Source organism: Phaethon lepturus, unplaced genomic scaffold (assembly GCF_000687285.1).
Source record: "Phaethon lepturus isolate BGI_N335 unplaced genomic scaffold, ASM68728v1 scaffold11677, whole genome shotgun sequence".
Classification (NCBI taxonomy): Eukaryota; Metazoa; Chordata; class Aves; order Phaethontiformes; family Phaethontidae; genus Phaethon; species Phaethon lepturus.
Genome location: NW_010554069.1, coordinates 449 through 117,831, shown reverse-complemented (window position 1 = coordinate 117,831; position 117,383 = coordinate 449). Strand labels below are relative to the sequence as shown.

The 117,383-nt window shown below is 36.7% G+C and overlaps 1 protein-coding gene across 1 annotated transcript; it reads left to right on the top strand.

Moving 5' to 3' along the window:
- Positions 1-15,556: 15,556 nt before the first annotated feature.
- CLASP2 (cytoplasmic linker associated protein 2) lies at positions 15,557-100,115 on the top strand. The gene is made up of 34 exons (XM_010291711.1): positions 15,557-15,733; positions 16,235-16,381; positions 29,822-29,901; positions 34,489-34,581; positions 35,214-35,359; positions 36,582-36,717; positions 40,056-40,126; positions 42,104-42,163; positions 43,333-43,410; positions 44,005-44,172; positions 46,173-46,228; positions 47,355-47,525; positions 50,751-50,774; positions 53,612-53,629; positions 55,573-55,674; positions 60,792-60,962; positions 61,921-62,028; positions 66,181-66,243; positions 66,924-67,030; positions 70,366-70,610; positions 71,255-71,318; positions 73,280-73,282; positions 76,495-76,658; positions 77,849-77,927; positions 83,304-83,447; positions 87,378-87,521; positions 87,953-88,059; positions 88,873-89,026; positions 89,667-89,895; positions 94,307-94,500; positions 95,318-95,446; positions 97,175-97,381; positions 98,492-98,608; positions 99,751-100,115. The coding sequence occupies exons 1-34, from the start codon at positions 15,700-15,702 to the stop codon at positions 99,835-99,837; spliced, it is 3,900 nt and encodes a 1,299-aa protein (XP_010290013.1). The 5' UTR covers positions 15,557-15,699; the 3' UTR covers positions 99,838-100,115.
- The last annotated feature ends 17,268 nt before the right edge of the window (positions 100,116-117,383 follow it).

Genomic DNA, 117,383 nt, shown 5'->3' with positions numbered 1-117,383 from the left:
CGGGCGATGCCTTCCGGTGAGGGGGAAGGCGGGCCGCCGGGCTCCGCTCCTCTTCCTCCGCCTCCCAAAGCAAGGTTTGACTGTAATAGTGTCCTGCCGCTCCCGTATGGCAGGTTGACATCTTATCGTGGCGTAGTGCGCTTCCGCCGCAGTTCGTCGCTCCAGGGCGGTAGGTGAGGCGGGAGTGTACCTCGGTCACTGAGCGCGGCAGCTCTGGCCCTTTTTTTTTCAGATTTTAACCATGCGTGGATTTCTGGGGACGGTCCGTGATCCTAATTATTCACAAGACAGGCAGTTTCCACTCCGCGTTTTCGCGCTGGCCTTCTGTTTGCCCCGCTCGTCTCGGTGTTGCTGGCGTTAGCCGGCGCTCTGAGAGACGGCTGAACTCACTGTACCGCCTCGCAAACAAGCGTGTGTTAATCTGCGCTGCTTTGTGAAGAAACTGACAATAATTCAGCGTAGCCGTAAAAGAGGTGCCTTGCTCCTAGAGCGAGAAATAACGTGTTTAATAAAGATACGGGGTATTGCTGTGTTTCCTTCACTGCACAGTGTATCGTTATACAAACCAATGGAAAGTAGGTCAGTAAAGCAATACGGACTATATTGTTGTGTTTTGATTAGAAACTGGACATAGGTTTTATCTTTATCACATCTCCCCGTTTTACTTGACAGCTAGATGCTTCGAGCTTAATAACTTGATGACTTTCTATATATGCATCATTATTTTCAGAGGAACTTGAGAAGTGTTCATGTAACTTGCAGCAAGTTTGGGAATGTAGTAGGAGGGCTGTGCTCTTACAAGTGATTATGTATAGTTTTAAATAACGTTAAGGAAGATGATAATAAAAAGTTCACGTGCTTAGATTAAGGTGAATCTTTTAATCTTAATTTGTAAGAGTCCTGAGAGAGACTTTTTCTTAAGATATCCTGAAATCTGTGGTTTTCACTTAGTTCTTTGAGACAGTAGAGGATGAAGGAGATAATCAGTTTGACCACAGCAATGAAATAAAGGTTGGACTGTGTAGTTTAAAAAGAAATTCAGGCAGTTCCTCTGATGTTTGTGTTTTTGTTTGTCATCTTTGTAGAACTGAACAAGTAGTAAGCTGCTTTTGTTGAGATTTTTTTTCTAGGATTTCTTTTCTTTATCTTTTGTTTCCTTCCTGTGGAGCAACACAGTTCTCCATGGTGTAAACATGGATTGTGGTAACTTGCAGATTAAGGATGCAAGTTTTAGCACGCTAAGAAATAACTGTATTCCCTAGGCAAAGACATAGGATTTCTGTGGTTAATGGTCGAGGTTTATAAAGTGAGGGTGGTTGTGGAGCTCTCTTCTGTATAATTTAATTCATCATTAACAAAGGCACTAAGAACAAAGTACTGTTCAGGCAGTCAGCTGACATTCTGCGTAGGAGCTTTGAGCAATAATGCCAGATACAATTAACAGTGTGTAGGATGATTATGTAGCTGTTGGTCTCTTAAAACTACTGCTTACCACATTTACAAGGAATTCAGTCTTCTGACGCGTTATGAAACTGCTAGGGTAAACAAAATCTTAGTTACTATTAAGAAAGCTTTTTGATCTTTTTTCTGAATTTAAATGTACGTTTTGCCATGGTCTCTTGTTTTGCAAATACCCTGTACACCTCCTAATATATGCAACATAGAAGAAACAATCTGTTTTAAGGCTAGTGATTCTGTAGCCTTTGAGAAATGTCTTTTCTTGACAAAATCTCACTTTGTTGTGGCCAGTATGTATGTTTAACTTATTATTTGTGAGACTGCGCTGATTTTCTGGAAGGTGTTGTGCAGATACTTCAGGGAAAAGAATTTTTTATTTATTTGGTTTGCTCACTTAATCAGCCTAGGTATGTTAGAAAACTGCAATAGAGTATGTTTGGAAATGCTATATAGAGGGAGGTAATTTCAACATTTTATCTTGAATGCAAGGCACCTTTTGGAATTTGTTTCAGTTTTCCTTGAGCACAAGCAGAAATGTAAATAAAATGTGGTGCTTAACTGCTGAATCTTAATCTGATTACTCAAGTAAAGATTAAAGGGAAGAGCCAGATTTTCTGTTTGCCCCCATGTTAACTGTCTCAAGCACTCCAATCTTTTGTTGGAAGAATGTAGAGGAAAAAAAATATTAGTACTGTGTTTGTGGCCCAGCAACCAGTTGGACTGTTACTCCTGCTGTACTGAATGCGTGCCAGTGGGAAAGCATGCACTACTTCAGTCTTAAAGGCATTTCACATACTTGTGTGAATGTAGGTCTGTGCTTGACCTGCAAGTTATGTTCTGAGGCTGCTGAGGAAAACCAGTCAGGAACCGTTCCTCGCTCTGGATTTCTTGTTCCTTATAGAGGATAATGCATTTCTGCCCTTATCTGATGATAACCAGATCAGGAGGTTGCTAACAGAATTGCAGCGCAGCACATCGCGTTAATGTGTTCTCTTCACGGTTTGTAATTCAGCGGCTTCCATCCAAGTGCTTTCTCACCTTGTTGTCAGTCAGTGCTGTGCTGCTTCGTTATTTCATAGGTAAGGGTCTGTGTTGCTCCCAGTTGAACAAGGTAATTAGAATACGGGCAAAATTATCTGCCTAAAACTATGAGAGGCCACGAAGGGAAGATTAGGCGTAGGTTTTCTTGAGATGTACTAGACATATTGCAGTACCAGACGTGAGGTATTTGAGGGCTATCTAAAAGCATATAATCAGCTTTGTAAGAGGACATACTGAGTGCACACTTTTGTTGCACTAGTATATACTAAGTATGCTATTTTGAATCATAAAATGAGTGAGATAAATCTACTTCTTGTTAGTAGATTTTTATTTAAATGGCATACAGTGTAATGATGTTTCATGACTTCAAACACTTGTCAGATTTCAGATGGTAAAGCATATGTAACTGGTTTATGAGTAGGAATTATCCTTATATACTACTACACACGCATATCAAATTATGGGTTTTGTTTTCTTTCAAAATACTTCATTAATGTATGCATGGTCCTAGAGCACAAGAAAAATTATCTTCTATTCCCTGATGTTCTTCTGAGTGGAAGGCTGTCTTTCTAAGTCTTTAATCTGATTAGTAGTTTCTGTAAAACATGGATGCTGTACAGTTTTAATATTTTACTTTTGACTGAAAAAAGATTGGACATATTAAAGGTGTAGCGGCTGTAGTGATGTTTGAGACATTAGCTTGATTTAAAAAAATACGTAAAATTGCAGTGCATACGCATTTCTGATGCGTATTTCTGATTGTACCTTCCTCTCATAGGAGGGAGGAGGCTTTTTAAACCAACAGAGTCCTGTGAATGATGGTAATAAAGCAATTACTACAGTGGCCTAGAAATTGGCAGGATGTAACTGTGGGACTTTGTACCATTCTGAGCTGTTTCCTGAAAAATAAAAAAAGTTATAGATAGTAGCAGAAGTTTGTTCTGGGGAATAGAAATGCATTGCTTGTTCCCTTTTCTTCTTTGGGCTTATTTTCTTTAACATGCGGACTGTGCCTGCTCTGGCTCCTTTCCCTGCAATTGCTCTGCATCCCTCCTCTTCCGTTGTTAGCAGTTGGTGGGCGCAGTGGTTTGGGAGATGGCTTTGCTCACTGTGCCTGACAGAGGAAGGACAAATACCATTAGTTGGAATTCGATTGCTGTTCTGAACCAAACCAGTGCAAAGCTTCTTTTCGTGGTAAGGTCATATGCTACTCCCAGTGATTAACATAGATTCTGAGTAGGGTGTTGTCTATAAAGTGCATCTACTGTTGCTAATAGCAGTAAAAGAACAGTGGGACAGTGAAACAACTGAGTGGGAGAGGGAGGGAAAGTGTAAACAAGCCAAGAGCTATATGAAAAGACAGTTTCTGCTCAGAACGGATGAATGCAGCGAGGTTCAACACTGTGAATAAAAAAAGTAATTCAAGGAAGAAGTATGCAATTTGGAGCATTTCTTGTTTAAAAAACAAAGCTGCAAACATCTGACAGTTATTTTCTCAAAACCAGCATAGAGTATAGAGTGATAACTGCACTTGATATTTTTTTTTTAATATTCTAGAATAATAACTACAATCTTCCTGTTTCTAAATGACATTTTTAAAGTGTCAAGGAATTTTTGGTGTTCAGTTCCGGGGAACTTGTGGGTGGTGGTGGTTGTTGTTTTCATTAAACGTGAAACACCAGTCCACTAAAAGATTTCCAGCGATGTTTAGTCTGGCATCCAAAAGTGTTGGTTGTTTTTGGAGCCTACTTCCATTTGTTTTTTATGACAACTTACATAAGGAAAAAAAAGTCCTTTGGTGTTTCAGTTGATATCCTTGTTTGTTTTGAAACATCTTTCATTATTGCAGACTATTGATTATAATGGGTTTTTTTCTTGTTTTAAAAAAAGGTGTGTTTTGAAATAAGTATTAGAATTGCCAACAGCCCAAGGAGAAATATAAAGTCTAGTAAGCATTTTCTTTGAAACATGTTGCAAGACACTTTCATGTGACTAATTGGATATTTTCCTTGCAGGGTTAATTTGCATCTTTGTTCTCTGTTAAATATGAGGAGGGTTGGTTTGTTTGGGTTTTTTTGTGGTGTCATATATTATTTTTAATGACGTCTCACTGTAGTAAATACTGATGAGCAAGTAACCACACCAAGCCGAGTGGAGGGGTTGACATGCCTGAGGGACGGGATGCCATCCAGAGGGACCTCAACAAGCTCAAGGAATGGGCCCATGTGAACCTCATGAGGTTCAACAAGGCCAAGTGCAGGGTCCTGCAACTTGTTCGGGGCAACCCCTGGTATCAATACAGGCTGGGGAATGAAGGGATTGAGAGCAGCCCTGACGAGAAGGACTTGGGGGTACTGGTGGATGAAAACCTGGACATGAGCCAGCAATGTGCGCTCGCAGCCCAGAAGGTCAACCATATCCTGGGCTGCATCCAAAGCGGTGTGGCCAGCAGGTCGAGGGAGATGATTCTGCCCCTCTGCTCCACTCTGGTGAGACCCCACCTGGAGTCCTGCATCCAGCTCAAGGGCCCTCAGCTCAGGGAAGACATGGACCTGTTGGAGAGGGTCCAGACGAGGACCACAACAATGATCAGATCAGGAGGGAACACCTCTCCTCTGAGGACTGAGAAGTTGGGATTGTTCAGCTTGAAGAAGAGAAGGCTCCGGGGAGACCTTATTGCAGCCTTCCAGTACTTAACGGGGGCTCATAAGAAAGATGGGGAGAGACTTTTTAGTAGGGCCTGTAGTGATAGGACAAGGGGTCATGGTTTTAAACTAAAAGAGGGCAGATTTAGACTAGACAGGAGGAAGAAATTTTTCACAGCAAGGGTGGTGAAATACTAGAATGGGTTGCCCGGAGAGGTGGTAGATGCGCCATCCCTGGAAACACTCAAGGTCAGGTTGGATGGGTGTCTTAGCAACCTGGTCTAGGTGAAGTTGTCCCTGCTCATTGCAGGGGAGTTGGACTGGATGACCTTTCCAGGTCTCCTTCAACCCAGAATTATATGATTGATAAGCTATAACTGGATCGTTTCAGGTGTCTGAAATGCCTTCAGAGGTAAAGGTTTTGCTGTAGTATTCACCTGAATCAGAAATTCCACTCTGTATATTGTATTTATAAAAGTACCTTAGTTATAAAGATTGTGTGTTTTGGGTTTTTTGCGTTCTTTCCTTTGCCAACTCTGTTGTCAAAATACGCTTTTGTAGCGATAGCAGGAAAGAGCAGTGCTTAACTTGAAAGAGCCTTTTGAAAACCAGTTATGCCTGTAGGTTCTTAGAAGAAGTACCTACAATTTAAAACTCGAAGGAGTTTCACAGCTATATGGAATATAGGCAACAACATTTTCATGGTACTGGATAAAATTTCTCTGGTACAGCTTTGCATGTATTTAATTAGTGTGAAAATTCTTCTCTTCAACTGAGAAAGACTTAAAAGCCCTCAAAGTTATGGATGGTTAGAGCCTGAGGAAAGGTGAGGAGAAGGGATGAAAATATAGAGCAAAGCTCTTAATAGCCTGCAGAAGAAACTTACTTTATTCAAACTAGATATTTTTGCTTTCATCAAATGTCAAGAGCTCCATGATGTTCCATGGTCACCTAAAAAATTAACCTAAGTAGATTTGTATTTGATGAAATATCCTTTTATCATTACGGATTGCTTTGTGTGTTGACCTGATAAAAGTCCTTTGGTCAATCAGCTTATACAATACGAGATTTGTTATTGAACTTAAAGGTCAAATGCATTTATGTGTAGATTGGTTTTGGCTAATACCTCTTTGTGGTACTGAGTTGATTTCTGCAACCTATTTAGAAACACTGAGGGAAGCAGGCAGTATTTATTATTTTGGGATTGGATGATGTCGTCACAAAAGAGCAGCAACGATGGCAGCTACTAAACCTGCCTAGCTGTATACCAGATACTTCAGGTTTTCCAGATGTGAGTGTTTTAGCTTCTGATAAGACGTCCAGTTTGAGGAGAGTCTAGCCTCTTAAAATCACAGGTTTTGTCACCTGCTGTGAAGTTGCAGCATTGAGAGTAAATTAAAGATAATTTGCCATAATTTCTTAATCTCCACTTCTGAATACGTGAGGTAGAGAACAGGTTGATCAGTGAGCTCAAAGACCTGTAACAACCCCTTTTATTCTGTGCTGTGATGTGCACGTTTTCATGTTCAGAGACTAATAATACTTTCTAATTCCTGAACTACAGGGATTTAAAGTAAATTTAGAAAAATAAATCTCTCTACATCTTATCGGCCGTGTGTTCATACTGGAGTTACACTTTCTGCTTCTAGGACATATGTTTTATTTGTGAATCTGCCTTGCTGGTTTACGTGTCCAACATACAATTTGAGTTTAACACAGAAATCAGCCACACTAAAAAGTAATAGTTTTTAGTTATTAGTTAGCTACCAAAATAATTGCTTTGATGATACAAGTAAATTTGTCACTGTTAGTCTTAAATAGTAAATCAGAGTTTAAGCTCACTGTTTGTAAACCTTCTTATTAATAGTATATGATAAATACCACATGGCCTTTTGCTGTATCATGCATATGATCTATGTTAAAGATGAATGAACATCGTCCTTAAGTCTCCCTTTATTTGCTGTGAGGTAATTGATAGTTTGAAAAATCAAATTATTAAACTCTTAAGTGTTTATGTGTGAATGAATTAAGTATTGGAAATTCCATGAATGGTTTCTTCCTCATTGGATATCAGTTGTTTGATTGACTTGGCTACAGATACTATAATTATGGTCCTTTATCACATTTCTGAACTTAAATACATCAATAATGCTAATCAGATTGTTGTAATTTATGGATAGTGGATGCTAAATATGTGTTTTCATGTTACATATATTCATTTTAAAATAGCTTATTAGAATCACTGAATAAATACTGGTACTGTTGAGAGTAGATACTTCATACAGGAGCAAAGGAAATTTGTGAAGAAAGAAATAAAACTTTTTCTGGAGCTTAGGTAATGAAGACAGTAATGAAATGAGTTCTATTGAGCAAAAACTAGCTGCTGAGTTACAGAGTATTTTAAAGGTGAATAGCAGGGTTTATACTTGAAGAAAATATTTGAAGTGGTAGGTGTTTTAGAGGGCAACTTAAACAACAGTGTGAAGTGTTAGGCCAAAAATGAGGTCTGGATTCAGGCTACAAGTTAAATAAACCATAACTTTTGATATAAATTGAGTCTCTCTTGTGGCTCAGAGATTTACTAGACATGAAGTAAAAATTCTCGTCAAACCTTTCATTTCTTTTTTGGTTATTATTATTTTAAATGATCTACCTAATTTCATTATAATCACTGTCTGGGTAGGGAGACTTTCTATGGGAGTACTCGTATTCATTTACCAGCGGTCTTGGTTGCTTCAGAAGTTGCTGCCCTTCTCAGCTTTACTTTCAACATTTCATAGGAGAGCAAAACACCTGTGCTGAAGTAGGTGTGTTTTACTTCGTGCTCAAACAGTGTTCCCATCGGTTTCTGTGTTACAGCTACTGAGTCAACCTATAATGTGCTTAAATTGTCAGTCTTTAATTTCTTCTGCAAAGCATGCTTTTTTCCTCCCCCCTGCCCAAAAGACACATTACTTGTTAGCATTTCAATCCTGGGCATAGTGCAGTGTGGCCCAAACAGTGTAGACTAAAGCAATAAGGTAGTACAAATGTTGAAGAACAATAACAGTAGCTATGTACTTTTTTCAATCTTGCTATTTTGTCTTGAATCCTATTTTAGATGTTGCCTTGTCATGGGTTCTGGAGATCCTGGCTATCTTTCTCTTCCTCCTTTACTGGTAAAATTGTGCTTTGGTTACTAGCACATTATAGACTGTTAGGTATTGATTCAGAAGGCTATTGAACATGCCTGAGGAAAGCTGTTACTAAAGTGAAATTAATGGTTTCTAAAGTACAGTAATACTGACTGCATCTCCAGTTTTCAGTAAGTTGCTCTGAGTAGCATTTGGGAAATGGATAACAAAAGAAATTCCAATTGTAAGTATTTAAAACTGAGTAAAAGAATTTTTTTTATTTACTTATTTTAACAAATTTAAACTGTGGAAATAATTTTACAGGTGCTGCAAAAGTAAAAAATATAGCAACATTTGCAGAATCTGTCTTCAACTTTAATAGGTAAAAATGAGAAAATAACTTAGGTTTAAAGGAGATATTCCAGAACTAGAAATTAGGATGAAGCTTTTCTGGGGAGCAAAATTAGTTCAGTTGCTTATTCTGGCTGCAGTTTGAAACCTGTATTTAAGTCTTGTCTTTTAGCCAGACAATAGTAAGATGAACTGTAAGACTAGCTTTTCTTTGGGATCAGGAAAATACTACTGGAATGTGTTATATTTTTTCAGAATTAAATCTCTTGTGAACATATTCCCTCTTGAAACTAATGAGGAAAACGGGTAAATTATGAGTATCATTAGAATAGGCCTGTAAGAAACATGGATAGTTCTCATGGCAAGTGCCATTGCCACTTTAAATATTTATTTTCTAAATGTCTTTATGAGGTCCAGTCTCTTCTTTCCAGTTTTCCCTTCTTCCCTTTTGCCCCATTCATTTAGATTCATATTAAAAAACAAAAAAAACCCCAAAACCGCCAAAACCAAACCAGAACAAAAAAAAAAAGGCACATCTGGTGTGAGCCTCTTTCAGTGTGCTGTAGCTGATTGATGGAATGTAGGAGCGCTGCTTGAAAAGTTAGGGAAACTTTACCAGAATTGGAGATTGGATCAACAGCATACATTTAACTGACAAACATTTGCCTCATTCCTGTTACTGACTGCTGCTCCCTGTGCTTGCTGCCTTTTCTATTTTTTTTTTGAAAGACACTAGTCCACTGGAGCTGCCTGAAAAACTAGTGTGGGAAGGAATATGTTTGGCTTCACAAGTGGCTTTAGTACCTTGGGGGTTTTTTTTGAACCAAGTTGTGTTACCTACCTGCTTTTGTCACTGGTGTTTTTTTATTCCTCCACCACCACCCCTGTGAGGTTACAGTGGAAAAAGGAGTCTATTTTGGTAAGAGCTTGCCAACACTGAATCATAGGTACAGTTGCCTCCTTCAGAAATGCAAAGGAAAAAGAGGAGGTACCGCAAGGTAAAGTTAAATCCACCAGTAAGTGGCCTCATGTTACTTCTGTCACTGCACTTGTGTTGTCTTCTGAAGAATCATGCTCCATCATTGTGGGAAGCAGATTTTTGGTTTTGAATGAGAATTTGTGTCCTAATGGTTCCAGATCCCTCTGCCTGCTATAGCACAGGGAGAATGCCCAGGAATTAGGCCTTTATGGTAGATCTAAAGCACCTTGGGTGCGATTCAGCTGCCCAGACCTAGGCGTCGAGTGCCACTTGAGGTGCCTTGCAGTAGCCACACTAGCCACACGGAGCAAACAAGTGTGACAGGAGACCCGCGAGAGATCTGTACCCTTCTGGAATGTCAGCTGGCAGCCAGACAGTATACCCAGGACTGTCTAAACTGGTTTTAGATAACTGTGCTTAGGCAAATGAATCCTGTCCTTTGTGTCAGGACAAACAGATTCGGGCTGTATGGAATGCCTGATGTGTAAGGGATAAAGTGCTCACTAAATGATGTGGTGCATTGGCTTGAAGTATGGATTAGAAGGATCAACTAACCTGATGCATCTGTAGTGCTTGCGGCTTCATTTTCGTGCCTGACAGAAATTGTTGTAGGCTGCACCAGTTCATCTGGAACTGAACTAACAATCCAGTCCCAGATGTTCCAAGTAGTTGATGCAGTCTTAACGTTTGTAAATCACTGAAGGGAGACTGGCAGTCGGTATCTTGGTAGGCGCAGGATGTGGGAGTGACGTGGGAAATGTAAGGATTTCATCTACTTGTCATTGTTTTGCTTGGGCACGATTTTGCCATCATGTCATTATAAACAGTTTGTGGTGTGAAAGAGGAACTGTTAGCAGTAGTTCAGAAACATTTAGTATCTGTTAGCAACACTTGAAAGGAAAATGGGTATAGGAAGGGCATGTTTTTAACAAAAGTCAAAGTTAAAAAGCAGTTTTATTAAAGATGCTATGTTTGGCCGAGCCCAGAGAGTTGTGGTGAATGGCGTTAAATCCAACTGGTGGCTGTTCGCAAGCGGTGTTCCCCAGGGCTCGGTTCTGGGGCCGGTCTTGTTCAATATCTTTATCGATGATCTGGTTGAGGGGATTGAGTGCTCCCTCAGTAAGTTTGCAGATGACACCAAGCTGGGTGGGAGTGTTGATCTGCTGGAGGGTAGGAGGGCTGTGCAGAGGGATCTGGACAGGCTGGATCGATGAGCAGAGGTCAACTGTATGAGGTTTAATAAGGCCAAGTGCCGGGTCCTGCACTTGGGTCACAACAACCCCATGCAATGCTACAGGCTTGGGAAGGAGTGGCTGGAGAGCTGCCTGGCGGAAAGGGACCTGGGGGTGCTGGTTGACAGCTGGCTGAACATGAGCTGGCAGTGTGCCCAGGTGGCCAAGAAGGCCTCAAGTTGCACCAGGGGAGCTTTAGATTGGATATGAGGAAAAATTTCTTCACCAAGAGGGTGGTCAACCATTGGAACAGGCTGCCCAGGGACGCAGTGGGGTCACCATCTCTGGAAGTGTTCAAAAAACGTGTGGATGTGGCACTTCAGGACATGGTTTAGGGGACATGGTGGCGCTGGATTAACGGTTGGACTTGATGACCTTGAAGGTCCTTTCCAACCTTAGTGATTCTGTGATTCTGTTCTCTGGTTTGACTATTGTCAATCTACTGTAAAATACTGCAAGTTGGTATTTACAACCATAGTAGTCTTAGATACACAAGATGTCAATACTGATACAGTATCAAGATTTGCCTATTTATGGCCAGCTTTAGTTCAGTGTTACTGCAGGGGATCCAAGTTGTTTTTTCCCCTGTGGTGTTACTTGGGGATCTGCTTTAGGATTTCTGATCACCTGCTCCTGAGTTGCATGAGTAGAATATAGATGGTCTCTTTCTACAGCCGTGTACATGATACTATATTTCTTGCTTCTGTTATTGACTGTGACTTGCAAGATGTTAGATATTAAATGTCACATTAATTCTATGAATCCTAAGACCAGCTAAGGTAAAGGTTTGAGTTGCAGTAACAATAAATATATTTTAATTTCATTTTCTTTAAAAATAAAATATTTTTCTGTCTAGATAGAAAGTTTTAGATTCTGCTTTGTCTCTGGATACATCTGTAATTACCCTTATTGCTCTATAGCCAAATCACAGTAAATAGATTGTTTAGGAGTTTTTAGCATTGGGAGTACTAGAATGTTCTTTGAGCATCATGTTTGATTGTAAATGCTTATCCTTTGATATCTCTGAATACTTCAAAAGCAGATGCTACATATTTGTAATCTGGCCCCCAAGAGTAATGCTACAAGGCACAAAGTTATCACATACCTTTTAGTTAATTTTAATTCAAATTGCATAGTCTGTTTCTCTTAAGGATTTTAGTGTTTAAACCTTTGATGTGGTTCAGAGTTTTGGTCTGTGTTTCTAATTGAACAGGTGTGTCTGGATTTAATCTTAGAATAACTGTGCTAAACCCCAAGTTTTGAAAGTGTGGTAAACTCTAGGATCTGATGTGTCACGCATGTTGGTTTGGTGGGTTTTTTACTAGAAACATTCATCTGACACCTCTGAAACGTTTTCTAGAAATGCACAGCAGTTCTGTGATGCCGGTTCACTTGCTGCATAGTAGAACACTTGTCTGCGGTGCAGATCTCTTTCCTCCTATTAGAAGAGAAAACTTCTAACGCTTGAAAGTTTAATCTTGTGTATCTAACTTTCTGAATACAGAACAACCTTTTCTTTAATTTTTTTTTTTCCTGCTTTGAAGTTCTTCATCTGGAAGAGATCTTGTACTACAGAATATTTGCTGCTCATCAGGTTTCTTCAGGACCTTTTGGCAATACAAGATTCCAAGCTCTTGTCTGTGAGGTGTGCTTACCTCAAACTCTTCTTACTTGTCGCGATTTAAAGCAAAGTTATTGAGTACAAGAACAATCTTCTGAGGTTTAGTGTCTTTCATTAATTGTGGTTTTCATTTAAGATGTTTTGTATATTGCTAACAAGTCACACATCTTTTTATTCCTGTTTTTAGTAGCTTAGAGCTTTGTTGTAAAACGCTGTTGGGATAGTGCTTCCTCAGCTATCAGGTGTATTTGCATATGTAAAATTTGATATGCTGAAAGTGGTGTTTGGCTGTTAAAATTGCCTAGAATTAAAATTATATAGCCATTCTAGAATGAAAAAGTGTTTGCATCCTTCAGATAGATTTGTTTTGAAATATCAGTTATATTTAGGCTTTCATGACTTCTGTTGTAGAAATGAATTTTGTTTGCAGACTGCATGAAACTAACATTATACAGTTTGATGCTGATGGTACAGCCATCATCACGCTTGGCGCGTTGGCAGTCAGGAGCTTCAGCCCTGGCCCACTGGCTAACCAAAGGCACGTGGTAAACAGGTTTGGCTCAGCTGGCTCGAGCAGAACTGCACCTTCATAATACCCTGCAGAGTAACGGTTATACCTCGAGCTGGGGTTCCGTATGCTGAAGTATATGGAAACGCTTTTGTAAGAGATACAAAGAAGTGTATTGCTGCACATGAGTGAGAGCACATGGAAAGCAGATCATACTGGAAGCAAATATAATGCTTTTTGTTTCATTAACTGCTATAAATACAGACTTCAGGTTTCAGATCTTCACAAATACTGTTAAACATCTTTGTGAAAATGGAATGTCCCTAAGGATCACTTGGGGTTATGTTGTTGTTAACGCCTTGGGAAAGAAAAGTGTAAAGGCCCAAAAGGGTGGAGAAAACCTCTGGTTTCTGTGAAAGACAGTACAAAATTTTCCTGATCATATGTATTTAAAAAGACGTGAACCAGCCTACAACAAAAGAAACTCAGCTGCATTATCACTTTAGCCTTAATAGAATTAAACCATGTCCTTTTCACCCATTAATTTTATACATTTATGGTATTGTGCTATGATTTTGGAACGTTTTTAATGACTGTACTTTAGCTTTTTATTTTAACAGAAATCATGAAAAGTCCAGTTAAGAACGCCCATGTATCAGTCGTTAAGATCAGTCTCTCAAAAATACTTACACATTTAAAGAAGATTATTCTAATACCTAGGTTTTATGTGGACTAAGAAACTGTATGAAACTATTTTATAGTATCAGTTTTTAATCCAGTGTTAATGTTTTAAATATTCTCTAACTAGGCAGAGTAATTTGACAATATTACCAAGACCATAGTTTAATAGATCATCCTATAATTTACACAACATATCAGCAGCTGGGAATGTTTCTTTTGTGTTTTTTTCTGAAATTCTATTTGTGCACTTTGGGTTTGAGCAGTAACTTCTACAATTGTCCATCTTCAATGCTCCTCTGGTTCCCAAGATATTAATTACAGAGACTCATATAAATGAATTTCACTGTTACCAAAGTACACTGTTGTTTAGGTTTTTCTTGATTAGGAGGTTTTGCATAAATGAGCAAATGCTCACTTAGTATTTTTAAGATTGTACTGCAAATAACTTAATTTCTTCAAAGGCTTCTTGTGCAATATTTGCATATCAGTGCTGCATTGTAGTGCTGTGGGATGGTAACATGAAAGTGTAGCCTGTTATCAAACTTAAAAATGCAGCAACAAAACCATTTTTATTTGAAAAGCATGTTTTCATTTTTACTCAGTTTTTATGAGAGCGTATTCGTGTGTCAGTGCTGATCTGTTCATATAGTTTAAAAATCTCCAAGATATTTCTTAATGCTGTTTTAAAATTACCTGTAATTTTGCAGGTATCCTAGGTATTAACCGTGACTATTTACTCTCCTATGACAGCGTTTAGTTCATTGCACTTAACCTGGCATTTGGATTAGTGGTTTTCCCTGTTCAAAAATCTTGCTGTCTGGTTCTATTTAAGGTACTAAGAGTAAAAGCAGCAGCAATCAAAATGTATTCTGCCTCGGCCCGTGCGCTGAGCGGGAGTGCTGTTTCCATGGCAACACACAGGCGGGGGGGGCGGAGGCTGATGCCTTTTCCCCAATTCTGGGAGTTTACCTATCCAAACATGATTATTCTGTGCAAGAACCTCTTAAAAATCAGTGTTTGTAGGAGAGAAGGCGATAATGTTAGTGAAAAATGTCAGTATACATCCAGATGTTTCTTGTGGTGGCTTGTTTCGTCTTTAATCGTGAAGATTTGTTAGTGCAACACACAGCTTTTCGATAATGCTAGAAAAATGTACTAACTACAGCAGCAGTCATCTTGGATATGTTAAATGCGGGGTGTTCTAATGTTTGGTGGTGCTGCAAGTGCTGTTGGACAAAACCTTGCTTTACCCTTTTAATGAAAGCTGCCTTCCTTTGGGAGGCTTATTAAATATAGTTGACATTTCACTGGGAGCAAGTTCTGAATAAGCAATGGGTAAATAGTCACCATTCCAGAGATGAGAGCTTTGCAATTAATTTTCTTTTTTTTTTTTTTTTGAAATAGCAGGTTTTAGAGCAGGTAATGTGCTAAATTGGTCTTTCATTACTGTAGTGCAGCTGTGTCTCAGCCTCGCCCATTTTATTTATTATAGGAACCATAGGCTGATATGTTTTCCATGCTCAGGCTTATTGATAAATCCTTCTTCCCAAAGTCGATGTAGAAACCGTTATGCTCTACTGTTGGAATATGTTGGGGTGGTTTGGTTTTTTGGGGGTTTTTTTTTTGAAGGCTGAATATTTTGTGTTGAGACTTTCATTTAGTCACTTACAGATTAATTTCTTTCTTGATTAAAAATACACAAACCTGAAATTATAGGAAAGAGGAGTGCAAACCCCAGAGCATTGTCTGCCTGTCTGATTTTTTTAATGAAGGATTGGAATAGTGGCAAATAACCGTGTGTGGGAATGAATTTATTTGCATGGAGAATTTTCACCTTTTCCTCTGGCGGTGGCTCCCAGAAGATGATGTCACCTTGCAGCTCATTGGTTGCGCGGCACCTAGTGCGGGGAAGGGAGAGAAAGATGCCGGCACAAATCTCAGTGGTGGATCTAGGGTGTTTGCAAGCAGTTTTTGATAGAATCTTTGATTAGTATTGAGAATTTACTGTGTGTGGCCATGTGAGGTGTTGGGTCCGTCCGAAGGTGAGGGGATTGAAGAGCTATCAGAGGAATGAGGCGGCTGATCTGCAAGAGGATCTGTGATTGTAAGTTGAAAAATCTGGGTGGAAGGAAAGAGACAGGGAGTGCTGGTTAGACACATTGTGGGAGGATGTGTAGCAGAAAATGCATGTATGAGTAAAAGAAGAAAAGGGAGAAGCGTTTGTCTTTAGACTGGAATGATAAAAATTATATTATGGGCTTTCCTTTGGGGAAAATATTCAGAAATGGGCAAAAATGCTCAGTGTCTGCAAAGATATTTTCCCTTTGTGGGAATGAATGTGTAGGATTCATTTTTATGTTCAGCTTTACAGTGGTTAATTAGGAAGACAAAATGATATTTTTTAAAGAACTCAGTATGTAGAAAATGCTGTTTATTTCTCATTGTATTATTCCTAGGTCAGAGACAGAGGACAAAGTGATAAATATTTGTTTTTATTTATACATTTTGTGATTTTCTATGAAATCTGAAGCAGAATAGTTGATTAGGAAATAAATATACCTCCATTCTAATCATTGTATTTTTATTTAATGTATCCTTTTTGTAGACAAAAGCTTTGATGATGAAGAATCAGTGGATGGAAATAGGCCATCATCAGCTGCTTCAGCCTTCAAGGTTCCAGCACCTAAAAAGCCAGGAAATCCTTCAAACAGTGCAAGAAAGCCAGGATCAGCTGGTGGGCCTAAGGTTGGAGGTAATGTAAAGCTATTCAGATTCTAATCACTCTTCCCAGAAACCTTGCCAGAACAGGCACAAAACAGAACTTTGGAAGGTGATGTTTAATTCATGACTGCAGTATTTTTGCAGCACTGACAACAGTAAAGGACCCTGTTTTACGTAATTATTCATATGTAAAGGTGTGTGCATGTCTGTTTTTGTGAATGTACATTTAGCTTACAAAGGCCTCTCATGTTACAAATAGCATTAGCACCTGGAGCTAGCAATGGTGTTGGTGAAATGGATTTAAGGGTGACACTTTGATGGAATCCACACATGGCTTACTATATATTTAAATATGCTGTGAAATTTTGTAATAGGTCTGTGTAGATGAATTTCTTACTGTAGGTCTGCGCTGTTTCACATAGTTAGAAAGGACTAGCCATCAACCTTATACCTCAACAGAGGTGTATATTACACCTGAATGACTTTTATTATTATTCCCTAAACTGTCAGAGTATTGTGAAATTTGTTGTAAAAGATAAAAAACAAGGGCCAAAACCCTTGCCAGGATTTTTTTGCATAGTAGGCTTCAAAGCAGTGTAACGATGATGCTTACTAATTATAATTTTTGAACATGGAAATTCGCAATTTTTTTTTTAGGGCGGGGGTAATGTAGCAAAAGCAACTGTTTACTGCTGGAGAAGTGACAGCTTTTTTGATGGTTCATGTATGCATTCAGAAAAATACATAATTAAGTGGAAATATGCCGTGCTTCAGGTACGGCTTTTTTATGAATAATTGATTCTTTCGCTAAGGGATTTTTGTAAGAGTAAGTAATTTTTTTTATGTTCCTATTTGTGTAACATTCCCTTATGTGAACTGCAAAGCAAAGTTAAAATTTGAAAGAAGATATATATGCCAAACAAGCTGCCTTAAGTTTTTTCATGTTAATAAGATACAGATAATGTTTTGACAATTTACTGTTTTTCTAATGTGATCTTCAGAATCCCTGATAAATCGAAAAGATCCCATAGGGTGGGATCAGCACTGACATAGTATAACTCAAAATTGATAGCAGTATGAATCAAAGTACCACCTAAAAGACTTCCTAAAGGAGCTTATCTCTTGAAATTGACTCTTAGTATTTATTATCATTACACAAATAAGTAATAATACTATCATCTCCTTTAACCTGAAGCATAGTGGTTTTTGCACGCCAGAACAACATACAGTATAAGAACTGAACACTCAGGATCCCTGTTTCTTTCAGTATGTGCTTCTTTTGGTAATATTCTATTAAATATAGATGTTTTTTAATGTAAAAGTGTTTCTACATGTAGACTGTCACTTTATGTACTCTGCAGTAAAAACATGGAGATGAGAGAGCAAGGGAAGGGAAATAAGAACAGAATAACCAGTTGACTGATTCTTTCTTTTTTTTCCTCAGTTTATCTAAAAATTCAGGAGTAAAGGAGGTTAAAAAAGCCCAAAAATTATTACATTGGTTTTCCTCCTTTTCTGTATTGCCAAACTTCAAAAAAATAAAATGAAAAATTACATGGAATAAGGCCAAAATTTAAGCATGCCAAAACCAGAGAACTTTGGTCATACCTTGCTTTATACAGTCTCCTTTCAACTCTGGAAAATACTGAGGAGTGCTGCTGACATGTGCATCCGTTTCCACTCTTCTTTTTCTTTTTTTTTTTCTTTCTTTTTTTTTTTTTTTTATTAATTCTCTCTGTATGGCTGTAGTTAGAATTTTTAAAATTTAGGATTAAATGTTTGGCTGGCGTTTATAATGTTGATTAAATTGTTCTTTGAATGCTTTTCTGTATGTGCAACTATGGTGTGGTTGTACAGACTGCTCATATTTGGTAGGAAAGATGTTATGCCATGTATTCTTCACCAAATGGCTAGAAGGTGGAAATTTGTCTCCCAGTCTTCAGTTGTTCTCGACTACCTCTACTTGTTTCTCTCGCTGTCTACCAGGGAGAAATTTTTACAGGTCTATTAATCTGCTTGTGCACAAATTTCTTTCATTACATATAACTATGCTTCCTAGTTTAATTCTTGTTTGGTTGTTTTTTTGCCCTTCAAGTTTTCCTTGAGTTGACCCTCATTCTTTTCTTTTTAGCATTTTCCATATGTCACTGTTGATCAGTAAGGCTGTTATCGCTGTTCTCATTTTTATCAGCTAGTATTTGTCTTCATTTCACGCCTGCTGCTCATTATTTATATCTTTCAATGGTTTTCTCTGTCTCCATACTTTTTTTGGAGGTTACCAGTGTTTAAACTAGTTTTGTTTCGTAACAAGCTTGCTAACAGGTAGAAATATTAATTGTCTGCGCTACCTAAGAGAGCCTTACCCTTCTGCATAGTATTTGCAAATCCTGCATCTCCTAGCCTAATAAAGAATGTTAGAGTAGATGCCAAATGTATTTCTGAAGTCAATCAAGTCAGTCTCTTCCAGAAGTGAGGAGTTTCCCATAACATTATTCGTATGAACAATTAATACTAGGTCAGGCAAGAAGTCTGTATAGTCTACTGTCCCATCTGACAGTAGTCAGAAATGGCTACTAGAGAAACATAGATGAGCAGGGCAAGTATTGAGAAGCACACAGTCATTACAGGGCAAAATGCTGCATTTAGAGATCTTTATTCCACAGAGAACCACAGTCTTTGAAGGGTCCAGTTAGGGCATCCTATTCTGCTTATCTTGAAACTTCATGGATCTTTATGCCTACAAACAAACCTTGATGCTCTTTCGCATCCACTTTCTGTAGAGTCTGCTTTGCAGATGTCTAAAGGACACCTGAGATTTTTCTCCAGCTTCACAATTGCCATCTTTACGGAGCAAATCTAGGGTTCTGGAAGTTGTCTGCTCTTGCTGATTTATTAGGGCTCTCCCATGTCCTTCAGTTCCAAATTCTGCTCACCATTCCAAGCCTGTAATCAGTGGGAATGTCATTTCTCACCTTTCCCTCATAAGCACTGGCTACAGGTATTTCAGGCTCATAACTGCTTACCCCATGGTTCTGCCACTTGCTGGTCCTGCTTGCCTAAGTTTTCTCTGACTCTTTCATATATATGTGTATACATACTAAGAAGCTGCAGCTCAGCCTTGGAGGAAGAAGTAGCAGCAGCTCCATTAACTGTGTTGCTTTTTCTTTCCTTTTCACAAAAATCTCCAAAGTCGTGTCAAAATACAGCTTTTTCCTGGTTCCAAAAGGGAGTGGAGGCTATCCTGTCTTGAGACTAAGAAAATTAAACCTCTTAGCCATGCCACTCATTTTCTTTTATTCTGGTATCTGCTGAATTATACCTCAGATGCATGTGTGCTTGGCTTTTCATTATATACTCCATGGAGATGTTTCTTACTGAAAAAATGGATAATTCCGCCACAGACCAGATACTCTGTTCAAGAGAAAGGACCCATCCAGTATGCAAAACGATTTTTTTTTTTTTTCATTGTGTTGGGCACTTCCCATTTAATGTAGGAGATGCACTTTGGTTGCACTGGTGATGCAAAATCATTGTCCAGGAAGGCAGGTGAAACAGCTACGTACATTAGCAATAGCAGTGTCCTACTCGGGCTGGAATTCTCTCTCCTTGTGCTGGGAATGACTGTGCAAGATCTTTTCCTGTCAACTGTAGGGATGGGAGAGCTTGTAGAACTTTGCATTTTCTGACAGGTGTGATTAAGTCTGTGGAAGACAGCTTGCCAGAAAACTGAGAGCAGGCAAGCTCAGTGGGGTACTGCCCTGAGAGTAAGAAATCCGGCAGTCTGTTTCTCATCTGACTTTACTGCTGGGAGGTGTTCAGACGCTGACCTTCTTGCTTGTGATGAATGAGAAGTGATGGGTCTTCAACTTAATGGGGCAGTGCTTTGTTTGGCATATTTCTTATTCCATGGTCAATACACTTTCCCCAGTTAGTCCTTTGCCAGGAAGTGCACAGCTGATCTGCCTACTTCTGACACACTTGCTTTCAGCTCTTCATTCAAGTGGCAGAGGACCTCTGGAAATACCCCTTTGCTCTAAGGCCTTCTTGCTGAGAATGTGCACATTGTGTGTTCTTCCCTTCCCGAAGTGGATACTCAGGGACTTTTTCTTGGCAGTATGGCAAGCGGATTTTCGATTGTAAGGGACACCATAATTTACAGTAGAAAAAGACTTAAGTATGTTAGCCAAATGAGCTATATTCTTGTCCCTGCACTGTAAGATCTATTACAGGGCTTTGGCAGGTTCTTTGGCAAGTGTGAGCTCCCTGTTCCAAGTCTGCTAGGGAATTGTTTGCATCTATACTATTCAGAAGCTTTATGTAGTCTAGATGTTAGTAGGAAACTGCAGTCTGTACCGCAACAAGAAGACTGGCCTCCTTTCTTTTCCCAAAATACCAGTTTTAAGTTGTCTTTCAAATGGATTAAACGTAGGAATAGTGATACTTCAACAGAGCCATGTGGCTTTTGGAAGAAAAGCTGCTGATGAAACCCAGTCATGACAGAAGTTGGTATTAACTTTGTTGTATGTTTTATGGAAGCTCTGTAGGGCTGGAACATCATTCTTAACGTCATTTGAAACAGGTGGACTTTCTTTTTGAGGTTGTCTTTAGCAGGAAGATACTGCATCATGTATTTTTACCTATGGTTTGTTGGCTTTTTTTCTCTCTAGTGTATTGGCCTATTAGCCAATATAGTACATATGTTAGTTGTTACTAACATATAGTTACTATGCATTGCTTACTGGTTAACATGGATGTTACACTTTTTGAGACAACTTGTATTGCTTTAGGATGAGTCATCCAGTAACAAAACAGCAAAAGGGATGTTACTAATTCAAAACTCAGAATTATTGAAACTGCTGTTTAAAAAGATATTTTGGAGTAAGGGTGTTATGTGCCAAGCGTGAAGAATATGAAGTGAAAACCCAAGGATATAGAGGTGGTTCATTTTTTTCTGTTAAAGTGTGCATGCAAAAAGTGTTTTTTCCAACATAAAAATAGTGATGTTGCCTACTTTTCTTAAACTGCTCAAAGGTTCTGGTCCTCAATGAAGACTGCAACTGTACCAGTTGAGATTTAATGCTGGCATTATTTGTAATAACCCTCAGTTTTAGGATGGTTGTAATTCTTTAAGTTAAAAAAAGGGCTCTTAAAGTTTGATGATTGCTCCAAAACCATTAAAAATAATCTCCTTTTAGGTAGAAATCAAGTAACTGGAAAACTTGGGTGGACCAGGTGAACAGGTTTGGCAAAAGAAGGCTCTGAGAACTATAATAAAACCGTACATGTTTTTCTTAGCTAAAGGAACACATTCTTAACTCTAGGAAGCTATTCCCAACTTGAGGAAATTTAAGTTTAATTTGTGTATCTGTTTATAGTGTGTTCTATTAGCATTATAATGCATTTTTTCCCCTCCTTGATAGCAATAAAGCTCTTTGCTGAGAAGTATTAAAGTCTTACTGATTTGCTTATTTTGGCTCTATTTCCTAGCAGAAGACACTTCAAAGTGCTTAGACGCTTTAGTAAGAAACAGTGTAAATGGAAAGGCTCTTCATAAAACAAATGGGGTACTGAAAATGGATACTTGCTTTCTGAAATCTTAGCCAGGTGAAGTTAATCTCATTAAAACTATATACTGTAGTTAAGAAACATTTTTGTTAATAGGGCTTCAGTAATTGTGGAACTGTAAATATAAATTGTTAGTGACTGGACTTGAAACAGGGTAAACTCATGCTTGCTGTATTGATTGTCTTCAGACTCATGAAGACAGTTCGGTGTTTACTTGCACAAAAAAGCTTCATAGTAATCAATGCCCAAGTTTGGGGTTTTTTGGGTGGTTGTTTTTTTAAACTTTTGAGTTCTGCAGCGAATAAGTTCAGGAGTCTTTCCTCTATTATTTGTTTAGCCCTCATTAAGTGATTTTCGAAGTGCTGTATTTGTCATGTAAAATCAACTAGTTTGGGTTTTTTCTTTCCCATTATTTTATTTTGGCCCAATGTATGACATAAAACTGATCTGAGATAATCTTGGTCAGCAAAGCATCCTTGACATTCTGTGGCACTTGCTTCCCTTTTTGGTTTCCAGGATGTTGTGAAATTCAAGCATTTTTCTGCAAGATCCCAACTGAAATCAGCCTTTTTGTCTTTCTGAGCAGCCTTTGAGATCAGCCTTGGGTATCAGAGTCTGAATCAGAGGATTTGTTACAGAACACCTGTTAGCTTCCTTGTCCCCAGTCAGTTAACTTCATTCCTGAGAGACCATAGCATCATAGAATCTTTGGATTGGAAGGGACCTTTTAAGGTCATCTAGTCCAACCCCACTGCAATAAGCAAGGACATCTTCACCTAGACCAGGTTGCTCAGAGCCCCATCCAACCTGACCTTGAGTGTTTCCAGGGATGGGGCATCTACCACCTCTCTGGGCAACCCGTTCTAGTATTTCACCACCCTTGCTGTGAAAAATTCCTTCCTCCTATCTAGTCTAAAACTACCCTCTTGTAGTTTAAAACCATTACCCCTTGTCCTATCACAACAGGCCCTGCTAAAAAGTCTCTCCCCATCTTTCTTAGAAGCCCCCTTTAAGTAGTGGAAGGCTGCAATAAGGTCTCCATGGAGCCTTCTCTTCTTCAAGCTGAACAATCCCAACTTTCTCAGCCTGTCCTCACAGGAAAGATGCTCCATCCCTCTGATCATTGTTGTGGCCGTCCTCTGGACCCACTCCAACAGGTCCATGTCTTTCCTGTGCTGAGGGCTCCAGAACTGGACGCAGGACTCCAGGGGAGGTCTCACCAGAGTGGAGCAGAGGGGCAGAATCACCTCCCTCGACGTGCTGGCCACACTGCTTTGGATGCAGCCCAGGATACGGTTGGCCTTCTGGGCTGCGGGTGGATGTTGCTGGTTCACGTCCAGCTTTTCATCCACCAGTACCCCCAAGTCCTTCTTGGCAGGGCTGCTCTCGATCCTTTCACCCCCCAGCCTGTATTGATACTGAGGGTTGCCCCAACCCTGGTGCAGGACGCTTGTGAACCTCATGAGGTTCACATGGGCTCATTCCTTGGACTTGTTGAGGTCCCTTTGGCTGGCATCCTGTCCCTCAGGCATGTCGACCGCTCCAAACTGAGGGTTGCCCCAACCCTGGTGCAGGACGCTTGTGAACCTCATGAGGTTCACATGGGCTCATTCCTTGGACTTGTTGAGGTCCCTTTGGCTGGCATCCTGTCCCTCAGGCATGTCGACCGCTCCAAGGCTTGGTGTTGTCTGCAAACTTGCTGAGGGTGAGAACTTTGCCCATGGAATTGCTGGGTTGCAATCCTGCAGTTCTTAACTACGATTTTAACCTAACCCAGAACTCAGGGAAGTTGGAAGTCTTACAACTTTCCAGGTTCTCTGAGAGCTGTTGGATTTTGTTGGTTTTGTTTACTTCAGGAGAGGATTTGCCTTGCACATGCTCAGTGGTCTGTTCTTCTGGGCCATTATAAATGCTTGTCCAGTCACTGAGGTTTCCATTCCTCTAACGGATACTCTCTTTTCTAGCTAGCCTCAGAAGGTGGATTGGAGAATCAATCTTAATGAGGATTCTGAATGAAAATAAACAAACATGTTAAATTATAAATACACACATGTATACACACCTATACGTATACCTTCAGAGAACATATATGTGTATTCATAACTACTGTTCATTAGTCTCTCTGTTTTCTGTGCATCACCTAAAGACAGTTGCCAGAAAGTTCATGCTACTTTAGTTTACTTTGCACTAATTTCCAGATGCTTCAGTTAGATTGTATGATTATGTAGGTATAAGGACAATACTGTATCTGATATTCTAGGCTGTGAGCATTTTGAGGGAAGAAGTCAGCTTATGAATGGATAAAATAGGAAAAGAGTAACAGTAGAGAAGAAATTAAGAAGTCTGGAGATAAGACCTCACCACACTGTGTAACCTTCTTTTGACATGTCGACCGTGTGTTCTTGTCCCAGATTTTTTACTAGCAATCATGGTAGTACCAGGCAGTGATGAGAAAAAGGAAGACAAGCCACCCTTTGTTTAGTTTGCTAGCATTGAATACTGATTTTTTTTCAAGCAGTAAGAAGAGGAAGCAGTCTGTTTATATTTTCATGTGGGTAAATCCAGAAGGACAAAGAGGAAGGTGGGAGGAAGAAGCTGGGCTGAAATCAGTTGGCCCTGCCACTTTGAGTCCTTAGGGACTTTGGCTGTTACAGAGTAAGCAAAGACAACCATTCCAAAACATTCCTGCATTGCTGCTGTGCAAAGTAAGCAGGTGTGATTCCTCTTTGTAGGGCAGAAAAGGAATCCCAGAAGAGGGAGAAGTGTCATAAAAAAGCTGTTTCATTTCTTCGGACAATTGTATATGCTCTCAAATAGAGAAGCAGGGAATGTAGAAGCCTAAGATGCAAATTGTTTTTATAATTTGAGTAGAGATTTTTCACCAAAGGTGCAATTATTACTTGCAACAAATAAACGCAATGTTCTTTAAAATGTAAGGGAAAAACAATACATTAAAATCAAATCACTTTGACCTTCTGTTTTGCACTAGTGATCTTTTAGAAGTGAAAGATAGAAGTGTTGTCTAAAACATTTATAAACTGTAATTGTGTAGTTTGCGATGACAGGCAATGTTAGTTCTAGTTCTTAATACAGTATCTGTTTTAAATTGTTTCAAAAAACAATGCACAGTTGAAGAGAAGTGACAAAGTAATTAAAATACTATTTTTCTTGAACTATTACACCACAAAAACTCCAAAAAAACTGCAATATCCCAAACCACAGTGTTTTGCAACACAAATTATAGATAACAAATGAGCTGTGTTACTGCTTATTCTCAGTAATTTCTGTAATGTAGAATAATTAGTGCTATTTTCCATATTCAGGTGTAAAATTAGGAACAAATTAAGGTAAAATGTAAATATTAGGTTATTGGAAAGCTATGTTAAATACTGAAACTAAGACTAATGATGTCATGTTTATAAAATTAGCATAACTTTAAAACTCGCCTGTTGGAACTGGACGAAAGAGCCAGGGTCTCAAATGTTCTTCTAAGTATTTGTGAAAAATGAGTGCCAATAGAAAAAAGAAATGCATAAGTGCTTTGAAAGATCACAGCGTGAGCAAAACCACAAACCAACTGTAACACTCCAAGGTGCTTCAGCTGCTATAATTTATTTCCATATCAAGTCTGTGTTGTGTTCAGTAGATTCTTGTCAGCTTCCTGAAGTGGAACTTGGGCTTGCAGGTCTCTCTGTGAGTTTGTCTAACCAAGGTGCTTGAAGGGTAAGAGTAAGTAAAGGTTATGAATGAAAACTTAGGTAGGTAAATGTCCGGTGTGGATTGATCTCCCTTTCCTTCAGATACTTTTCTCTTGTGAGTCTCAGCTGAGGGAGGCCCAGTTGGATTCAATGGGCTGAGGCCAAAGGTAGGTCAATGTAAGTTGCACTCATTTAAGAAAAAGCCAGTTGGTGAAGCTCTGGATTTTAGTTATCTGCTGAGCGCTTAAAGATGTTAAATGCAGTGGGGTTACAGCCCTTTCGAATTGTTTGTAGTGTTCTTGCCATTAGGAATGCAGTAGTTGAACTTGTCTGCACTTGGTCAAAGGATTATGTGTTCTGTGGGTAAGCTGAAGAACATGCACTATTCAGTGAAGTCATTAATGCTCAAAGAGAGCTACTTGTAAGAAATTTATAATCACAGCTTGGTCTGAGAAGGTAAGCAACAACAAAACAGCTTATCAAAATCTGTGTGCTCTGTCAGATATGTCAGTTTTGAGTCTGTAGGCAGTACTGTCTAAAATGAGAATTTTGTAAAGCTCTGCTGTTGCTTTTGTGGAGGAGGGTCAAGCCTTACAAAAGCATGAGAAGTTGTTTGAAGGCATCTGCATGTGTGTGACTATTATGTATCTTGTTAGCATAGTAAAAGACTTTCTCCTGAATTGGGAAACAGTGGATAGAGTTCTGTCATTTTTTTGGTTAGTCTCTACAGAAGTGATATGGTAAACAGGATTGGTAAACATACTTACGAAGGGATTGGGAAGGGAAAGGTTGAACAATATTTTTCCTTCTTGTGCAGTGTAGTCTTTTGACTTGTATACAATATAAAGAGAAGACAGTTACTTCACACTTTTATTTTGATATGCATATGTCATCATGCTGTTGAGGAGGGGAAAATTAGTGGAGTAGAAGTGAATGTGCTTTTAGAGATAAGTTTTAAAAAAAGTGTCACCTGCCAAAAAAAAAAACACAGAACCTTTTTTATATTTCAAGGCAAAGAGGCAATAAAACAATTTTCTGTGAGTATTGGTTTCCAAGAAAAGTGATCTGAAGAAGTGAACTAGTTGAGACTAGGAATATGGGAAATGCTGTGTACCTGGACTGTGTCAGACAGATTTTAAATAGTAGTCTATCCTTCCTCTTTCTCTCCTTAAAGTAATAAATTGTTACTCCTTAGATAAAGGATTTTCTCTTATTTCTCAGGATGCATTATTAGATGGTGTTACGGTGCTAGAAAATCTGTCATGTAGTCCATGCTATTTTCTGATTTTAAAAGCAATACTTTAAGGCGGACTAAAGATGACAACACTTACTTACTTAGCAAAGACAACTTCACACACTTTTAATTTTTACTTTATAGTGTACATGAATGCACTATGAATACTTGGAATCCAAACATTTTCTATGTTTTTTATGTTTGTGGCCCATATGTGTCAATTTTTAATGTTTGATTTCTTTAAGTTTAGTCCCTTGGCAGAAAATTGGTAAGTAATGGATAGGAATGCAAAGTACTTTTCTCCCTGCTTTAACAGTGGCTTTTGGGTATTTACATAGCTGAATAGTAACACAAGGCAGGGGTGGGGTTTTTTGCCTGTAATGTCATGGGATCGCTGTAGTCTTAATATTTTATCATGTAGCACAGAAACGTGTAGTATGAGCTTCATAGGGGTTTACTGTGTTGTGACTAACACAAAGGGTTAGCTTTGAGTAAATCCATTTTGATAAGAACAGAAACCTTTTATTAACTGTTTAAATAATTTTAAACATTTTACAAAAGCAGTTCTTTGTATGAAAACTATGTTTCAAGCTTTAAAAATTAGGGTTTTCTGGTAACCTTTTGGCTACTTAAGATTTCTTTTCCGTTTACTTTTCTTCAGTATGTACTGCATATTGATTGTGGTTATTTTGGTACTACGAGACTTTCTGAAATGTCGGAGTATTTTGGGAGGGACAGATGAAGTTATGATTTGAGGATCCAGGGTTTGCACCACCTAGTTTAGCATGGTGCCCCTGTGCCAAATTCTTTCCTTTCAAGGTTTCTTTCCACAAATTTCTGCTCTGACCAGGGCATCCTCCCTTTTAGGAGCTGTACAAGTTTGTGTGGCAGAAGGGTGTGTTCTGGGTCTGAATGGGATCTTTCCCTCTTCTTTTCCTTAGCCAGTCAGGTACTCAGCGTCTCTGTGGAAGGACTTGTTCCCTTTGCTGTCTGGAGGGAGAAGAAATAGACGGTTAGAATTTCTTCTTTCCCTTCTGACTGCCACTGGCAATTATGACAGATGGTGTTGGAGATATACATGTGGAAGTGCATTATGTACAGCATCTCTTTACAACATACTTGAGCTTAGGCTGTCAAAATTTCTTAAATGTTCCTATATCATACTGTAGGCACCATGTCCAAATTTTGCTAGCTATCACTTCAGTGTTTTTACACTAAGCAGCCACAGAGGCATGTGAGAGATCTTGTTCAGCATAGAGGCACTGAGATCTAATAAGTTTGCCATTAAATTTATAGTGGTAGTGGACCCTCATGTTTTGAACCGCACAAGTGTATAAACACAGCAGACACAATTCTTTGCACTATAAATAGGAGATCAGGCACTGTAAACCATGAAACGTTTTTGAAGAGTGCAGCCACCAAGAGGTTCAAGCTGTCAAGAAGTCCTAGCTTTTTGTTGTAGCAGACCACTCATTCTTAACTGCTTTTCCTTATGTTTTTTAATTTGTTCTGTAGTTAGTAAAATACATGTCTTCTCTGCTTGATGCCTCCATTTCAACTGTGCTCTGCAAGTTAGGGAGCATATTCTACCATCTATCCTATTGGCCTCACTCTGAAACAGTTGAGACAAGACCCTTGTTCCTGAGTGCTCATGTGCTCTAAGAGATTTATTTGTTTTTCTCTCAAGAAGGGAGTGTTCTACTGGGCTGATTATCTCCATGCATCACCTGTCTTGTCTTATTATCTGCCCGATGGAATTATTGAAGATACTTACCAATTCTGCCAAGCTTCACCTTGTATTTGGAGTTTTAGGCTTGTAGCACAGAGTGGGTCTGATTACCTTGTTCTTTGATTGAGTAGCAGACTTGAGTTAATTCCTTTTAAAAAGGGCTTTCTTAGTAACGCTAGTATTTGCAAGAAAGTGAAATCCAGACACTATTTTCAAATTATTTTCTTTTTTAGAGTTGCCTTAGTTTCTACCCAGGATTTTCATGAGATTGGGCAACCATGTGCCAGTGTGAAACCAGCAGGTTACCTGTTAGTATTCTTCCCTGATTCTTTTTGCTTGGGATTTGGGGCATCTTTGCCTGTTACGTGAGAATAGTTCCTTCATTTACCTTGCACAGAAATAACTGCCCTACTACTTGCATAGCTGGCATGGAAGCTTTTGGAGTTAAAAGGTTTTTGGTCTGATGTTTGTTTAGTAATGTGTCTGGAAGGTTCTTGGGAGCCTCTTCCAGGTGATACAGTCCTGGAGTTATCCCACTGTGGAACACCCATGGGGATGAGCGCTCTGAGAAGGAGGCTGCCAATCAGTGGAGTTCAGATTTTGCTCCAACACAACATTCCCTTCGCCATGTCCTTGCTTTCTTTGTTGAAGTTCTTGGAGCTTTGAGACTGAGAAATGTGTGTCACACTTCTTAGCTCCTCATGAGAATACTGGGAAGCACAAGGTAAATGAATTGTGTAGGGCTACTATGCATTCCAGGGCTGATTGCGTGTGCCACATGTGTTGAGGTGAAAATTCATCCACAGGAATTCCATTTAAGGACAAATAACTTTTGCTTTGGTAAATAATTTTAAATTCTATGCTGTATTTAGGAGCATTTGTATTATCAGGATGCAGATCTCATAATTCTATGCAAACAGCTAGAATTCTATAAACTAGAGGTTTATTGTACTAAAGATTATTCCAATTAAAGACAAAAATAAAAATAATAAAATGAAACCATTAGCTTTGTCAAATTGGAAACTACTCAGAGTTGTTTATTTTTGAATAAAAAAAGTTTAACTTTTTCCTTACTAATGGTGAAATCAGAATCCAAGGTCTTGCAATTTTACACATGATGAATGTTCAGGATTTTTGTAAGTTATATTAAGTGTTTGAAAATAGGTACTGTGAAAGATGCTTATGTCAGTTTGAAAAACTTGACATACATTACATACTGTTTAACAGTATTTTACATTTATGTAGGTTCCTCTAAAGAAGGAGGAGCTGGAGCTGTGGATGAGGATGATTTTATTAAGGCATTTACAGATGTTCCTACTGTACAGGTAAGATGCTGTGTATACTCATGTTTGTTTTCAGAAACGCGCTATTTGCAATACTATGTGTTAGCCTACTTTTGAAATGTCTTTAATTTTATGGTCTTCTAAGTAAGTGGTGTTACTTTTCCTTCTTTCTGAATTTAAAGTCTCCGTGGAAAGCTCTTTATTCTTTTCCAGTTAGTTACCAAAACCCCCGCCTTTTCTTTACTGTCCTACTAATTATTATCACATTATATTTCAGCTAAAATTAATTCTTGCTTCTTAGTCTTTTCCAGGGAGCTACTGTAAATAATTGTATGTTTTAATTTTAATAAGAAAAAGATTTCTGTAATGTTTGGAAAATTTAGGGCTGCAGTTTCATGGGATAATCAAGTACTAATAATATAGGCAAATAATTAAAAAAAAAACCTCAAATAATCATTGCATTTTCAAATGTGTCTGAATTGTAATGATACGTGTCTGGCATACATGTCCCCATCTCTAGCAACACTTAAAAAAATAAATCTAGTGCTTAACTGGAGTACTAACGAACCTGTTGGATTCTGAGTTGAAAGATCAGATTTTACATACTTGGTACTTTCACACAGCTGAGTCATTTAACATGTTTGTATCTTCCTAGACCTATTTTGAATAAGTTTTCCTTGAGCAAGTTTTCCTTCCTCTTTACTAATCTTACCCGAGTTGAGGTAAGGATGGAGGGGAGAAATGTGTAACTGTTAAGGAAGAGAGAAGTTTTTGTACTAGACCCTGTGAAGAAATAATGTTTATGACCTGTAGTTTTCCAGATTATTCTAAAAGCAAAGGAAACTCATTAGACAGAATGGGGAGAGGGAGTTGTTAGTACATTATTGAGCCCATTCCTGTGTCTTCCTTTTTTCATTACATTTGTGGGGTTTAGTAGTGGCTTCAGTGAAAGTAAGGAAGGGAACTATATTATGGAAAAATTGATTGAATTCTGAATCAAGATTAAGTACATCTGTATTAATCAAGTAAATTGAGGTTACTTATGGTGTGTGTATGTTTAACTCATTCTTAAAAGCTTCCAGTGTTGGATCTGCCTTTCTAGGAACCTGCTCCAATGACCGCTCATCATTAATAATATCATATTCTTTACTCATACCTAGTTTGTAATCCCCAAATTGGAAGTACATCTGTATAGTTATTACTCTTATTTGTGTTTGAGCTTTTGATTTTTCTGTCTTTGATGTTGCGCTTAGCTGTAATGATGTGTGTGTGTTGCCCTCTAATGGATAACAGCAGTTTATGAAGAAGATGGGTGATTGAGATAAGTCTGATGGATCTGTGTGCCAAAAAGAGAAGTACTGTGGTGAGAAGATCGTGCCTTTGTATTTAAGATTACAACCATAATGTTTTTACAACTCTGTTTATTTTATTTTGCTTAATTTGAAGAAAATCCTGTGTTCCGGTTATTAGGAGTAACTCCCATTAATAGCTAGAATTTTTTTCAGAACAAATTTAATTGTTTTTATAAAAGTCTGATGTAGGAACTTGTGAACAAAAAAATGTATTATGTCATTGACTGAACACAGAATTTCATCTTGACCTTCTAAAAGCATAATTGGATGGGGAGAAAAGAAATTATTAAAATAGTACCTTTTGTTTCTCTGAAACTAATACAGGTATGGACAACTTTGACAATTTGGGATTTTTCAGTGGAATTACAGTTTTAATTTCATAACAAGATAAAATTATGCCTTTACTAAATTCCTCATTACAGTGAGGAATTACAATTTGAATAGCAGAAATTGCATAGATCCAATTCTGTTTGTGCCAGGTAATTAAAGAAAAAAAATAAATTCTTTGCCTAGGTGTGCAAGTAGGTCAGACGTAAACCCACTGTACATGTTGCTTCTGTACTTGTCTGTTGCTTAGTATGTTTTAATCCTGTGGCAGTAACTACAGCACGTGATCTCTGAAAACACATAGCTGTCAACAAAAAAAGTCCTAGTTTTGAGGATCTACTTACTCAGTGAGACAGCTTACAAAAGGTATTTGACCAGAACCTCAGACTAAGTTTCAAATGTGCACTAAACAGATCTCAGCTGCCACAAAAAAGCATGGTCCCACTTCCCTTGTTGTTGCACTTTGCTTCTTTGCGATAAGTTGGCATAAGCTGCTGAGTTGGCAGAGAAATTTTTGCCTTTTCTCTTGTATGGTTAAGTTTTTCTGTGTTAAAACCCTGAACTGGGAAGGGGATGGGGCAAGGTGGGTGATGGTAAATGGTGAGCCTGAGGAGGTTGAACTGTGTCATGAATTCTGATGGCATTAGGGTCACTGATATGAAACTGCATCTTTAGTTAAACGGTGAGTAGTCCCTTCCACTTTTAAAAGGAAAACAAGAATTTTCTTTGATAATGGAAATGTAATTTGATGGAAATGATCATCGAGACACACGTAATATTTACTCTTGATAGTATGGTACCTACAGAATTAGAGTAAATTAGTGGTGTGTAACAAGTATTGTATGCTACCAATATACATAAGTATATTAAAAGTATATAAAAAACTCAGGTTTGATTTTGTGGGCAGTGGAGTAGAAAGTCTGTTACACTTGCACTCACTGTTTTCATTAAATCATTTACTCTTTTCAAATAAGTTCTGCATCAGATGTTTACTGACTTCTAATGAAGAAGAAAACAGTAATCATGAGAAACGGCTTTTTGGTTTTTATGGATGCAGTTGTGTCCCCTGTATAGAACTGCAAAGCTGCTTCCACAGTGTACCCTGGAAAAGCTTACACAGCTATGTCGTAATAAAAATTTCAATTTTATTGGTACAGCATATTCAGAAATTGTTTTCTGCATGATAGTGAAGCTGTCCTGAGTGTACTAATTTTGTTTCTGAAGTGATTCCTACCCCGTTTATCTTACAAACCAGATATGCAGGTGTTTTAGAGCATGGATGTCTTCCACCTACTCAATATTTCAGCATGAAATATAGAGGCGTTCATAACCATGTTCTATTCAAGTATTGGAACAAAAGTAGATGTCAATACAGTCAAGGTCCCAAGTCTACTGTAAGTTATAATTCATTTGATATGGTCAAAAAATTGGAAAACTAGACTGTATGTTGAGTAACTCTTGTAGTAATTTCAAGTTGCCCAGGAAAAAAAGGTATTTTGTAGAAAATACATGTTCAGCTTAACTGTAGAACAGAACGTTCCTATTTTTTTTTTAACAATAAAATAAAAGCTGCGTATATACATGCAGAACAGTATGTTCAAGAGACCAGTATCAAAGCTCTTCAGCAATCCATGCAAAGCAAGGTGTCCTAACCACTGGTCCTTTTTTCCTCTATATGCTCTGTGCTCTTGCATATAAAAATTATGGTTTGGACTTAAATAATGAGTAAGCATGAGGCACTACTATTTAGGTGCTATGTAAATTACCATGCTGGCCTCCAGCTTTCACTCTAGAAGGGTATAAGTTTCCTTGAAGCTCTGAATCGTGTCTGCCAGCACCATGTGGATGTCTTGGCTGTGTCTCAGATGGCACCAGGTGTCTGTGTATGGGCAACTCGGTTTAGCCCAATGTGTTTATGTAAAAAACTTTTGATCCAAAAAACTGGAAATCTTTAGCTGAAAATGCATTTTTGAAGAAACTCTGTCTGGATCAAGTTTCTGGTTAGTAATTTGCTCGATAACATCTTCAACTTGTTCTCAATCTGCAGAGAAAAAAAAAAACCTTTAAATTTTGCATATTCACTGGAAGCGGAAAAGAGCATCCTGTGGCTTATGTCTAGGAGAATAGAAAGGAAGTCAGTTTATTTCTGATGTTAGTAATACGTTTTCATGGCTACTTTTAAAAAAATTTTCTTCAGAAGTCCACTGTTGTATGTGTACAGTTACCAATAAATGCATTAATACATCAGTCACTATTTGGTAATACATGTATGATTAGATTGGTCAGACTTCAATTTTTCTGGAGTTACTGTGTATAGATAACTCTGACAAGAGGCTGCTCCTTACATTTATTTATTGGCTCCATAAGTTAATAAATGATAGGCTTGGAGTACTAGTACATATAGAAGCTACTGAAGGTTTTAATTTATTTTTCAGACAAATTTTTAATTTTAGTGTTGACCAGCAGTCCAGTTAGGTTCTTTTAGAGCCATGCACTCTTGTAATGTGCAAGTCCCTGCCCCAAAACAGTTGCACTGGGTTAAAATCTGTTGGTTGAGTACCATGGTAATAGTGGGTATGAAAATAAAATGGAATTGCAATATTATTGCAACAGATTATCTAAAACCTCTGCTTGTAGCAAATAATAAATTATTTAGTGGAGTTATTGAAATTCCAGATGTGATTAGCCCATCACAAAGGTGAAAGGTGAAATCCTGAGGAAAATGTTGATACTTCAGCTTTTCTGTTAATGAATATTCACTGCTCGGTGATATCCTCAAAGATTTGCCTTAAAATGCCCATTTATACATCTTGCACAGTTCTCAGGAACTTCTGGGGCAAGATTTTTCAGAATTATAACTGTATTTTCAGTCTTCTCAAGCTATTTGCCTTCATCAGGTTACCTGGGATATTAATATTATCACTTTTCTGTGTTTTTTTTAATACTTCAGATATATTCTAGTCGAGAACTTGAAGAAACATTGAACAAAATCAGGGAAATTCTCTCAGATGACAAACATGATTGGGATCAACGAACTAATGCGGTAAATTTTTCATCTGATTTCAGGTTTGGGTGGGTGTATTTCATAAAGCACAGGTAGCTAGATTGTTTTATCTGGGGTGTAATTACTTTAAGAAAGAATATTTAATCAAAGACATTTTAATTTTAATTTCTAAAAATTGAATTTCCATGTATCAAATAAATGTGAGCAAGTGTTTTAAAAAGGCCAAAACAAATTTTTGCTGACATTTCAGTGGAAGCTTTCTGAAGTCCATTGTGTATATTTCAGTTGGCATGTATGCAAAATTACATATTCTGCAGGTAAACTGCTAGCAGTAGTATATCTTACGTGTGGCTACAGTAACTTCCACTTGCAGCATAAAAAGCTTCTGTGTATGTAGCAATTACATTTTTTTAATCAGGTTTATGGCATCTTAGTGTTTGGAAACGGATATGTGAACAGAATTACATATTTGTGTATTTGTAGACTGGAATCTGAGACTTTTTAAGCTCTGGAATTTAAGTAATACAATTTTTTACAGTTGTTTAAATTCTTGTCATATTTCAAAATGATGCTTTGCTCTAAAGACATGCATTTTTGCAATGAAGTTGTTACTTTTTTATTTTGAAATGCATATTGGTAGTGACATAAACAAAATGCTTTAACTTTTTTAGCTGAAGAAGGTCCGGTCATTGCTTGTTGCTGGAGCTGCACAGTATGATGGATTTTTCCAGCATTTACGGTTGTTGGATGGAGCTTTCAAGCTTTCGGCCAAGGATCTCAGGTCCCAGGTGGTTAGAGAAGCATGCATTACTGTAGCGTAAGTATAGTTCATGTGCGTTTGTGTACATTGCTAGAGTTTAGTATGAATTTGACTTAAAGATGCTTTTTCAGTGTTGCGGCATAGATTATCTTGTTGGACTGCTATGGACTATGACTGATGAAGAGTCAAGTCAGCGTCTGAAGCCCTAGAAATAGAGGCATTTAAAGGAATTTGTTCATTTAGGCAATATATGTAGTTGATAATCCTGTAACAGATTGTATGTGAAGAGCAAGTTGCCATCATTACTCTGAGTATGTAGCGTAAGTTAATGCAAACTGCTCTAATATTGGGGACTAGTCTTAGGGGCGCTTATGCTTGGGTGATAGGCACAGGGCTTCACTGTGACTACTTGTAATAATAAAGTGATCTGCCCTATAGTGTTCTGAGCCCTTCCACTTGCCTGTTGAATTCTGAGATGCAATTCAGTTTCATTTCACATTTTGTGAGGTAATATCTTTCATGTCCGTGATAATTTTAGAAGCTGTGGCTAAACAGAAATAAGCTCTCCATCCTCAGCGTCTTGGGGACTCTCACTAAATTCAAGATGGGGAAGAAAGCCTTAGTTTTACATCAGAGCAGTCTTTCCCACTTCCATGTTTTCAATGGCATTTTTTTTCCTCTGGGAAGGCATTAATGTAACCACTGATTTTTTTGGTGGCTGTGTGGAACAGATACCTCGCAGAGTGCACCCATGCTGTTCTGGTCTTCTGATTGAACAGACCATGGGGACCTGCTGGAGGTCCAGCTGTCCTTGCCAGGGAAATTTAGGCTTTAAGAAAGTAATGCTAACCTTTCCTAATGTGAAATTGGGAATAGTGTAAAAGTACTGTGTAAATGTCCTCGTTCTGCATTCAAAAGGAGAAACATCTTGAACAACAAATATAAAAACTTAAAGAAATTATATACTCTCAAAGTGTGTTAAAAATCAAAAATAATATTATATTTTATGTGGATATGAGAATTGTAGCCTTGCCTATTGTGGTATTTGGTTTTCATTATGAAATACAGTTATAAGGGTTCAGCTTCTTAATGTGTCTGCTAAATAACAAAGACGTTCCACTAATCCTGCATTTTTAATGAGGCAAGGACTTGTAAATCATAAAATCAAGAAAATCTGTTGTATGGAAAGATAAGTCTTTAAAAGGTACAATGAACTTTGTTATTTTAAGACTAAGAAATGAACTTTTGTTAACAAGTTTCATTTATTTCTCCTAAATAGCCATCTTTCAACTGTTTTGGGAAACAAGTTTGATCATGGCGCTGAAGCTATTGTGCCTACCCTTTTTAATCTGGTTCCCAACAGCGCCAAAGTGATGGCAACTTCTGGGTGTGCAGCCATTAGATTCATTATTCGGGTAGGTGTTCCTCTCTCGCTTTGCTTGCTAGGAGTATTCGGGTAGTGACTCGTAGCAGAGAAAATAACAGTTTTGAAATACAGCATTATAAATCATTCTGTCAGGGAGAAGTAATTTTTCTTACAGATGGACAAATATTTATTATTGAAACCAATTGCCGGCATTACCATGGTAAAGATGGAGGAATAGGTATGAAAAGCAAGTCTGTTTTCATGTTTTTTTTACAATCTGTTAATTGTAAAAAGGCAAATGTATTTGAAAAGTTAACTGTATTTAACTGCCTTATTGGAGAAGACAAAGTTAAGCTAGTAGTTAAGAAGCTAGTAAGAATAAAAAAAAAAAAAAAACAAAAAAACAAAAAAACAACAACAACAAAAAGCCCCAATTTCTTTTTACAAAATAAAAACAATTGGAACTGTGGAGTTAATCATAAAATGTTGAAGAGATCAGACATATGCGGATCAGTTCAGAAAGCACAAGTTCATGGAAGAAAAGCCCAGTAGAGATTCTAATCCTCAGATTTAAGAACTTTCTAAGATGAGTCCTTTATAGCGTATGGAAGAGGGGAATGCTGTATACTGCCTGTTTTTCCTTCTTGTCTGTTCCTTGAGCATCTGCTACTGACTGGTGTCTGAGGCAAGATATTTAGCTAGATTTTTGGGACTTGTACAGATATTTTTGTATTTCAGAAAGAAGTGGAAGGTTGCCTGCAGTTTCTGCATTAAAAGCTGCAGTGTTTTTAATGCTAGGCACTTAGTGCTATTCGCTATGATCTCATCTATGGTTTTAATTTTCTAAGCGGTTGGAAACCTAAGTGGTTTAATCACACCTTGTATTGCCATCCTCAGTGTGTTTTGGAATCTGTACTTACTCTGTCTAACCATACCTCTTAAGAATGTGCTCTGAGATTTCTGCGTTAGGTTTGTGTCAGCACTTGGACTAAGAACCATTGGCCTTTTTTCCCCAGACTCTTACAGTATACTGTGAAATGGCTAATGGCACAGAGTTAAGAGTGGAGGAAGGAATACATCTTACGCAGGATGATTGAAGTTGTAAGAGAAGAATACCATTTGCAGTAGTATTAGACAAGCTCAGGCATGTGAAAAACTAACCCTGTCGTCTTTAGAGGAGCCCAATCAAGTGTCAGAAAAGCAGCGCATGAAATAAAAATTCAGAGATTATATTAAATTGCCTTTATTGGTTCAGTTCTGTTGGAGATAAGCTTACACATTGGCTCTACCTGCCCTGATTTTGTGTAAACTTCTGTTATTCATAGCTGTAATTTAACGTACTAGATTGGAGGCATAGAAGCGAGAAAATCCTATCCAGTGTTCAAATACCCAACCAATAAATGGCTTATGCAAGGTGTTCTGACAGAAAATTCAGGTTTCAGTGCAAAACGAAAGAATCACAGAACCATTAAGGTTGGAAAAGACCTTTAAGATCATCAGTCCAACCATCAACCCAACACTACCATGCCCACTAAACCATGCCACATCCACACGTTTTTTGAATACTTAGAAAGAAAAGTATCAGACTCAAACGAAATGCAGCCCCACTCTCCTTTGGACTTCTGTCCTTTGGATTAAATGCGATTTGGTCAGGGAGTGTGTGTAATAAGTTGAATATTTAGAGCCCAAGTCATTACAGCTTTTGGAGTCAGCGTTTTGCTCAAAAACTCTTACCAGAATCCACTGACAGCCAGTTCAGATCTGGTGCTTTAGTATCTAATTGCTGTGAGAGTGAGTGTATGTAAAGAGAGGGATGCTGTATTATACCAGTGACCTTGAAGAGCTTTGCCCCTTTTTGGATTTCATATTTTTTTTCTCCATGTAGTTCTTATACTGTAGTCCCATTTCTCTTTCTTGATTCTTAATAAATTGGGAAACCAATTAAAGAAAAAAGAAGTGGGGGGAGGTTGTGTCATGATGAGGTGGCATGATGGGCGAAAATATGTTCCAGCAGGAGGTGGGATTCAGGTTGGGCAGTTGAGTTGTGAGGTGGGTTGGGAGGAAGCATGTATCGCTATGTACATCATCACAGCTTCAAAGAGATAACAGATGAAATGTGCAGTCTTAAAGCTGAATGAAAGCAAGCTTTGCAAAACACTTTCTAGAAATTATGTCACTAGCTCCAAAGATTTGGAACATACAGGTTTCTCCATCTGTAAAAACATTTCATTCCTTCCCCTGGTATTGCTTATAGTTCCCTTTTTGGCAGTCATGTGCCACATTTCAATTTGAAAAGTATGCAAAACACAAACAAAACCCTAAAACCCCATTTAAAAGTATATTAGTGCAAATAAATGCAGCTGTAAGGCTCTTCCAGATTTTTGGATTAATTCCCTCCTAATTCTGAAGTTGGCAGTAATCTGAGAACTGATAATTATCTCTCTGCTTTTTTGGTGATTTGTGTGTTTACATCCTGCAACAATAACCTAAGGAGAAAGTATGATATGTGAGATACTAACAATTGCTCAGTACTGTACTTAAACAGTTTTTTTTATAGGCTGCAGTTTCATACTGTATTGGGGACTGTTTCAGGAATTACACCTTTAATCAAGAAAGGAATAAAGGATTTGTTGAACCATATTACTCTTACTTGGAACTAAAATTTTAATACTTTGTGTCTACAATTAACTAAGATAACCTGAAATAAGGCTGCTTTAATTCTGAGTTAAAGTATTGCATTTGGATTTAATGTAGTTTAACTTATCCACTTTAAATAGTAGTTCAAGGGTTTCCTTTTCCCACGAGGAAAAGAAAAAACAAAGGAAAAAACACCCGTTAGGTGTTCCCATATAGATTGTATACATAAGCTTACTTATATTACATGTCATGCTTTTATTATTTTATTGACATATTTTGCTTTAAAAGCAATTTGGTCTTTGTAGCACTAATCATATTGATTGATCCTTAAAAGAATGCCCATAGCTTCAGGTTGATTGATTTGCTTTTTGCTCCATAACTCTAATTTTTAAGACTGCTGTGTCTATTGCTTTTTTCCTTCTGTGATAGAACTAAAATAACATCATCTTACAACTCCTTTGAGGAGATACATTTGAGCCTTCATATATGACTTCTGGCAGCTAAATATTGCATATCATGATGTAATTGTTGGTGGCATTGTAAGTGCTTTTTGCTTGACATTTTGGAAAAAAATAGGTTTAATTCACGTGCTAGCAGCAGTCTCTTATTTAACAGTATTCTACACTCGGTTTCAGTCAGCATTTTAAATGATTGCAATTTTTATTATGTTGCTAGTTCTGTTTGACTTAATTAGTACAGTACAAATTCAGGAATGCTTTTGTCATTAACTGCTTTGTCTTTTCCCTTCAGCATACTCATGTGCCACGACTTATACCTTTAATAACAAGCAACTGTACCTCAAAATCAGTTGCAGTTAGAAGGTGAGTACATTATAAATAGCAAATTATTAAAGCTGTTGCTTTTTTAAATGTGATGATCATATGTTAAAAACAAACAGATTTGAAGATTTGTGGCCGTTAACTCTGAATACAGAAAACTGTGTTATCCAGTAAATAACAAAAATTAATTTCAACAGTTACATCAGATGATGTTGAGGAATGGTACTTTCTGACCTATTGGGGGACGTACACTGTATCCTTCTGCAGAATTTATTCTAATTTAGAATGTTTCTAACACTTATTGAAAAAGTACCTTTTGATTTAAAACCAGAAGTGGAAAAAAAAGCTGTAGTTGAATCTGTGTTGCTCAGCCTAATGAGAATAAACACCACAGGTACTGAGAAGCACTGGGAGAGCATGAGATGGATATGCATGTCTTTGCGAAGAACCAGCCTGAATGTATTACTTACTGTTAGGGCCAGACTTGACAGGCCTAGTGAGGTTAGTTCTTGTCAAATCTTTGCAGTGTCCTCATGCCAGGAGGACTTTATAACTTCTGTGCAGTGCGGTTTGAATGCGTGGAGCTAGGCTGTCTGATACTGTGCCCTAAAAAATAAACCTACCATGCTGGGGACTATGGGATTGAGACAGTGGCTGCTACTGTAGATAGGACATGGTGGCTCAATGTGTTGTCATGTTTAACAGCTGAGGTGCGTCTTCAGCATGTTGCTTTTTCCAGGAACGTGTTACTTGAACACTTGTATTGGTTCTTGACAAAATTAATTCGTTTCTGCCAATGTCGTTTTCTCCACAGAATCTGACCATTTCTTTCTCAGAAAGCTAGCTCCGAAAGTGATATAGCTATGTTTATGCAAGAAATAGTTTGAGCGTCTAAACTATTTGCTCTGAATCTAAGCTATCTTTGCATCCAAAGCAAGTTACCTCAGCCCAGATTATACTGACCTGTCATAACTTCTAGTTTGACTGCAGAACAATTCACAGGGCTTCAGTGCCTTACCATGGCTTTGCTCATGAACATTAGACTGTAGGTGGCTTTGGTACTGCAGTTCACAATCCAGTGAGCATCAGTGAAGGTGGCCAAAATTGCACTGTTTTCATACTGGCATCATTCCTTTGGAAAGACAGAGGAAAACTAGGTCGGTTGTAATAATGAAAAGCGTTTCAGGGTTTCTTGCCATGTCCTGTAGGTGTCCAAAGGATTTGGGTAGAATAAAAATGAAATCTGTCCTTCCAGAACAGGTCAAAGATTAAACATAACCAGAAAAAGCAGTAATTCCAGACAGTGAAGTCCACTGCCTTTTTGAAGACTTGTTATCTACACCTTCCTAATCTGTGTCGCTTTGATTTGTTCACCAGAATCTAGCTTCAGACATATTTTAAAGTATGCCTTTTGCTAATAGCTGTCTGCTAAATTGTCAAGAATTCTGAATTAATAATGAATAAGGTTATATAACTTAGTTTGGACAGTGCCAGCAAATCTTCAGGAGTACTTTCTATATGCAGAGCCCTGTACTAATGGTCTCATGTTTTCCTTTATGCTACATACTCAGTAATGACAGATGAAAGGATGGGAATAGTGTTCGGAACAGAAGTACACTGCCATAGAAACATTATGTTGTGACTTAATGGCTGAATTTTTAAAGTATTGTTGGGTGTTTTTTTTTTTAATATTAAGATTTTATAGCTTGTACAATTTTTAAACTTTATTGATCTTTGTTATTTTGGGGCTAATAAAACTATCATAGCCTATGTGTAATAACATGACAGATGGCTAATTGAACCACATCTTTGTTTTTTTGAAGTTTAGGATTAGTTAGTCTGCGTGTTTGCTTTCTCTACAGAATGTTTTAACTTTGCAATGAAGTGACCAGTGTCCTTATTTGACAGTTAAACATACTTTTGTGTATTTGTTTCCCTTGAGGGAAGGAGTTACTTTTTATTCCACAAGCACATTAAAGAAAGGAGTATTAATTATAACTTTTTGTTCTGTCTTTTTAGGCGCTCCTTTGAATTTTTAGACCTGTTGTTACAAGAGTGGCAGACACATTCGTTGGAAAGGTATGGGCCAGTGTACTTTTTCCTCAAGAATAAACTACTAATGAATTTTAAGACAGAAATCCTTTAATTGGATTATGTTGTTTGGTGTTGGCCAACCTTTCTAGCACAGCAAGTCATGTGGCTCATTCAAGTGCCAGGGAGAAGTAGAACTATATGCTCCAGCCTTGACTTCATGTTGCCTCTTTTCCTTTTACCCTCTGCCTCTTCTCCTATACTGTACGTGAGCAATGCATACCATGCTTTCTCAGAATTTCACATATATCTTGTATCCTGTGCAGCCAAGATGCACAGGTAAGCATCTGTCTTTTCTCCTGAAACGAGGAAATTTGTGTGTTCACCATAACAAGACTGCAAGTGGGATTACGCTGGAGGATGATTCTAGTAATGATTAAGAGTACACTGTAGCTTCTTTGGGTAGATAAGAAAACAGTACGTGCATCAGCTCTGCAGGTTGTCTACTGTTAGCATAGAGTAAGAGCAAAGGGACTACAAGGCCTCCAGAGAAGGCTCTGGAGAGCTTATCCAGTTCCATGGTCACCTTTCACCCCCTCAAGGAGCTCCTGAGAAAGTGAGCAATTGGGAGATCACTTCATGTCAGAGTGTGTATGTGTGTTTTTAAAAAAACAAACACCCCACCCCACCCCCCAGCAAAAATAAAACCCCAAACATATTTTGAATTAAAATTTGTTTATCATTGCAATTTTTAGTTGTTCTGATAGGTGCTTTTCTGTTCTTTGAGCATGTGTTGAGGTTTAGAACTCATACACCAGAGGCTTTCAGAGATGAATTTCCAGGAAAGAGAACTTAAAAATACTAACTCCTTCCTTTTTCTTGATATTAACATAGTAGGGTAAATAGTTTTTCCATTGCAGTAAAGTAGGTGTCTTTAAAAAGGTGGTTTTAAATAACTTTTTAAGTGTGATAGGTGGATGTGTGTCTGAAGAGTAAGTTATAATTCTCTCAGACTGAAGGAGGAAGCTTAGTTAAACCTTTACAGAAGGTGCAATTACGTAATAGGTGTCCTTCAGCATTTGTTTACTTTATGTCTTAGAAGGAACTACTATCTCAGCTGGTTTTTACTTAGAGAAATGTTAATTAAAGGGTAAAACTTTACTACTAAAAATAGAATTTGGAGCAGCAAAATAGCATGAAGAATGTCTTTCTTCTAGGCACGCAGCTGTCTTGGTTGAAACAATCAAGAAGGGTATTCATGATGCTGATGCAGAAGCGAGAGTGGAGGCAAGAAAGTGAGTTTTTACTACATTTTACTCTGAAAAATTGTATGGTTTACATAAGCAATAGAAGGCTTCCATCAGAGGTGAGCGGCTAACTATGGCTGAAGAAGAGAGTACAAGTTAGGTTGAAAATTGTTGTTTCTGTTCTCGGAGTCCTGAATTAATATCTGGTTTCTTTTGCAAAATACATTGTGAAAGGTGAGGCAACTAATACTGTTGTGCAGCATTTGAAGATTCTACTGCAACAGGAGTTGTAAAGGTTGATATTGCTGCATAACCATCCTCCCCCCCTGCCTTAAGTCATTAAACAGCTGCAGCAGTTTGACTAGTGAGTAAGCCAGAAGAGAATTTCTCTTGCTTCCCCAGAGAATCGGTAAGTGAATGTGAGAATTTCAGAGGGCAGACTAATCTTTCAAAAAGATTAATTCAGTCAATGTAGCTAGTTTCTTTTATGATTTGATGAGCAGTATTGTATGCATTACGTATCTTCAGTTTGAGTTCCTTTCCCTCCCATCCCTGGTTCGTTCTGTAATCTTCTACTTCCTGACTCCACACTTCGAAGAAAATACAGAGCAATTACATGTGGTTAATTCTCTTGTTTTGCAGGGCTTATCTGGGTCTTAGAAATCACTTTCCTAGTGAAGCCGAGACTCTCTACAATTCTCTTGAGCCACCCTATCAAAGAAGCCTCCAGACCTACTTGAAGAATTCTGGCAGTATAGCATCTCTCCCTCAGTCAGACAGGTCATCCTCCAGTTCACAGGAGAGTCTCAAGTAAGTGTCACTTAACTATTTCTGAGTCTATAAACAAATAAAAACTGTTTCTCAAAAGCGAATGAGCCAGACTTCTGTGGTGTACAGAAAAGCTGCAATTGTATTTTGTCACTTTCAATTTTTGGGGGGGGAAAAAAAAAAAATCTTTTACTGTGTTTTGCTATATGACAGTATTACCCAAGGAAGGTGAAAAATAAGGGCAGTCATTAACTAGATTTTTAGCAAGCTGTTCTTATTCACATATTTATTTCTTAGCAGCCTCTGTTATGCCAAAATACCTTCAAGGTTCACATACTGATATCCAGTGTTCTGGTGCAGTGCATAAGTCTGGGAGAAAATAATGGTGTTACTCCTTTTTTATCCCTTTTCACTGGGAAGTATGAGAAAGAGACATTGACAGATGCATTCAGATAAGAGATTGTCTTTTTCCTGTCCTCACAGTATTGAATATGCATTAGCAGTATTTTGCAGCTGTGCTAATTACTAGAGGGTAGGTCTGTGCTGCAGTCAGTGGTGTATTAAAATGTATAGATAATTTTGAGCTGAATAGATAAAGTTTGCTTAGGTACAAATAGCAAAAAAAATCTACTGCCTTTTATTAGAAATGTAAAACAGTAGTAGTAATATGTGGTGATTTTTTTTCCTTGAAATTCTGGAAGGCTTTCTCAAAGTATTTAAACCTGTTAAGATTTCAATTCAGATACTTCATTTCCAAAGCCAGAGAACTTGTCTGCTCACTTTTGACTTCAAAGCAAAGACTGCTTCCAGCATATTGGAAGTTAATGTTTTTCTCTTTTTTTGGCTGCCGCCTTAAATACCAGCAGCTTTCCCTCTTCTGTGTCAAATCTTATCTTTCCTATAATACTTGTAATTATAAAAAACATTTTAAAAATAATTGTCTGTAATGGAGGCTATTGCTAAGACTTTATTTTCCACAGAAAAATGTTTATTCAAAGATGCAAATACATGATCTTCTGTGAGGGTTTAGGTAACAGTGCTGACCTCTATATTATCATTGAGCACCTCAGCTAATAACTTGGATAAATACACAATATTATGCATCTCTCCTCTGTGCTTTTTGGTTTAAAATTAGAGGGATTATCTTTACTCAAGCTGACACTCCAGACTCAGACTGTAATTTGACTATTGGTGAAATAGTCAACTATTTCAGTAAATGCAAACCTTCCCAGTCAGGTAAATATTTAGATGGCTAGATATGAATCAATGAATAAAGTATCCTGCTTTCTTCTAGTAGTCTTTTGCTTTTCCCCGGTCCCTCTGACTGCATTTTACCCTTTTGAACCAGACAGAAGGAAGGGCTCACAGTTAAACTTGAGTAGACAGAGAGATTTTGCTTCAGTAACTACTCATTTTTGCAGTAAAAGTAAAGGGAAATGGGGAGAAAACATAAAGGAAAAGAAGAGATTTTTCTGCTTTTATAAATTGTGGGAGCCTCTTAAAACTCAAACAGGGGAAATTCAGTCTAGCTGTTTAGAAGTTTCTAATTTGTACCTCAATTCTTGGGACTGGAGGAGTCTTATGAATTATACAGCTGTTTTCCTTGGTATTGCCATTCCTTGGTATTTCCACTTCACGTAATTTCTTTCATAAATCAACCTTTTTTTGTAGCTTCTGCCATTTTTGTTTGACCACTGATTTAGATGATCAGCCCTGTGGTTAAAACCTTGTACTGACGCCTTAAATGCTTCTGTGACCAAGTCTGGAATGCCTGAACTGTGTTAGCAAAGTGTGCCTATTGATAACCTAAGGATTAATGCTTTGTGGCAAAGATATAATTTTATAAAATATAAAAGATAAGATGATTGTGTTTTCTTTATCATTCTGTATTTAATGTGTCTTGTTGAAAATATGCTCAGAAAGTTAAGGGGAGGAAAGAACAGAATTTTTTTTTCTGTCCATTATTGTTGCGTTTTGGATCTGATACATGAAACTTAACTTGTTGGGTTTATTAACTGTTTTTTTGATTTTTTTTTCTCCAGTCGGCCTCTATCTTCTAAATGGTCTGCAGCCAGCCCAGCAAGCCTTGCAGGCAGAGGTAAGGTGGTTGCTATATAGTACGATGCACAATAATTGTTCTTTATGTTCTTTGAATTAGAAGTTTTAAATGCAGCTTAGTCTTACTGTCTTAAGCATTTACCCTGTTTCCAAGTTGAATAATATTATGTGTCACTACAAATGGCACCTGGAGCTACGATTGCCTCATTTACTTGCTTCACATTTTATGTATTTTTCAGTTATTGCAAGTATAAGACATAATTTGCTATGTATTGGTACTGTTAATTGATCATCTGTCTTGGAGTTTTGTCATGAAACAGTCGTTCTAAAGAAGCAAAACATTACTCTGTGGTCTAGTCTATGGTCTGTTAGGCTTATGGCAATTGGCAATGAAGGACTCGTACCTTTCATCTATTCCCGTGTGGCTGCTGTTCTTTATAAAAAACAAAAAACAAACCCACAGATTTGTAATTCAAAGAGTTTAATTTTGTCTTGAGTTTTCAGAATTTAGTATCTTCATCCTTTTTTCACATAATGTGTTTGTAACTCTTCTGGAGTAAACCAGTGAACTCCTTTTTACAAATGGCCAGTAATTGAGAGTGTTTGTTTTCTGGATACTGAAACTGTTAAGGGGGAGTCAAGTTTTGAAGACCTAAACCAATGCTTAAAATTAACTGAAGCAAATAGTTAATATTCAGTGAATAACAGGAGATGAGTATAAAAATACTTTACAGAAGATTAGACCCTAAAGCAATTCAACGTATGCATTCAGCTTGCCTGTGGCTTTGTCTTAGCTGAAGTGTGGGTCTGTTATCTTCCTTCAGTATCACGAGGGATGCTGTGAATTTCCTTACCTTTCTGAAGCATGTAATAAATCACATAATTATGTTATTTATACTAGGATGGGAGCACATAGTGTCTCTTCAATGCTAAAATCTTGTGCTGCATGAAGATAAATACTGCTGTAAAATAAACTGTTCTTTATCTGAATTTCATGGCAACACCAGGCCTAGTTTGCTTCTTAACCTCAATAATATTTGGTTTATTAGACTTACACTATTTTACATCGTTTTCTGTACTTTCTGCAGATATGCTGCAGTAGTAGAAAATGTTGACCTTTTAAATAGAATTAATTTTATTCATTGCCAACTTTTTTTTTCCCCTAGTTTCAGGCAGCAGCAAGAGTGTTCCAAGCCCAGGAACTCTACAAAGGTCTCGCAGCGACATTGATGTTAATGCTGCTGCAGGTGCAAAGGCCCGCCATGCTGCTGGACAGACAGCTGGAGCTGGGCGCTTGTCAGCAGCTGGTCTACCTCCAGGATCTTATGCTTCACTAGGTAAGGGAAACATCTCTACAATACTGTGAAATATTTTTTGAGGTTTTTGATCAAAAAGTTACAGGAAAATACTTCTACATTTGAAAAATTGTCATCATTTTTAGTAATATTGGAGTATTGCAAAAGAGTAGGTGTTCTGAAATAAGTTACCGGTTTTGCTAGATGTTTTATTTTACTTGTGCTGAAAGAATGCCGATGTAAGGAATGTGTCCATACTATCCTCTTTATATGTGTTAATCTGGGATTAATACTAAATGCTGGAAGGAGCAGTACCTTCACTTAACAGCAGGTGGTGATCATGGGGTTTTTTGTTTCTAGAAGTAATAGGGAAACGAGCGTTAGGACTCTTGATTTTCCATTTTTCTCAGCTCTTCAGCTGACTATTTTACAACAATGCTAAAGAGACATCTTGGCAGTAAGTGGTGGCTTCTTCACTTAATACAGAAGTGTTTTACACAGTAGTATACAACATTGATTTCATAGATTTCTTTCTAAGCATTGTTGATGGAACTATGGGTTTGTTTTTTATCTAGGTGACAGTCTTCATTGGTAGGAATACTTGCTCTTAGACATAAAGTGCTAAAAATTATAAGAGTGCAGAAAAGTATTTGGTGGTGGTGGTGCTAGATGGTAGTGAGGAGGGTAAAGGAATGTGGGCATGTTTTTGTTCTATTTAGGTTATCCATACGGAAGGGTAGCAATGGGGGAAGTGAGGCTCAGTGTTGACAAAACTGTTAGTTTTTTCTTCTCAGCTTATGTGACAGCTAGATCACCAAGGAGGTGATGTCCTAATGTCAGTATTGCCAAAGGTGATGACAAGAGAAGTGGAGAAACAATACAGTTGTTCTGATTTTCTTGGTGTTTGCAGAAACGTGAGGATACGCTTAGGCTATGGTTTCAAAGTTTTTGGTTGTGCTTTTTTAAAATAAAATTTAAGCTAAAAGCTATTTCAAATGAGCTGATTCTTTAGTCATCAGGGCCTGCTTGAAATGGTTTGAACACCATTGATTTTAGGATTAAGTTTGAGTGTGTGCAATCCTGACTAAAAGGAATACTTGCTACTTGAAATAGTAATTTCGGGTGTGGGCTCCCTCTAGTGCCCGCAGGGGAGTGAATCACAGAACCTGCTGGGTAACCAACCGGTGGACATCAAAGTTAGAGTTTTGTTGGTGGAGGAGATATACTTGTGGTTATTGCTTGAGGAATTCTCAGTTTCTCATACCTTAATACTTAAAAGCCTGAAATAGATGGGAAGATTGTTCTCCGAGATCAGAGTATTGCCTAGTCTCTTTTGGTGTACAACTGGACATATTCTGAATCTCAGACAGAGCTGGAGTTCAGCTATTGTGAGAAGTAAAAGCGTCACAGCATGGTGGTTAGAATGGGGGGAAAAAAGTCAAATGGGAAACAAAGAGAGAAATCTCTCTCTGTTAATCTGTTGTCTTCATGCTGCTGAAATGAAGGAACTACTTTGGTCTTAAAGAGTTTCACAGAAAATAGCTCTTGATTAGAGTATTGGTTTGCTTTCAGAATATTTTAAGCAATATGGGATTCATGTCCAGAATTTTGTAAGCAAGGGTTAGGAAGGGCACAGAGGTTTTTAGGGAAGTAACTAGTCGTGCTTTTAGGCAGGAAAATAATAGAAATAAATAGCTTATTCTCCTTTAGTTTATAGATTTGATGAGTGGGGGTGGGGGAGAGGAATAAATAGGCAGTAAGTCCAGGTCATATTCTTTTGAAGGATTTGAGTAGCTGGAAAGCTTTGCCTTGCTAGCAGATGCACTAACTTGTGGAGAATAATACAATATTGGTTTGAAATGGCAAAATAATGTGATACTAGCAATGTATACTAAAGTCAATTCATATTATAGGTGGTATAAGGGCAGTGATAGTCAAGGAGACCAAGGTTTGTTTACAGTCACAGAAAAGCAGTACTGCTTGATTGATCTTGGCTCATTCTCCTAACAACTTTTTAATAGTGGTAAGGTAATTTAAATGACACATACACATCCCCTCTTACCTATATAGAGGGTGTGACTGTTGTGTGTTTGGCTATGGATTAACTATGGAATCCACCTCAAAATATTGTTTGCTCTTAGTTTTCCAAAGATAACCTTAAAATGAAAGGAGTGTGAATCCAAGCAAGTGCCATGTTTCAGAAAATGGGCTGATTTGTAAACTTCTCCCCTCTGTTCATTTTAAGGGGGTTGTTTATACTAAATCCAAATATGGCACCTTAAATGACAGAATTATCAAGATAATGCTGACTATGGTACTAAAATGCTTACAAAATGTTAGTGTATTTCCATAATGCTTTCCACATCTTTTCAGGTGCTGCAGTCAATACCAAAATAAATAACATAGTTTTGTCTGGATCTTGAATTTATTTTTACCCTTACTTACAGAGAAACATCCACCTTTTGCTTAAACAGCTGCGAAATTTAGAGCCTTAGAGGACCACAAATTCATGAGCATAGTAATCTATAATTGTCTCTATCCATCTCTTCTGTTTTTATTATTAATAGTAGAAGTCTTGCTTATTTATGGTTGGGGTTTTTTTAAAGACTATTCTAGAAGCAGGAGGACATTCTTTAGTTATTCTGAATATTGACTATCTTTGACATCAAAGATGTCAAAGGAGGACACTTAGGCTGTAATTATATGTCTCACACTAAATGTTTTAATTTTGATTGTTACTGTCAGAATATGTATGCACTACCTTCCAGCTGAACTGGTAAATCTTTAATGCTTTTAAACCAGAGTGGAACTTTCTCCCATTTGTCCTTTGTTGTTATTGTGATGTCTTTTTTCCCTCCTGTACCTTAGCCCAGGTGGGGTTTCATGCTCAGTAGCAAATTTACTAAGAAACAGAAATATTGTGGTTCAGTAATGATATAAATATGTACTGATGCTTCAGTAATGGTTGACATCAAGCATGAAACAGTTTATAAAATATTTCGTTGTAAGATTTTGCTTAAATCTGGGTAATACGGAGAGATTCAACATGTGCAGGGTACTCGTACCCCATTCTGCAATTTTCTACTTTGGACTGAGAGAAACCAGCTTTATTTAAGGTAGCTTATACATGCATGAATTAGATAAACATGTCTGCTGTATTTAATATTAATGTATTTTCCTTAATTAATGTTTTATGACTCTGCTGTGAACACCTTTATTCTAACACACTAAGTTTTCCATGTTTCTTTGCCTGCTTTATCAACAAAGAGGATACTTCTGACAAGATGGATGGTAAGAAATTGTTTAGTCTGTCCTCTAATTCTGTTAAATATTTAATAAAGTGTCTTTTATGTAAAATTACTGATGTTCAATAGATTTGTCTGTTCACTAACAAAATACTATGCTGTTTTCATTAACCCCAGTGTAATCTTGATGTCTTAATATATGTGTTGTTATTGCTGTATTTGTCAATGTTTTTGATTGGTCTCTATTAGCAATAGAAACTTTATCAGAAATTGGACATTACTCCTATTTTTTTTTAAAGCTCTATTAATTACAGAGCAATTCTGTAATCAATACATGGGTGGTTTTTAAACTAGCTCTAGTTCCATGGTGTTTCATAGCTTTACCTGTAAAGTCAAATTTTTTTACTTCTTGGTAGAACAGCAATGGGAGAGTAAAAGATGCTTGACCACATAATTAAGGGTTTAAAAAAACCCAACACAAACCTAAAATCTTCTATTTCAGAAGTACTCTATCAAAATCTAGTCTAGTTACATCACTTTAAGTTAATCCTGTAATACAATGTAATTCTACTAAATAGCTTGTTAAGAAGACCTACCTGATAAAATAGCATACCGAGTAGTCCAGTTAAGTTTCAGTGCTTACTTTTTCTTAATTTACTGTATTAAACACATGGAGGAAGTTTTTACCCTAACTGCAAAGCAGTTGAGAATCAGGCTTCTCATAGCAGTTGTCTATTTCAGGTGTGCTTAAGTAGTGTTTCCCCTATAATAAAGTGACAGGGTCCCAGCTTGATGCCTGATAATTCTAGTCCTAATTTATCGCTGGGAAATGCGTAACAAGTCAGTTGTTTGTTACTTAATAGTTCATGTCATGTGTTTATTAACAGTGCATGTTTTAAAGAATGAGTAGATTACTGGAAGCAAAGCAGGTGTTGTTTTTCATAGAAATGAAAACAGTAGGAAGGTAGATCTCTAAAACCCAGAATCCTGAATCATTTTAAAGCACAGATTATCAGTTTCATGAGAGATACTTTTTGGAAGAATTTGAGACATTTTTGAGTATTGCAGATGGCAAGCCTACTTTAATAAAATGAGGGGGGTTTGTACAGGATAGTAGTGTGTCTCGCTTATTTCCATATCAGATTTCCTTGTGTTGCATGTAATAAGATTTCTTTGTAATTATGTGTGCTAGACACTTCATCTTGAGCTTTTTCATGTTGCCACCAGCAATAAAGGTTCTTACGGCTATGTGTATAGGCTTTTTCTTTTGTTCAGACCAGTAATCACAACTAAGGGTGTCCCACAGGTCTGTTTAAAAACAATAAGGCAAGTGTTACACAATTGGTCAGAATAACAGAGGGTTTTTTGTAGAGGATATCTGTAGCGATGATGTGTGAGACACAATGAACAGAGCCTAGCTCTCCAGCTATAGTTGCATGATACAGCTGCTCTGATCTAACCATCACCAGCAGGAACTAACAGTTTTCCTTTTCCCACTAATCCTGGCCACGTGTTCTTACTACTTCTTTCACTAATGCCTTGTAATACTCCATTATCAATCACTGTAGGTGAACCAACTGCAGAAAACTGATTTCATAAAACAGAAGTGAATTCTATTCTGTTATTTAGCTTTTGGAGCTGACAGTGAGCCTTTAACCATCCAAACCAGGTGATAGCATAAGGGTGGAGAGCAAGGAGAAGCAGAACCACCCCTTTTAGAAGCAGCTAGCTGTTAGCCTGGCTTAGGTGTTGCATGGAACCTGCCTTCCAAGATCCAGCTCTGGAAGAATGTTGGATTTGGAGGCTGGGGGCGTAATTTAGGGTTTGGGTTGTTTTTTTTATACAGACTGACAAATTCGATGTGGAAAACTTTGAGGCACACCTACATACATACTACTGTAACTGATTTTTGTGAAGAATCATTGAAATTTACGCTGAATTAACTTTTTAGAGGGAGTTTATAAAAATAGTGCCTTGAAAATAGTATAATACGAGAAAACCGTAGCCAGGTTTGCTGAGAAAGTTAAGTTCAGGCTAGACAAAGACACTAACGAATGATTTAATCACTGTAGTTCTCTTACCAGGCAGAAATGGCATAGTGTGAAAACAAACATGGAAATACCCTTTGATTTTTTTTTTTTTTTTGAGGCATTTAACATTTTTATCACTGCTATTCCATTATCAGATTTGTTTCAAAGGAACCTAGAGAGAGGATGGACTATTGTTTAGGTAGCTTCCCATCAATTCCTACGTACTGATGACAGTAAAAAGATTTGTCCAATTCTCATTTTGTCATAATCAAGCCATGTTAAGCTTGGCGTACTTGTTCAAGTGTGATCTGGTTTCAGCAAGCTCATACTACCTCCGCTTCCCTAAGCAAAACTTGATCTTGTGCATGTAGATCTTCAGAGTTCTCATGGACTTAATTCAGAGAAATCCTCCTTCCTGGCCATTCCTATCAAGTTATCACTGTCCAGTGTGGGAAACACTGTCCTTGTGTATTTTTCTCTGAGATAGTTTATAATAGTATGTTTTATATTTTCGGAAGAGCTTGCACTAAAATATTTTCAATGTCTGTATTGATCTGTACATGTCATTTTGTTGACTTATCTCAGATTTTTTTTTTTTTCCTAATGATTTTTTTTGCGGTTTTGTAACAAGTTTGGAAGGCAGCGCTATATACTATGTTTTTGTAAATCACTAACAGTATAGTATGGATGTTGATAATTTTGCTTCAGTTCAATAATGGAGTTGCAACACAAAAGCTTTATAACTCTTGACTTGATAACATTTGTCAAGATTCATAAGATTAATCTCAAAAAGGAACTGGAGAGACACACTATTGTTTGGAATATCATGTATTTTATTATTTTTTCTGTTTAGGAACAGCTTCTGAAGATGGTAAGAAAATATTTTGTTAGAATAGCTAATATTTTCAGTTTCATATTTTCATTAGTACAAATTAAGCTTTACAAGTAGAATGTGGTATTTCTGGGGCTTTGTGGAGGTTCATAACTCCAGATAGCTTATGCATCTAATACTTGGTTGTCATGTAATATTTTTAAATTTCTTTTGCTTTTATTTTAATTCTCAAGTACTCATCTGCTATAGAAGTGTCATTGCTTAACATTTTTAGTGTGAAATAGGAGCTTTATAATTTTGCATTTGTGTTTTAAAGCAAATCTTGTCACAGAACATTTCATCAAACGTGTTCATGCTGTGGAAAGCAGGTGCTACTATTACTCATCTCTTTGAGATTTGGGAATCCATTTTCAATATGCTATTAAGATTTAAACCTGTCATTAGTGAATGATGTAGAGACTCCAAATGAGTTAACAGTTCATTTGCCTCACAAATACAAACTGGTTTTTTACCTTGATAAAATTGAAACAGGTTCCAAGCATAATTTAACATAGTATCGAAATAGTGGCACTCTGTATTCCTAAGTTTTTGGGCCAAATTCTGAACACAGTTACATGCCTTGCAGTCTCACAGCACTCAGTGGGTAAACATTGCCATTGCACAGGGATAACTAGTAGAGTTTGGACTTGTTAATCTAACCGTTCTTGTTAGCATATTGTTTTCTAATAGTTTAGTGAATAACCTCCTTTATCCTGATTCTCTTCTTATAGACTCTCATCTATGTCTATTCCCTCTACTTGGATGAATAATATTAACTTGGTTGGTCTCCAAATTCTCCTGTGGAAAGCCTAAAGAGGCTAGAACTAAATAACAGTGTGTGTACCTAATTCTTCTGGGTCAAATATTGACTCTACATGTCTAGAAAATATTTTAATTCTGCTGTTTTTAAAAGTGGATTATTTGTTGAATGAGATCCACCCTGTACAAGCTTTTTGGGTTTTGTTCTTGCAACTTAGAAGAATTATGGTTAGATGTTTTTTGGTTTTTCTTTCATTTTTCTGTTGTTTGAGAGGTTGGCTTAGGACATGTAGTACACAAGTCTACTGTTTTCATTTATGAATGATCTTTCAGTTACCTATAATTCATCCAACTGGGGTCTTCCTTTCTTTCACAATTTCCTTGTGTACTCTGGATGTTATGAGGAACATGGCTAATAATGCAGAAGGGCTTAACCCAGAACCAAGATGGTTTGGCATTCTAGAGAGAAGTGAATCAATTGCTTTAGTTGTAGATACTCAGTTTAATCTATGTCTTCCTCATTTCTATCTGTTGAGGAGAGTAGTATTTCCTTACACCATGTGATGTACTGTGACACACTGAGAAGTACTTAAGTGTACTTTGTAAAGTGCTGTAAAAGGCTTGGGAAATCCTGCAGAAGTCTATATGACTGCGGCCTGGAAAACAATACGATCTTCAGTAATAAGAAAGCTAGCATTTAGATTTTTAAAAAGAGGAGTGAAGTTGGAAAGATACCTCAGAACCCTATTCAAAAAATAGTCCACATAAATTTTGTAGTTCACAACAGCAAAAGTACCACAAGTAATCATGAGAAGACTGTGCCTCATACAGGAACATTAGTGTATGCATTACCTATTATATTTAATAAACTTCCCTTTTAAAAAATATTATCAACCTATTTATGTTGGAAGCAAAAACTAGCTAGCTAGTTCAGGGTGTTTAAGTGATAATGTGTAAATTGCTTACTGAAACATGTAGCATCAGACAAGTATTTTGATTCCTTATGTACTAAGTCCTTCAAGGTATTCAAATTTCTACTAATTATCCCAAACAAATTTTCACCAGTTGAGTTACGTTATGCTTTTTTATCTACAGAAACTTAAGAAAATATTAGTAAATGCTACTGATACTTTGCTCTCTACATTACTGTGAAAAACTGATTTAATGCCTTTTTTGTTTTATAGGTCGTGTACGAACAAAACTTTCAACACCTTCTGTTGGTATTGGAAATTCTAAAACAGATTCCAGAGGACGGAGTAGAACCAAAGTGGTGTCACAGTCTCAGCGTATGTATTTTCTGTTTGTCAGTTATACCTGATAAAGAGGCCAAATGCTTAAGCATATATTCGTTGACCAATGGATACAGTCAAAGTTCATTTAAAAAAAAAAAAAGCTACATACTGAGTTGTTGTTCTGTGCCTTAGGTTCATCATCGCCAGACAAAAATGAAGGTATTTTTTTCAGTGTTTTGGGTCAGTGGTATTTGCATGCTTTTCTAATTCATGTTGTTTTTCTCTGGACAAAATACTAGGTTAGGTCTTAGTTTGACAATTAGATAATGTAGCAGGAAATTAAATCTACCCTTCAATTCTGTCTTCAATTATAACTTCTCAACATTCTTTTCCCCCCTTTCTGACCTCATCAACACCAGTAAACTTCTATCAGTTAAATTTGACACATGGACAAGTAATACAGAAGAATGGGTAGGCTGAATGGTGTCCTCAGTGTTACCTGCAAAAACTAATTTTTTGTTTTTCAAGAATTCTTACTTTTCAGCCAGAAATACCTATTTTCATTTTAAGCTAGGCACTACTCTAGCTATTGGATATATATTCCTTTTTTTTTTTTTTTTTTTTTTGTATTGCAGGTGTTACTTTTATTTAACTCTCCTTTGGAGTAAAAATACTAAACCCTAACTTTATAATCAGTTACTTAGCTTATATTGAATCAAAGGGTTAAAACAAGCAATTTACTGTATGTCAGCTAATCCTCAGTAATTTTTTATGTGTGTTTAGAAACCAAAGCAAATGCAAAATTTCCAATCTAGCTGAGGACTCTGTCAGTAATTAAAAAGACCTGATTATCTCACGTTCTTGGGCACTGGCTGACCTACAGCAACTTGTTCACACATCAGATGTCTCCAACAGATATCTTCTGACTAAGCTCTGTAGTATTTTCAGATTCTTATCTTTGTCCAATTAAGTGAAATGCAATGAAATTAATGAAAGGAAGACAAATCAACAATAAAATTAAAATAAACTAACCAGTCCTATAGTTTGTCAGGTCAAATGTTACAAACCCAGTAAATTATACATGTTTTGAATTTTCCAGTGTAATTATTTTGCTATCAGTAACCATATACACTTTCTTTTAATAAAAGCCCTTAATTCTATGTTTAACAACAGAAACATTTATCATGAGAGCAATGACTGCATTTATCATAAATAGAATGATTTTAGAGGTTAAAAAAGGAGGTAAAAGAGTTTTAGGGTTATTTCCCTCGTAGCGTACTTCCCATGCAGTTTTGCATTACTTCAGTTTCCAGCAAATACAGTTGGTTCAAGCCTGATCCAATGCTTGCAGGTTTTGTGAAAGAAAACTTTCAAAAAATCTAAACAGATAAATATAAAATAACAAAATCCAATAACAGAAGTTCTAAATCATTTTTTTGCTTTGACAGTGCTGTAATCCCACAAATGTTTGTAGGATGAGAGCTTGAAAATGAAGTCTGGTTATTGGCTGTGACAAAGGTTGTGCAAAACTTGTTTTACATTTTCAGTGTTAAGATGACTACACTATATCATAAGCAAAGAATATTTGGATTAATAATTTAAGGAGGAGGGGAGATAACAGTCCTGTCAAATCACTTTTTCCCATTATGAAAAGCTGTAAGTAGTATCTGTAACACTCTTTTCCTTAGTTTTAGGAAAGTTCTGAAGTAAGCTTTTTGAAAATATATTTGTACTTTTATAAGATTTGGTAAATTCTTAAAAACTTAAGGTGTTTGATAAACTGTTGGGGGGGTAAATTTAGGCAGCAGTATAAGACACTTGTGATCATCTTTGTCATATAAAATTAATTAAACTGACTGTACATTCAGGGAAACAAACTAAAGCTGCTTCAGCTTCTTTTTACTAATAATGACAGTTTTTCTTTGAAGAGAATTCATTTTTGCACAGTATTAATGTCTAAAGATATAAGTTGAATTGATACTGAAATAACTAGATTTGACTGCATGTGATGATGTGTAAAAGTTAAATGCGTGAATGCATCTTTACAGCCTTTTATTACTACTTCTGTTCAGAACAGATGGCTTCAGATATCTCTTTATAACCTGTCAGTGGGGGAGAACAAGAATACTGAGATGTTTTAAGGAAGATAAACAGGGGAAATAAAAATGGATAAGCAAAGGAGAATTGTTAGGCACTGTATGCCAGCTATTTATGTGACTGAAAGTTCCACAGCATTGTGGGGAGTGAGATGCTTGATGTTTCCATACAGGGGTTTGTTTTAGTTCCCCAGCTTATAATAGGAAAATAGCTTCATATTAAGAGTTAAGCTTTTAGTTTTTAAAAACCACTGTAACACAGATGGTTTTGTAAATTTAGGGTTACAACTATTTAGCACTTTTGTTCAAAGATCATTTTATGAAAGACTTGCAAATTTGAATGCTGTTACAAAAGATACTTTTTTAGGGTTTTCGAAGCCCTTTTCTATTTTTAAATTGTAACATAAAATAAATGCATATACAATCTATAGCTCATTATTTTATTCTATGGAAGAAAATGTTCCAGGTAATTCAGCAAGGTGTGCTAAAATTGCATTACCATCTTCATTCAGAGAAAAAGAATTAAATTTCTGAATGGAAACAAATTCTTACTTTTATACTTCAGATGAATTTTAAAGAGCAAAACCTGAAATTCTATGCAAGTCTTTTCAGTTGTGCCATTGTGAGGTTTTTTGTTTTTTTCATCCACCGCACCTGCAGCTCAGTTCCTTTACTGTCTGTCTCAAAAAAAAATGTTTTGGCCTTGCGTGTAATTTTTGTTCAGCTGTTGAACTTCTTGAACCTTTTTGGCAATGTAGTATTTTGTTAAAGTAATATGAAAGCTACAGTTTCATGTTTAATTGAAATTTAATTCTTCAGTATTACCCAGTTGTTGATTAGAAAACTGAAGAATTGTAATTTGCTTGTGCAGCTTTGCTTCATCTGCTTTGTACATATAGCATCTGAGTTCAGTTCTTCAACTGTGGAAGCTACTTAAAAGCACTGCTTTAGCGTAACCCCCTTGTGGCTTTTTCTCCTCTGTGAAATGACTAAAGCTTTCTTATTTCCATTTGCCATCCATTTTTTAATCTGCTCTGCTCCCTCCCTCTTCATGGATTATAAACCCCTACCCTAATCCTGCCTTTACACTTGTTCAGGATCACAGTCTGCTAACCCCATTGGTGGTAAGAGTCTACAGAATTTGTGTATACATCATTGTTTGATCACCTGTTTGACATATCTCATTTGAGGACCCTATTCAGCAGAAATTGTGGGTCACTTTTTTCCATATGCTGCACTTAAGTAATTGGATGTTATTTAGAAGGCAATAGATGGGGGTAGGGTTGTCATTTTGGAATACTGTTTTAGCAATCCTTCTTTCATCATTCAGTTCGTTTAGATCTGCTATTGGTGGTAGTACTGACAACAGTATGCCAATGCTGTTATTAGCATAATATTTTCAGGACATTAAGCTTCATTTGGTTTATTTATGCTATAGTGGTACACTTTGCAGGTCAGACAACAGAAAGATAAATGAAGTATTAGAATGAGAGGTTGCATTTCTTCTGTATATTCTGAGAAGAGTAAAGTTTTTCACGTTTCTGACCTCTTGAAGAAAATCTTCGAAAAGTCTCTTGCACGGTGAAACCTTCTACAATATTTTCATTGTGTTAGAGGTACAAAGTATTGGAAGCTAGGAAGAAGGCATAGTAATATCAGGTCTCAGCTGAGATGTCCTGATATGAAGAAACTGCCAAACCCTTAATTTTTGGAGACCACAGCGATTTTATAGATTTGCCTATTCTTTTTTTGCTATAGAAGTTGTGCTTGTTTTTTCCAGGCTGTGTAATATTTTATTTGTAATTTCTGCTGAATAGGTCCATAGTTTGGAAAAGGGATTTTGCTAAATAATCATTTCAAGTTTGAATTCAAACAATGAATCTGAAAGTATATGCATGGAACATCGTTCTAGTTTTCTCTTTTCCACCCAGCGTATGTTTCATTTTGTTTGGGATTTTGTTTTTCCCATATAGTTATGTTTTAATCAACTTGTATCTTTTTTTTAAATGTGCCTCATGAGAAGTAACCCATAAAACTCACTTGAGATGTTGCATGTTAAGTCTGTAGACCTAGTAGCATGGCTGTGGTCATACAGGTACACCAATATTTTTAAAAGATTAATGAAAGGTTTGCATCTGTATGTAACTAACCTTTGGTAAAAATTATGTTTCACTTTTCATCTGGCCAGACTTCTTTTGAATTCTGTAGCTAGAAGCAGTATATGTGTATCAACTGGTGGTATAAATACGATATAATTGGAGAAGAATGGATTCTTTATTAGGTCTTAGAACTTAAATTTTCTGCAACTGAAATATGAAAATTAGGCATCAGTGAGCAGTTTCTGGTAGTGACTACAGTGTGTTGAACATTTATAGCACTTTGTAATGTACGGTTTTGATTAATAAAAATATTAAATGCTTAAATATGTCTTGATCATTTTTTTTAGCTTGTTTAAAACTAATTGAAGAATTTCTTCGAATTTGTGGGGTAACCTCCACAGACATTAACATGAGTATTTTAATTGTCTTCAGTGACATTTTATTTAACTTCTCAGAGAGTAGTGCTTGAAGACCCCATGCTTTTAAAAGCAAGAGGGAAGAGTTTATATGTTAGGAAGATGATGTTATTTTATTATTTGGTTGCATTGAAAGAGCTGGGATAACTATGAAATCACTAGTTTAAAGTCGTTTCCTTTAGCTTTCTAACAGTTCTTTCTTTTAATAGAAAATGTGATTAGTGAGACCACGTAGCTTAAAAAATGAACATACCAATGTTCATTCTGGGGACATTGGAACTGTTGCTGAAGACTAGAAATACTTGTTACGGTTTCTTGAGCGTATCTACTGCTAAATACGATGCCAAGTGCTTCCTTGCATTGATAGTTTTATCTAACTTGTATGTAGTGTTGTTATAACTTGAACCAGGGTTTTGTATTTCACATTTTTACCTTGTAAGTTTTTCCAGACCATTTCAATCTACCACCATTTTCTTACTAACTTCAAGCATTTTTTCCTTTTTAACCATGGTTGTTTTATCTTCTATGCTGTTACTTACACTTACTCATTTTGCCTTCAGCTGGCAGTAGATCTGGGTCTCCTGGAAGAGTTTTGACAACCACGACGCTTTCCACTATGAACACAGGAGTTCAGAGAGTGTTAGTGAATCCTGCAACTGCACAAAAACGAAGTAAAATCCCACGAAGTCAGGGATGCAGTAGAGAAGCTAGTCCTTCTAGATTGTCAGTAGGTAAGAATCACTGAATAGTGCTCTGTTTCTTTATAGCCTTCTTACTTTTAAGTGCTGGATATGTACAGCTTGTGTTTAGTTATAGGTGGATGATAAGATTAGAATACATATTGATAAAAGTCTAAAATGTGCCTGTTTTCTGAGGCTAGTCTTGGATATACATGGCAGTTTTAAATTTAAGCTGAAGGTTCTAATTTTTTGCTGTCATAATGCAGTAGTTCTTCTTTTCCTCACCTCCCTGTCTTCCTTCTCTTTCTCGCTTTTCTTCACTTAATCGTCACCCCCAAAATATCCACATTCATTGAATGAAAGTGTGACAGCATTTTGAAAATATTATTTTCTTCATTACTTCCCTGTGTCTTCAGAGTATGTGTGTATATGTATTCTTCTATGATACAAAAATATATGTTGTACTACTAAAGTGTAATCAGGTTATACCGTGAGGTTTATCGCAAACAGTATTATTGAAAAATACCAGTTGATTTTAATGGTATTGCTGCTGTTCTTTGTTTTGTATTTTGATTTTTACCTTATCTGTATTAACTTTTATATTTTCCTTCTTTAGAAAGCTGTGGGTTTTTTTCATTTGCATTGCTGTTGATTAACTTGATCTTGAGCACAAATTTTGAATCAATACTCTATTCACATTTTTCATTGCTTGTTTCCTCTCCATCCTTTTCAAGAGGTTTTTCAACCGTTCTGTAAAGAGTTGGTGAATCCCCATTTTTAGCAGTGCGAAGTAATAATTTCATTGAACTGGCTACACTTAGTGTAATCCAGCACAATCAGGAAAGTGTGTGGAAACAGTTACGACTTACAATATGACACAATTGTCAGTGTCTTTTCTTAGAAATACGTCTTTGATCTTACTGCAAAACAGAATTGCATTAAAACTGCAACTTTTCTTATGTCTTCTCCCTTCTGTGCTGCTGTTTGTCTGTACCCTGAATCATACTAGCACGAGGCAGCCGCATTCCTCGGCCTAGTGTGAGTCAGGGGTGCAGTCGGGAGGCCAGCCGTGAAAGTAGCAGGGACACAAGCCCTGTCCGCTCTTTTCCACCCCTTGGTAAGTACTCAGAGTCCCTTGTTGTGCATGGCTGTCTTTGCCCTTCGTTATTTGCACCTAACGAATCCGTGCCTCCTTCATTTAGCTTGTAGCTGGCCATCATTATTTTCCCTTCCTTTGGCTCACTCACCACTTACTTCAATGGAGAATTGACCAATGTGTGAATGGGTTGCACACTTGAAAAATAAATGCTTTGCCTAGTGTTAGTCTTACCTTAAATACCAAGTCTGGAAAGGTGTGAGACGTGCAGTGCCTAGAGACTTTTTTTTGAAAGGGCACTTCTGCTTTTGGAAAGTTTTTTGAAATTATGTGTTTCTCTCTTTATTGCAGCACTCATTGCTTGGATGCAGTTAGATAATCCGTTTCTCACTGACCAGCTAGAGCAAATAGTGTGGCTGCCATCTTCTGCCTTTCCCTGCATCAACACCCAGGGTCTGCTAGTATTCAAAATTGCTCCCTAGTCAATCAATCATTTTGATGTATAAGAAGAAAATAGGCTTCATTTTATATCTACTTACCTATACTGTCATCACTGTATTAGGTGAAAAAATGATAAAAATTTTAAGTTTTTGCTGTTAAAGCAAGTAAATATGATGATGCAGATAAGGGACCAATCTACTGAAGCAGAACTGTATTCTGAGACTGCTCTCCATTTTCTAAAAATGAACAAGGCAAGTAGCAGAGTCCTTGTCCAAGTAGATGAACCAAAGTACAGTTCTGAAGTTTACTTTCAATCTTTGTAGAACAAGTGATAAGTAATTGAAGTAGCAACGGTTGTTACATAGGAAAGAAGAGAGAAGTTGAAAACTTAAAAATTCACACGTGTAGCCATGTTCAGTCCTCATTCCTAGAGCTGCAATAAGCAAAAATTTTGTTTCCACTTAGTATTTCAGCTTATTGGTCTGACACCTAAAAGATTTTGCAAGATGGTCAAGCTGTTGTCTGTTTCTGAAGTGTTAGTAAGGCATAGGAACATCAGCTTGTAATTACTTTAACATGTTGTTGGTTAAAGATTAGGGAAGCTTCTCATCTCCATGTATCCTTGTCAAGGTTACTGTGAAGTTGGTAAATTTTGATAAAAGTCTTTTTATCAAAACATAAAAGGGGTTTGGAAATCTTTTTTTTCATTGTTTGGTAATAGGAAACTATCTTGTAAGATTGTATCTGAAACTGATCTGGTTTTGGTGTTATCTTTGAGTTAGTCTTCAGTATGTATCCCTCTTCTTGTGTTTGTTCAAGTGTAGTTTACACTTAAGGACTTCGTAATACTAGCTGTTAAACATAGTCTGAAAATAGTAAATCTCTGGTTTATATCTCAAATTGAGGCACCCGACTGTACTCCTAATTAGCATTGGAAGTCTACTGTGGTCTGTTAAGGCAGTATGCTTCCTGTCAGCCATGGGGTTTTTTTCTTGAAAGTACAGATTAATTGGATGAAAGCTGTTTCAATAACTAATATTAATTTGTCCAGATGCTATTTAATTGGGAAATCAAATTCCATAAAAGGATTCATTAGTAAACTTGTCCTCTTTTATGAAGACACATCTGGCAGACTGTCTTGTAGTATACACTTATCCTCTCTTCTTTTAGAAACGAGGGTATTTTCTACATCTTTTTGTGCTTCTTTTGCTACCTTATAGCTTGACTTCAATTGCATGCACGTGAGATCTGATTTACGTTTCTTATTTGGTCAAATGCTTGTTATCTTAAGACACCCGTATTAAACTAATACCGTAAGCTGGGTCATTGAGACAGATGCTACTGGAGGTTTTATTTTTATTTGTGGACTTGAACTTTTGTATCCAGCTATCGAAACAAGTATATATACAAATACAAAAGATTGAATTGTCTGATAGCACAGAGCATGCAAAATAGCATGTATATGAATTCAGTGTTGTCAAAAGTTTAAAAAAAAAAGGGGGGGGCAGCTATACCTGGAATAAATGAGAATTCCTAGGATTCCTTCTAGTATGACTTCTTATTTGAATGATTTCAAAGATGATTTGGTGGTTTTTGGACCAGTTTTATCTTATGAGATGCTGTTAAATTCTATGAAAAATACGAAATTCAGTGTTTTTCAAGGGTACAAGTGGAAGATGAAATAAGGCAAATTCAGCTCTGTGTTTGTAGCTAGAAACAGTTTTACACAGGGTTGGAGGGGGAAGTGCAATTTGTATTGCATCTTGAGTCTCAGCAGAGAAATTTTTGCTTATAAATGCTAAGCCCTCTGGGGCATAAAATGACCCAAATGCTACATAATTGCTTCTCTGTATACATTGGTATGAAGTGTTATGTAATCTCACATCTTGGTATAAGATTATAAACAGGGAGATAACAGCTACTCGAGAAGCAAGTGATTTGTAATTCATATGGAAGTGCCTATTTTTCTGTTGCATATAGTTAATATTAAATATCAGACTAGTATAATTCCCATGTTTTAGCCAAGAAATTATGTTATTTTGAGACCATTTAAAATAATTCTTAATTTGATTAATCTTTTTAAAAATGAAACAATAACAGTAAGTACTTGCACAATTTCTACAACTGAGGGGTACAAAGAATATTCTTGAAAATATACTTTGGAATGAGGTATGTTTGATCCAATACAGTGCTTCCTTTCACTGTCTTAAAAACTTGTCCAGCATATTCCAAACGTATACAGGATCATCTTGAATTACATGCCTGAAGTTTGAATGTTTCATTGCACCTGTAATTTTCAGGGCTTGTTGGTGAAAAGCAGTAGAAAGGTTTATCGTATTATTGCTTATACTTAAAGCTCGATCAGCCTTGATGTCTGTGTTTTGACATCATCTGTCCTGTCTCCTTTTCCATGTTGAGACATACTTCATGAAGTATTCCACAAAGCATTGTTTGCAAAATAAAACTCCCTAGCTAAACAACTTCATGCAGGTTTAGTTTGAAATAAAATACGTTGCTGTACCTTGTGTAAGGAGTAGAAAAAAAGCAATGTTGTTTCCAGGACCTTTACAGGACTTGGGATCATGGTGTGCTTCCCCAGATGTGATTTGGTCTGTGTCAGGTTTATTTGATTCACATCAAACTCTTAAATTGTGTATGTTAATCAGAGTAAAGGATGATTCTTTGTTTCTATTTATACTGCTTTATGTATCCAAAAGGTGTAAAATATTTGTATTTATGGTTATTTAGTAAGTTACAAGATTATATCTGGGGTTTATGTCACTGTGGGTGGACATTTGAATTCAAGTTAAAATTGTCAAAATCAGTTTCATTTACATGCCTGTAAAATTCTAACTTAAGTGAACTGAAGAAAGAAGATGAATTGAATTTAAAATTCCTTGGTTTAAGAAAAAAAAATATTAGCAATGGTGAGTCAACTTTAGAATCGCTAAAAGACCAGTTTTATACAAGTGCCAAAAGGAAGAGGGTACTTAGCTTTATTCAAAAGTCCTTAAGGATCTTTGGTACCCACTTTCCATAAATATAAAGAATCTTAATGAACTACAGTAACTAACATAAATGTTTCAGCTTCACATTTTATTTATTTAAACAATGCAAATGTGAAATATTAATAGCATTACATTTTTTAACTTTAAATTAAAATTTAATAATTTTAACTTTCATCTACATAGTAGTGAGTTTTAACTGAGGTGGTCTTATCTGCATATAGGCAAGAACTCAAGTTTATACAAATTGTCAGCTGCTAACACAGTAAGTTCTTGCAGTAGTCACTTTTTGCAGATAATGTTAGATACACGAGCCCTGGCTTTAACTTGAGCGCATGGAATTGAGTTAACGCTGCAATGGAAGACCAGTATCAGAGGAACTTTTTAGATATTTCTGAGGATTCTGTTTGTGTGTGTGTGTGCACGTGTGTCTATGCATTTTTTTTCTTCTTTGAACTTAAACATACTTGCTTTTAATCTGCTCTTAATATTTTAAATTTTAAAAAGTTATGCATGAGTTGTCCAGCATACATAAACCTATATAATTCTATAGAATCATATTGTATTTAGTCAAATAACTTCTCTGAAGCTTTTTCCTTCTGTGTAATACTCAGTTTCTTTGCTAAAGCTGAATCTTTGATAAATATTCTCTTGTTCATCTAAGCAACTATTGCAGCACTTTGATTCCATAGTAATAGATAGGGTTTATATGATCCTGTTATTGCAGCTTCCAGACATCACTCCAGATCCACTGGTGCCCTCTACGCTCCTGATGTTTATGGGGCTACAGGTGAAGGATGAGTACACTTTGCTGTCATCTGTGCAGTCATCCTGGATTTTTTTTTCCCCCCACCTACTTGGTTATTCTCATAGTTCAGTTTTTTAAAGCATTGTTTATATTAATTTGAGTTTTGTGGTTTTAATAATCCAGATAGATGTGTTTATGTTGCTAGATCTCGTCTCCACCCTCTAGCGTTAATACTTTTCGTCCTTAACAACAATAATTTTTTTGCTTGCAGAAGAACGTTTTTTAGTTTTCCATTTTTCAGTATTTGTAGAGCATTCTTTATGCATGTAGTTTTCTAATCAGCACTCTCATTAGCCTTCCTATTGTATTTATTTTCTTTCTAAATGAAAACAAAAACCCAAAATGAAGACAGTAATTTACAAAAAAAAAAAAAAAGGTTCTTTCAATTAAAACCATTGTTTTGTGGGTTTTTTTCCCTGTGATACTGCAATAGAATATTGTATATGGTGCTTTTTTTTTTTACTTGATTTCTTACTTTTCTCTGTACTGCTAAAGAATTCAGAATTAAAATAACCCGTATTTTAGGCACTACATAATTTAGTAGAAATGTTAAGCAAAAGTTTTTCTTCTGCTTGGGTTTTTTTAAGTGAGTGTGGTATTAATGTCCCACGTTGCTATTCTGACTGAATTCTTTATATTCATTTTTGTTGTTGTTATAACAGGTACCGGCTTTGGAATTAGTCAGTCGAGTAGATTGTCATCATCAGTTAGTGCTATGCGAGTTCTGAACACAGGTTCTGACGTGGAAGAGGCAGTAGCTGATGCTTTGGTAAGAATCTCGCACTTAACTTGTATCTTACAGACCCTTAAAATGTTTGCTATCTGTATGTTAAAGTATGCAAAAGAACTTGTCATTCATTATTGTATTGGCTTCTAGGTGGGGGAAAAAGAGAAACTGAATTGTTAGAGCTGCAAATTATTCGAATTTTTGTTCTATACAGAAGTCTTAACTTTTGAGAAATACAGAGATTTTTCCATGGCAGACAGAAGTAGTCTTGGACTGTTTTGTTGGAGTGGCCTAAGGAGCCATTTGAGCGGGTAGGACTAACCAGCAGTTTCCGACAACAGCCAGACAAACTTCGGGATAGGTTGAGCTGGGAATGATTACAGCTAAAGCACTCTCCTTATCATAAGCCTGGGTTCTGTTTAAAGTTGTTCTGTCTGTGAGATTGATGCTGAAGAGATGAACTGGTGGCTTGGCAGGCAGCATTTCATAAGTTTAGTTTTTGTTTTCTTTTGTTTTCAAAATGACTCTGAATTTAAAACTGGTTATGCCATTCTCTTTCTTAACCTTCACTGTTCTTTGAAAGGGTGGGTTTGGCTCCTCTACATCCCTGCCCTATTTAGCCAAACAGACCTTATCATGTATTTTGCTATTCTGACATTTACATCACCAAGCTGAAATCTTGAATTAGTTTAAAATACTGATGCTCTAAGTCAGATACATTTTTATCGGGTATTGCATACTACTTGCATATCATTAAATATTTATAGGTACCTGTTATCTAGTTACTAGAATGTTTTAAGGAATTTGTTATTACTTTGTTTTAACAAAAAGTTTATTTGGAACATTAGTAAAAAACTACAAATTAGACTCTTAAAAAATGTAGTTATAGCCAGATATGACTGGATAGAAAGAAACAAAATTTCAAAGCAAAAAAACCTGAAGAACTCTCATGTTCTTAGTCTGGCAATTTATTGATTTCTTGGTTAATACTGTTGTCTTGGCACATTAGTTTAAAATCTGTGTGCCTTCACTGGCATAGACATCAGGATACGTGTGAAATCTTGGTTAAGAGGTCATGGTGAAATTGAGTGGGTTTTCCCCTTTCTGATATTGTAAACTTGCAAAAGGTTTTCAGTGTTCCTGGGGAATGTTAATTAGTAAACTGGAAGTCAGTCTGGATTTTGGAATCAGGAACAATAGAAAAGCAGTCCATGAAACATGAGAAGTTTCTGGCTATAATTTGAAAGCCTGTGCTCTACATTTATCCACACTGGTGCTACATTAGTAGCATCATCAGTGCTAATGGTGCACTAATGCACTAATAGTGAAAAGTATCATTAGTACTTTGAGCAGCTTCATAGCTTGTTAAAATTTAGCTGGGCAAAGTATGTGGTAAATAATAAAAATCGAGGAGAAGATCATGCTTCCAGTGACTGCTCTTGAAGCTTGAATGTGTCCTGCTTTGTTGAAGTAACAAAGTTTGTTCATAGAAACTGGTTTGTATTACCTGACCCAAAAATAGCATGATGCTTCGAGAGATGTTAGAGCAAAACTTGTTTGTATATTTTACCTGAAATCTGTCATTACAAAGAAGGATCAAGAACAGCAACATTTTGTTACTGCAGTATTTGCATGCCTTGTTGCCTACCATGCTCTAACGGGCTGTCCTGTACAAATGGCTCCATTTAGCTGGATATCTGATTATGAATGCTCTTCTTGTTTTATCATAGACTGAAGCCCCACCCTCAGAACAGTGTTTTGAAAAGCTAGGATGTAGAGTACTGACAGATGTAATATAAAAATGGGAAATATTCTGGATTGTAGTATTATTTTTATGGTATGAAAAATACTCAGCCAGTTATAATACTGCTCAAGCCAAAGGGATATCAGCCTTCTGGCAAAGATTGGGTTTGAATATAAGACGTATGAAATGCACCAATATGGTGATCTCTACATATTTTTGTACCTCTTACTTTAGCACAGTCCTTGGCCTTGCGGATTCTATTTCTTTAAAAGAATGTCTTTTAACTTACGGCAACCCTTTTAAAAAATGTTCATCTTTGTGATTTTTTTCCCTTCCTTTTTTCTCTTACACATGTATGTATGCTTGTTTTGTTGACAATAAGGTTGCTTGATATGTGATATATTGACTAGTTTGTATTGCGATACCCTTTAAGTTAGTCCACAGTAAAAAATAAGAATCCCGTGCAAATGTCAATGATAATTAAGGGGAAAGCAGTATCACCACTTCTTTGAGTATGTAATGAAACCCAATTTTTAAATACTATCTTCAACTACAAAATTTGAATGGCAGAGTTATTTTGCAGAGGTGTGTGTTTTTCACGTTAAGATAGGTAGCCTATTTTTTTTTCCTCTGGCCTTTGGTATGTTGTTTTGTTTTGTTGGCTTGTTACTGTTTTTAGGGGATTTGGGATTTTGCATTATGTAATTAATTTGAGGGGGGGATATTGACTGCTGTATTAATTGCTACAATGACAAAATTGAGATATTAATATGAAGTTAAAGAGATGGAGAAGTTCATTGTAAAATAAAGTTTAAATGAGGGTTTTATACTTTGATAGCAATTGACTGCATGTGTTAAAGTCTTCATGCTCAAATATCACTGCATAAGACACAAAGATTTTGACAGAGAAGTCTTTGTGACCAACCAGCAGATGATGTGTAATATTTCCCTGGAAATGGAAGCTTAGCAAACTACTTCTTGGCAGTGCATGATAGGCTAATCAGATACCGAGAACTAAGAACAAAATTTGCAATAAGACGATACGTTTTTCAGTGGCAGGTAGTTTAATAGTCACAATGCTGCTATGCCTTACCTTCCTGTTCTCAATTTCTGTTTCTTTTCAATAATTCACTGCTAACAGCTCTTAGGAGACATACGGACTAAGGTATAGAAACTATTTTCCTTCTTCAGTAGTTTAATATTTTGCTATTAACATGCTTGATACAAAGTAAGCTAAAATGACAGAATAAGTGGGTTTAGACCTTATTCTTATATTCTGTAGCATATATAAAATTATTGAGTGAAAGAACTTAACTTTCAATACAGTCTTTATGTCATCCTATAATGCAATTTTACAGATTTTTACAAGTAAACTTCCAGTTGAATGTTTCATCAAATATATGTCTTCTCTGCATTTGCTTTGCTTTTATATTTGTAATACTGCACAAGCCATACTTCTTTAAAATATTTTTTTTAACTCTGTTTGACCTGTTGAACAGTTGGAGCCATTTGTCACTGCAGGGAGTAGGGATCACACCAATTATTTGAACTGTTGGTGTTTCTACTGGTTATGGGTATGTATATACTTTCTTTTTGAAAATCAGTACTAATGGTGGGTGTTTCTGTGCAATAGAAGAAGCCTGTGCGAAGAAGATACGAGTCCTACGGGATGTACTCAGATGATGATGCCAACAGTGATGCATCAAGTGCCTGTTCAGAAAGGTCCTATAGCTCTAGAAATGGAAGCATACCAACATATATGAGACAGACAGAAGATGTGGCTGAAGTTCTAAATCGTTGTGCTAGCTCCAACTGGTCAGAGAGAAAAGAAGGCCTTCTAGGCCTGCAAAACTTACTAAAGAACCAGAGAACATTAAGGTAAGAAGACATATTAACAGAAAACCATTTAATTTCAGAGTTGAAGTGAAGCAAGGGAAGTAGGAAAGGAGGCTAATGTTCTAAAGAATACAGAAAGTTGGGGAGAGGCAAAGCGGGGGGTGTGTCTGTAAGATGGGGATAGGAATGAGGAAGCTATTATCACTTCTGGCCACTAGTGTATAGGATCTTTTTTAAAAAGCTTAGTTTAAGAAATTGAATGTAAAATCAAGAGAATTCTTACAATACAAAATATTCCTGAAATGCTTGCATATAGTATTGATGGAAGGCCTTTATTTTTATTTATTTTATTATTATAATATTATTGTGATTACTGTTATTATTACTGTAATTATTCAGAAGAAACAGTTTACTACCAGGTGCTAAGTATACCTTTTTCGTTATCTGCCCTGTTAAAATAGTTTGGACTGGTTTAATATATGAATTAGAGACATTTCTAGGTTGAAAGTCATTTCAGACAAAATCCATTACATTTTTATCCGTGTCATAAACAAAATGCTTTTTTCTACTTTGTTTACTAGATTATTTGATTCAGTATTGACAGCTGATTTCACTGATTGCTATGCATTAGTGTTTTGGTAGTACTAACAGGGGAGTTGACTAATGTATTGTTGTCACTTTGACAGTCGTGTTGAGTTGAAAAGATTGTGTGAAATCTTCACAAGAATGTTTGCTGATCCTCACAGTAAGGTATGTTTAGTTTTTTCTTACTTGCAGTAAACATTTGAAAACATACATTAATAGAAAACCAGTTGCAGTAAAATGTCAGCAGTATTTGCACATGTAAAAATTTCACAAATGGTATTCTGTAAGTAGTTGATGATATCAGATTTCAGTCCATTTAATTTGCAATTTTGAACAGGATAATTTTCCACCTTTTTTGCAGAATAATTGAAATTAAAGGTTAATTTCATCTAAAATGCATTGAATTTGTTCAACAGTTTGTGCTCAAAATTTGTAAGTATTTTGAAGAAGACACGTTGTTTATAGAGGCCACTTCAACATGAGTAATGTTTTTTTCTCAATTAAAAGAGAGAGGTGCTGTAAGGCACCTGGTGCAGTAATTTAAATCATGAAGAAAGTGGTTGGACTAAATCGTACATGATGAGTCTGATTGAATTATACCAAATGTGTACTTACATATTTTCCAAGGTATTTTGTATTGTCATAGCTTATGATGTCTTCCTCAAATTTCTGGGATATTGGGGCTGGCAGTTGAGACTGCTGATTAAGTTTTACAGTGTTGTTAGTATTCCATAAGTAAGGAGGAGACTACAATTCACTATAAAAGAAAATGTGATCTTTTATTCACTTTTACCTAGGTAAAGACCCAGTATGGATGATGTAACAGGGAGAATAATCCTTCTGTTTTCTAAGACCATTAAAATCTTTTTAACTGAGTTACTTCGCTTGATAGTATTTTTACGATTTTTGTGGGAGTTGGGTTACTAGTACAGCTTGTATATGTCGTAATTTTCCATAGCAAAAAGAACTGCAGGTAAATAAGGAGCTGAATAAAGTTATAAAAGTATTCTGTAAAAAACATGTAACTTCATATTTTTGTTTGAATTATAGGCTTGTTTGGAAGACACCTTATCCTTTATGTTGAGTGTAGCATGTCCAACTTCGTGTCTCTATTTCAGAATTGGTAAAATGATAACCCAGAAAAATTCAAAGCAAAGTATTTCAGAGCTATTGGCTTTTCCCAGCAGAATTCTGAAAAACTACTTTGATTGTACAATACATTTTACATATTTTTAAGCCTTCCTTATTGCTGTAGTAGAAATTTATGTTCAGATTGATGAGAAGTTTTGACAGGTTAACTTAGTGTTCATCTGTCCTGCTTATTTTTCCTGCTGCAAAAAGTTACTTAGCTGCTATCCGTGACACCATGTATTTTGGAAGAAACTTGCATTGCACGCAGCAACATGGTATTAAAGTTACTCACATACTGCAGAAAACCAGAAGAAAAGACTAAAGCCAAGCAGTTAAAGAGAAACTGAAGAAAACATTCCAAAAAAAGACCAGTTAAGTGAGAGGAGAGGAAAGAAAATTAAATGTTGAAATATTACTGGTTTCTAAATGAACTAATGACAAAATTAAGAATAGCAGCTTGGTTGAATTTCGCTTGTTCTTCTGTTAATTAATATTGTAGCTATGCTTTTATCAGAACTACCCTGGAGATTTTTTTTTTTTGGTAGTGGGGGAGCCAGGGAAGGATAATGAAAGTATTCCAAAATTTGTATATGTCAGAAGAGCATTTTATCTTTTCATTAATCCTTTAGGAATGTTACATTGAATTATTCTAGTTGATTGTTTTGTTTACTGGGCATTCTGACACAAAATAATGTTGCTTTGGTTTTGAAGATGTGTCCTGCACATGTGGTACACCTGTTCTGGCCACTGAAACCTTGCCTGCTTTTTGGTGTTGCAAAACTATTAGTAGTTATCAATATATTATCAGGAGGATCCTTTAAGTACAGGAGTTAATGAACTGTGAATTTATCACATGCATATGGCTACACAAATCTCATCTTAGACTCTTTTTAAGTGTCTGTAGGAATTACTCTGTCATCATTTTTGTTTGAGTTTTTTTTTTTAAAGGTTTACGTTAACATGATAGCTGGATGTAGGGAATTGCTTAGAAAAAGAGAGTATTATCATTTGGAGGAGAAAATGGGAGAATGTTCTGAAGGATATGCCAAGTGTTTACTTTTAAAATACATGGGATATCCCAATAAAATTACGAAATTTATATCATAAAAGTTTTGAAATACCTTTTTTGTTTTCTTTTGTTTTATATTCCGTACAGGAACTTTGTATTGATGGCCACTAATTTGTGTGTTTTTATCTTTTTCCCTTTTTTGTTGGTTTTTTTTTTTTTTTTATTTGATTTGGTTTGGTTTCGTTTTGCATGCTGTCCCCTGTGTTGGAACTCTCTTTAGAGAGTAAGTTGGTTCAATATTTGTTGGAAGCCTAACCTTACTTGCATGAATGTGCAATTAACCCTTTTTCTCTATTTTTCTTCCCCAAAGAGTTCATGCAGTGTCAAGCCTTTTGCAATCATAAAATGCTATATACAATTATGTAAACTGTGTGGTAAAGTTTCGAGATGTGCTTTATCTACTAATTAACTGACATTGTTTGGTTATGCATTCCTTTTCTGCTTTATATTGTGGTGGTTGGCACATCTGAAATTATTCACTTTCAAGGTAGATCACTTAGAAATATTTTCATATATGTTTATTTTTTTCCACTCTCAAATTATTAAAAACTTAACTTTATATGCTTGATTTCAGAATTTTAATTTACATCATAAACATGGAAACTGCAAAAATCACAGTACCCACATACATTGTTCAATGTGGTTGAGTTCCATTTTTCCATTCCAAATTCATCCTTTACCTTAAATGCTCTTACAGCCGCCTTAAATTCTTCATGTTTTGGCCTAAGACAAAATGGCATGATTCATATTGTTTTTAAATACAACAAAATGACTCAGCTTATTTGAGTTTTCTCCAGACATTCACTGTGGTAAACCTAAAATGAAACAAAGCTTGAAAACACAATTGAGTCCTCAGTTATGTGTATTTTTAACAGCTAAAACATTGGCACAGGATCTTTAGAGTGCTTTTGCCGTAGTGATTCATAATTCACTTCATCATGATTTCAATTTAAACCACTTCACATGTTTAAAGTGGCATAAGAAGTCCGCATTACTCTATCAAATAAGAGCTTGTAACCAGTTTGTTCAGCTTGCACGTTTTAATGAAAAAGACGTGTGTCTCAGTGTCTGCAAACTTGAAGAAACAGGTACAGTTTTAAAATTATGCGTAGCTGTATAGTTTAATTTGAAGGCTTTTAAATACAGTTAAGACCCCTGGTGTAATCTTTATAGATTTTTTGTTTGTTTGGGGGTTTTTTGTGTGGGTTTTTTTTTGCTATTTATCTAAGTCCAATGTATTTTCCCCTTATTTTAGGGCTGTGAAAGCTGAAGGCTGTCATATTACAATACTTTCTGGTTCGGTTTTGCCTGGGTGTTATAATTGTGCCCACTGCTTGTGCATCCACAAAGTGGTATATTGTTTCAGAAGACATTTCCAATCCCAAGCATAAAAATTTCTTCCCACTACTGCGAGGGTAATTTTTAAACCTTGCATACAAATCTAGGCAGATAGCAGAGGAGTTAGCAATTTTTTTTTTTTTTTTGTTACAATCTACAGTGTAGTTTGCCCCAAAGGGGAAGTTAATTAAAGTACCTCATCCTGATGGGCTCTGTGTTGAGTAGGGTTTGTACTGTTTTGTTTCTAACACAGCTTTTCAGTGTTTAAGATGTCTATTAAAAAATTCTCCTTGGTCTTTATTAGATCCTGAAAGAATTTGAATTTATTTAATTCTCCCTGGTCTTTATTAGATCCTGAAAGAATTTGAATTTATTTTTTTATTTCTAATGTAAATTTCAAGGCATTTCTTTAAAAGATACCTACATGGATTTTTTTCACTTTATGGGTGAATTTGCTTACCCTGGCTTGATTATCAACATGAAGAGAGATGTAATTTCCTCAGTGATGAAGGCATGCAGTAGCATGTACCAACTTCTCCATACTCTATTAGCTCTGTGGAAGAAAGCCCACTTCTGTGGGCTGGTTTCTGCAGCCATGGGAGGTTTGATCACAGTTTGTGATCATCTACTCCTACAGACAGCAGCAGAATTTGGCCTTATGACAAGCCAGGTCAGCCACAGGAGGATGTGGGGTGCCAGCCCTTCCTCTGCAGCAGCTATTTCCAACCTTGTACACATGTCATAAATACTCGTGAGGCAATATCTCTCCAACACTCTTTGCATCATAGCGATACTTCTGCTTCTGTACCAAGCTATGTGCTGGAGCTGGAGCGCATATCAGTTGTGAAGGTAGCATTTTCAGCCCAAACACCCATTTTTCTTACCAGAGAAATGGGAAACCCATAGGCCACACTGATATAGAGCTGATTTCACCATAAGTCTTGAAAAAACCAATAAAATCAATGAGATACTAAAAAGGCTGTTTAAACAACATTACCTATTCGTCATGCCTTCCTTTATCCCTTCACTCCAAAAAGCCCTTCTTCCTGATCTGAGTGCTGAGGTTACTATAACTACAATAATATACTTTTTTTTTACTGAATTTTCTTTTCAACATTACTTGTATTTACTGTATTTAACGTTATTTGTTGAAAAGAACAGAATGGATAACCCATTTTTGAAAAGACAAAAGTACTTCTGCGTTTTAAACACCTGTGAATCTAAAATGTATCGTGGCTTTTTTCCCTACTTTGAATAATTTTGGTTTTGGGTACCTGCAATAGCAGGAAAATCTTGTTCTGTTCCACATATTGTCCAGGTTTCATGATTTTGCAGTATTCAGTAATGCAGAAATTCACAATTAATATTTTTCTAAAAAGAATTATAGCAGCTTTTTTGGTTTTAGCGAGAAAGTGTTTTTTGTAGTCATCGAGGAATATGTCAAATCAATTTGAAAGGTTGAAAGGGTAAAAAATTAAGTTTTACTGAAAAAATTGAGGTTGCGCCAGCCATCACAGTAAGCGTTTCTTTTCTTGACGAAACTGCATGGAATACCTAATTGTCAAACTTCTACAGAAGTCGGCTAACATTTCCAGTGTACTCTTGTATCAAAATCCAATGAAAAAACAAGACAGATTTCTTTTTTCTTTTTTTTTTTCCCCTCCTGCTTGGCTGCAAAACACTGCCTTTCTCTGCCTCTGATTCCCTTACTGCTTTCTTCTTTGTTTGTAAGTTCAGCTTACGTCAGTGTCGTTTCCTCTTTTGCCCCATCCTACCCTCTTTCCATCTTCTTCTGCCTTTTAGGTGTTCAGTATGTTTTTGGAGACACTGGTGGACTTCATCCAGGTTCATAAAGAAGATCTGCAGGACTGGCTCTTTGTACTGCTGACACAGCTGTTGAAAAAAATGGGTGCTGATTTGCTTGGGTCTGTACAAGCAAAAGTTCAGAAGGCACTTGATGTCACAAGGTAACAAGTTCTTAAAAAAAAAAAAATAAAAAACCGAACAACCCAAAGCTAAAAAAATACCCAAACCTTCATGCTGCTTCCACGTTTTGAGGGGTTTTTTTGTGTGTGTTAGGAGATCCTTGGAAAAAAGCAGAGCTAATAACAGATCATGAAACTTAGTAAATCTCGCTGCTTAAGCATTTTGGTTTCCTAAATGACTCCTAGTTGAAAACGTTCAAGTCCTTAATGCTGAGCAATTAAAATGATACTACTTGTCTGATTCCAAAACGTGCATCTGAGTCATGTACATTTGTTGTCTTGCCTTGCATTCAGTGATACAGTGCTTGTGTTTGAACTTCTTTATTTTGATATAAAAATATTTTTGCAATATTCATCTCTCGGTGTCAGTAGGCTTTTAAGGAGTTATGGCAATAGACTTGCTTTCTGTCTTCCCTTCACTCTCCCCAAACTTCACTACTATCCTGGTCCCAGAATAATGTTATGTGATTTTGGGGGGCCATCAGAGCTGCCCATCCCTGGCCAGTTTTATTTCCAAATGAAAGACAGATTTTTTTAAGTAGAGGTGGAAGGGTTCTGGGACCTACTTCTCACCCTCCATTTGCTGAAGTACAGAACAGTGTAAGTGGTCTAGGCATCTGCTGAACCTATTAATGTGGCAATCTGCTGTGAACTCTGGGGAAGTGCATGGGGGGGTGTGTGGCAGGGAGAGAGGGCATATGATCCCCTTACCTCTCTTCTGCTGCTGCAGCAGAGCCCTTGAAGGTCATACCTGAAGTGCGGCGTGTGGGAGAGCAGAGGCAGCCAAAGTGGAATAGAATGACTCAGAGAAGCATGCAGGAGGGGTGTGATGTATACCTTCAGAAGTACTACTGCATAATAATTTGGGGATTGCATAGATTTAGAATCAGAATACTACCATATCATTATTATATCATTCCTTATTACTTGCATTATCTGTTCTAGCTATAGTTGCTCCAAAGCAAGAATTTCTTAAGTTTTGTCCTTTTACGTGCTAGGTGAATGTTTCTGAGTCAGATACAGTATCAACAAAACTGGTATATTTTTTTTTCTTTTAGAAGTACTAAAGCTTTTCTTTACTGAAAAGAGTGAGGGCTTATGTAGTCCCTCTCAATAGGTATTGAAAGAAAATTTCATATAACTTAACACGATTTGATTTGTTTGTTTTACAGGGAATCTTTTCCAAATGATCTCCAGTTCAGTATTTTAATGAGATTTACTGTTGACCAGACCCAAACACCTAGCCTGAAGGTAAGAATTTTCAGGCTTGCATTGCAAACAAAAATCTTCATTGATAGACATTTACTTGTCATAATATTTGAATTTGGATTGTTACTTTTGTTAAAAAAGAGGTTTTCAATTAGTGGATTTTGTTTTTGTAAACTTTCAGACAGTCAAGCCAGCACTACAGGACCAGCTTCGCTCTTTTTGGAGCTCAAAGGTTTTTGTCTGACTTATTGTCTTTATTCTTAACCCTATGTCAAACTCTTACAGTGTTTCCAATAATTTTTATTTGAATGCATTCGTATGCCGCTACTAACCTTTGCGAGAAACTTTAAGCATGCAGATGTTCAATTTTAAACATTACACTAGTATGAAAATGTTTGCTGCAAGAGAGATCTAATAAAACCACAGTACAGTAAAAATGAGCAACAGAAATGTGGCCGTCTAACATCAAGCTGGTTATGCAAACTCACTCTATCAAGTCTTTTCTAATTTTATGTTTGTGATTTCCCAGTTGTGTTTTCCTAGTTCATACATATTTTTTCCTATGTTCAGCCTGATAGGTCTTGAATTAATTTAGATTATTTTAATATTACGAACTTGAGTTACTATATTAAATCAGCTCCCTTTGTGGTACACATTTCTGCAAGAAGTGTGTAGCTTTATAATTACACACGTTTTTACATAAGAAACTGTAGATGTGCCAGTGTGACTGGAAAGTGAAAAGTAAAAAGTACTCTGTACTACATTCACACATCCAAAGAGAGTTGATTTTGTGATAAATGCATCAAATCCTAACAGGATTTACAAGTGGTGTAAATGGGGAAATAACAAGCATATGATAACTGGCATTTTCTGCTCTATCCTGCACGAAATATTTTTACATAGTTTGATGCTGCACAAGAATATGACTTTTCCCAAGTTATGTTGAACCTAAAGTCACATGAATATGCCTTTTTTGTCTACGATACAGTAAAACTTACATTTTTAAGCTTTTGAGGACAGTTGATACGTTGACCACTGTTGCTTCGTAGAGCTGTGTTAAAAAGGGACTGCTGTCATTTATTGAAGACAGCAAATGAGGTAGTAAAAATCAGTTTGTTGTTTAAATAAATCCTTGGAACAAATTTGGATTGGTTTTGTTTTACTTGTTTTCCTCCCCAGGAAGGTAAATTTGATGGTTGAGATGTTCTTTTTTTCCATACAGTAGTATAGCTGGTAAACACATACCGATCATGTTTCGAAGTTGAGAGTGTAGGTTTGGAACAAGACCTGGACTTCTACTAGGCTGAGTTGGGGCTAAGTTCAAGAACACTCACGATGCCACCTAGAAGGAATTAAGAAACCTGAAACACTTAATGGGAAGACGTTCTGAAAATAATTTCCAGTATTTGAGAGGGACTTCGGAAATCAAGATGTTGGTAAAAACTACCTCCATAGAAGAACACCTGTTAGCTTGAAATAAAATCAAGAGTATTTAAAATTAATTTTTGGGACAGTAAAGTATGTAACTGTTTAAGAGAAGGTAAGCTTTTTTCAGAAGAAAGTGATATCTGCCCCCTACTTCCATCTTTATGAGGTAACCACAACTCCAGGATCCAGACAGTAAAGTTACTGAACAAAAATTACAGAAGTATTTGTTTAATATCCACATTCTGGAATATTTTGTCTAAATCCCATCCTCAGTGCACCCACATGTCTAACAGATTAACTGATAATCTTAGGGCACTGCTCCATTTCTTGAAGTCTTCAGCTTTTGTTTTTATTCTGAGAAGTTATTATTTTGTTGTAGAATGTGCGTTTAGGCTAGGTATACTGAGAAACAGCATTCACTGTGACAGGAAAAATCACAGAAAGCATTTTCAGCATCCTTAAAGACAGTCAGATGTAAGAAGGGATGATAGATCAGCAATCTGCTCTGTGGAAGGATTCCCTTCTACAAATGACTTTTCCCTCTGGTTTTCATGTGGTAGTAGTAAATAATCAGGATCATTTAGAATAAACTGTCATTGTCATTCTTACACTTATAAACACAGCTAAGCCTTGGACAATAGAAGTCAAGCTTTTAGAGTGGCTACAGAGGTGGATTTGGATAGCTAGCCAGTAAGAGGACTAATCATAGAGGTTATGGAGGATGCAGCACAGTGTATTGTGCTGTATCTTACTGTCTTTTGCTATAATTTTAATGTAGGTGTGATGAACTGCTGAAACACAGTTTAGAGTTGCCAGATGCATGTATCTGTTTTGGTTGAATGTATGAATGGGCACAGGAGTAAAATTTTCTAGATGGGATATAATCAATTAAGCCTATTTTTGCAGGTACAGAACATATGCTTTCCAAAGGGTGGAAAATACGTTTCAAATCATCACTTTCATTTTTCTCAGGTTGAATAACAAATGGATCGCACTCAGTGAGGAATTGATTTAAGCATTGTGACCGAACTTCATTAGAAGTTTCTGAACCCTTGTTTCCTTTGCAAATACTGACTTGTTGACAAATGTTTTTGCTGCAGTTGATCAGAAGACTTATTATTGTTGTTGTTATTGTTGTTGTTGTTATTATTATTAAATCCATATTAAAATTTATGGATTTAAAAAACTCAACCAACCAATGACCAAGATTCACATAGATGAGAGAGCCCTTCAAAATTCATCCTTAGTGTGTATTTTAGTCTTTTGGTTAAATAATGGCAGAGACAGTCACTCCTAAGTATCCAGTAACTTAGGGACAGACACCTGGGATGTGGCCATCGGAAAGTCACTTTGCGTAATTGCTTGTATTCGGTCTGAGTAAAGCAGAGTAGAGTCTCTTGCATCCCAGTAAAGCACTGTAGTTAAGAGATGGACTTTTTTCTGGTTTAAGTAAAACAACTTCTCTACATTCCTCTCTCCTTTTTTCCTTTTTCCTGTTACATCAAATGTTTCTTTTGTCCTGCCCTGATGCAGCAAATAAAACTGAGTAAATCTCAAATTTTTCACAGGACAGGAAAACAATTTGCCTTCTGGCACTGACTGTGTAGCATCCTTACAGTGTTTCCTGACTCTCTGGAGGTAGTTGCACATATTTTTGTGTCAGAATTTGTTATTTCATTATCTGTGAAAGATGTTTATGGAGCACTTTAGTTCCATTTATGTCTAATCTTTTTTTGTGAATAATACTGCTAATTGTGGCTTGATCTCTATTTCAGATCACTTACTACCGCAGTGCTATTCTTAAACAAAATGTCTGTGTTATATGCTGTACAGGAAAAATGTCTCAGTGTTTATAGTGCAGCAAAAGTACAATAAATTCAACTTAGAAGAGTACAAAGAAAGTAGAGACAGTATTGAAGAACTTCATAGACTGTTGTTTCAGATTAACAGCAAATATTCATTATAAGAATTCCTGGAGCTGCTTTCATTGCAGTCAAAAATTGTTTATCTCCTCTTTCAGAGAGAATAGATGGATTGTTAAAGAGGACTATGTTAGATCTTTTATTTCTAAATCTCAACTCTGTACATACTTACTGGAAATAATAACAAAAATAAATCGTAAGTAGATTTGCTGCTATTATTGCTTCAGAGTAGGGTTTTTTTTAAATCTGTAATAATACTGTCTCATTGTATTTGAGCGTAGAAAGGTACCCCTTCCAGAATTTCTTCTCTCAAAAGTAATTTGTGAAAAACATTCTCTTTCAAAATAGCTGTCAAACTTAGCTTTGGGTATCTGTCTCACTGAAAAGCTTTATTAGTGAGAACTTTCTCCATTCTGTTCAGTGTTCTTCTGTCTCCTGAGAGCCTCCATCTTTCCAGGAGTCTGTGGGAGTAGTTTACAGTCTAAATAATACTGCTTTCTCAGATACAGTACTCCGGATTTTTTTTTTTTCATTGGGAGAAATGGCTCTGCATGTTTTAAGTGCTACAGCTCTTAATGATATTCTTTTTTAAGGTGTGATATTGTATATATTTAAATCATAAGCAGTGAAACATAGTGCTGTTGTAATGGTTTCACATGGTAATCTAGAAATTTTGATGTTATTACTTCGTATTTGGAAAACCATGTAGCGTAAAGTTTTTTGCTACGGAAATGTTTGTGGGGTTTTTTCCCTTGGAAAGAATCTAGCAAATAGTGTGGGATTTGATGCATTTCTTGATATTGACCTGCATAAGATGAAAGCCTCCAGCTGCTCCTTGTGTAACTTTGGAGAAATAGCGCTTTAACATCTGCTGTGAAAATGCTATTGTTCTAAAAAAAATCACTATAAATCTACATGTATCAACTATCACTAATGTGTGTGTCGCTTGGTGTATGTTGAGTTTTTAATAGCTTACAAGTTTTGATGACCAAGGGCAATTTCTAAATAGCTTTGCTCGGAACACTTGTACTGTAAGTCAGGAACAAATAAAAATACACCCAGAACTTTTTGTCTTTCTGGTTATGATGGACGTAGGTGTCTTCCCTCCTGGTAGGTATTTCTGGTTCGCTATAATTATTAGTGGAAGTGGAAGGAAAAGCAGCTAAGTCAAATAGGTGGCCTAAATAAATGTTTACCACTTTTGTTAACGGGTTGTGTGACACATCTCTGGGGCAGCAAGAGTTGAGGAGATAAATACTTAAGGAAGATAAAGGCATAATAGCCCTTGGCCCAAAGCTGTGCAGTAGTGCAGTTTTGGAGAAATTAGAGACACTGCAGTCTGGCATGTATAAAACAGAGATCTCTCGTAAGCAGTAGGAGTTAGTGGCGTAGGAGAACGGTGCTCAAATGAGGGACTAAAGCAGCTTTTCTGTCTTCCTGGTAAATCCATGTGTCTCTCTTCCGAATACCTTCAAAGGAAAAGTATGCATGTGACCCCTTCTTAGTCTTTTCTAGAAATTCTATTCCGTACCTTTTTAGTATTTAATAGGAAGATTTATAGGGCTTATCCCAAAAGGTAGTGACTACTCAACTCTGGTGTTTTATAAAAGAACGCTGAGTGTTCATTACATATTAGGAACTAATAGGAGCTGATTATTGGTTCGTCAGATTATGTTCATTTTTCATTTTCATACTTGAAAAAAGTTCTTAATTCTGAACAATTCTTCAAAATCCTGATTATTCTTAAATATTCTCTGTACTTTGGGGTTTTTTTTGTAAATAAAAGCTTCTGCATATGTGATGATTTGAGCATCTTTTAGTTGCTACCAGAGAAATATAAGATTTCTATTAATATTTTAATCTCTGTGGAATAACTCCCTTAAAATGTTACAGCTATTTGTAAATCGATTTATTGTATAGACTTTTATATCAATGCTGAAAAGACATTTTGTTTAATTGGAAAAAAAAAAAATCTTTATTTTAGGGAATGAACACTCTCCTCTGTGAGCACACTTGTTCTTGCAGCGCAGTATTTTCATTGTCCACCTGACTCTCTTTCTCTTTGCAGGTCAAAGTTGCAATCCTTAAATACATAGAGACTCTTGCACAACAGATGGATCCAGGAGATTTTGTAAATTCAAGTGAAACTAGGTTAGCAGTGTCTCGAATCATCACCTGGACCACAGAACCTAAAAGCTCAGATGTTAGGAAGGTATGTTTGTTAATGTGTGCTTAGAATTGCAGTACATTCTAAGTATCTCGGCAAATTAGAGAGGCTGATATTTCTTGCCTAAACAAAAAAAAAATATATTTTCCTTTAAAAACAAACTCATTCTTTCATAGAGAAAAGATACTTTTATATCCTTCTCAGCGAACTCACCTAATTTTTCTGTATGAAGTATCAGAATTGACAAAGTAAAACTTTGCTAAAAATTAGATGTTTAAGAATATTTAAGTAAAAATTGAAAATTAACACATCTTGAAACTCTCTGTAAGGTTTATAGTATGTTGAAATTATCTTTTCATAATACAAGGAATAACTTTGTTTAAAGCACTAGTTGATATTAAAATCTCTTCAGTGGGCATGTTCTATACAGTTTTAATATTACTTCAGAGTAATACTAAATTATTTAATATTTAACTCTGTGATACTAATACCCCATTCGTAACGGGAATGGTAAGTTTGATAGCAAACTGCATTCAGTCTCTGTTGGATTTTCTCAAATCCTTTGTGTTTAACAAAAGATAGGTAAACAACTGTTGGCCCTTTGACAAAAGAAGGTTTGTGCTTTAATAAGGTAGTGTCAAAGGTTTGTTTTTGTAATGATGAGTTTCAGTGCAAAACTCCCTTTTCCACATAACTGTTGTGAAGTGAAAATCAATATTTATGAGCTATGTAGATGTACCAGGGATACAGAATAACCATGAGAAATGTACTAATGCAGCCTTTGGAAAAGGTTTCTAAATAGTCCTTCCAAATATAGAAAACAGAAATCTTTGAATTTTGTTTGCAGTATGAGAGAATAGAGTTGTTTTGTTGTTACGATTGGCAGCTAAGACAGAATGGCTGGCAACAATGTCAGCATGCTAACACTTTCTGAATGCTAAACAAACATATTTATGGCTCATAAGTGCAAGCATCTTTGACACAGAGAACTCTTCTGTTCTTTTTTTTTCTTTTTATTTCTGCAGTTTGAAGAGTTGCATCAATTCATTTGTTTAGATTTCCTTTGCTGTTTTTAATTAAGTTTGAGTTTTGTCAACTCCATCATTTCTGGGAACAGTACCAGAACTTCCTTTATTTAGGAGGCATGTTTTGTGGGAGAGAATAATAAAAATAACTTCCACAACTTCTTGATATCTGGAATGTTTGTAATATATAATAAAAAAACCTTGGAGACTTTATATTGGATATAATGTTTCTGTCCTTAACTTCTTATGTAACTTCATGAATATGAGAAAGCAGTAGTAGATTATATCCTATGGACTTTTCTTGCCTAGTACCATGTTCTAGTGACATACATAAGACCATAAAACAGGAGGAGAATTGAAGCAGCACTATCTTCTAAATCGGTAAAGTTTTAGTACTAAGACACGTGGCAAGCCGTCTTATCTGATGGTTCATATCTCTAATAAGCATTTTTATGTCAATAAGTAACTGAATCATGGAAAGAATTGCCAGTGAGTTTAATCATCTGAAACACCTTTAATTATATGAAGTTTTCTCATTTTATTTTTTCTTTCCATAACACAGCTCTTAGAGGCAACTAACTGCCAATTCGGGTTCACCAATAAGTAGTTGAAATAGTTATTCTGATTGTATAAAATGTTTTGTTCTCCTAACAGGCTTTACAGCCTGCCATCACAGGCTTTTTCATTTTATTTATTTTAATAAGCTTATAGCATTTAATATGATTCCTTTGAATTAAAAGTTTTTGCGAAATGTATTTCTGTGTAATTGATGGGCTTGGGGTATTCTCAAATGAAACATTACCAGTACTAAGTATCATAAAAAAAATCCTTTTTTATTTTTATTATTCTGAGGTTGGGCATTCTTAGTGCCATTCAGTGGCATGGGACTTTCTGGAAAGTAAAATTCAGTTTCAGAACTTAGATTTCTTCTAAGTTTAGAATTCTCTGGAAAGAATTAGAATCTTCTTAGTTCTTCTAAGAACAAAACAAGTATTTCTGATCCTTATTGCAGACTTCTAAAGATGTTATTTATATGACTAGACTTAAATCTCAAGTGACAGAGCTTATGCTGAGGAGAAGGAAAACCTCCAAATACTCTAAAATGCTTTCCCCCCTGGCCCAAGGAAGAGAGAGAGAAAATAGATAATTGCATAGTTGAAAACCTTCTGTGAGTCAATATCAATTTTGATACTTTAGGTTGAGCTTCATTTTGGGCAGACTTGATGGTATTGGTTTCTTTCCTGATATGACCCTGTTTTATTTTATTGGCAGCTTAAATAGATAGTGTTACAGAGCAGAGACATGGATAACAGACAGAAAAAGGACAGTGATCATTCCCAAGCCTTTGCTCAGTTGCGGGATTTGTTTTGGTTTTGCTTTGTATCAATTTCTGCTAAAAGACATATAAGAAATAACAAGGAAAAGAGAAACATTAAAGACAGATTGTAGAGGGCATTCAGGGTGATCACTTGAAGGGAAGGCTATCAAGGGGAGAAGTGAGTAAAAGGTAAAGAAAACAGCCAGTCACGAGTGTGCAAAGATAATTTGTGGCAATCTAACATGCTAGGATTTTTGTCATTGAACTTAATACTGAGATGTGGGCTGGTATGTGTGTTAATACCTTGGCTTTCCACTTTTAATTAAAAAATGCTACAGTTCATTGCTCTGGAAGCAAAGAGAGGGAAATTAATGTCTAAAAGAATTTTCTAAACTACTTGCTTGAAGTATATTGCTGCCTAAGCAAGCTGTCTATCATTCTGTCTAGCATGAGGCACTGGTTCTCTCCAGTGCGTGGCAGACCTTGATGGTGAGCTGTATGAACTAGACATAGTTGGTTAATCTTAGAATCAGAGTTTTGTACTACAAAGAAACTATTAAACAATTCTGGGGAACTTAATCTCTGGCCCTTCGTTGTATGTGTTAGTTTAGTTGCTGTGTTGACAGGTTTGTTAGCCTATCCAGTGAATATTCATCAAGCTATACAAACATTACTAAGTCATGCAGTCAACATTCCTTTACTAGAGGGAACCCAACCAATTGTGTAACTTGCTGTGTTGCTTTGTCAGTAAAGAGCTCTGATTTTTGATTCAAGTTAAAAATAAAATATGTAGTAAAACGTGCTGTAGGATGAGGATGATATTAACAATGAAGTATTAAAATTAAGGGTGTGGGAGGTGACATCCGGTAGATGTCACAAATCCAATACAAACTCCAATACTTAATGGTTTTCATCTTTAGAATATGTAGTCAGCTAAACTATTCCTCATTATGTTTGTCTATCTTTTAAAAAGATAAAGAAAGCGGGGCAGGAAGCGGGGAAGGTAAACTAACTAGTTTGGCTGTTGTATGAGTTAAAAGACTATGAAGTGCTGTGATCACAACTCAAAATCAAGACTGTCTCATTCCAAATTAGGGTATCTGCTTCTTTTGAGTTTGGGGTTTTTGAGGGCTTTTCATAAATTTCTGAAGCAATAACTGTTCCTTTTCAAGCTAGTCTGTGTTAATTATCCATAATCTGTAATTACCGCTTGCAGAACTCAGGAGAAAGAATTGCAGGCTTGTTCCTGCCTGGTGTGTTCCCTTCCTCTCCCTAAAGTTGTTCAACTTGCCAAGCCCTTTAAAAGCCATTTTGCAAATTCCTTCAGTACTTTTTTTTTTTTGTAAATAGGGATCTAGGCTTGCGGTGAGTTGAGGAGAATGTTTCTGAAAGACTGCTTGTTAAAATGAATGAGCAAAGTGTAAGCTCATTGTTGTGTGCCAGGATTTATCAATATCTGAACTTCCAGCTTACCAGCAAGTATGAATTGCTTTTGCTCACATCTGTTAACATCTTTAGTTAAGCTTGATCAAGACTTAAGTCATGTTTTGTGATTACCACTCATTATAGCATCTCTTGCTGATAAAATTACTTCAGAAACTCAAATGACTGTCTTCAATCTTTATTTTCTAGGCTGCACAGTCAGTGCTGATTTCCCTTTTTGAACTCAACACTCCAGAGTTTACAATGCTGTTGGGTGCTTTACCAAAAACATTTCAGGATGGAGCCACAAAGCTTCTCCATAATCATCTCCGGAATACAGGCCACAGTGGTCAGGTATCTACACTTCTCTTCTTATTCTTTCTGAAGTTACTGGTGTTTTGAACATAAGTTCATTTCAGCAGAGTTATTTGTGAGAGCAAGAAGGTTGGTAGAGGAGGGGAGGCAACACAAATCTCGTGTAGAAGTCTGTCTTTAGTAGCAGATACCAGTTTTTATGGAATGCCTTTTCTTTTTCCTCCAGAGCATGATACTTTGTAACGTGTTGCTTCCAAGTAACTTAAGTTAGAATGTGCTTTTTAATATCTTCTACTGTGCTCATTTCGAAGTTATACCTGATTGAAGTTACTAGTAATTGTTTAGCCAATCCAAGAAATTAAATAGGAGCTCTTTAAATGTTTCTGGGCACTAGAAAATACATACAATAGTAAGTTAAAAGGGAATCTGAAGTCCTACTGGAGTATCTCTTCTCACATCTCCTCCTCCAGGGATCAATGGGAAGTCCTTTAACAAGACCTACTCCACGCTCCCCAGCAAGTTGGTCAAGTCCTCTCACTTCCCCAACCAATACATCACAGAACACTTTGTCACCAAGGTAATGTAGGCTGGTGTTGCTACAGTTCTGCATCTAAGGCTTCATTACATGTTACCCAAAATTGTAATCCCAGCAGTGAAAGCTTGGAGCAAATTTTGCACAAAGTGACAGATGCTGAAAAATAATCCACCTTCCTCCACAGAATGACAGTACAGTGAACTGCTTAGCGTTCCTGGAGGGTCTGAGAAGTGCCAGGGCTGGCCTGAGGTGGGAAGGGCTGTGCACCTTGGAGTGCAAATGGATTAGTAAGAGAAGGAACAGAAGTGTTTATCTCTAGCGAATATTAGAATAGGTCAACTAGGTCATCAAGCCAAACTTAATATTAGGGAGACTGAAAAAGTAGGTGTTCATAATGTTCTGGTCTTATTTTGTGGTACTGATGTTGCCAGTGAAATGGACTTGGTAATTTTGCTTTTAGCAATCAATTTATTGTGAAAACTGTTGAGTTTTATCAGTCCTCCTTACTTTGGAACTTTTTTCAGAAAGAGAATTCCAGTTGTTTCATATTCATAAGAGTAAAACAGGGCAAAAGAAGTTTGTTTCTTCAGGCAGATGCTGCTACACAATGTAGCTCTTCCGTTTGCTCGCTACTCCCAGTGCTTTCTCTATCAGTGGCAGTACAGATACTAAAATGTACCATACCACAATTTTGTTATGTGGAGAGCCAGCTTTCTTCCTTAATGTGTTTCAAGAAAAATAATAATTTTGTTAGTAATCCTTGAGTCTCTGTAGTTCCATGTGAATGTTATTTGAAAATATGGGGTCACTAAATAAATCAATCTTAATTCCTATGTCCTTCTGCGTGGCCCACAGTGCATTTGATTATGACACTGAAAATATGAATTCTGAAGATATTTACAGCTCTCTTCGTGGAGTTACTGAAGCCATTCAGAATTTCAGTTTTCGTAGTCAGGAAGATATGAATGAGCCTGTAAAACGAGATTCCAAAAAAGATGATGGCGATTCGGTGAGTATTTAAACTCGGTGCATCTTGGTATAAGCAAACTAAGCCAATGACTGATTTATTGTAGATGATAAAGCATCTTTTTTCAGTAGGTTTATATGTTTCGACTTCTGAAATGCGACATTTCTCCTAAATCACTTCAGAGATACGTTCCTAGTTTTGAACCACATTTTGGAAATGAAAATCCTAATTCTAAGCACTAGATGTTTGTTAATTTTAAATGTTAGCAATTTAAAAATTGATTATCTTGCAAAACAGATGGAGTTCAGTTTTTGAGAGGTCTGCACCTCTGTTTCTGTTTCTTCCAAAGGTTTTATTTCATTCTGTACAAAACCTGTAGAGGTTTTTCAGTGCTTTTTCAGATTTACTGAGCTTGCGAAATATATATGTTTAAACATGGTTTAATTACTTAGCATCAAACTTCTGAGATGAAACGCTGACAACTGTTTCTAGTTCATGATGATTTTCTTTTTTTTAAGGAAAGCAAAATTTAGGGAACTGTTTCTAAGACTTCTTATTTGAAGGCTAGTTTGAAATTTTTGAAATTAATAAGTTTTTGCTACATAGATGAATTAGTAATGTAGTTAAGTGAAAAGTGTAATTGTGTATTTCATATGCTCATATGATACTTCTTTTCTTGCAGATTTGCAGTGCTTCTGGAATAGTAGACCTACGAGCAGGAAGTGGTGTGAGTGATACAGGCCGAACAGCTCTTGATAACAAAACATCATTACTCAACACAATGCCACCCCACTCTTCGCCACGCTCACGAGATTATAACCCATACAATTATTCTGATGGTATCAGTTCGTTTAATAAATCTGCTTTGAAAGAAGCCATGTTTGATGATGATGCAGAGCAATTTCCTGATGGTAAGCTTCTAATTGCATTCTGTGCTAGATGAAAAATGGTGAGATTTTCCATGTTTTAGTTCAGTTTCTGAATCCATCATTAGCAATAGATGTATCGTCAGTGCAAGGTCTTTGAGAGGTTTTTACAAATACTCTGTTTCAAATTAGTTTCTTTGTTAGTAATCCTTTTGAGGGATGTTGTTGGATTACTTCGTATTTGTAGAGATTAAGGGTAAAAATTAGACAGTTACTGAACTATATTGTATACATCTGGTAGCACATCCTGTTGCAGTATTGTCAATATAAATGTACTTATTAGATTGCTTTATGATTGAGATTATAAGCGGGGGGGGGCAAGATTTACAGCAAGGAAGTAAAACTGGATCAAACCAGTTTGGGAGTTAGGTGCAAGATTAAGTATTTTGTTAGTAACATATTTGTATTTGAAACATGACATTGACGTTTTATGTTGATTAAACATACAAACAAAACAAAAAAAAAAACCTCAAACAGTTTTTACCAGGAAGGTGGTTCATTTAGCCCATGTAAACCTAGGAATTCGGGCTGTTGTTTTGTAGGCTTCTAGAGCTTCCTGTTAATATTTCTCAGTATATCTTTGGGTAATTTTTTTTATATATTGGTAAGGTTCCAAAGTATCACTACTACCGTTATGTTAAAAAGTAGTAGGTGGCTTTCATAATCTGGTATTCATTGTTGCTGATATAACTTATCAGTTATAGATAAGTTTTTAAGTAAACAAATTTCTCACTATTGAGAGAACAAATGAATTTTCACCCTTCTGAGTGTTTTGCTTCTATCATCTAGCAAAGATGTGTTATAAAAACTGATGAAAAACAAAGCTGTTTTCTGATGTGATGTTCTATAAGCCGGTTCTAAGTTTACATTAAATGAAAAATAAATCCAGGTAAGGTGCATTTCTCTTTGTTTTCTCCTCTGTTTAGTGAAGAGGCATATGGCCAGTTACTATCTTTTGAAAAAGATTGAGGGGAAAACAAATTTTTACAGATTGTGTCATGTAAATACCAATAATTAAATACCTTTGTCATCCACATACAGAGCCAGTTGATCATTGATTTTCTGTATTACAGGGATCCTCTTACATGGGATAACCCTCTTTATCCAGAAATATGTTGTCAGAATGTATATTGCATTAAACCAAATGCAATCTGTGCTGTGCCAGCATGTTCTGGTTTTGTAAAACCTCATGCCTGGCTGGAGTGAAGCATCCCCATCCAGTATTAGTTTGTCCTGGCTGGAGGAGTAGTGCAATGCATTATTTAGGCCTGCTCTTTAATGGATCTTAAAAAAAGTACTTGCATTCATTCCTGTGTTCACCTTTAGTTTTTACATACATTTGTGTGTTACTTTTAGAATTTCATTGAAGATAACTTTGAAAAAGTCTGCATGAAAAAAGATGCACTTGGCAAAATACTTGGTGCCTACAATCCCTCAGTGAGGAGTTGCATGCTTTTCTTATAAACCTGAAGTGCTTGTTGGATGTTAGGTTTTAATCTTCAGAAAATCCACAGATTTGCTGCCTGTTAATGACATGAAGTCCTGTCTCTGCTGGACTCCCAGCTATCCTCTCACATGTTACTTGGAAAAAGATGTAGAAATACAGGGCTGGATGGGAAAACTGTAGCTGTCCATACAGTCCCATCAACAGCACTGAGGCATTAATGTGTATTCTGCAGATGGTTTGTCTAACAGTTGAAAATTTCCAGTGGAGGAGATGTCACAGTGTACCCCATGTGGCCTCTCTTTTTTTTGCCTCTCTTAGAGTAAAAAGGTTTTTGGAGTAACAGCCTTAATCTTCCAACCACTAGCTTTTTTTTTTTTTTTTTTTTTTTTTTTTTGCTTTCCCCCAAGGAAGACGCTCTTTATCTAAAGCATAGGGAGACCCAGCTTTCTAAGTCACTTCTAGACTCCTTAAAAGCAGTCCACAGTCTCTGATTGAAAGAATGTTCCTCTTCAAAGAAGCTTATTTATTTCAGTTTACTTCCATGGATTATGTTTTCCAAATATCTTCCTTTTTATCTGCCACTTTGTATATGGGTTTAAGGTTTCTGCTTCTGTATCTTGGCTTACACTTACCACTTTTTTTCTTCCAGACCATTCCTCTGATTTACCATGCTAATTTTCAGTTTTTATCCTGTTCTCCAGAATGGTTGCAACTGCTCTTAAATTAATGTCATCTGCAGATTTTATAGGTGGTCTCCATATTCCTTCAGTAGCATTAACAAAAGCATCAAACAGAACCAGGCTCTGCACAGACCTGAGCAGGGACATCACTCATATCCTCCCAGATTAATAGAAAGGCATTTATAGTCCGGTCACCCTGCAAGTGATTCATCAAGTTTTGCACCTGCTTTTTTGGCCACCATGCCTGCATAGCTTCTGTATTAAGATACAGTGAGTGACAGTAGGGAAATTTTTATTAAATTCAGGATATACCTACATGTTCCCTTTTAACCCCTACACTGTTAACCCTGTCAAAAGGATATTATTTGAATGGTTTGAGAAGAGCTGGTCTTCATCAAATATTCGTATCTCTTAATGCATATTTTTAATTCATTCAAATGAAGAAGTTGCATCTGCTTGTCCTCATTTGTGTTTTCTTTCTGAAAAAGAAATTTTTTGAGAGTAGACTTTGGATACGACTTCTTTTATACTTCTCCATTCTTACCTGGAAAACATTTGGAAGTGAAACACTGGGTGCTGAGTCATACAGAGGAGTGGAAAATATAGGCTGTGAGGGCACATCCCTCTTGGTTGTTGTGTTTTCCAGGAATTCCAGCTATTTCCTCCTCTAATGGAGCTTCTTTCCTCCCCTTATTCCAGCAGGGAATGGCTGCTAACTTCTCCTCTCTTTACCCCTTCCCTCCATATATTCAAGTTGCCACTTCTTTAATTCTGGTACTTCCACACTGAAAATAACTTCAAACAGATGTGGGTAGTTTCGCTAATTAAGTGTCAATATGCATTCCCCAAAACAGGATTTACTATAGCTGTAATCCTCACAGTTTGGTAGAACAAGTGTAATAGTTCTGGTATCTTCCTTCTGCAAAAGTGATTGTCCATTCTGCTCATCTGTACTAATTAATAACTTGCCTAATGCAATTTCACTCTGTCCTTTAGGCAAACATTAACGATCCATTTAGAGAGTCTGCAAAGCATGCATTAACACAGAGGCAGTAGAAGTGCTTGCAGAAAAAAGCTTCTGCTTTCAGGTGCTCATGCTCCTGATTATTCATGCAAAACAGAATGCAAATAGGAATGTTGGGTACAAAACCTGTGATTTTTCAAGTAACTGATGTGAGGTTTTTAAGATACTTGATACATGGTATTCAGCTTTTACTTGTTTTTTTGTACAGCACTTGTACAGTGTACTTGTACAAATAACTTGTACGGTTACAATATTGAATACGGTAAGGTAAGATGTTCAAGGGCTGTGGTTTCTCAGTATATGTCCTAATAAATTTGTTACAGAAAATGTACTTCATGTGATAATAAATGGAATAATTTTAGGAAAGATGCAATACAGAGACGTTTACATTTTATGCCAATACTTTCAACCAGAAAAAAAAAAAGTGTGTTTCTGTTAATGTACTCAGAAGTCTCAGTGCAAAGATGGAAGCTATATGCTTTTCTTTCTTAAAGGCTAAATGGGTCTTGGTGGTGGAATAAAGGCAACAACTTGATACTTAATTTGCATTAAGACCATTTTTAAGTTTCTTGACTGTTTGTAGATCTCTCCGTTTGCAGTCCAGTGTTTATAAATATGGGTCGTGTTATTAATGCATGTTTCCATTATCATGGAATCCTCTTGAATCAAAGCTAAAATCCAGAGCTATCTCTCATGACTGTGATCAGGAACCTCTGTGGGACTACTGGCCTTGGTTTGGTTCTGTTTGAGCTATTTTGTATCAAGCATCATTCTTGTGCATTTTTTTCCCGTTTGTGTTAACAGCCTAGTTATTGCTGTGAAACCATGGCTTACGAAAGCCTAAGCAATTCTGCAATACTAATGGAGAACAGGCAAATTTATCATTTTGGCTGGAAGGGTCATATAGGAAAGGTGGCACTGTGTGTATAGATCAGATTTAATAAAAGAATACTTTTCGCTCTGGATATTGCAAGCATAAAAATTCTTGCAGTAAACTAGCTTATAGGGTTTTTTTGCAGTACTGTTGTAGGGTTTTTGTGGTGATTGTAAGCTTGTTGAACAATGCTGGTGCACTGAAAATGTTGTAGCCAAATTGCAATTTTTGCAGACAAATTTGGGGAAAAAACTAAAAACATGCTAGAAAGCCAGCTAACCATCCTAGAAAATACTTTCAGTTGTACAGCAGGCATTAGCATTTTATTTGCAATGATCTGAGAATTGTGTTTGTGTATTCCTTTTTGACAGAGCCTCCCATGGACCATTCTGATCTGGTTGCAGAGTTACTGAAAGAGTTATCAAACCATAATGAGAGAATTGAAGAAAGAAAGGCTGCCCTGTACGAGCTTATGAAGTTAACTCAGGAAGAGTCTTTTGGTGTTTGGGATGAGCACTTCAAAACAATACTACTTTTGCTGCTTGAAACACTTGGCGATAAAGAGGTAAATTCAGATTAATCCAGTTAAGAATGTTAACAAAGCACATGGTTTACTTTCAGTATCTTTGAAATTTTTATGGATTATAGGAAGGTCACAAATTCCAGCTAGTCTTGAAAAACAAAAAACTGTGGAAATGGAAAAATGTCATGCAGTCTGAATGCCCTTACGGTGAAAAGGGCATCAGTAATACTCACCTTCTCAAGTATTCTCATTTGTCAATTCCCACGTGATAGATTAAATGAAACATTTTTCACTGGGATTCAAAGCTTATCTGTTAATAGTCCCTGGTGGCATCTAGAATAGCAAAACATCATATGTGGAAATGCGTTTAAAAATATATTTCTAAAATGTGGTAATGCTCATTCTGATGACTGAGTTCTGTGTGATTATTCTCTACAAGGGCCATGTTTTTGAAATTACTGAGGACCAAAAAGACACTAATACTTGTTTTAACTTTTAAATAAATAATTTGTAAAACAAATTTCAAAAATGTATTTGCATAATGTGATGCTAAAGGTTTTATCGGCACTTGTGAAGAGTAAAATTGTTTGTAACAACTTCTGGGTAGCATAGATAACTCAGATTAGCAGTGTGTTTATGATACGCCAACTGAATTATCTGCAACAAGAGAGATCAGGTGAGAAACTTAAGGATTTTTTTCTAGCTTTATTTGTTAACACTAGGTTCATACTGTATATATGTGTAGAGCATAATCTGATATTTTTCCATTATCAAAGACTCTTCCAGCTGCTAAATAAATGCAAAAACATATGTCTGCTTAAAGATACATGACTCATTTATTTTAATATTAAATCTTTAGCATGCAATTAGAGCATTGGCATTGAAAGTTCTAAGAGAAATTCTAAGAAACCAGCCAGCAAGGTTTAAGAATTACGCAGAGCTCACAATCATGAAGACATTAGAAGCGCATAAGGATCCTCATAAGGAGGTTAGTAATCAGTTATTCTGTTTGTTTGAGGTTATGACAAATTATCACAAAATGAAACAAAAAACTGTCCAAAAACTGTCTGAGAAATTAATCAGATCTTACTGAGGAAGTAATTTGTTTAATAATCAAGCATCAGCCATTGTTTAACATGGGATGCAAGAAAAAAAAAAAAACCCTGCAGTTTTCTAAGCTCTCAAATGCTTAATATCAGCCCTAATACCAGTTGCTTTGGATGCTGTCCAAGAGGACATAATAACCAATAATGTGTCATTATAGCTCTTAAAGGAGTAGTTGAAGGGAGTTTTTTCCTTGTGTGACATCTTAAGCCCAATGCAAGTGTCCTGGAGCTCTACAGTAGACAATGCTTTTGGATTTCATTAAGGCTCATGGTTGAGAGATAGGACTGAACATAGCAAGGAATTGTCAACCCTTTCCATTTTTAGCCAGCTCTGCACCACTCAAGAGCATGGCTCTGAACGTTGTTAGGGGAGGATGCATGGGAACATATCAAAGGGAGGAGTTGGTTGTGGCTGAGAACAGCGAGGGGATTCAGAAGTAGAAGGATAACTGTAATCTTGCTCAGAAGTATTTGGATACACGCATACATAATAAAGGATAATGCATGTGGATATAAGAAACACAAATACAGTAACCACCCCAATATTAAACAGTTCACATCAGTGTCACTGCTATGGAAAGAATCCGGGTTTATTATTAAACGAATACATTTTCTCACAGCCCTCCCTGTGCAAGGGCACTTACTCTATATGGAACTTACTGTGGAATTCCAGGTTTGGAAGTTTGACTGCGGTTCCTCCCATACCAATGAGTTTTGTCACTCAACTGCTACTCATTTCTCTCATTTCCCTGCACCCTCTTGATTTGTTTCATATACTGTATTTATTACAGTGTCTTGTCCCCATCTTTTCTTCTTTGTTACTGCGTTTTTTCTCTCTCTTGGTTTTGTGTATATGAGAGAGAGTTAAGGGGACAAGGATGGAGAGAAACAGTTGTGGAGGTTTTTGTACATCATGGATGTACAAACCCCTGGTTTTGTATTGCAGTTTGTCTTGTTAGATGGCAGATGCCACAACTGCAGCTGCACTAATATGAAGATCTGATGTGAATTTTCTCTGTTGTTGCCTATGTTGTATCCTGAGCTTCTGTACCTGTTGACTTCCTACCTCTTGTTCTGCTTGTCCTGCGTACTCTTTAGGCTTAAAGTCCTCTCTTGTCATAGTTTCTTCCAGACTTAGAGGGGAGGAAAAACAGCTAGATTGACTTCATGTCATTAAACATGTTTTGAGATGAATGCAAAAACATGCCTTGTCAGTGATCACTGACATAACAAGCAATAACAAATGACAACACAAGAAATTACAGTTTCCAAAGGTGGTGATATTTCAGTATGTGGTTGGAGGGTATTACGGAGTAGAGAAATTTCAAATCTGATTCAACAAGCAGGTTTGAAAAACTGATACACATGTTGCTGAAGACATGGATTAGCCACAGAATATTGGGAAGAGCCCTGTTTTCGGGAAAGTGTGTTCAACAGTTGGAATCTTATAAACAGATTTTCAAAGGGCCCTTCATTCACATATTTTTACAATGTTGTAGAGCTCTTGGTAGGAAATTTTCATGCTCAAGACCATTTCTGCCAGATAACAGACCATAGTAACAGTCTCTTGTAAATAATTTTTCCATGTCTTTTACTTATTCTTTGAATAGGTGGTGAGATCTGCGGAAGAAGCTGCTTCCATGCTGGCCACTTCCATTAGCCCAGATCAGTGCATCAAAGTTCTTTGTCCAATTATCCAAACTGCAGATTATCCCATTAATCTGGCTGCAATCAAAATGCAGACTAAAGTCATAGAAAGAGTATCTAAAGAAACCCTTACTCAGCTTTTACCAGAGATTGTGCCAGGTCTAATACAGGTAAGGAGAGAAGAAAGAAAAAAAAAACCAAACAAACAAAAAAGAAACTGTATATATAAGAATTGCAAAGACATTTTAAAAACAGTATCACTTGGCTTTCATAAAGAATTGTATTTGTCTGATAGTTGATGGCTGCTTTGACCCAAAATAACGCAGATAGTGGGAACAAACTCTTTGATTGGCAGGTAGCTAAATTGTAACTGGTTAGGACTCAAATCTCAGTAGCAAGTGAAGTACTTGTTATAGTTAAGCTTGGTAGATACTTGTAGTTATAAAATAGTTTTTTGTTGTTATTATCTTTTTACAAGTTGTAATAATTTGATCTGAAATTGTCCATGCTGTATTTGTGTATAATTGTAGGGTTTTATCACTTGGGGCTTGGGGGAGGCAAGACGAAAGCAGCAGTTGACTGGGAAAAGTTTAATAAAACAAGGCGGCTACCAGAGGTTTCTCTTCCTTTGTTTTTAAAAATAAATTCCTTTCCACCTTATCAAGAGCCAAGATACATTAATTTGCATGTGATGGATAAAGACTTTACAGAGTTTGACAGCTGCATTTCTGTCTTTTATGGGTGTGATCCAATCATACATCCACAGGTAGAGGCAGAGAAGGGGCCCTCTGAGAAGGGGCCCTGTGAGTGAGACAGACTAGCAAAGTGGCAAAAGGAAAAAAATCATTAAGGAATGAGATGGGAGTTAACAAAAGAATCTTTAGCTGTTAAGAGAATACTTCTTTCAGAGCAAGGAAGCTCTAAATTGAGTGGTCTTCTGCTTTAAGTAAATATCTGTGTAATCTGGAACAATTTCTCTTATGTACTCCCCTGTTGCATGACAGCAGCTCTGTTTTCAGTGTAACTTATGAACAGGATTGTGTGGGTTTCAATTTCAGTCTGGAAAATTATTATCAATGGTGATTAATAAGCAGCCTGCTTTTTAAGTGCATGCTCTGTATTTGCGTGTTTGTTTTTTTGTTGGAATGCTTCATTGGGCTACAGTAGCATTCATTTACTGCAGACTTCAATGTATTTATTATAGTAAATAACTAAATAGCTTTCTGAGGCTTTTAATCATTAACTGATAAGGTATTAATGTTAATTTTATTGCTTTCTAGGGTTATGATAATTCAGAGAGCAGTGTTCGTAAGGCATGTGTTTTCTGCCTTGTAGCCATTCATGCAGTAATTGGTGATGAACTAAAACCACATCTCAGTCAACTCACTGGCAGTAAAGTAAGTAAAAGATACTATTTAAAGAAATCTCGGTTCATAATTGCATGTATGCATTTGCATTTTGGTTGCAATTGCCAGAAAGTTTCATAAAAGTATATACTTGAATGAGACTATCAGGGCTATTGAAATCCTTCGAGGATTAATACAACTTGATCATAAAATGTTCCAAACTGAAAATCCATAGATCCTTATGCCAGTGTACGAACTTTAGCATTAATATAAATACTAAATTATGTTTCTTACTGCTGTTTAATGGATTTAGTTACTGGTTGTACTCCTGGTGGTAGTGATAATGGCTATACTCAGCGTGGCTTTTCCTATCAGTATTTCTTGTCTTGTTTTTCATGCCAGTTCTGATTGGAAAGCAATAAATGTAGTAAGTAGATGTTACATACAGCAGTTTTACTTATTCTCCTTTCTTGTTACTTTGTTTTCATCAGTCCCTTCAGTACCTCTAATTTGAAATAATAATAGTAGTTGGTCTGTGCTCCTTTTTGGTTCAGGATATTTATGATTTTATTGACATCTCTTATGTACAGTTCTTGTATGCAAACAGCTGTATGTTAATTGTGAATCTCTTTGTCCTTGGGAATAAAATAGGACAATTAATTTTTGTATTTTTGACTAAGACAGTTATATCTTAAAAATACTCTCTGGCAGTGATTGTGTTGAATGTGATTCTAGACAGTATTGGAAGCTTTAGTAAGTACCAGCATCAACAACTCTAACTAGAGGCTTGAAATCTCAATATGGACTTCAAAGGAAAAAAAAAAAAAAAAATCCAAACAAAAATCCTACCTTATTTAGAACAGCATTGTTATTTGAGGAAAATATTCCATCTATGTTAATCTAGCTACCTTAGATCATTCTCTTCTTTACATCCTTAAAGAAGCTTGAGCAGTTTCCTTGTGACAAATTTTGCTGTGTTTAATGTTTTCACTGGCAAGTATGTTACCATTGAATCAACTGTGGAAAACGTAATTTTGCTTTTGGGGAAAAGAAAATTATTTAATGTCTCCTTTGTTGTACCATAACTGTAGTCTGCACAAAATAGTACTGTAGTAAGCTGCAAATACTAAATACTACTAACTGTAGTCTGTTGCAAATACTAAACAAAGTGAATTTCTGGCTTAAATTTGCAGATGAAATTACTGAACCTTTACATCAAACGTGCACAAACAGGCTCTGGACCAGGAGATACAACAGCAGATATGTCTGGACAAAGCTAATGAAGCTGACAAGAGTTAACCACTTCTCCTAAAGCAAGGGCAAGGCCCTCTTCAGCGAAAGGAAAATTCTCGCATACAACTTTTGGAACCTTTTTCTTGGGTTTTTCCCTTTCTTCTTGTTGTTTTGGGTTTTTTTGTTGTTTTGTTTTGTTTTTTTTTCTTTAACCAATGGCTGTCCTCAGCCTGCATGTGACTGTTGCAATAGAATTATTCCAAATCCAAGGAAAAACAGTATTAACATCAGTTGATCAAAGCAGAATAAAATTTAAAAATAATCTAATCCATCAGTTATCCCGTTCGCAATCCTCTGTGTCTTCCCATTAACTTTTGCCAGTGTTATTGTATTAAAAAAAGATTTTTTTAATGCTAATTAAAAAGGTATGCTTTAAGCTTCAGAAGTTAAAATATAAATTCTGTTGCTTTTATTCAGCTGCAGATAACATTACTTTTTTTATGCTATTTTGTTTGAGTATCATGTCCTTCGCTAGAAACAAGAAGTGATGTGAAACAAGGCTGAACTAGTCTGAACTGCAGTGAGACTTGTTCACTGTGTTGGTGGTTCATCATCTTTATTTACAGCTTGTTTGGGGTATTTTGGAGATTGAGAAATATGCCTATAAAAAAGCTGGATTGATCCAGTTCTGTAAAAGTGATATTGTTCATTGGTTGTATGTTTGTTGCATAAATAAGAATTTAGTGTGTGCAGTAGAGGACTGGTACAACCAGTACCTCTTAATGTGGAAGACAGCCCTTTCAGGGTAGCATTGCCGACCTGGTGATAGTGTGGCAGTCTGCTTTTTAGCAGCAGAGTTAATGGTCACTTGATGGACGTGAACCATCCTTGTCACCTTTCGTTCTTCAAGCAGGATGCTTCGGAATGGAGTGCTCTGCCCAAGCATGCTCAGTATGTATTTATCTTTATCACTAGAATGTTTCCTCTCAACCTAATTGCTGGAACAAGTAGTCTTGTATTGTAACTCACATGGGATTTTATGACAACAGTGCAGAAAATTATTTATTCGTTACCTTCCTAAAAGCACCAAGATTTTCTGCATTGAATTTAAGTGGGGGGTGGGGGGTGGGGGAATAGTCACAAATGCTATGGATCTTGCCACCTCTTAATTAAAAAAAAATATATATATTTTGGATGAGTTGGGAAAGCTGCACCAAATTATTTGCATGGTTTTCTTGAATAGCATCCTCAAGACCCATCTGGATTAAGGTGTGGAAATGTTTCCAGGATTTGTTTTTCCATTTTTGAAAAAGAGTTAGTTTATTGTGAATAATGGTTCTTTGTATTTATGAACTTGATAATGGAAAGAGAACAAAGATCAAGTAAATGTGTCCCTAAATGTTGTCTTTTTCTTTTTTTCTTTTTTTCCTTTTTTCCTTTTTTTTGGTCTTGGATATAAGCGGCAAGCTAATTAACTGAGAACTGGGATGAAACAGTGCCCTTCCCAGGAATGATGGAACTTTTTTTTTCCCCTGACTTTTTCCCTTTGACTGTGATGTTGTCTAGTTGTAGGAGGTGTATCCTGGTCAGAGAGAAAACAGCGATGCCAAGGATGATGGTCTATGCTAGGCTAAAATTCTCTCTACCTCTTCAGGGTGACTAATTTTTGACTGAGCTGCTGCATATAGCACCCAGTGGAAGAACTATCTACAGAAAATCTTTATTTTTTTTTCTTTCCAAATTATCAATTAATGTGTATTCAAAACGCTGTTCTTCAACATTGCAGCCAAATATCATAACAAACAACTTACACACTTTACTTGCTAGGAACCCTGAAAATCAAAACTGAATAAAAATTAAGTCAGATGCTTGTAGTTACATGAAAGGTTGTTTTCACTTTAGCTTGAAGTGAATGCTTAGAAAGTGCTAAGGTGTGGTTGTTAAAGCAGCAATGCCATTGCAGAGTTTTATTTGGAGGAAAAGTTGTAGAAATATATATAAAGACTTAAAACCAAGACTGTCATAACTTGTCACTAGCCCTTTTAGCAGCTACACCAAGAAAATAGTATCTCCTCTTTCTTTCCTTGTTATGTGTAACATCCTTGTTGTTTTCTACTGTTTAATTACATTGTGTATTTATAGTTCTATGCTTACCATTGTGCATATACTGGCAATAAAATGTACATAACATTACTTTAAAAATTAGCAATGTATACATTCTGGTTTTCTGTTTTATTTGATCATATGCTATAAGAAAAATCATAAATGTGATTGATACAACATTGGTTAAAAAAAAAAATCTTAATCTTCATGTTTTGTGTGTCCAAATGATGTTTCTTTATATGCTCTTGTTACTAAATCTGACTTGGCATTTGAGAACATGCTGTGAAAATAGGTATGCTAGCCAAAAATGCTTTTTGGAAGTTGAAGAGAATCTTTATGAACACCCAGTTTCCTTCATCTAGGCAGGTTTCTTGTTTACTCTTTCATTTATTTGTATGTTATACATTGTTTGCATTTTATTTTTTTAACATTTAAAAATATTTTTCAGTCTACAATCTTGTAGTTTACATTTTAATTATATAAAAGGTCACTTTAAAAAAAACTGCACAAATTCTAAGCTTAATAGTCCTGTATGTTATTCCTGCTTTTTATACAGGTAATACTTATTTTGAGAGGATCACTTCAAAATGACTGCTGTTTGTCATCTTTTTGAAGATGCTGTTTCATACTGAAAAAATAAGTTATTGAAACATACAGTATATATTCTGGATGAACCTATTTTTTTTAATGTGTAAACAAAAGTTGGTAAGAAAGAAATGTTTTTATCCCCTTACATGACTGAAAATTTTTGCTCCAGGTAGGGGTGGAGGAAGATATTTACGCAAAGTTTGTCCCTCGCTTTTGCTTCTAAGCCATCTTTAAATGTTCGAAGTGTGGATATACTATGTATTAAAAATCTAAATGCAATATATTTAAATGAATATTTTACTTATCATAGGTCTAGTTCTGTTTCCAACAAAGACGGGGCTGCTATAGTGGATAGAAGCTGTTTATATTACATGGAACCATCAGAATGTAAGAATTTTCAACGAAATTATTTCCACTGCAGCCACTTACCAGCTTCACTGCATTGCTTTTTGCCTTCATTTCCTACATTATAGATAAGACATTGGCTCAGTTAAATTTGAGCAATCCTTGGTCATGCCTTATGTTTGGAGGTGGTTTCTCTAATGGATTAGCATAAGTATCTGGGAAAAAGTAGGACAATTGTAAGTTGCTGTTCTTTCAGAAAGGGTTTCTTTATGTTCTTTCTAATATTCTGTAAAGATAGGTCATTGCAATCATTTGAGTACTGAAATGTAATTCGTAAAGTTTGGGTTTGGGCTTAAAGAGGAAGAAGGGAGGAAAGCTACATGCAGAATCAGGATAGGAAATGCATGTCTTGGATGTCTCTGTCGTTTGCTTTAAAGAATTTTGAGTAACACGTTATGGTCAGCTGAAATCTTAGCAAGGAAGTCGTGGTAGTAAATGTAAATTGAAAGGGGAGCTTTCCTGTAAATTTTCCTGAGTTTGGTTGCTTGCTTTGATTTTTGAAGATAAAGGTTGGAACAGATTGAGTTGTGTTTATTATTTGTGGTCTGAGTCCCAAAGCAAAAAGAACAAACATTTGTATCCTGAAAGGCTTACATATTCTTAGTAGTTTCTGTCAATGTTTAAATGTTTGAGTAAATTCACAAACATACCCATATAAAAAGCCTATTGAGAATGCACGCCCGAACTGCTCTTCAGCAAAAGAATTCAAATTCTGAACATGACATTGTCATAAAACAGTAAACTGCTCAGTTTTGCACTTCCAGTCTACTTCCAGGTAAGATGAAAGTCAATATTCATATTACATTCTGTAAAGAAAACTTCTTAGATTTTCTCCCCTACGTTTTGTAGTTAAGTCTTCCAGCTCTTTAGAAGCATATACTTTAAAGATTTGCTTCATATATTATAAATGTTTTCTTAAACAGATTAAAGTTTTTCTTTCTGTTTTGGTAAAATGTGGAAGATTTTCAGTAACATGGGAAGTTTGAGAAACTAATTGTGCCAGTCTGGCAGGTGGAAAAAAAATCAAACTTAATTTACTTTTTTTTTCCTGTATTGTGTATTTAAGTATATTTTAAGACTTCAGGGCTCCCAAGATGTACAGCTTGGATTATCCCAATTAAAGAAATTCCTTCTTTTGCTGATGGGATTTTAGGATAATGAGCATGTTTACTGAGAAGTTCGCTACTAAGGGAAGTTTGCTAATGGGTAATTTCTGCTCAGACAGAATCACAGCTATGTTTGTAAATTGCTGTTAAGCAGTAACTCTTGGGAAATTTGAAATGTATTTTGCAAGCAGTTTTGAATACTGTATGATTTCTATCAAATCTAAAAATTCTGTAACTCTTGATCTATTTTAGGTAGATACAAGTGATCCTAAGGAAGCATATTTTGAGGGAGTAAGATAGGAAATAATGCTGGATAGCAAAACATGGAAAATACCTTTCTTCAGTGGAAAAAATAACATACATGTTATTACAAAACATAACTGTTTGATATCCAGACTTGTTACCATTGGCAGGAGGTAGAAAGGTAACTAAACTTTATCTTGGGCATCAAAGTTTTACAAGGCTTCCATTTTTATTGTGCTTCCTGCCCTACATTGTGCTGTTGTCCACCAATGCAAATCTTTGGACCTCTATAAACTCATACTGGAGTTGGCACTGGTGTCAGTTCTTTTAACTGTCAGGCTAGATTCGAAGGTAGTGCCTGTCTGTCCAACAAAGGTTTATACCAGTAAAAACAAATATGTAGATTTAAGATAGGCAGTGGGCAGGCATTCTCAGAAGTCAGCTAGACTGGTTAGTTATATTCCCTTGCCATCTATTCATCTCTGCCGATGGCAGAGCCAACAGAGGACCTTGTGGGAGCTCCCTTAATCTATTCCAGGCAAATCACACTGGGGAACAATCTCGGACTGGTCCTCCAGCAGCACCCTGGGATCAGGAACTTCTGCCAGAGATGCTGGTGAAAGTGAACATCTGTCCTGGGCTTTGAGGGTCTGCCTTTATGGGGGGGTGAATAAAGGTAAATTTGTTAGCACAGTTTGTTTAGCCTGAGCATATGTAGTTCACATGAAAATACCAGGGAGGACAAGGAAACTCTTGATTTCAGCTTGGTTTAAACAGATGAAGTGCAAGCCTGTGGGGGGAACTGGATGTGTCTGTTTCAATTAGAATTGCAGATTAGCATGCTTTAAGATGCTTAATTAATCTGTCTGCTAATCTGAAATAATACACTTGTAACTGTAACGGTAGACAAGTGAAAAAGCCTCTAATCGGGTAAAATAGTAATTTCTGGCCTGTTATTTTTTTGTCCTTTCAGCAGAATTTAAACTGATGTGGGTAAAACATTTTTGCACCATACTAAATGACATTAGAGTTGGTTCTATTTTATGTAGAGAAATTCTGAGGTGTTTGATAATCATTTTTGATTTCTCAGATGACAGCTGTGGCTGTACTGGCCAACTAATCAATTGAACTCTTTTACCCAGACAAAACTATCTGTTTTCCCTAAGGCATTTTCATGCATCGTTATTTATGTATAAGAAGAGAAAGTATTTATGTTAAGTATAAGAAGTATTTATACTTAAGAAGAGAAATCTTAACTGGGTGTTTCCTGATTGTTCAGAAATTCTTAAAACCTTACTCAGAAGTAATGCTGGTATCACCAGAGGCTGCCCTTCCTCAGAAGTGTATTAATGAGCCATTACTGCTTAAACGATGCAAGAAAGGAGATTTTTACCCTGTTAGGAGGTGGAAAACAACAGGGTTCATACAGAATATGAGGAGACAGACATGATATATATACTTTAACCCCCTGTAAGTTGTAGCTCTTGTTCTTAAAAACCTTAGAAAAATCCATGTGGTTTGTACTGTTTTTAGGAAGGGGATTTTCTTGGAATACAGAGTATCTTGCTTTCTGCATTGGGAATTGAGAGGAAAACACTGATAGTGGAGGTTTTTGTCCAGAGCCAAGACAGCAATGTTAGAAAATTGGTTGACCTGACAGAGTACCAAAGCTGCCTCAGAGCCTTGGGTGAAAGGGGACTTTGGCCATTAGGAATGAGAAGTAACGGAGCTGTCTTGTCTGTGTCAGAACGTGCAGGAAGCCGACATTGCCTCAGCAATTTGAGTCCAAATACTGGGGTTTTTTGTTTTAGGCTACCAAATAGGTACACAGCAAGCATAGAATAGCAGAAAAACAAACACTTGAACTTGTCCATCTTTACAGGCTTCTGAATCTTCTACAAAAAAAACAACTCCATCCTTTGCCACAGTCATAAAAACCTGATAAATTTTGATTCAGGTATGATGCGATGGGTTAAATCAGAATTTTTCTGGGCAGTGAATGATCTCAAATGATCTCTATATGACAGGTTCCATTGCAGGCCTTAAATTCTTCCTAAAAGGCAGCAGAAGAAAGCAAAGGTAGTACCTACTATGCCTCCGTCCTGTAAGATGTGAAGTCAGTAAGACATTTATTCCTAAATTCATACCTCAGCACCTTAATTGCACCGTCTTGGGTTCAGAAGTAAGTTAAATGAGGAATATGACTATGGAGGAATAAATTACAGAGCAGTAACACCCTGCAATGGAGACTTTTCGGACTTCATTTAAAAGGGGATAGATCCCATGAGGAAAGGAGCATACCCTGCATTCTTCAGAAAAAGCCAAACCTGTGTCTTTTGTAAATTGACACTCAAGGCACTGGAAGCAATCCGTATTTCTTCTTTGCATATGCAGTTAGTTCTTAGAGTGCCTCATTTCAAGGAGACACTGAAGCAAGTCCAAGCACAGGGTCTGGTACATATCTGATGTATCTCATCAAAGCGATCAGAAGGAGCTGTTGAACTATTTGGTGTGCTCAGTGCTGTTACGCATGCCACTCTGGTCAGATACCCTGTCATGTGTTACCTTGTCTCTGTGCTCTTAGTGTCCTAAGATTTCTACTGGAATTTAGAAGGTCTACCAAAAACGTTCTTCATGTTTTTTCCCATTTCCCCTTTCTTTTTGTTGGCAGCCCTGCTTCTCAGGATTTCTTCAGTATCACAGAGGAAGGACTGGTAAATGCAGCAATTCTTACAGTGCTTCAACGTTAAGCAGGCCCAGATTAGGATGTCTAAAACCATCTAAGAAGCCAGAATAAAGGTGGCAGGTGGATGTGGAGAATGTGTGGGCATCGCTACTTATCCTTCACTGCACTGAACAGGCACAGTGCATTGCTGTTAGCAGTGATTGCGTACTTTTGCCACCTTCAGATGACCAGAGGTAGCAATAGGACTAGGTTGGGTCAACTCTTAATGCGTGAGGAGATGGGTGGAGAACTGCAAGCCAGTACGGCGATGGATCACACGCAGAAGTTTTTCTTGCTTGTGTTTGTTACCTGTCAGTGTTCAAGCTCATTATAGTAGTGGCAATGAAAGCAGTCCAACTAACAATGTATATAGGAGACACAGAGAGGTTGGGTACTCAAAAGTGCATAGAAAGACAGCCTAGAAATATGTTTCGGCACCTTTCACATATGTCTGATGGATCCATAGCCCATCCAAGTAGGGAGTATTGTCTAAATGTGAGTACCTCACTGTCACACAGTGATTTATGTGAACATGGTCGCCAATGTCTGGTTTGACAAACTATTTTCATTCCAAAGGTACCCTGCAGTTGGCAGCAACTGTTACACAATCAAAAAGAGTTCAAAGACCAAATAGGACACATCAAAATAACAATACTTCTCTCCTCTATACTCTGATTTGGGGTTTAAGTATGTGGGGATTGCTGCTGCATAAATATAAACCTGTCTTCTGATTTTAAACTGACCCAAGTATTTTAAGCACAACTGAAAATCATCAGTGGACAAAAAAAAAATCCATTAAATAAAATGTTCAGAATACATGCTGAATTTACAATGTCTCACATGGTACCTGATTTAGTTTTTCCATGTGTTGATGTCTGCAGAATAATTTTTATTTGCTAAAAACAGAGCAAAGATGACATTCTGCATATATAACCAGTTATAATACCACTATTTAATGTCATTTGCTGTAGTTCTTGGGCAATCAGAAAATGAAAGTAAGGAGTCTGATCACTATAAAAAAAAAAGGGTAGCAAATTGAATGATGCCTTTAGGAGACCTCATCATTTTGGATGCTACTCATGGAAAAATCCAACAAAGTTTTCAGGCACCGTATGCTAAAGTATTTCACTTCAGCACAGATCACCCACGAGCAAAACGTTCGCCTCCCCACCTTAAATTTCAGTTTGGACTTTGCATGCCATACACAAGCCTTAAAGCAAGAGATGTTTTAAATAAATAATGTCTTGTTGTTTGTGTATACAATGCTCCTTTGCTGAGATCTGTTTTAGTAATTACTGTGCAGATTATGAAGCAAGAAACAAATATAGTCCCTTAACAATAAACAGTACAAGGTAAAAAAACTCACCTTATTTGTCCCCAAACTTGCAAGACCGTGTAACCACATACCTTTATGTCTAGAGGTTAGTCAAGGGCAGCAGGTGTGGGTGCAGGGAATATGCAGTGCTTCACAAGGCAAAATACCAGAATTAAGTATAACCTGGGAAGTTTATCCTGATTTAAAAAACTAAGCTACACTTTACTTGGAAGTTTTACCTGGATACTGTTTGCAACAAAGATCATTCAAAACACAAAACTGTAAAGAGAAAAAAAAAAAGGTTTATATATATAGTGTTTAATTTCAGTGTGAATAATAACATCTTTCCTATGTGTTCTGTCTAGTACTTTCCATGCAAGGAACTCAAGGCTTCTGTGAGTGATAAGCATCTTGTCAACCCTCAGAGGGGAAAAGAGAGGGGCAAATTTTCCACAGTGCTGTTGCATGGAAGTCCACAAGTTTTCATTCTGCTTTGCTTCTCTATGCTGTCGGGAACAGTGGTCGCAGTGATATATGATGGTTTGTAGCAACAGCTTTTGTAGCCACACTCTCACAAGTTTGAAATGGTTTGCACACCCTGAGGGGCAGCCATAACACAGGTCTTGAACTTCTGCCATTTTTAAGTAACGGGTACTTAGACCAGAGCAGCCTTCATCATTTCACCCTCCTGTAATAAACACCCCATCTCCTCGAGGCAGTAGCTTTTTGGATATAACCAATGACTTGGGTTTTTTTAGTCTGCATAAACGTAAAAGACTGAATGGGCACATTTGCTGTGATGCTCCTGCGTTTTATTATGGCCTCTACCCATGTGGTCAGCGGAGCCAAAGCTTTGTTAACAGCTGGCAAGCAAATGACAGAGAGGGCTGAAATCAGAGAACTGAATTACCTAGCCTTAACAGCTCTCACTCACTATCCGCACTCAAAACATATGCGGTAAACCCAGGCCAGTAGCCTAATCTGCAGCTGCGTGCCCGGGCTCCCCTGGGATGGCTGTTTTCAAGCACAGCAAGTTGTCTGTCTTGACATAAGAACAAATCTAGGATTTGTGAGTTGTCATGTTTGTGTTACTTAAAAATACCAAAATTAATTCTAAAAGGGCTAGTAGTGAAGTCTACTGTGCTAGAAATGAAAAAGAGGAGTGTAGTTTTTTAGTGTATATATGTGTAGATGTATATGTGTGTGTATATATATTAATAAAATAGGCTACTGATTAGTCTGGGAATCTCAATTGCTTTTGCTCACAAGTCCTCTCCTGGAATTCACAGAAAAAGACTACCAAACCTGCAGCTTTCCCACCTGCATTTTGACAAACCAGCATCAGCCAAAAGCAACAGGCTATTTGCGGGGGGGGGAGGGGGGGGTGGGGGGGGGGGGAGGGGGGGGTGGCAAAGTGCCTGATAATTTAAACCCACATGAGCTCTGTGGGATACGCATAGAGGTGGGAGCCATTCTGTGCTAGGGACTGAAAGCTCTTCAAGTCAAGGGGAATCTGTGGGTTTACTCTTTCCATTTAATAGAAATACAAGTCACAGAACAGAACAAGTGCCTACATTCTATGTGGGAAGCTCATGTCAGCCCCAAGGGAAGACTCTCAAAGTGGTTTGAGGGATGCGTAGTCCTTTTTAATCAGTGCACAGGGAAATGGGGCTTCCAAATACAATCAACTGTATACATTTGACACCTTTGCCTAAACCTAGGGCTGGAGACAGACTGATTTTATTTTACATCTTGCCAGTAGATGGAGCAAACTGGATAGCAGGATACATACTCTTTTTCTACAGTCACTGAAATAAAATTAATTATTTTAAAAAATGCAGCAGTGATCACTGGGACTCACGCAGCCTTTTACATCTGCTAGGAGGGTGCTTATTAAGAGTATGCAGTTACACATAGACATGTTAAGTGGAAGAATTAACCTTGAAAAGACTCCTCTAGCTCTCATCCTTGCTGGAACAAAGATCAACTCGTGTACACAAAGGCTGCTGTGTTACGACAGCCTTGAGGTACCTAGGTGCCTCTTGGAAGACAATAATTTCTTAGAATCACTAAACCAGCAGCCCCAATTGTTGTCCGCTTTTCTGGACCGCGTTGCATGTGGGTGTTTCTTTCTCGTCCCATGTTTACAGTTCCTCTTCTATTATTATTCTGTTCTTTGCTTTTTGTTTGTGGTGTTTGATGTTGATTAAGAATGGTAAGTTAAAGGAGAACTGCCTTATGAAAAAAAACCAGCTAACAGTGTTGTTTATTTGAATTTTTTTGGACTGTTGCCTGTTACTATCACGTTAATAAGACGTAATTCCTTCTTGACTTCCAGAACCTTGCTCTTTGATATTCTGATTTTCATAGCCTGAGTGTTGTCACAATATTACAATATCTTTTTAAAGTATCTTTTTATAGAATGAACCCCAAGGAACAAGCAATGTGTGCTTGTGTGTGGATGGTATTTAAAAAAAAAAAAAAACAAAAACAAAAACAAACAAACAAGCTAGCAAACTGCTTCTATTTGTCAGTAGTCCTTCCTACTTCAAGCAGAATGGGTGCCCTCTGCAGGTAACTATTTTCAGATGAGGTTTTTGGATGTGTCCCCCCATTTTATTTCTAAGCATCAAGGTCTTAGCACAATCGATGAGTACTGTTTTGTGTGTTTTACAGTACAGACTACAATCTTGGCTGCAAACCCAGGCAAGCAAATGGCACTGAGACATAAGTGCACCAAGCAGCTGGTTTTCATCCAAATATGATTCTTCCCTAAATTGCGCATGTGAGGGGTGGGGTGGGTGGATGTTGGAGTAAATATTTTCCCTGCAGTTTGACAATGTTTTCATTGTAGTTTTTAAAAGTCTTTTTAATGGCAAGAAGGTGTAAGTTGCACTCTGTAGTAGCCTGCCACTTCAGCTTGTATAGAATGAACAGACAAAAGGGATACCGTATAAACACCACTGAGAAGGCATCTTGCTTGCCTTAAAGAGATCATTGCATATTCCACCACTTTTGTTTTTCTTTTCAGTCATACAACATATAACTTGCATTACAGTGTTCAAGTACTCCGAATGGACTGCACGAAGAGGGAGCTGTATGCCTCTCTGAGGCAGAAGCGCTATGAAGTGCTCTTTCTGCTCGCTTTGTAACATGCAGCTCTGCTCGGTGATGCTCTGATGGTGCAGAAGGGAGGGGCGTTGATCAGTGGGGATGCTGGTGAGGTCTGAGAAGCACTTGATGTCACACCAGCTTGTAATAAAGACTTGCAGCTGTGCGGCAGGTAACAGCACAGCAAGGTTGGGGAGCAGGAGAGAACGTGGGGACTAGCCAAGACTTCAGCTACCTGCCTCTTCTGGAGAGAGTGATACCAGCAAACTTGCTGGCAGCAGCTAAATATGAAGGTGTGAGATGAACCCAACTGCAACTTTAATCTGAATGTGTGTATTTGTTTTCTCTGTCCTCTCTCCCATCACTGCAGTGACCATCTCTTAGCTGAGCACAATGCTTCATCTCATCCCAAAATGCTTTTCTGGCACAGCCAACCTGAACATTATCACCATCACCAGTATCCCACCAGCAACAGCAGCTACCTGCGGTAAGAAAAGAACGGCAGTGATTAATAATAATTATTATTATTATTATAATGCTGGAACACACAAGAATGCAGACTGCACAGCCTTTGCTAATTCACAAATTCAAGCCTTCAAATAGTTGGTGACTGTAGACCCTTTGAGAAAAGTTTGAGCAGTACAGTCACCACAGCAGAGATTTACGTTACTATAGCTCCATGATTTTCACAAACCATGCCACTGTACATAAGTTTTAGTGATAGGAACATTTTACTGCTTAAGAGAGTATTTACAGATGTGTTAATTTTTTGTTTCTTTTTCAAATTACATTCGCAGTCTGTAGATAAAACTCTGTTTATATGAAGTAGTACAGACTTATAAATACCTTGTTTCATGTCTACTTTGATTATCTGCTGAAGCTCAGCTGACCTGCAGGATCAGGACTATGGGCTTCTTGTTCTATCAGCTGAGGCACACTGGCTAAATGCTTTGCATTGAAATTCTGATGCAATATGTAGCTTATTGCATCAGCATATTCCTGTGAGCTATGAACCTAATTTACCTCTTCATGACTAAAATATTATTTGTGTACAGTATTCAAATTTTTCTTATAATTAGAAATTATTATGCTTTGACAAGAGCTAAGCTCAGAGATTCCAGATAATCTTGATGTTAACTGAGTTTCAATTCATAATGTGGTTCACTCTCTGTATTAAATTTTAACTTATTACTTTTTGGCTAAATACAAGTATGTAAACATGATAGCGTTTAATCACCTACCTCGATATGCCTTTTTGTATGTTGGTAGTCACATGCCTATTCCTACATCACAACATTATTTCTGTTCTTGTAGAATTGTTGAGTAGCATGTTTTTAGTAGAAATGTGTTAAGTTTTAGGTTTAAAAAAAGCAAAGGAATTAAGGCTATATTTGGGTTCCAAAGTGTGAAACTAATCAAACTGCAGCGGAATTTTATAAAATAAATACACTTCAGTGCAAAGGTCAGGGTGATATGGAATTTAGATTGGCTAACACAAATATGTAGCAAACACCGCACCGTTTCTATTGTCTCAATCAGTAAACCAGAAAAGAAGAATGGGTCCTGGAGTTCCCTGATGCAATCCTCTTTACAAGTGATGTGCACAGTTCCCAGTGCAAAAGGAACCAAACAGCAAGGGAAAGTGAGGATGTCCTCTCACACTTCCAGTCCCCACTTTTTCAGCCTCTCTTCAGCCTGGAGGAGGTGTGTCCCCTCCCGGCTTTTCTCAGGGCCATGCTCTCTCAGGGCTCTCAAGGACATCTTTCACCATGTCCTTGTCTGTCCTCGTTTCCTCCCTGTATTTGCTTCTGTTTCCCCACCTTTATCCAAGAGTCCCTCTGAAGTTGCACTTCCCACACATTTTTGAGCACCTGCCTTTAGGTTTGGATGGCAGCATGCACCTGTGTTTTGGTATTGAAATGCAGCGTAGGGGGGACACTTCCATAAATTAAAGGTTGTGTACAGGAGCTAAGAAGATTGGCCCCTGAAGCCGATTACCATAAGCAGAAAGGATACAAACCAGTTCAGCCATTAGGCTTCAGTCTGGTCATAACCGTCAAGTTGCTTGGCTCTGTTCCTCAGTGCTTCATCCTTAGTAAAGCACCACACTTCAGTCCCACATCCAGACATGAGTAAGGCTTGTATAGAAACAGCAAGTGACTTCAGGGGAGGATGCCAGCCAGCGTTAGTGCAGAGCAGATGGAGAAAGGAGTGTCTCAGGATCCCTTGTCCCACATTACAGTAGAACTGTACTTAGAACACATTTATGCAGATGTATTTGCAAAATCAGGCTCCCACTGCATGCACTTCCTCTCTGTTATATTCAAGTCTCCAATTCCAACTGCTGGGTCTGGTGACAGGGGTATGCAGAAATGGAATGGCAGGGCCACAGGGAATGACAAGTTAGGCTTGTGGATTTGACCTGCTCAGAGGGTTAAAGAAGCAAATTGAGATCTTGACATGCTTAACTCCTGTTTTAGACAATTCCACCAGGCAGGTGGAAAGTTTTCAATACTCTTCATGTAGGCAAAGCCTGGGATGGAGCTAGGAGGAAAGCAGTATTGTTCTATAAAGTGTACAGAGTCTTCTCTGTCCTGTAGCCTCTGTTCTCAGCCTTACTAATAAGCAAATATATACAATTTAGGCACAAATTCTGCAATCTCATCCTCAAAACAGGCTCATGTGCCTAACTTGTAGAACTCTGCATAGGACTTACATTGTGGAATATGAATTTTATTAGAAAAGAGCATACAGCATGTACCATATGTACATAGTACGTGGATTTTCAGTGGTTCCTATTTGGTTAAACCTACTCTAGTTTTCTGTAGAATACAGACAGCATCAAAAGTGTGACAATTTTTCTAGTCAAGACTGTTTACTGCTCATAAAGAATAAGAACAACTTTACTTTTGCAATAGAAATTTGTATTCTTTATTTGTTTAATCTTTAAAATAGCTTGAATTTGACTGCACTCACCCTGAGTATAAGGCCAATATATAATTTTACCAACAAATCATCCCAAAAGTTAAATTAAGGGATGACTAACAGAAAAAAACACGGTTAAAAATTTAAAAAGCAGCTAACATTCACACTACAATATGCAGAACATCAGCTGTAGTAGGCATTGAAAAAATAAATCACAAGGCTAGTTCAAAAACTGAAAAACAGAATAGAGTACTTTTTGTTTTCAAGGTTTCTGTTCATAATCACTATCTGCCTAAATATATTTTTAAACTCTTTTAGCAAAAACTGAGAAAACTTCATCATAATTACAAAAACTAGAGAATTGAGTACTTGAGCTGATTTGTACTGAAGCTGCAACTCCATACATTGGAGTTGGCTAGACCTGGCTGGAAAGTGGTGTTTGTGTGCACTTCTGATCCTAAGCAGATGATCTGAGAACAGGACTGATCAAGAAACCTGCCCCAAAGAAAGAAAACACATCACAGGCCTGTACTTTAACTGCACACCACAAACCTTTACAGAACACTTGTGGTAAATTAGCCAGGGATACAAATAATGCTCTAGAAAAATATATGCACTATAATATTAATATTTTAACAGAAAAAGGACACTTTGTGTCCTAAAATAGCTGAAGGTAACATCTTCAGAAGGGCTCAGTCAGTTTGCTTACCATGGACAAGCTTTATCCAACTTTTAAAGACTGAACTGGAAGAAGATGGGTCTTAATGTATCCACTCAAGATACCCTCAGCAGAAGTTGGAATTTATGTCAGAAGAAAACAATTCCCAATATGAAAATCACCACTTTATGTTCTTGTAACTGCTATGTAGCTATGTTAATGTTAAGTAAGGTAAGCAGATAAACCAGTTTTGCTGTGCATAAATCAAACTGTATCTGGCTTCTCTGGTCTTGGATCCTGTCTTAACTCATCTCTGTCAGAAAGTGCACTACTTTCAGTTTTCTGCAAACCACCGTTTTCTTTTGTACCACTTACAAAAGTGGGGTTTAGTGTTATTTATGATACCTTACTTTTATGAAGTCCACTTTAGGTCTACAAATGTCTGCTTAGGTTAAGTTTTGAGTTCCCAATTAAAACTCTAATTCTTCAATGATAGGAGTTTAAGATAACTTTGTAGCCATTACTGTTGTATGCTGAATAATGCCTGCTGATTTATTAACTGGACCATAAACATGTAATTGAAATTAATTAATGCCATAATTTGGGTTGTTATCCGTCTTTGAAAGTGCCAACAATTATTTCCATCATCACAATAAATTAATGAATTGAGGGTATTGCTGTCATCTTGTCAGGCTTAAAAGAGGTATTTTCCCTGTGGTAATTTCAGTTCTTCTCACTAAAAGCAGTAACTTGGGAGCTAGTGCCTATGCTAGTGACTTGTCCATGAGCCCATGCCATCTTCATAAATTTCCCTTTTTTAAGCTTCCTCTTATATGCAGTTGAATTGCTCATCTGTCCACAGACAGGCAGAGAGAGAACACTTATATCAATTACAGCAGCAAAAATACTACTACCATTTTCTAGGGAAGCAGGCAGTTGAATCTTAACTTAAAAATTGCTTTCAAAAATCATAAATCATGGTCCATGTGCTTCTTTTTATCTTTGAGGATGCCATATGTACATTTTGAACAACAGCCAGTATTTTATTAATCATTAATGAAGTTCGGGCCTTCCTGACTTGTATCTTTCAAAAAACTTGTGCAATTCTACTTGAAGCACGTAATTGTATGATCAAAATACATTTTACAGTCTCAATACTTTTATGTCATTTGCTCACTGGGTGGATCATTTTAATGAAACTGCTCATAAAATTACTTAACAATCCTCTGAACAATTGAGTTTTTTTGAGAATCCTTCTTTACGTGAAGTCATGGGTTACTTACTCTATTAGCACCCCCTCACTGGACTAAGTATTTTATGACCAGAGGGGACAGGATTAAAATCTAAAGCTCTGGCAGTTCCAGTTCTTCATGCATCCCTCCTAGTCTTCTCCAACTGCCAGGCCATTTAATTATTTATTAAAGGCTTAGCTGCCTCTTGGATCCTCTATCTGGAGAATATAAAATAAACAATTTGAATAACAGTATAAAATAAAGATACTTTAGTAATCTTTGCAAAATATAAATTCTGAACCCAGAAAGACAAATTTGATGCTGCTTATACACCTGGATTTAACTTATCTTGGCCTTTTAAAGGAGAGAAAGGCAGTCTTAATGCATCTGAAAACCTATACAAAAATAGTCTTAAGGGGCTATAAAATGGGTCAAGAAACAAGTCAAAGGCCAGACAGAAACAGGAACTTAATAGTAACCAAAGAAAATTCTTTATAGGTACTGTACGTTTCACCTTACTGCAGGTAGATGCAGTTTAACCTGAAGATGACATTATCTGTATCTGCTTGCTGTCTGCCCACTTACTGCAGCTCCCTTCTAGCAATTAGGAGATAAAAGGGCTCTGACCTGGGAGTATGCTCCTCAGAGGTCCAGTCATTATAATTTAGTCCTGCCTGCAGGTGCCATGTTCGCCTTTGCATTTGTGAACACTTTTGCTTAAACAAGGTGGAGGCCTTGAATCCAGGCTGCAGTAGTGTTGAGCTTTCGTTCCTCACATTTAAGCAGTGTAGTTATAGCGTGTTAGGTAATATACGTGTAAGCATTAGTGTAAGTATTTTTCTGCCTTGCATGCTTGCAGGTACTGCTTTGTCTTTTTGCTTTATGTATCTTACCATTCTCTTGAATATTGTCAACTGGACTTTCTGACTGCAGGGGCGTTGGGCTCTTTACGGCAGGCTCCTCAGTGTTCTTTGGCAAATGTTGTAGGTCTAGACAAGGCACTGTGAACTCCTTTCCATTCTACTACCTCTTTTCTCTCCTGAGACTAAGAAGTTGATATACTGAGAAGTAACAAATTACTCCTCCCCTGAAGGAGGGGGCACAGGGCTGAAGGAGCGAGGGCAAGGCAGGGCGCTACCACTTGCCGATAGCCGTTACCTCGGACTCCCCAGAGACTCTGCC

Excerpts from the sequence above, each read along its gene's own strand:
- CLASP2 (XM_010291711.1), top strand. The coding sequence starts at position 15,700 with ATGAGGCGGCTGATCTGCAAGAGGATCTGTGATT. Across the intron at positions 35,360-36,581 it reads GAAGCATGCATTACTGTAGC|CCATCTTTCAACTGTTTTGG; the intron begins GTAAGTATAGTT and ends TCTCCTAAATAG. Across the intron at positions 47,526-50,750 it reads AGGATCTTATGCTTCACTAG|AGGATACTTCTGACAAGATG; the intron begins GTAAGGGAAACA and ends TTATCAACAAAG.